This window comes from Apodemus sylvaticus, chromosome 15 (assembly GCF_947179515.1).
Source record: "Apodemus sylvaticus chromosome 15, mApoSyl1.1, whole genome shotgun sequence".
In the NCBI taxonomy this organism is placed as follows: domain Eukaryota; kingdom Metazoa; phylum Chordata; class Mammalia; order Rodentia; family Muridae; genus Apodemus; species Apodemus sylvaticus.
In genome coordinates this window covers 22738346-22882524 of record NC_067486.1, presented here as the reverse complement: position 1 = coordinate 22882524, position 144179 = coordinate 22738346, and the positions used below count along the sequence as shown (strand labels likewise).

Here is a 144179-nt window from a genome sequence, read left to right as displayed (position 1 = left end):
AATGGTAATAGCTTAACCAAATAATTATGGTTAAAATTAATTATGACATAATGACATTTGGTTACAATATCTTAACATAGTTTTATGAGTTTGTGTTTATAGTAATACTACTGTAAATAATCACACTAAATAGTCATATAAAATATATCATATAGACAACCTAATTATTGTTAATTATCATAAATAGCTAGCATGTCTTATGTGTTTACAATATGACATTTTTTCCTTGTTTTATAATGTGTAGAGTTGTCCGTAGAATGCACACATTATCTTCAAAGGTTTCATGTATACTGTGTCATGAATCAAGAGGACATGTAATGTGACTGGCCCATTTCATCTAGGTTCTTACAATTGTACTCTATGTTAGTTGTACTGTTTAGTCCTAAGAAAGGCTCTTACATTACCCAGTTATTCAGAGAAACTGCACCTACAGTTATTCCTCCCATATTTAGGAAACAGGCCATTCACATGCATCTATCTCTTACTGTATATAAGCACAATTTTAATCTCTGTACGTGTATTGCTATGTGTATGTATGATATACATGATCATTAGTGTAAATATACATGTACATATCTCTTTTACGTGTGTGTGTGTGTGTGTGTGTGTAGCTCAGAATGAGATGCTGGGTGTCTTTTTCTCTTTCCTTGGTTGTTCCCCATCTTCAGTTTTTGAGGTCGGGTTTCTAGCTGAACTGCAAGCTCACTGATTTAGGTAAGCTGAATGAGTAATGAGCATGGAGGTCTTGCGTGTCTCCCTCTATCTAACCTTGTAAGTTATAAGCACTACGACAATGCATGAATTTTTAAGTGTGCTTTAGGAATTTGAAAGTGGACTCTTATGCTCATGAAAGCAGGTACTTTACTATTTGAATCATTTTTTTTAAATAAACCAGTAGCAAACATTCATAGTAAGTTACCCTTTTAGTGACCTTAGGAACATTTTCAATTTAGGCTTATACCAGAGCCAAGAGGAGAAAACCAAGACTCTGGACTCTAGACTCTGTTTTCCATTGTCTCCAGTAAAGCTGAAAAGTCCCTTCACCATATAAGAAATTTCCAAATACATATGGAATATTGGTTCTACCCCTCAAAAATTTTACCTCAGTGATATGATTTATATTCTGACATCGTCTTATTAATGATATAAACTATTGAAGACTGACATTTTAAAATAAGTGGTAACATTTTAGTGTTTTCACCACCCCTGACTTAAAGAGCCTAGCACAGGACACACCATTATTTAATCTGGGAAGCATACGAAGTGGCAAGATGTGAGGTAGACTCTAGAGCAGTGTTTCTCAATGCTATGGCCTTTAATTAGTTTTGTTGCCACTTCATAAATGTAATTTTGCCACTGTTATACACTCTTGTGTAAGTAGCTGATGTGTGACCCCTGTAAACATGTCAATAGACTCCCAACAGGGTTGCTAAGCACAGTTGAGAAACAGTGACTTGTACCTACCCATAGTAACCCTCCAGCCTAATTTTGTTAATTCTAACAGCCATTTGGTGCTTACTGAGTTGAATTTCTCCTAAACTCTTAATCTCAGCAGCATGATTGATTGAAATAAGTCCTGATAATTCTGTTGCTCTTCACTCAAGACTAGTAATATAACTCAATTATGGATAATTATACTTGCATGAAGATATTCTGGTTAGGAATTCTGAATTGTAAAGGAAGTATAAAACTTATAGGGGGAAACTTGTCTTTCCACAAGTATTTAAGTCAGTTAAATGGAGCCTTCCCAAAGTAGGTCATATTTTCTAGGAATCATGAACTTACTAGTACTTATATTTTTTAAAGTTGTTTTGCTTCCCTTATACTATTTTTGATATTTAAAATGTTTATAGTTTTTCAAGTTGTTAGATTTTGTGAAATATTTAATTATTAAATTCAGGAGCATATAATCAGTCATGATTTATTTAAACTGATATATCTAGAAATTCATTAATCCACCGTTCATTGAGCACCTACTGTATGTGAAACATCTTTACACACTGGGGCAGAGGATATTCCAAAGCCTCTGCTTTGACACACATAAAGTAGAATTACCTGACAAATATAAATAAACAAGGGCATCAATATTCAGGCACAAACAGAACTATAGTGAAAAGAAAAAAGGTAAGGACTGAAACTTGCTGTTCTGGATAAGCTAAGTACAGAGAGCATTGCTGCTAAGAGGACATTTAAACTTTCTCTAATTCCTGGGAGTGGGAAAAGAAAAAGCCGTGAGACAAGAGTGGACTCGGTATCTCTGAGGGCCGTGAAGGGGACAGGTGAGATTTAAGCAGAGAAGTTGAGAGGGTAGACAGAGCTCAGAAAGGATAAAGAAAGAAAGCTGTCTTGAGGAGCTTTATTAAATATGATGGGATTGTGATGGCCATACAAAGGGAAAACAGGTGAAAGATTTTGAAGGAAAAAAAAATGACATAATTACTCTTAAATTTTAGAGGGTCATCCTGGCTGAGTTTGGAAAGAAAAATGAATCAAGATTATAAGAAACATCACTCCTGAGACCTCTATTAAAATAATCAGACAACATGCATTATTTGCTTCAACTGGGTGGTAGTGGTGATAGTGATAAAAAGAAGAGTGAACAGATTCTGGCTCTGGTTTAAAGGTGGAGGGAGCAGCATTGAGTGAGAAGTGAATGTTGGTAGAGAATATACAATAGGAATCAGGAAAGCTTTCAGGAGTATTTGTTTAAGTCAAAGTAACATAATTACTATAAAGAGTAATTTAAAATTTGAGTGACTAGTGGACTATAAAATGAAACTTGAATTTTCACTTTATAAATTCAAAATATCTATTATCTATTGTGCATAAAAGAACTTGGGTAGCTGGCCTGATCTTGCCATTTAGAAGACCATCCCATAGGAGTAGAATTAGTTTGAGATATAAACTTGTATTTCAAGAGAAGACTCATTCCTGTCTGATAGGAAAGGATTCATATACCCAAAGTAGTAACATAATCAGTATGTTCTAAAAAGAGGGCTTAAGTGAAGTGACCAACTACCATTCAAAAAACTGGAAACAGACCTTCAAATAAGGTTGATTGGTAGATAACCATCAATGACTTACCCCAACTATTTGTTGGTGCAAAGTTAGTTCTTTGTACTCTACAAGGAGAGGAGGAGGGATCTGGGATCTGGGACCTAGGTTCTATTTTCCCTAGGACTTGCCACCCACTGTGCACATTTTCACTTTGCTGATTTTACTTTGTGTCTTTGTACTATAATGAATCATAGCATAGGTAGGAATATGTGCCAAGTCCTGAAAGTCCTCTTGATGAATCATTGAGTGGTCTTGAGGATTCCTGACACAGCAATTTAGACTAAGGGTTGAGTAAGCAATTGTCTATGACAGTCTGGAGTTAGGAAAGACATAGGCAGGGGTGATAAATTGGAATTGTTCTGAATTGGATTGAGTATGTCCAACTGTAATCTTGGATGAGACAGCTTTAGCACAAGTGATAAGAAGTAAAGACATCTACAGCTGTGGATGAGTTTTCCAACCTGAACCATTAGCCTATGTGGGGATTCTGCAAAGATTGGTGGTGGCTAGCGCAGGAGACAGAGAACCAAGAAACAGTGGTGTCAGGAAATCCAAAGGAAGAGGGTGCTTGCTGCTTTCAGAAATTGCTATCACCATTTTACCTCAAATGAACTTTAGCTCCATTGTCGATAGAGTCTTAAATCATAAGGTAAATAGTTCTCTTTGTTTTAACATCACATAGAAGATCTCTGTCTCTCACCACTGACCAACATCTCTCTGTTGCTATTCTGCTCTAGTTATCCAATACTACAAAATTAGAAATCTCAAAACTCATATGGTAATGCTGGATACAGCTCAGATACTGGCTGCAGTGACTACAATTACACCTTTATACTTTTTGGTGTAGTGTTTTTAGAACCTTTGATCCTTCAGCAACATCAATGCTCACGTCTGGAAAAATGAAAACAACTGTAATTAGACTTATCTACAAAAGTATAAAAAGTCATTTCCAGAGACTTCTCTCTTCCATGCCTTCCATAAGGAGTTTATAAAAATAGTGTAGCATATTCAAAAACTCTTCAGGTGTACTTTGTATATACTTTTGATTAACTGTTGACATAAACGTTGGCGGCACCCCATTCCCCCTTGACTGTAGTCCTTACAGGTTCTAATAAACCACAAAACAGGAAATTAAGTGTTGACATTTGTCCACTCTTACATCACTTAACTCCCAAAAGCTGAATGTTTTCATATTATACACACCTGTGAATCAGTAAAACGCTCTCCACGCTCCCCCTTCTCCATCCTCTTTGTCTTGCTCCCCTGGTCACCATTTTTTTCACACAGCAACTTTCTTCTCTCTACAGTATCATGGTCTACATCTTCCACACTAAACTTGGGTAGTTCTCATTCCTGTCACAAACCTGAAGGTTCCATCTGCTTGATTTTGAAAATTAAAATGAGTGCCACCTCTTTACCCTATGGAGCCTTTATTCCCATCATATTTCTAAGCAATGGGTTTCCTTTCAGTGGCCTTTTATTCACTGGTTACTAAGTAACGAGTGTTCTTTGCTCTTACTCTGTGCCCCTGTTAGACTAGGAACTATTCGAGAACTGAAGAACGATGTTTGTCTTTTCTATCATTATCATCCATGGCATTGGTCTTTGTTATTTGTAGATGATGTGTGACTCAGGAAGTAAATGAATGAATGATACACCACCTTCAATAAACTGGAGAGGTGTGTTAGACATATAATGAATGTGTAAAACTATATGAAAATTGTATTGGACAGCACAGCTCGTTCCTGTGGCATAGAGCTTAGGCTTCAGTCCTGAGGCCTCTGGCTGGGCGGCAACACCACATCTCCGGGTCCTGAAAGAGGTAAGAGGGGCTTCCAGGCGGCCAGCGGGAAGAAGTCGGTGTGCTCCGGTCAATCCAGCAGGCCCCAGCAGGAGCCTTCAGGTGCCTGCTTTGGGATCTGAACAGCCTGGCACACAGCACTCGGTCTCCAGGAAGTGCAGGAGACCTGGTGTGCACCCAGAGGCAGTCTGGGAGCTCACAGCACAGCTCATTCCTGTGGCACAGAGTTTAGGCTTCAGTCCTGAGGCCTCTGGCAATAGCCATCAGACCTCTCTGATTCCGGATCCAGATCAGCCTGGGCGACAACACCACATCTTCAGGTCCTGAAAGAGGCAAGAGGGGCTTCCGGGTGGCCAGCAGGTAGAAGTCGGTGTGCTCCAGTGAATTCAGCGGGCCCCGGCAGGAGCCTTCGGGTGTCTGCTTCGGGGTCTGAACAGCCTGGGAAACAGCACCCTGTCTCCAGGCAGTGCAGGAGGTAAGCTGTGCACCAGAGGCCACCTGGGAAGGGGCAGCTTGCACTGGTGAGTCCAGCACTGACAAGACAAACTAACACCAGGGAGAACTAGATGGCAAAAGGCAAATGCAGGAACGTCACTAACAGAAATCAAGGCAATGTGGCAACATCTGAACACAATTCTCCTCTACTAACATGTCCTAGATACCCCATCACACCAGTAAAACAAGATTTGGATCTAAAATCACTGGTCATGATGCTGGTACAGGAACAAATGAAGGATATACTTAAAGAAATTCAGGAGAAAATGGATCAAAAGTTAGAAGCCCTTGCAAGGGAAACACAAAAATCATTGAAAGAAATCCAGGAGAATACAAAAGCCAACAATGAGGAAATGCAAAAAACACTTAAAGAAATACAGGAGAACTTTGGTCAACAGGCTGAGGTCATGAAAGATGAAACACAAAAATCTCTTAAAGAATTACAGGAAAGCACAAACAAGCAAGTGAAGGAGCTAAGCAAAACCATCCAGGATCTAAAATCAGAAGTAGAAACAACTAAGAAAACTCAAAGGGAGACAACTTTGGAGATAAAAAGCCTTGGGAAGAAATCAGGGGACAGAGATGCAAATATCAACAACAGAATACAAGAGATGGAAGAAAGAATCTCAGATGCTGAAGATTCCATAGAAACCATGGACTCAACAGTTAAAGAAAATGCAAAAGGCAAAAAGCTTGTAACCCAAAATATCCAGGAAATCCAGGACACAATGAGAAGACCAAACCTAAGGATTATAGGCATAGATGAGAGTGAAGATTTACAACTTAAAGGGCCAGCAAATATCTTCAATAAAATTATGGAAGAAAACTTCCCTAACCTAAAGAGAGAGATGCCCATGAATATACAAGAAGCCTACAGAACTCCAAACAGACTGGACCAGAACAGAAATACTTCCCATCACATAATAATCAAAACACCAAATGTTCTAAACAAAGAAAGAATATTAAAGGCAGTAAGAGAAAAAGGCCAAGTAACGTATAAAGGAAGACCAATCAGAATCACAGCAGACTTTTCACCTGAGACTTTGAAGGCTAGAAGATCCTGGGCAGATCTCATGCAGACTCTAAGAGAACACAAATGCCAACCAAAACTACTATATCCAGCAAAACTCTCAATCACCGTAGATGGAGAAATTAAGATATTTCATGACAAAACCAAGTTTACCCAATATCTATCCACAAACCCATCCCTACAAAGGATAATAGGAGGAAAACACCAATACAAAGAGGGAAACTTCACGCTGGAAAAAGCAAGATAGTAACCTTTCATCAAACCCAAAAGAAGTTAAGCAATCAAATTTAAAAAATAACGTCAAAAATGATAGGAAGTAACAATCACTATTCCTTAATATCTCTTAACATCAATGGACTTAATGCCCCAATAAAAAGACAAAGACTAACTGACTGGATACGTAAACAGGACCCTACATTTTGCTGCTTACAGGAAACACGCCTTAGGGTCAAAGACAAACACTACCTTAGAGTAAAAGGCTGGAAGACAATTTTACAAGCAAATGGTCTCAGGAAACAAGCTGGAGTAGCCATTTTAATATCAGATAAAATTGACTTTCAGCCCAAAGTCATCAAAAGAGACTCTGAGGGACACTTCTTGCTGGTCAAAGGAAAAATACAATAAGAAGAACTGTCAATCCTGAACATCTATGCCCCAAATGCAAGGGCACCCTCTTTCGTAAAAGAAACTTTATTAAAACTCAAAGCACACATTGCACCTAACACAATAATTGTGGGTGACTTCAACACTGCACTTTCCTCAATGGACCGATCAGGAAAACAGAAACTAAACAGGGACACAATGAAACTAATTGAAGCTTTGGACCAATTAGATTTAACAGATATATATAGAACATTCTATCCTAAAACAAAAGAATATACCTTTTTCTCAGCACCTCATGGCACCTTCTCCAAAATCGACCATATAATTGGTCACAAGACAGACCTCAACAAATATAAGAAGATCGAACTAATCCCATGCCTCCTATCAGATCACTATGGAGTAAAAGTGGTCTTCAATAGCAACAAAAACAATAGAAAACCCACATACACGTGGAAACTGAACAATATTCTACTCAATGATACCTTGGTCAAGGAAGAAATAAAGAAAGAAATTAAAGACTTTTTAGAACACAATGAAAATGAAAACACAACATACCCAAATCTATGGGACACAATGAAAGCAGTGCTAAGAGGAAAACTCATAGCCCTGAGTGCCTCCAAAAAGAAAATGGAGAGAGCATAGATTACCAGCTTAATGACACACCTGAAAGCCCTAGAACAAAAAGAAGCTATTTCACCCAGGAGGAGTAGAAGGCAGGAAATCATCAAACTCAGGGCCGAAATCAATCAAGTAGAAACAAAGAGAACCATACAAAAAATCAACAAAACCAGGAGCTGGTTCTTTGAGAAAATCAAAAAGATAGATAAACCTTTAGCCAGACTGACCAAAGGGCACAGAGAAAGTATCCAAATTAACAAACTTAGAAATGAAAAGGGAACTATAACAACGGAAACTGAGGAAATCCAAAAAATCATCAGATCCTACTACAAGAGCCTGTACTCAACACAACTGGAGAATCTGGAGGAAATGGACAATTTCCTTGACAGATACCAAATACCAAAATTAAATCAGGACCAACTAGACCATCTAAACAGTCCCATAATGCCTAAAGAAATAGAAGGAGTCATAGAAAGTCTTCCAACCAAAAAAAGCACAGGACCAGATGGTTTCAGTGCAGAATTCTACCAGACCTTCAAAGAAGAGTTAACACCAATACTCTTCAAACTATTCCACAAAATAGAAATAGAAGGAACACTACCCAATTCCTTCTACGAAGCCACAATTACGCTGATACCAAAGCCACACAAAGATCCAACAAAGAAAGAGAACTTCAGACCAATTTCCCTTATGAACATCGATGCAAAAATACTCAATAAAATTCTTGCCAACCGAATCCAAGAACACATCAAAACGATCATCCACCATGATCAAGTAGGCTTTATCCCGGGAATGCAGGGTTGGTTTAATATACAGAAATCCATCAATACAATCCACTACATAAACAAACTCAAAGAACAAAACCACATGGTCATTTCATTGGATGCTGAAAAAGCATTTGACAAAATTCAGCATCCTTTCATGCTTAAAGTCTTGGAGAGAACAGGAATTCAAGGCCCATACCTAAACATAGTAAAAGCAATATACAGCAAACCGGTAGCCAGCATCAAACTAAATGGAGAGAAACTTGAAGCAATCCCACTGAAATCGGGGACCAGACAAGGCTGCCCCATTTCTCCTTATCTTTTCAATATTGTACTTGAGGTACTAGCTCAGGCAATTCGACAACATAAGGAGGTCAAAGGGATACAAATTGGAAAGGAAGAAGTCAAACTATCATTATTTGCAGATGACATGATAGTCTACCTAAGTGACCCAAAAAACTCCACTAGAGAACTCCTACAGCTGATAAACAACTTCAGCAAAGTGGCAGGTTATAAAATCAACTCAAGCAAATCAGTGGCCTTCCTATTCTCACAGGATAAGCAGGCTGAGAAAGAAATTAGAGAAATGACCCCCTTCACAATAGCCACAAACAGTATAAAGTATCTTGGGGTGACTCTTACCAAACATGTGAAAGATCTGTATGACAAGAACTTCAAGACTCTGAAGAAGGAAATGGAAGAAATCCTCAAAAAATGGGAAAACCTCCCATGCTCATGGATCGGTAGAATCAATATAGTTAAAATGGCCATTTTGCCAAAAGCAGTATACAAATCAATGCAATACCCATCAAAATCCCAACTCAATTCTTCACAGAGTTAGAAAGAGCAATTATCAAATTCATCTGGAATAACAAAAAACCCAAGATAGCTAAAACTATTCTCAGCACCAAAAGAAAGTCTGGGGGAATCAGTATCACTGACCTCAAGCAATACTATAGAGCAATAGTGTTAAAAACTGCATGGTATTGGTACAGTGACAGGCAGGAGGAACAATGGAACAGGATTGAAGGTCCAGAAATGAACCCACACACCTATGGCCACTTGATCCTCGACAAAGAGGCTGAAAACATCCAATGGAAAAAAGATAGCCTTTTCAACAAATGGTGCTGGTTCAACTGGAGGTCAGCATGCAGAAGAATGTGAATTGATCCATCCTTGTCTCCTTGTACTAAGCTCAAATCCAAATGGATCAAGGACCTCCACATAAAGCCAGACACTCTGAAGCTAATAGAAAAGAAACTGGGGAAGACCCTTGAGGACATCGGTACAGGGAGAAAGTTTCTGAACAGAACACCAATAGCGTATGCTCTAAGATCAAGAATTGACAAATGGGACCTCATAAAATTACAAAGTTTCTGTAAGGCAAAGGACACCATCAAGTGGACAAATCGGCAACCAACAAATTGGGAAAAGATCTTCACCAATCCTACATCAGATAGAGGGCTAATATCCAATATATATAAAGAACTCAAGAAGTTAGACTCCAGAAAACCAAACAACCCTATTAAAAATGGGGTACAGAGTTAAACAAAGAATTCTCACCTGAAGAACTTCAGATGGCGGAGAAGCATCTTAAAAAATGTTCAACTTCATTAGTCATTAGGGAAATGCAAATCAAAACAACCCTGAGATTTCACCTTACACCAGTCAGAATGTCTAAGATTAAAAATTCAGGAGACAGCAGGTGTTGGAGAGGGTGTGAAGAAAGAGGAACACTCCTCCACTGCTAGTGGGGTTGCAAATTGGTACAACCACTCTGGAAATCAGTCTGGCAGTTCCTCCGAAAACTGGGCACCTCACTTCCAGAAGATCCTGCTATACCACTCCTGGGCATATACCCAGAGGATTCCCCACCATGTAATAAGGATACATGCTCTACTATGTTCATAGCAGCCCTATTTATAATTGCCAGATGCTGGAAAGATCCCAGGTATCCCTCAACAGAAGAGTGGATGCAAAAAATGTGGTATATCTACACAATGGAGTACTATTCAGCCATTAGAAACAATGAATTCATGAAATTCTTAGGCAAATGGATGGAGCTAGAGAACATCATACTAAGTGAGATAACCCAGACTCAAAAGGTGAATCATGGTTTGCACTCACTAATAAGTGGATATTAACCTAGAAAACTGGAATACCCAAAACATAATCTACATATCAAATGAGGTACAAGAAGAAAGGAAGAGTGGCCCCTTGTTCTGGAAAGACTCAGTGAAGCAGTATTCAGCAAAACCAGAACGGGGAAGTGGGAAGGGGTGGGTGGGAGGACAGGGGAAGAGAAGGGGGCTTAAGGGACTTTCAGGGAGTTGGGGGGCTAGAAAAGGGGAAATCATTTGAAATGTAAATAAAAAATATATCGAATAAAAAAAATTTTTAAACAAAACAAAAACAAACAAACAAAAAAAAACAAAAAAACTTGTATTGGCCTGATGAACAGAAAATACACAGGTGGCACAGTTAGTTAGAGGGGTTTTCACATAAGTGCTTAAAAGGACCTTTGAGAAATCTCCTCAAATTATCTAGATACAAAGAAGTAATATAATTCTTCTGGGACAATGGAGAGGCAGCTGTGTACAGTTTCTGTTCGGCCCCAGGAGTTTCTCTTAGAAGCTTCTGCTCACATGAGCTTGGGATCTGTACCTTTGCCCCAGAAAAGAATTTTGAGATCAAGCAAAATTGGGCTTTATTAAACACTGGAACATAACCCAAGTGGTTGGGTATGAGCATCTCCAAAGAGAGTGAAACTTCACTGTCTTAACATTTAGCATGCAGATATGTATATGTGTATGTGTGTGTGTGAGTCTGCATGTCTATGTATCTGTGTCTGCGTGTGTAATGTAATGCATGCATATAGATGCTTTCAAAGTTATATTCTTCAAAGAACACAATCACAATTATAAGAGTATGCAAACTTAGAATTTAGGTCAAAAAATGAGTTCATTCTCTATAATAAAACATTGCTTTTGTGAGTGAGTGGTAGGGTGTTTTATCTTGTGTGGTTTTTGTATTTACAGATGAGAGAAGATTCCTAACCAAGTTAAAAAGTGAGTTGCATTTTTATCTTGACAATTAATGTAGAAGAACCCACTCCTTACTGGGCAAATGCCATTCCTAGAAAGATAGGCTATTCTAAGAAATGAATCTGATCAAGTCATAGGAAGCAAGACAGAAAGCAGCATTCCTCCATAATGTCTGTTTTAGGTCCTGCATTCAGATTCCTTGCATGAATCCCTGCTTTGACCAGGTATGTATGGGGATAATATATATACATATTTATATATTATATATGTGTATGTATAATATGTGCAACTGTTTTCCTTTCAGTTTTTCTGAGAACTTAATTCTGGTGAAAATTAATTTTCTAATTTAAAAATGGATTGCAATAAAAATTAATTTAAGTGAACTAATGTTTTAAATCACAAGGCAGGGGATTAAGAGGCCACTGTCAGGACAAATGCTCCTTAGTGATAGAAGCTATAGAAATGAAGTTTTAAGACTCCATGGAGGTTAAGAAGAAAGGGCATCAAGGGCATCAAATGGTGTGTGTGTGTGTGTGTGTGTGTGTGTGTGTGTGAGTTGATGACTTAGGATTCTGATTTGTGTCATGCATACACATGTTCAGGATGCTATGTGCCCCTCATAGCATGCATCAAGTGCCACACAGACATCTAAATTCCCCTGCCTTTTGAGGACTCATCGCTAATGCTGGCCTCAAGTCTGCTCTTAGTAATGCATGGGGGTCCAAGGACTTGCTTCTTCTACATGATGCTCATGATCTCTATTGGTTTGGTAGAAAGTTCTAAAATCATCTCTTTTAGATTTTCAAAACTCTATGGTCTCCTTTGACGTTGTTGCTATGAGTCTCAAAGTCATCCTTTGCTATACTTTGGTTCAAAGATACAGAGAGCATTAAAATTACTAAAATCTTTGAAAAGGACACAACTTAAATATTGAATCAGATAATCTTAGGTCTAATATGAGTAGTCTGAGAGAATTCCTTTATCCAATGACACTGAAGTTTTTTGTTATTCAATATTACTCATATTATTTCCTATTAAACATGTGTAGTATAGACACTAATCACATATGAATCATACATTGAGCCATTGAAGTGTGAGTAGGAGAACTATTGAAATTATTTTTAATTTAAATTTAGTATCCATCCCTGCCTGTGGCTACCATTTTGGATGAGACAGAGACCTGGGATAAAAGAGTTGCCCAAGAATCAATGTGGGTGGCCTTAGCTGTGGCTCACAACATTGAAGATATAGAACCTAAAGAGGGCACCTCCTGTAACCAGGCAGGAACCCCAGTAGAGTGATAGAGACACTAACCCACTCACAAGTTTTCAGCCCAAAATTTATCCTATCTACAAAAAAAAAATGCAGGCACCAAGAATAGAGCAGAGACTGAGGCTACCAATAAACAGCCCAACTTGCGAATCGTTCTATGCACAAGCACCATCTCTGACACTGTTCATGATATTCTGTTATGCATGCAAAAGATTCTGAAAGGTTCTGCCTACCAGCTGAGCCAGACAAATACAGACACCCAGAACCACACAGTAGGTAGAGCTTGGAGAAACTTATGACAGAACAGAAGGAAGGATTCTGGGCCCCAAAGGGAACTCCACAGGAAAAGAGTCAGCATTTGTATATACATACAACACACAAATGCACAGACATAGCACATGCACACACGCACATGCACAAACACGAGTGTGCACAGACACACCCTGCAAGGTGAATGCTAAGTAGTTCTATTTGGTTTAGGAACTCCATGAATCAGCGTTTGTGTTACTATGATACAATACGTAACGCAAACAATGTAAGAGAAGGAAAAGTTGACTTCAGATCATCCTTTCAGAAGCTTCAGCTCTAGACTTTGGCCCAGAACCAACAGAACTGAGGTAGAGCACCGTGGTAATTTGGATGTGTAGCTGCATCATGACAATGTGAACATGTAGCAGAGGCTTATTTTTCTATTTTCTTGGATATTTTTATTTACATTTCAAATGTTATCCCCTTTCCTGATTCCTCCTCTGGAAACCCCGCATCCCATCTCCCCTCCTCCTGCTTCTATGAAGGTGTTACCCACCCACCCACCCACTACCACCCCTCTGCCTTGGCATTCTTCTATACTAGGGCATCGAGCTTCATAAGACCAAGGGCCTCTTCTCCCACTGATGTCAGACAAGGCTATCCTCTGATATAAATGCAGCTGAAACCATGAGTTCCTCCGTGTGTATACTTTGGTTCTTGGTTTAGTCCCTGGGAGCTCTAAGGGTCTGGTTGGTTGATGTTGATGTTCTTCCTATAGGGTTGCAAACCCCTTCAGCTGTTTCAGTCCTTTCTCCAACCCTCCATTGGGGTGGTGGTGATCCGTCCAATAGTTGGCAGCGAGCATCCACTTCTGTATTTGTCAGGCTCTGGCAGGGCCTCTCAGGGAGACAGCTATATCAGTCTCCTGTCATCAAGCACTTCTTGGCATTCACCATAGTGTCTGGGTTTGGTGCCTGTACATGTGATGAATCCCCAAGTGGGGCAATCTCTGGATGCCCTTTCCTTCAGTCTCTGCTCCACACTTTGTCTCCGTATTTCCTCCTATGAATACTTTGTTCCCCCTTCTAAGAAGGACTGCAGCATCCACACTTTAGTCTTCCTTGTTCTTGAGCTTCATGTGATCTGTGACTTGTATCTTGAGTATTCCAAGCTTTTGGGCAAATATCTATTTATCAGTGAGTACATACCATGTGTGTTATTTTGTGATTGGGTTACCTCACTCAAGATGATAGAGGGCTAATACCCAATATCTACAAAGAAATCAAGAAGTTAGACTCCAGAAAACCAAATAACCCTACTAAAAATGGGGTAGAGAGCTAAACAAAGAATTCTCAACTGAGGAATAGCGAATGGCTGAGACGCAACTAAAGAAATGTTCAATATCCTTAGTAATCAGGGAAATGCAAATCAAAACAACCCTGAGATTCCACCTCACACCAGTCAGAATCCTAATATAAAAAAACTCAAGTGACAGCAGATGCTGGTGAGGATGTGGAGAAAGAGGAGCACTCCTCTATTGTTGGTGGGACTACAAGCTGGTACAACCACTCTGGAAATCAATCTGGCAGCTCCTCAGAAAATTGGACATAGTACTGCCTGAGGAATCAGTTATACCACTCTTGGGCATATACCCAAAAGGTGCTCCAACATGTAATAAGGGCACATGCTCCAATATGTTCATAGCAGCCTTATTTATAATAGTCAGAAGTTGGAAAGAACCCCGTTCCTTCAACAGAGGAACGGATACAGAAAATGTGATACATTTATACAATGAAATTCTACTCAGCTATTAAAAACAATGACTTCATGAAATTCTTAGGCAAATGGATGGCAGAAGCTTCTTACATTGTAGTGGAAAAGGTTAAGAGAGGGGATAAGACCAGAGAAAGGTACATCCCTACTCGCCCCTCTCAAGTTATGTCCCACCTCCTAGAGTTTCCACCATTTCCCAAAATAGCATCACTAGGATGCAAACTGTGAACCTGCTGGTAAGTCTGAAACTCAAACAACAGCAAATTCCATTCCATGCTCTCATAACAGGTGTACATACATTCCTAACAGTGAGCATGGCATTATTTCCCCTTATTCTGAAGCCTGCTATTAGGGGTAGAGTTTAACAAGAGTTTTCTCCTACTCCATAGTAAAGTCTCTAAACTTTGTTTTCATTGTTTCAGAGTTGTTTGGTGGTCTAAAGTAAAGCTACCTGTCGATTTTTGCTTTGTGCTTCCCATTCCTGAGAACTTGACCCTTTGTACGCAGCATATATCCATTACATGGTGGATACACTGATTAATCAGAGAGTGGTCTGTTATATTATGGTGTGGAGATTTTTTTTACTAGATGAAAAATTATGTAAATGAAAAAAGGATTTAGATTATAGATGTCTTGAAAAGGAACTAATAGCAGTTTACTAAGATCTTCACCAATCCTACATCAGATAGAGGGCTAATATCCAATATATATAAAGAACTCAAGAAGTTAGACTCCAGAAAACCGAACAACCCTATTTAAAAATGGGGTACAGAGTTAAACAAAGAATTCTCACCTGAAGAACTTTGGATGGCGGAGAAGCATCTTAAAAAATGCTCAACTTCATTAGTCATTAGGGAAATGCAAATCAAAACAACCCTAAGATTTCATCTTACACCAGTCAGAATGGCTAAGATTAAAACTTCAGGAGACAGCAGGTGTTGGAGAGGGTGTGGAGAAAGAGGAACACTCCTCCACTGCTGGTGGGGTTGCAAATTTGTACAACCACTCTGGAAATCAGTCTGGCGGTTCCTCTGAAAACTGGGCACCTCACTTCCAGAAGATCCTGCTATACCACTCCTGGGCATATACCCAGAGGATTCCCCACCATGTAATAAGGATACATGCTCTACTATGTTCATAGCAGCCCTATTTATAATTGCCAGATGCTGGAAAGAACCCAGGTATCCCTCAACAGAAGAGTGGATGCAAAAAATGTGGTATATCTACACAATGGAATACTATTCAGCCATTAGAAACAATGAATTCATGAAATTCTTAGACAAATGGATGGAGCTAGAGAACATCATACTAAGTGAGGTAACCCAGACTCAAAAGGTGAATCATGGTATGCACTCACTAATAAGTGGTTATTAACCTAGAAAACTGGAATACCCAAAACATAATCCACACATCAAATGAGATACAAGAAGAAAGGAGGAGTGGCCCCTGGTTCTGGAAAGACTCAGTGAAACAGTATTCGGCAAAACCAGAACGGGGAAGTGGGAAGGGGTGGGTGGGAGGGCAGGGGGAGAGAAGGGGGCTTACGGGACTTTCGGGGAGTGGGGGGGGCTAGAAAAGGGGAAATCATTTGAAATGTAAATAAATTATATCGAATAAAAAAAAAGTGGCCTCAGGGGACTCTGAAATGTATTTCTAATGACTTGACGATGTCACCCACTCTATTGGCATCCAAATGTAGTTCTCAGACTCTTTTTTTGATGCCACCTACATCAGCAGATAAGTTTGGGTATATCTTTATACATTTTTAAGTATTGATAGTCACAAAAGGAAATGTGAAGTCTCCATGGGGCTATTACACTCTAGGTAACACAGAACACTATTCCCTCAGGACCTGAGTTAAGTAAAAGGCTTAAAATAGCATTCACAGCAGGGAACAGGCTCCAATCTGGTAGGCATCCAAATGACAGTCAGCAAGTATGGTTTCAAAGTGTGAGTCGTCAGCAGGCTTTGGGACTGGTGGCAGGTGCCAGGGAGCCCCTTCCTGTAGTACTAATAATAACTAAGAAGAGCTACAATTTATTGGATATTTTCTGGCCTTGAGTGATGTCCTTACTAGTTTATGTCTGTTTCTTGATGTAATTCTAATTTTTAAGACAAGAAAAAAAATCTCATAATATTACAAATTAGATAAGAAAGACTGTAGACATCTTTTCTATAAAACACAGAAGTTGGGGCTGGACAAGCTTTTATATACATGGAACTATTACCCACTTGTAGTTTCTTATTTTAAACAAATGAAATAAAAATGAAAGGAGTAGTTTGTTAAAAAAAAAGTCCAACAATAATTGCTTACTTATTTCTCAGTTCGTTGTTTATTCTGTTATTGTATTTTTTTAGATAGAGCTGCTCTGTATAACCCTAGCTGTTCTAGAACTCTGTAGACAATGCTATCCTCAGAACTCAGAGGTCCACCTGTTTCTGCCCTGAAACATCTGGCGTTAGAGGTGTGAGCCACCACTTCTGAGTTCAATCATCCTTTCTTTAGTGAGGAGTATATAAATGGGCGTGCATACATTTTCACATATAAACAAACTTTTAGGCATTCCTAAGATAGACTAGTGTGCTGGTTAGATTTTGCCAACCTGACATAACCTGTGTTTCCTGAGAAAGAGTTCAATTTCAGGAACTATCTCCTGGTCTGTGGGCATTGAAGGAAGTCTACCCAACCTGAGCCTGGCAAACATGGCTGTGCCAGGCCTTGCTTTTCTCACTGATACCTTCTGCCTTGCTGAAACCCATTAGATTACATTTCTAAAGCTAGCCACAAGAATCTATTTTCTTATTTGGCCAATTCCTCCTCCTAAGGTTGACTACCATAGTCCAAGTGCCAAAGTACTGAAGTCCAGCAATCTAAAACCTCCTTTGGCTCACGTAATAACATGCCCAATTATACCCAGAGGATTCCCCCCTATGTTCATAGCAAACCTATTTATAATATCCAGAAGCTGGAAAGAACCCAGGTATCCCTCAACGGAGGAATGGATACAAAAATATGTGGTATATATACACAATGGAGTACTATTCAGCCATTAGAAACAATGAATTCATGAAATTCTTAGACAAATGGATGGAGCTGGAGAACATCATACTAAGTGAGGTAACCCAGTCTCAAAAGATCAATCATGGTATGCACTCACTAATAAGTGGATATTAGCCTAGAAACTTGGAATACCCAAGACATAATCCACATATCAAATGATGAACAAGAAGAACAGAGGAGTGGCCCCTGGTTCTGGAAAGAGTGTCTGTCTTCTCTCTAGCCAGGGATAGTCTTTTGTCCCATGTCTCCTGTCCCCCTCTCCCTTGCCCCTTTTCTCCCTTTTCCTTTGTTCCTTCACCTTCTCCCTCTTCACCTATCTCCTGTCTTTTGTCCTTTATCTCTGCCCTCTGTTCCTCTCTGGCAGCTAAATCTCCTCTGTGCTGAGTACTTGGTCTTGTGGTGTCTTGAGCAGACTTGAAGGTCATGTATGCGGGGTGTTTTCATGAATAATAATTGATGTGGGAACATCCAGCCATTGTGTGCACTTCCACTTCTGTTGGCCTTGGGTTTCATAAGAAGGATGACTGAACATGGAATGAAAAGAAAACCAGTTACCAGCATGAGGCTCTGTTTCACTTCTAGTCCCTAGATTCCCATCATGAACTTGTTCCCTGCTTTCTCTTCCCTGCATCTTTATAATGATGGATTATAAACTGTCTGCTGATAGCTATTTGCTGGCCAAGGTGTTTATCACATCAAAAAGAAAGCAACTATAAGGAACAAATACAAACCTTACTATCTAGGATATAGTCACATGATCTTCAGGCACTTTTAACATGAAGGAAAGCAAAACCATGTGTCAGAATGTATATACACAGGTCCAGAAAGAAAGCCTATTTAAACTACATTTTATTTATTTATTTTTAAATATTTTTGTTTTTATATTTATATTTAAGTTTCTGCATGTATGTACATATACCACAAGCATATCTCATGTCTGCAGAGGCCAGATGACAGTGTCAGATCCCCTAAAAATAATGCTACAAGCAGTGGTGGGTCAAGCAGTGGTGGGTGTGCTAAGAAATGAAGTTGGATTCTCTACAGGAGCAGCCAGGGCTCATAATTGCTGGTATAGAGGAATTTTAATCTAATAACATAGTTGCTCTGGCAAGGGATCACATCCAAAGACCCTCCAGATTTGTGTGATGTTTGAAAGTGACATTTAACTGGCTGGGGGCAGACAAAGTGAAAGATCAGAGAAAGATTTAACAGAATGAGTCAGAAATAAAATGCATCCAGTTCTTATAAGAACAGAAAGGAAAAAGATGTTCTTGGGAGCAGGAGAGAGTGATTCGGGAGTAGAAGGCAGTTCAGTGATTGCAATTCAGTTGAGTTCAGTCAATGCAGTGGAATTCAGCTGAGCCCAGTTCTGTGTAGATCTATGCACTTCCGTTGAATGAAGTTGAGTTGGGCTGAGTTCGTGCAGCTCCATTCAAGTCTTCCATGCAGTTTTTCCAAGTAGAGCAATTCAGTGAGAAACAGAGAGAAGTCAGTCTGAATCAGCCAGCTTGGAAGATTAGATTCTACAGAGGCTAGAAACTTCCAGGCCTATGCATAGGGGTAGTTAGTACTCTGTAAACTTTGGGGTACTCTAATCTCATCTCTTCTTCTCAGGAAATGAAACCATCATTTATATGCTGGGCCATCCCTCTAACCCTAACTTCTGTGTTTTAAAGAAAAGAGGAACTAGTACATGTTCTAAACATGAATTATAGCCCTAGGGAAATCTTTGCTTGCCTTGAAAAGTCTAACTTCATGGTTTTAAGGATGTGGTTGTCTATGATGCTTGGGTGCAGAATGTAGACCTTATTTTCCTTTCATCAGCAGCAGTGCAGAACTTCAGTAAAGAAAAAGTACTAACATTTCCCCCTAATATTTAAGTTTGAAACTTGTTGTGGTAAGCAATGGATATATTTTGAAAGGATATATTTTTATTTAGGGGTGTCTATAGCAACCTCCAGGGTCTATTTTCTACTGGATGAAGGAGACAAGTCAACAAGCCATCCATGTGTTCTCCTCTATGTCTTTATTCGATATATTTGGAAGTCCTCTAATTTTTACCAGCCAGGATCTCAGTGGTGTCGGTAGTATTCCAGGTATGTCCAGAGTACGCTTAAACTAGGGATCGTTTCTCTTCTGAAATCTATGCATTGGCAATATTGATTTATCTTTTTCTTTTTTGTATTTCAGCTCTTTTGCCTGTGAGGTTAACACTGGCATTCTAAAGTAGTTTCCTTGGGTGAATGAGCAGTTTAGGATATTATAGATTTGAAGGGATCACCTATCTCTTACTTCCATTTGGTCTCATTAAAGGAGAGAATTATTTCAATATAACACATTTTTAATTGTTAAATTCTGGGGTTTTTTTTGTTTTTTTGTTTTTTTGTTTTTTTTTTTTTTTTTTTTTTTTTTTTGGCTTTCTGAAGCCTCGAGTTGGCTATTGCACTCTCTCCCAAGTCTCTCTTTCCATTATCAACTGAAAATAGATAATTTGAGGCTGTGTGAGAGACTGGACTACAATGTCTCCTGGGTGTCAGCTGCATTCTTCCAGCACTGAGTGCATGAGTAGGAACAGGGACACTATGTGGAGATTGCCTGCAAGCAAAACACCTGCAAGATTCCTGATCTTCCTGATTTTAATTGTAATTTCTAATCCCCACAAAGTACTTAGAAACTATACCAAGTAAATGGATTTAGAAATCATAGTGATCTCTGGCCAATGCCTTCCTTATTCACCCTGAAACATCATTACTCAGTTAAATTTGGGAATGTTGTTTAGGCTTCCAAGAGCATTCTCCATTGAAGCCTTTCCCTCAAATTTAGTTAGGTGTTAGCAAATGGAATCTTTGCTCACTGGATTCAGACTTTTCTTGTAACAATGCTGTCTTCATTTTATTTCATGATTTTTTTTTTTTTTGACTAAAGTAAAACATAACTAAAACATTTGGTGAATTCCTGTCACGTTCATAGTCATTGACTAAACAGCCACCAGCAGAGGGCAGGAAAGGACTGTCAGCGTGATGCTTCTACAGTTGGTTTTCACAGGCCACCACTCATGTAAAGGTCACATCTTAGATTCACATTTTTTGTTTTGCTTTTTAAAGCAGAATTTAGCTAAAGGATGGATATCTCATAGCGTTTTCCAACACTTTGTGATTTACTGTGGATCTCAGTAAATAAACAATTATGTGCTTTCGTGCAATCAGTGATAGTCCTAGCCTAGCATAAAAAGGGTGATAAGAACAAGGTAGGAGGAAGATATAGATATAGGATATAAATATAAATATATGTAGGTAGATATAGGTAGAGATCTGGATGCTATATGTATAGATAATGCATTTCCAAGTCTATGTTTTTAAAAAATAAGCAAAAGCATCTATGTGCACTGATATGATGTATTTGATGAAGAAATGCAGAGCCTATTACATCTTGTCTACTAACAGTAGCATGAAATAAAAATGAACTAGAGATTGCACGCATATTTTCGTGAAGAAAAATGTTTTGATTCATTTTATGTCTTATTGTAGATAAACATTTCATACATACATTAGAATAATTTCAGGTCATTATAGTCCAAACTAATGTTCTGGTTTTCATTAGGAGCAGGATTCAGCCATAAATCTTAAGGTTCCTTTTAAATCTTAAACTTTCTAGATCATAATACTGCCTCACATCAGAAGGATGGCTATTTTCCAAAGGTCAGTGCACAAGAATGGTCATGGAAACTGTGGAGAAAGGGACCCTTTGTACCCTTATAAGAGAAATGAAATTAATATGGACATTATCTAAAACTATGTGCATCTTCCCAATGATTCTATGACAGACATGATAGAATTATCTCATTAAAGCACTGTTCACAGTAGCTAGGATAAACTCACCTAACTGTCTGACAATTGGGGAATAAGTAATAAAGTTTGTAACACACACATACTCAATGAATGCTTACTGAAATTAAGGATGCATAATAGGGCATGATATTACTCTGAAAGCTAAAGCACAGAAAGACAAACACTTCATAATCTACCTGCTTTGTGCACTGCAAAATAATTGTAAAGTGAGAACATAGAAGGTGGTTAAAGGGTCAGGGGATGGGAAAGAGGGAATGGAGAAAATCATCATTAAATAATGTGTCAATGTACCACAAGGGACTGTGGCCATGGCAATAGACTGTGCATACAAAATTTGCCTAGAAAGCAGACAGTAAATATTCAGACTACACAGGAAAGTAACTGTATAAAGTAATGGTTATGGTAATTAGCTTAATTATAATGATTGCTTAAAATGTATACATGTATTAGAGCATCACATTGTATGCCTTAAATATTGGTAACTTTCTCAGCTACACATCAACAAAGCTGGAATGTCCCTGTATTCCTACAATTGCCGATTAACCAGTTACCTTTTTTCAATAATAGTATTTTCTGCTTCTTCTCATGTCTTTCTGCATGAATGTATCCTTTGATCCTTGGTCCTTGAAATTACATTTTTCTCATACATCTAATTAATGAACCTGTTTGTAAATTTTAAACAACTCAAATTATACTGGATATAATTTTAAAAATATTTTATAGTTACCTAATAGTATTTACTTATATTATAAATCACAATATATACCTTACACTATACATTTTAAATTAACCCTAAATAGATTCCCCCTGTTTATTTTGATAGATGAGATTATCTATTGGTCATTTGGAAGACGTTCAGAACTCTGAGGAGCTTTTTGCTCAAAATATTGAAACAAACTCACAGGAGGTCAGCACTTACTCATTGCATTCAATATTTATTGGACCTCTGGGTGTAAAGTAATTGGTTCTACTGTAAAAATGCATCAGTGAAATAGTCTTTCTTTCTAGATCAGGCTTTTGGGTCTACTAATGCTTTTTCTCATGGGATAAAATAGGGTTTCCTTTACTAAAAAGAGTAAGTTTTCGTCTGAGGAGACTTTAGAATTTTAGTGCAGAATTGTCTTGCAGTGTTTAGAGAGCAATAAAATGAATATACTGAATCTAATAAGACTTCTTACACTGTCCTTACACTTTATATCTTTTTATATTTTGGTATTTTTGTTATGTGTTTCTCATGCTTGAAGCACTTTTATTTATTTATTCATATATTACAACGCCTACCTGTGTATGGAAAGCGTGAAATATATTTTCTGTGCTCTCTTCAATGACTTTACCTTGGACAAACCATTAAATGTAATTATAGCTAAAACAAGAAGTCCCTTGTAATTTTTCTCTTCTTTTAATGCAGTCTGAATGCAGAGAATCCAGAGGGACCTTTGGTGTCTGTCATTGGGCTGGTTGGGTCTGGAAAATCATTTGTGCTGCCTGCCTTTCTCAGAGAATAGAAAAAATGGAGCTGTCCAAAGAAAGTTAGCACTACATACCCAATTTTTACCATTTCCTTGTTTGAAATGACAATGGGAAATTTGTCACCAGTGTCAAAAGTTGATTAAATTTCACAGGACTCAATAGGCATCCCTAGTTTATAATAAACATTTGATATCCATAAAATTGATTATCTATGGGTGAATTCATAGAATATTGTCCTCCAGATTACTCAACCAATCATTTATGAATGCTCATATTAATCATTTGATGATTTTTAAATGAATTTCAACCAATTGTAAACAAGTGAGTCTGAATTTATAAATTGATTAGCCTTTTAATTTTCATTCATTACAAGGTCCCTACGTACGACCAAGACTTTTCTAAGAGTCTAAACAAAATATATCAGAAAAATACCATTAACACCTTACTTTAAGACAGATACTATGAATCATGAGGTTATCTTGTTTTGGCCATATGAACAATTTGGGGGGGGTGTTGTTTTGTTTTGTTTTGTTTTGTTTTGTTTTGTTTTGTTTTGTTTTGTTTTGAGACAGGGTTTCTCTGTAGCCCTAGCTGTCCTGGAGCTCACTCTGTATACCAGGCTGGCCTCGAACTCAGAAATCTGCCTGCCTCTGCCTCCCAAGTGCTTGGATTAAAGGTGTGTGCCACCACCACCCAGCCCATATGTCCAATTTTTAAACACTATGAAGATGCTGTAAGAATTAAGCATGTTCTTAATTGGACATTTTGTTTTGTTTTGAAGCCTGATACTTTCCAGGGAGTTTTTCTTTAGCTATAATTAACAATTAGGTTAAACACTATCCTCATAGATCTTCATGTGTCTGAAACCAGTTTCTCTGCACCCTGACTTTATTCTCCTCCCTGAGAAAAATAACTCCTTTTTTTTTCTATATAATGAATCTTTCCTCTTAATACCTTAATACCTTAATACCTTAATACCTTACATACTTCTTGGCTCTTTTCCTTTAGAGCAACAATATTCAACCTGAGTGTTGCAGCCCCTTTAGGGGCTGAACAATCCCTTTCACAGGGATCAGACACCTTGCCTACAAGATATTTACATTATGATTCGTACTGGTAGCAAAACTGCAGTTATGAAGTGGCAACCAAAGTATTTTATGGTTGAGGGGTCACCATAAAATGAGGAACTATATCAAAGGGTAGCAGCATTTGAGTGGTTGAGGACCACTGCTTCAGAGTCAAAGATTTTAGTATTTATTTTTCCTCTCATCATTTCTGATACTTCCTCTAGAATAAAATGTGTGATTTCTGTGTGTGTTTCCCCCCAAGGAACTGTTTATTAAAAGCTTTGTAATCTAATCTAATGCACATACACATTTCACTCTGATATGTACTTTCTTATTAACATTGTGTTCTTCATGATTGAAATTACTCTTATTTATATTTTAAGATGATTGTGATTTTTTCCCTAGAAACACAGAAGACACATATATTCATTTTGTTTCATCTAGTGCTTTCACCTATTTTTACTCAAAAATTCTTGAGCAAGCAGTGTGTACTACAATACTATGGGAACAAGCATGAACAAGATATTTCAGCTTTCACTGGTCAGTTCAGTGTGTCTAAAAATCAAAACCAATTTTGACCAATAAGCTATTTTAACCAATAAGCTATCAGAAATTAATAAAAGCAAAAAAACCAACAAAATCTGGTTCATGTGGAAATAAAATAATCTGGAATGGGATATCCTTTTATTTGGTCTTGAAAATTCACTAGAAATTGATAGATATGAAGATGATTTCTGGTGCAGGTTCTACTTGGTGCATTCACTATAAACTCTGGTGTAGGGATTAAAGTGAAACATAAAGACCTTGCAGAGACAGCCAGTTCCCCAGAAACCACACCCACCAGTGCTTTCCTTTTGACTCTTGCATCTCATACTATAACATTTGGAGATCATATCTTATACTACGACACTTAGAAATTGTCTCTAATATGTTTGGATCTTGTAATCAAAGCGATCGTGGTAATAAAAGAAACCTTAAGAGTGTTGCTGCCTCTGATCAGTCAGTAGAGATACCTTATTGATGTTAACTTATAGATGCCCGAGTTAAAGGAGTCTATGTGGGTTTATGGTTATGTTGGCCTTTGGAAAGCATTTGATATTAATCAATGGCAAAATTTGGAGGATACCCTTTTATGATATTTCTCTCAATTTTAAAATGCTGACTTTATTAGGTTTTATTTTTATAATATCTAGTTCAATAAATGACCATTATTATGAGATGAGCAATATATCATCAATAATTTTTTGCTTACAACTTTTTCTATCCAAATGTTCACATGCTGTTGAGTTGTATTTTATGTCACAGTGTCCAGTGATGCCACTAATTCTCTCTAGGACAGTTGATTCCTTTCCTTTCTGCAAACTCATATCAGGCAATGGTCGTACAGCTTAATCATTCAGGACTCAGTGTATCCTGATGATACAGACATTTAGGGGTCATTATTGAAATGCAAGAATTCCATTTTAATATATTTCATTATGAATAAGAACAAAAAGAAATTTTCCTTTACATCTGAAAAGAAAAATAAGTAAATAATAAACAACCAATAGGAAAATGTGCCAAATCTCTGATGGTTCATCAGGTGTTTCGCTACTCCTGTAGTTTCAATAAAAGATCATGATCCTTAATGTAATATTTACTGTATTTTAAAAACTGCTCCACTGCTGTAAATCTTTCCATCTGTGTTCTTTACCTTGCTTTATTTTCTGCTTATATTACTTGATATATATGTCACAACTATCCAAAATGTATTTCATCTGCAGAGGGGGTTAAGATTCAATCCTAATCACAGGTTAGAATATTCACCTTTCAAACTCATTCAGAAGTAGTTTTGGTTAAAATCAGGTCATATCTGGTTTTGATTTATTAGTGTTTTTATCAAAAACCATTTGGTCTTTTGTTTGTTCAACAAAGAAGAATTCAGTGTCAATCTTTACTATTAAAAGTATTTTCTACAAATCACATGGCTAATGGTTGCATATAAACCTGCCTCAGAAAGCGCTTTAGGCATCTGCTATTGCAGAGTGTACAGTCCCCGAAATAGTCGAACAACCTTATTTAAATAGAATGCACAATGCAAGCTATATAGGTAAGTCTCAATTCAAGTATCCTAGCTTCATTTTGAGAAGAAGCAATAGTCATGATGATATTTTATACAGAACATTGTCATATATTAATCCAAAATATAATTGATTTCATAAAAGTCACACAGGAACACTGATGGATATACACAATATAGACTTATACTACACAGTTTCCCTCTAGAAAGAGTTTCCTGGAAATACCATCATCATGAAGTAAATTCCATCTCTGGCTTTTAGAGAGCTCCCTTACCTGTGGCCTCACCCATGTTCAGCCTATTGATAAGAAAACTGGGCTGGGTGGTGGTGGCGCATGCCTGTAATTCCAGCACTCTGGGATGCAGAGTCAGGTAGATTTCTGAGTTTGAGGCCAGCCTGGTCTCGAGTGAGACTGGAACCGAGTGAGTTCCAGGACCACCAGGGGTATACAGAGAAACCCTGTCTCGAAAAAAACCAAATCCAAAAAAAAAAAAAAACAAAAAACAAAAAACAAAAAACAAAAAACAAAAAAAAAAAAAAAAAAAAAAAACCTAATGGACAACTTGTTTTGGGCCAGGAGTTGTCAGGCATGATACACAATACAACTGTCCCAATGCTTACTCTTAATGCTTTTACTTCTATTCCCATAGATTCCCCAACAAGAAATATGCAAATTTAATATATCTCAATATAATATGATTTTTTGTTCCCCTAATATTCATATACTGACATTTTAACCTCCAATAGCTCAGAATGTGACTGTGTGTAGACACAGCTTTAAGTTAAAGCAATCTCATTAGGGTAGACCAGAACTCCATTTCACTGGGATCTTATCAAGAGGAGCTGGGCTGCAGCAGAGACCCATGCACAAAAGGAACACCATGGAAAACAAAAAAGAGAGCATCTACCCACAAACCAAGGAGAGAGGCTGTAGAAGGAAGAATGCCTCAGAGACAGGAAACCTTGTCTCCAGAGTTGTGGGGACACAAATTTCTCTTGCTTAAACCACTCCAACTGTAAGAAATAGATTCAGCATTTGCTTCCAAAGATTTATGCTAGAGACAAACACCAGATTGAAACTCCAACATAAATAGGAAGCACAAAGTAACTCATTTGAAGGAAATTTTACTAAGTATATATATATATATATGATCCATGATCATTCTACAATTGTACGTAGAAAATAAACTTGGTAATTTTGCTGAATTATATGTAATGGAATATTCAGTGTGTGTGTTTGTGTGTGTGTGTGTATGTATGTGTGTTCTAATACATGACCAAGTCAACTGATTAGGTAAAAAAGCATTTAATTAGGGCTTGCTTACAGATTCTCTGTATCAAGACTCTTACAGATTCTCTGTATGTCCTTGGCTGTTGGGAAACCCTATTATTAAGATCACAGTCTACCATGGCCTGACAATTCTCTAGGCTCAACCCAAAATGGAGAACTCCCTTTTCCAGCAGGGCCTCCTCTTTTTCACCTTACCTTATCTGAGAGATCCTACCCCTACCTCCTCTACCTGAGAAATGTCATGTCATTCTTTGTAAAATTACTTTCTCCTCATAAGAACATGTACAACTGGTGGGTTCATATTGTTGTTCCTCCTATGGGGCTGCAAGCTCCTTCAGCTCCTTCAGTCCTTTCCCTAGCTCCTCCACTGGGGACCCTATACTCAGTCCAATGGTTGACTGAGAGCATCTAGCTCTGTATTTGAGCCAACCAGTACCCCCCCCAAAAGCTCCCAGGGACTGAATCACCAACCAAAGAGTACACATGGAGGGACCCATGGATCCATGTGCATCAAAGGATGGCCTTGTTGGACATCAGAGGGAGGAGAGGACCATGGTCCTGAGAAGGCTCAATAGGGGAATGCCAGAACAGGGAAGAGGGAGTGGGTGGGTTGGTGAGCAGGGGGAGGAGGATTGAGATAGGGTGTTTTCAGAGGGAAAACCAGGAAAGGGAATAACATTTGAAATGTGAATAAATAAAATATTAAATAAATAAATAAATAAAAATAAATAAATAAATAGAACCTGCACTACAAGCCTCTGGAAGCCTTTCTGTGTAAATGAGACATTCCCAGCTCCTTAGGCCCAGCCAATATCCATTCACTGTAAGAAAACTCCTTCCTGCTCTCCAAGGTTCATATAGCCCTTATTTACCCCCCAAATAAAGTAAACAAGCTGTTCTACTAAATACTGTCTAAGAGAGCTGTAACACAGAAAGCCTCAGAGAACCCTGCTCCCCTCATCCCCAGCATGTACACCCAGAAGATGAGGACTTACATATGATACACAGGCATAAGGCAGAGATAGGTCTGGCATGTCCCCTAGGACAGACAAATCTCTTCTGTGATGTCAGACATCCCTATACTTCCCAAAATGTTCTACCAACTAAAGACCACTAACGTAAATGATAGCTCATGCTGGCAAGGATGTGGAGCAAAAGAGACACTCCACTTGTAACCAGGTAAGGCTTCCAGTGGAGATATTGGGTTGCATTCAATTGAGTCATTGGTCAAGGGGATCCCCAAAGAATCCATGATGGTAAGACAGAGTTTCTCTCTGCAAACTGAACACCTACATCCCCAAGTACCACATCCACACAACTCACTGAACATCGAGAAGAAGAGCTGCTGCCTACATGGGGATTCACACGTACATAACAGTCGCTTTGGTGCTAGAAGATATTCTGTAGACTACCAAAAAGGAAACATAGACGCCAACCCAGTCACAGTACCTTTGACCTACAATCCGTATTGCCTGCAAAATGTGATAAAGCAATGGTGACACAGAACTTATGGGAGTAGCCAACCTATGGGTGGTTCGACTATGCCATGAAAAAAAAACCAAACATGACACTGCCTGGGTAACCTAGAACCAGAGATGAGATAGCCCAGACACCTAAGTGAAAGTCAAACACTATTGCTCTACAAAATATTAATAAAATGATCCCTAATGGTGTTGTTATAGTCATGAGATGATGCCTTTTGTGGTCATCATCAGAGAGGCTTCCTCCTGCAGCAGAGGAAACAGATGCAGGGACCCAGAGGCAGACATTATGTGGGGAGAGTCTAACTTGGAAAGTCCCCATCAAATCCCTTTCCTCAGAGCTCTGGGAATCCTCTGGAAGAGAAAGTGGAAAGATTCTAAAAGTCAGAAGGGATGGAGGACACCAGGAGAACACAGCCTTCTGAATCCAATAACCAAGGTGAATATGAGATCACAGAGACTAAGGCAGCAACGACAGGGCCTGCATGGGTCCACCCGAGGTCCTCTGTGTACATATTACAGATATTAGCTTAGGGTTTTTATTAGTTCTCCTGACTATGAGAACAAGTGAGTCTCTGACTTTTTTGCTTGTCCTTGGGACTCTTTTCCTCCTGTTAGGTGTCTGTGAAGTGGGCTTATGGGACTTTCGGGGAGTGGGGACCCAGAAAAGGGGAAATCATTTGATATGTAAATAAAGAATACATCGAATAAAAAAAAAAGAAAATTTCCACACTTATGGTAAAGTATACTCAACACAATTATATGAATTTTGGATGATTATATTAATATGTGTATATCATAAAATAATTTATTCAAGACAGTCATTATATCCAAAAATAAATCCTTTGCTTCATCATAAAAACAATAAAAATATAAAATAAAAATAACCTTATTTTAGAAGACCTGTGAAAGATAAGACAATATTAAAGAAAAATATTTATAATTAGCTTACTAGAAAACATTAAAAAACAATTCTGTCTTTAATATCCAGTGGAGGAATAACACCCAACCAAATAAAATGTCAACATTTTAGTTTTAATTGATGAGCTACAACTCAGTTCCATTTCCAATAAAGGTTTTTCCATGTCACGCAGAGTCCAGGCTGGGACAGCTATTGCAGAGCACCAAGTTCAGTTTCTACAGACTCTGGACTGCTGTCCTTGCTTATCCATCTCCACACTAGCTCATTCATGCTTAAGTGAAACTATTTTTCCTATCATTTTACTTAATTTTTATTTCTTTTTATGTATATATACATCTATATATACATATGCACATATACATGTACATATACATCATATACATATGCATATGCACATGCACATACACATATATATCATATACATATACACATACACATATATATACATATACAACATATACATATGCACATACACATACACATACATCATATACATAACATCATATATATATATACACACATACAAATATACATATGTATATGAGATATTTCCAAGTGTTGCTTCTGTGTACACATATGTGTTCTTTGAGGCAGAGTCTCTCAGTCAAGCTGAGACTCATCAATACATCTGATAATCTCATCAGCCAATGTGGCCCAGGAATAATAACATGCCTCTACTTTTAAGCCTATAGTCAATCACAGACTGGTGGCCATATCCACCCAGCATTTTCACAGGTTTGGGGTATCTGAACTCTGTTCCTTGTATTTGTATGGCAAGAGCTTTTAACCATCTCCATAACTGTAATTGAATTCTTCTATTTTGGTTTTGTTGTGTTGGTAAATATCCATTACTCTGCTCAGTGTTTTAAAGTTAAATAGAAGAGAAATATTATAAGATAAATAAAACCCCATATGGATTATCAACTCCTGACTGAAATCTCCATTAAGCATGAATGCATATGAAAGCATCCTTTGCCTGCAATTCCCATTGCTGTTAAGATAAACAATCCTTAGTGAGTACTTTCCATTCTTTGGAAGTTCTCTGGACATGGTATAGTTTCTAAATTCATAAGTAAAATTTGTAATACAGCAAAATCAGATGAAGCAGAAACATTTGGAATCCACAATAACCAAAATGTACCTGTGAATATGCTGATACATCCATAGTCAATAACTTGGGCAGGAACAATGTTTTTAATAATATTAAATGCATTTATTATTTTCCAACCCCTGGATTTTTTTTCTTGCATCTTCACTGTTTTCATGAGGTAACATAGCTAATACCATAAAGGAATTTGAATTCAAATTTGTTAGTGTAAAGTGAACATTACTTTGACAAACCTCAGTCTTTAAGAATATGAAAGATGAACAGTATGGAATTATAAAGTATTTTTAATCCAAAACTGGGCTATCAACTTAATATCTAAATGTTAATCATAATTTTTGAATTTTACAATTACATTCTGTGACGGTTATTTTTTGTTGTCAACTCACTAAATCTGGAATGAATTACACCCAGAGGTGTAATGTTAGGAAGTGTGCACTTATAGTGGGTGTGGCCTCACGGGAGAAAGTGACTCACTGTGGGCATGGGCTTTAAGACCCTCCTCCCAGCTATCAGAAAGCTAGTCTTCAGTTGACCCAGCACCATTTGTTGAAAAGGCTATCTTTTTTCCACTGGATGTTTTCCGCTCCTTTGTCGAAGATCAAGTAACCATAGGTGTGTGAGTTCATTTCTGGGTCTTCAATCCTATTCCATTGGTCCAGTTGTCTGTCCCTGTGCCATTACCATGCAGTTTTTAACACTATTGCTCTGTAGTATTGCTTGAGGTCTGGATGCTAATTCCCCCAGAAGTTCTCTTACTGTTGAGAATAGTTTTAGCTATCCTGGGTTTTTTGTTATTACAGATGAATTTGAGAATTGCTTTTTCTAACTCTGTGAAGAACTGAGTTGGGATTTTGATGGGGATTGCATTGAATCTGTAGATTGCTTTTGGCAAGATGACCATTTTAACTGTATTAATCCTGCCAATCCACGAACATGGCAGATATTTTCCATTTTCTGAGACCTTCTTTGATTTCCTTCTTCAGAGACCTGAAGTTCTTGTCATATAGATCTTTCACTTGTTTGGTTAGAGTCACACCAAGATACTTTGTATTGTTTGTGGCTATTGTGAAGGGTGCCATTTCCCTAACTTCTTTCTCAGCCTGCGTATCCTTTGAGTATAGAAAGGCAACTTATTTGCTTGAGTTGATTTTATAACCTGCCACTTTGCTGAAGTTGTTTATCAGCTGTAGGAGTTCTTTTTGGTCACATAAGTATACTATCATGTCATCTGCAAATAGTGATAATTTTACTTCTTCCTTTCCAATTTGTATCCCTTTGACCTCCTTATGTTGTCTAATTGCTCTAGCATGCAGGAGAATGCGAATTGATACATAATATCGCCTTGTACTAAGCTCAACTCTAGGTGGACCAATGTACTGGCTGGTTTTGAGTGTCAACTTAACACAGGCTGGAGTTATCACAAAGAAAGGAGTTTCAGTGGGGAAGTGCTTCCATGAGCTCCAACTGTGAGGCATTTTCTCAATTAGTGATGGGGGGGGAGAGCCCCTTGTGAGTGGTATCATCTCTGGGCTGTATTCTTGGGTTCTTTAAGAGAGCAGGCTGAGCAAGCCAGGGGAAGCAAGCCAGTAAGAAACATTCCTCCATGGCCTCTGCATCAGCTCCTGCTTCCTGACCTGCTTGAGTTCCAGTCCTGACTTCCTTTAGTGATGAACTGAAACATGGAAGTGTAAGCTCAATAAACCCTTTCCTCCCCAACTTGCCTCTTGGTCATGATGTTTGTGCAGGAATAGAAACCCTGACTAACACAATCAAGGACCTCCACATAAAACCAGACACACTGAAACTAATAGAAAAGAAACTTGGGGAAACCCTTGAGGACATAGGCACAGAGGAAAAGGTCCTGAATAGAACACCAATAGCTTATGCTCTAAGATCAAGAATTGACAAATGGAACCTCATAAAATTACAAAGTTTCTGTAAGGCAAAGGACACCGTCAAAAGGACAAAATGGCAACCAACAAATTGGGAAAAGATCTTCTCCAATCCTACATCCAATAGAGGGCTAATATCCAATATATACAAAGAACTCAAGAAGTTAGACCCCAGGGAACCAAATAATCCTATTAAAAATGGGGTACAGATCTAAACAAAGAATTTTCATCTGAAGAAATTCGGATGGCCTAGAAGCACCTTAAGAAATGCTCAACATCATTAGTCATTAGGGAAATGCAAATCAAAACAAACCTGAAATTTCATCTCATACCAGTCAGAATGGCTAAGGTTAAAAACTCAAGAGACAGCAGCTGTTGGCAAAGAAGTGGAGAAAGAGGAACATTCCTTCACTGCTGGTAGGATTGTAAGATGGCACAACCACTCTGGAAATCAGTCTGACAGTTCCTAAGAAAACTGGACATGACATGACCCTGCTATACCTCTCCTGGGCATATACCCAGAGGATTCCCCAGCATGCAATAAGGACACATGCTCCACTATGTTCATAACAGCCTTATTTATAATAGCCAGAAGCTGGAAAGAACCCAGATATCCCTCAATGGAGGAATGGATACAGAAAATGTGGTGTATATACGCAATGGAGTACTATTCAGCAATTAAAAACAATGAATTCATGATTTTTTTAGGCAAATGAATGGAACTGGAAAATATCATCCTAAGAGAGGTAATGCGATCACAAAAGAATACACATGGAATGCAATCATTGATAAGTGGATATTAATTAGCCCTGAAGCTCTGAATTCTGAAGATACAGTTAGCATATCAAATGATTCCCATGAAGAAGGAAGAAGAGGGCCCTAATCTTGGAAAGGCTTGATCCAGCATTGTAGGGGAGTACCAGGACAGAGAAAAGGGAGGGGGAAAGTTAGGAGAATGGATGGAGAGATGAGGACTTATGGGACATATGGGGAGGGGGGAACTGGGAAAGGGGAAAGCTTTTAGAATGTAAACAAAGAATATAGAAAATAAATAAAAACACAAAACAAACAAACAAAAAAGAAAGAAAGCTAGTCTTCTCCTAGCAGCCTTCAGATGAAGATATAGAACTCTCAGCTCCTCCTGTACTATGCCTGTTTGAATGCTGCCATGCTCCTGCCTTGATGACAATTGATTGAACCTCTGAACCTGTAAGTCAGCCCCAATTAAATGTTGTCCTTATAAGAGTTGCCTTCTTCATGATCTGTTCACAGCAGTGAAACTCTAAGACACATTGCTTCTGAAGTACTTAGACACTTTAAAGCAAGCAGTGAATTGCTCATTTTAAAACAAATCTCTTAATACATCTGATGAGCATAACTGACCAATCGAATAGACTTACGTACTTGTATTTTAAAAGAGATGTATTCAGTTGGTTTATACTGTATTAGCCGGGAAGGGGCAGTCTGTACCCTGGAGAGGTGAGCATCCAATGGTAGCTCAGTCCACCAGACTGAATGCCTCAACAGTCTCTATTTGGCACTGGAGACCTGGAGATACCTGGAAATAGCTATAGGTCTACAGTCCATGATGAAAAGCTGAAAATCCTAGATTCTGACATCAGAAGAAGACAGTAGTGTGTGTGTATATATATATAATATGAGATATGCAATATGTGATATATGATATATGATATGATATGTGATGTGTGACATGTGACATGTGATGTGATATGTGATATGATATATGATTGATATATGATATATGATATATGATATGATATATGATGTGATATATGATATATGATATACATGATACAGGATACGTGATATGTGATATGTGATAATGTAGTATGTAATAAGCAATATGCAATATATAATGTGTAGTATGTAATGTGTAATATGTAATATGATATGTAATATATGATATATAATATGTAATATGTAATATGTAATATAGTTTTACATACTAATCAGCAGGCAGGCAGGCAAACAGGCAGGAGTGTGGTGGAGGGCTGGGAGTGGTAAGCAGCAACAATGTCTCCTTCCGTCACTTTGTACCTGAGCCAGAACAGAAAGTTACTGCCCTTTTATGGAAGGGTCATCCAACCCTCTGTTGGTCCTAATAGCCCACTCAGAGGCTTGTTACTTAGCCGAATCAGATACAATCAAATTGACCACCAAGACTACCCAGCACAAGGGCATAACCAGACATTGAAAGCAGAATTCTCCGCTGCTTTTATTGATCTTTTCCTTTGATAGTCTTTAATTAACTGAAAGTATGTATTAATTAATATTATATGTCCTCGTTCTGCTCTGGGGGGTACATAATGATAAGAGAACTGTCACCCTCCATTCACAGAGTTTTCCATTTACGGGATTTTTGCCAATGAATTTAATCAATTATCTGTCCTAATCATTTAATATTACACACTGGATGTAGGGAAGAATGGATCAATACGATGGAAGCACATAGACTAATGAGAGAGAATGATGTCCCTTTCATAGACTTTTATTTTAACAATGGGATAGATAAATAAAACATAGCAAGGCAGGAGGAAGAGAGTGCATCACTCCTGAAATGGTGGGAGAGAAAGAACCTTTTAAAGTGTACTTTTTAGATGACCATCTCTGGGACGATCCAGGCTTCCAGGCAGAAAAACAGTCTCGTTCAGAGTATAAAAGAGCAGATCAATATAGTTGGCAAATCACAGTCACTAGAGGGCAGCATTGAGAGAGCTGTTCTGGGACAAATGCATGCAGGAATATAGGTGTTCTAGGTTTATGCTTACAAGTATCAAGGATGAGAATGGAGACATGGGTATCCAAGGTTTGCAGGCAAGAGAACAATTGAGGATACTGCAGATGCTGAACTTGATAGAAGATGAATTCATTGGTGACAAGGCTGACCTTTTCCAGTGTTAAATTTATACCAAATACTTTTTATTTAATATTTATCTTTTTTATTTGATATATTCTTTATTTACATTTCAAATGATTTCCCCTTTCCTTGATTCCCCCCTCCCCAAAAGTCCCATAAGCCCTCTTCCCTCACCCTGTTCCCCCATCCACCCCTTCCCACTTCCCTGTTCTGGTATTCCCCTACACTGCTGCACTGAGCCTTTCCAGAACCAGGAGCCACTCCTTCCTTCTTCTTGGGCATCATTTGATATGTGGATTATGTCTTGGGTATTCCAAGCTTCTAAGCTAATATCTGCTTATCAGTGTGTGAATACCATGAGTGTTCTTTTGAAACTGGGTTACCTCACTTAGTATGATGTTCTCCAGTTCCATCCATTTGTCTAAGAATTTCATGAATTCATTGTTTCTAATGGCTGAATAGTACTCCATTGCATATATATATACCACATTTTTTTTATCCATTCCTCCGTTGGGGGATACCTGGGTTCTTGCCCGCTTCTGGCTATTATAAATAGGGCTGCTATGAACATAGTAGAGCATGCATCCTTATTGCACGCTGGGAATCCTCTGTCCCATTTATGAGTTGGAACTATTAAAAAACAAGGTAGAAATGTAGTATGAACAATTTATGTCTATCCCCAGCTAGCTTAAAAATAAATGAGACTCAAACTATGGTTATTTTATTTGGCTTTGGTAATTGCTGGAGGCCACCCTTTATCTGTTCTTCTATCTGCAGGCCTGGCTACTTTCAAAGGGGTGAAACCCAGACTCTTGCTGTTTCTCCTGGCCATGTGCTAATGATGCATTGCCTCTCCTGGCAGCTTCCTCCTCCTCTTCCTTCTCCTCCTCTTCCTCCTCCTCCTCCTCCTCCTCCTCCTCCTCCTCCTCCTCCTTCTCCTCCTCCTTCTCCTCCTCCTCTTCCTTCTCCTCTTCCTTCTCCTCTTCCTCCTCCTTCTTTTCCTCCTCCACCTTCTTCTTTTCTTCTTTCTCTTTCTCCTCCCTCTTTTTCTCCCTTTCTCTCCTCCAACCAGGTCACTCCCAATCAGTCTGCCTCCAATCCCTCCAGCAATTGGCTGTAGCTAATTTTATTTGACCAATAGGTTTAAATCAAGGCAAGGTTTGTACAATGAAAGCTTCTAAATGTGAGAGGTCACTCATAGGCCTAGACCTTCTTGAGTATAGAATTTAGCAATACATTTCAATGCATAGCAATAGACCAGACATCAACATAGAAAGGAGGGCAAACCACATGCATATGGAACATTGATTTTTACGTGTTTTTAATATATTTTTCCAATGCTAAATCTTGACCTCTCTTTTATTTATATGGGACTCTCAAAGGTTAGCATGATGTCATCTTGAGATACTTGTTGATATGCAAAATACAGCTAGGCAGGGTCATTTTACGTTTATGGGTGAGTGACTGCACTGATGGCTTCAAAACAAGATCTGTAAACACTGAACACAAAATGAATCAGCTGAATAATTCCCCATACACAGCTATACATGTCAACTTTAATTCTCACACAATGATATATATATTCATTAATTTAGCCTCTTAGAGTTGCACTTTTGCCAACAAGACTTGTCCCAATCTTTCTACATGAGAAAATAGGACATGTTGATTACTGCCTTGGTAATTTAGCTATTATTCTCAATTTCTTATGTGTCAATTTAAAAGTGATCACTGGCATCTGCACACATAAAGTTGGCAGCTAAGGCTCTTGTTTGGTATTCGTCAGGCATAAATGTCAAAGACAGACTTTTGGAAATCCTTTTCTCACTTGTTAGCAAATTCTTTTAAAAAGTAAGGAAAGTAAAGGAAGCATCTCGTTAGCTTGAACAACTTACTAGAACTGAAAACTCAGATGCGATTAGGCATGGGAATCTCAAGAACGTGTTGAGTATCCTTCTTAGGTTGACATCTGGGCCTGCGGTGCTTTCATATAAACACTTTCCCTCTAGGTTTCCCAGGTTCCTTTTCCACAGTGTGAATGTGAGGCCAGGGAAAAGTATGAAAAAGTGATTGAGTCCTCGGGCCTTTGGAAAAACAAGTGCTTTCTAGAAGGACAATGGAAGGCTGTTCCACTTAGCAAGGACCTAAAACTTCTAGTTGTCTTAATTCTTTGTTTAATCAAATTAAACAAATTTCACCTGGGAAAAGTGAGCACTTGCCTCTCTCGTTTAGAAGAAACTTTAGCAAATATTTATACACAAGCATTTTCCTTTAGGCTCATGCTAGTGTCAACCATATGTGATTGTTATTTCACTGAACATTCCAAGTTGAATCTAGGTACCATCGTATATTCTTTATAACTGGTTTTAGTTATGTTTTGAAAAGTGGTATCTTAGTAGGTTTTACCTGCTAAAAACAAAAATCTAAAAATTAAAGGAAAAAGAAAACATACAAAAAACCCCAAAAAACAAAAAAACCTGCCTTATTTTTTATTTTCATCTTAAAATTCAATATTATTAATATTGAAATAATGATGAATCAGTTGTTTTGTAAAGGGAACAGACATGGGGATTCATTTGCTATGCTTGCTTGCTGAGTTATTTCCCTTACGTCTTTAGTTTCTACAGCATACTTTTAAGACTAGCAACATACTTGTCTCTCATGCAAAGTAATCTTGAATTCATAATGTGTGAAGTGAGCTTAAGTCTTATCGAACAACAAAACCATATGGTTTCCTTTATGGTTCTGTTTACAGATTTGTTAAGCTGTAACAGAGAGTCAGTCAATTCTGTTCAGTTGAGTAGAGTTCAGTCAGTAGTGGGTGCCGTGGAGTGGAGTTCAGTTTCTTCATGAGTTCATGGAGGTCTGCGCAGGTCAGCAGAGGGTGTTGAAGCCAGAGAAGAAGAAAGAGCTAGAAGATTAGGACAAATTGCCAGGGTTAGTTTGAGGCCAATCAGAAACCGAGAGAAGCCAAATTGACCAGTCAGCTAGAAGAGAAGTTTGGGTCAGAGCAGCTGAATTAAATCAGCCAGCCAGAGTTCAGAAAGAACATAGAACCAGATTTTTTAGCAGTAAACCTACAAGACAAAAATTTACATCAAATTGTTACAAATAATAATTGAAGATCTAAAAAGACGAGTTATGAGTTGGCTCAAGTATTTCATTTATAATGATAGCAGGCACCTCAGAAGCAAGTCAGAATGTAGATGTAAAAATGCTTTGATTTTTTTTAATTTTGATTGATTTTTGAATGAGTAAACAGCACCTAAGCTGAAGTATTTGCAATTTATTTTCTGGTCTTGAATTAGGTCATCTTTCATTGAGAAATAGATGCTGAGTTAAACTATCCAGTTTCTGTAACCTATGGAATGGATCACCTGGTTTGCATACTCAGTTGAGTATGCACTTTGGCCACTGATTGGTCTCACCATTGTCAAGTAAATTGGGAACATGGTACAAATGGGAACATCGCATGAATTTATGTCCAAAACAAAAGTCCTCATTCATTTGCTTCAGGTCTTCAGTGGACAGGAAAAAGGCAAGGAAAAAATAGAAAATAAAGCTAATATATAATCTGCCTGCCTATCTCCAAGGACTGCAAATAATCATATTTCTTACTGTGCAGTTTTTTCTTCATTCCTACCTTCATTTATTTTAAATGCTACGTCAATCATAGATTGTATAGCATTGTAAAGGCAGATCTAAAGGCATAAAGAATGTAAATTTTGTGTTTTATATTTAATGTACAGGGAAATGTGGACCAAATATTGTGTTGATATAGTTACGTTTGCTACTGTTTGGTTTCACCTTTCAAAACAAGTACCATGCTGTTCTTGCATTTGGAGAACTTTGCTATCCAGAAGTCCTCTACCGTAATAGACCTAAAGGAAGGCATTATTCTTGAAGCTAGGGTGATAGATCTGTATCATCACATAAAATGAAATACAGTAAATTTGTAAGAATTTTACATAACTTTTTGTCAAATTACCAATCTGGAAGGTAAAAAGGGGAGATAATCTTTGTTCTAGAAATAGAATACATTTCTCAAGGCAAATATTTCTGAGATTTTGAGTTTGGGGCTCTTAGAAATTAAAGGGTTATAAAAATGAGTCATAAAATATTTTGTCACAGGATGAGGTAGCAGATAGATGGGTAAAGAGATAGATACTTACAAAAGGATGTAAGATTTCTTTAGCTACCTTAGAATAGAAGGCAAACATAAATTTCATTGATCTAAAGTACACCATTGAATTGAACCTAAAATCCCACTTACATTCAGTGTGATATCCCTGCAGCAATGATCTGGAGCCTGAGCTTACCTAGTCATGTGTCATATTTCATGCCTTAGAAAAACACCCACTCTGTCTCTCACTAGCCATTTCTCCAGCCATGTGATGAAGGGACTGTGCCAACAATACTGTCCTTCCCATCTTGCATTTTGTGATCAAACATGGAGGTCCAGGAATTCTTTCCCAAATGATTTAAGAATCCTTTCCCCTATCCACACTCCATGTCTCTCCATGATGACTCTGGATTTCAGGCAAGTAAGTCACTTATCTTCTTTGGGTGGTAATTTCCCTTCTGCAAACTGTGAATGTGTTTGTCTATTCTCTTTGCCTTTTGAGCTCATTTTGCTCTACTGTTTGTACAATGCATGTGAAAGTACACCATACATCACAAATATTTAAATTTAAATATTATTAGAGCCTTGGGAAGAAAGCCTGAAACATCTCCAAAGTGAAATGTCATTTTCTAAGCAGTGCCTCCGCCACCAATATTTTACTAAATTAATGGAGTTAAATTGGATTCTTTCCTATAGAGGGTGGGTTGTATGATTGTTCCTAGAAATAAAAACAGCCATGCCTAAAATTCATATGCAAGTCATCAAAAATCTCTAAATACAAATCCTTTTCAATAAAATGTCTGAAATCTGAATGTTTAGGAATTTGTGCATTGTAATTTAGGGATGAAGAATATACCTAGCTTTGAAGCATTTGTCTTATAAACCAATTTACTAACAAATATTTGAATGTATAGCCTAGCTGGTTGTTGGGGGTGGACCCTTGATTTGTGTGACACTAACCATTCAGTGTCTCCATTTTTTAGCAGTAGAGTAATGAAAACTAGTAAGTTTCTAATAAATAGGGTAGGCTTGTAAATTAGGAGTTAATAGGAATATAAATAACTATATGATGCTAGACGGGTTCAGAGGACATCCCATTCTTGTGTGTGTGCTTGTGTGTGTGTGTGTGTGTGTGTGTGTGTGTGTGTGTGATTTTCATAATAGTAACTTCACATACATATGAAACTTGGCAAGATTACCTTTGTTTTATGTATGTAGGAAAGAATACATGTTCCATACGTATGATAGTAACATAGCATACGTATGATAGTGAGAAAACAACTATTGGGAATTGTTTTTTTCTTTCCATGATAATTTCACGGAATCAGATTCAGGACATCAGGCATTCACAAAAGTATGTCTCAGCACTGAGTCATTTGGGTGACTTTATATTGTTGTTTTTAAGGCTACAGTCCTGTTTTTATTGACCTGTATGCAGTTTTTCTAAGAAAGAATATCACTCTAATATCCTAATAAGAATTTATTCTCTATGGAGTTTTTCATTATTAGATTTTAGTTGTATTAGTATATTACATTTTGGTGAAATGGAAATAGGGAAAACAAATGGACTCCCAGGATGCTCTGGGATGCAGCTCATATACTCACTCTCCTATCAGACTTACAGTTTGTGAAATACTTGCTCATACAGACAAGCTTATCTACCATCTTCCTCGCTAGCTTATGTATTAAAATAAGTCAGTTTAGTCATCTCTAGAACTGAACAGAAAGAACAAATCTTGGAATAAAATGGTAGGTGGGTATTAAAATACCACCAGGCCAATAGGAATCATGTACTATTAAATTTACTTTGTTTTAGCTTTTAAAATCCATCTTATAAAAAGGATACAGATATTAAAATGGACATAAAAATGTACTTACTGGTTTTCAATTCTAAAGTGTAAGTTAAATGAAGACATTTAATTTTTTAAGTAAGATGGATATGACTTAGTTTGGAAAACATATCTTCATTAGATTGTCAGCTCCCTTCAACCAGTTCCAATAGCACAAAGCTAATATAATTAGATTTATGCAAAACAGTCCCTATTTCCTAGAATCTATTTGCCATATGAGTTTAAAAAGAGCTTGGAAGCTCAGAATTCCTCAATGCTTTAAAATAATTACTGTGTCAGCATAAGTTATATAGAAGTATAAATATGGTGTTTCATCTTTGTCCTAAACTTCTCGCCTTAGGAAGAAAGGGGGAGGGAGGTTAAGAAAACAAAAACTATAGGGTATGTAGGTAGAGGAAATAATACAACATTTTTCATTGTCCCTGATAAGATTTTATATATATAAATAAAAGTTCTATATTATATATAATATAAATTATATTATATAAAATAAATGCATATATTGCATATCAAATGAATTATAATGTGAATTATAATTATGTATTATATAAACAAAATTTATATAAAATATAGATATCTATCTTATATAGTATAACTGTATATTATATAAATAATATTATAATATATTATATTATTTATATATTATATATCATATATTGTATGTCATATATCATATATTATATATTATGTTGTGATTTTTATTTTATATCCTTAATAGGCAAATAAAATGAAACACTGAACAAATCATGCTAATAACTTATTTTTCTTAATTTACCCCTATAGTTGCCCCAACAGAAATTTGAATGACAAAAGGAAATTCTAGCAATAAGGGGACCCAAAAATAAAAGGTTATAAGTCCACAGTACATTCATTAGTATTAACTGATGAGATGAAAAGTTGGTAAGGTTACAGGAAAACAAGAACGTCAATACCCAGTAGCACAGGGAGGTAGAAGATTAAGCTTACATGTAGCAATGGCCAGTCATCATATTACTATTTGAAGAGGTCAGTATTGCCAAAAGTATATGGAGATTATAAATATGTCAGGGTGGAATGCTATGTATATATCCGATATCTCTGACTCAAGAGGCTACTGAGTCATCTCTTGTTGGTCGTGGGGACCTTGGGCTGCTCTTTGTTAGGGGCTACCACACCTGTCATGATATCTAAGTCTCTTCATCCTATCCTGTGGTTTAAATATATCCTCTACATGGAATTCTTCCACATGTATGCTCCTAGTTTTGATCTCCCCTCTGATCTCTGGCGTTAGGTGACATTGACATTATCAGTCCCTTCTTTGCAAAGTCTACAGCATACCGACAACTTATATGCCCCAAACAGAACTGTCATCCCACCGCATGATTCTGGGCTTGTTTTCTAAAAAACGTTAAGATGTGTTAACTCTTTTTGGCATGTACAAGGTGTGCATTGATTTCCTTCAATTCATTGTAAAGTTTTTGACTAAAGAAAAAAATAGAATGTCATCAAAGCCTCTAAACTATCTCTTCTTGCTTTCCTCCAGACTTCCCGAATCACCAACCTTCATCATCTATACTTGATTATTTCCAATACCGCTTAACCACAGGGAGAGTGGTTTTAGATGCTCACCTCATACAAAAATACATAAATGGAAGCTATGCAAGGTTTCTTGAGGTTTGGAATAGATAGAAGGTGATTCATTTTTAAAATGTCTTACCAGCATAAAATAGCCTTTTTTAAGAGACTCAAAAAATAAGCCTCCTATTTACAGCAAAGTTTTAGAGTCCAGCAAAATAGTTTTATGGAAACAAACAAAAAAAAACAGGATTTAATTTGGAAGAGCAATACTGTCTATAAGAGTGTCCAATAAAATATTGGGTTTTGTTAGTTAAATCTAATTAGGAAGACTTAATTCCCTTTTAACAGTTGGGTTCCATTGCATTTTATGTCCAGATACATTAAGAATTAATTTTTTGGCTTCACACCAATGCAAAATTTGCTTATCCAAACAGAAGCCATGCCAAGGTTTTGAAGGATGATGACAGTAATTAACCCAAATCATACATAAGGAGCTATTCCAGAAAAGAAAAGTGCCTATAAAACAGTGTCTCTTTCTCCAGTGTTGGAGCTGACCTACACACAGTGTGTACCACAGCCTTCCACACATGGATCTTGCTGTTGATGCCAGAAGAGAGAGAGGAAACAAATGATGTTCTATTACAGTAAATAAAATAAGAAAGTAACGAGAACATTTTTGTGATTTGCTGAGCAAATTGGTTTTCTAAAGAATAGCTTGATTGTATGTTTATTAAGTGACTTAGACATAGAATGTGTCCCACTCATGCTGCTATATAGAGATATTTACCAAAGGGACAAAGCTCCTTCCATCAAAACTTAAAGATTAAATTAGCCTAATGATTTAAGTTCAGAGATGAAGGTAATTTTTCAAACTGAGACCAAAAAGTAGTCTTATCTATATAAAAAGCAACTATAACTGATACAAAAACTTTGTTAAACATGTTATGGTAAAATAATAAATATTTCTATATTATAAAATAAAAGGTTATATTCTAAAATCTATCTTTATTTAGGAAAAATATGACTGCTCATTACACATGAAATTGAAAATATTAGGTTAAAATCTCAAAAAATATATTAAATACAAGTTGTAGAAAAATATTTGTATTTACTTAAAGAAGACAATATACACAGATGCATTATAACATATGGTTCCTGAAATGTAGATTGTCAATCTGTGTTCTCTTTCTTTACATGAAATCCCTTTGTCTTCTCCCTCACCCCTTCTGCCTTTCTCTGACTTACTCTCTTTTCTCCATTTCTTCTTTATGTCCTGTGCTCCTTCCAAACTTATCGGCAGTGGTGTAATTCTGAATGATTACATGATGCTACTGACAAGGTCTTGTGGATTGTTTAGAAATATGCTATGATTGAATCAGAGGAAATAGTGGAACTCTTCATAAAAGCTGAGAAAATTTTGGACAAAGTGGGAGAACTGAGTGAGTGAGTTACGGAATCTTACCACTCAATTTAGGAAGGCAAATATGGTCAGATACAGGGGACTAAGGTTGAAATCACTACAAGAATGCCACGAGAAGCCATTGTGTGAAGCTCTGGAGGCAAAGCCTGGGCTACACTATGCCTGGGATACCTATGTCAAGGAGATCAGTATGCAGGGAGTAGAGGCAGCCTGAGAGATAGGGGTGGGGAGGGGGAGAGAGAAAGAGAAAGGCTATAGGCAGGAAGGGGCAGAGTTACATAATTCTTTTAACATAAACCACATGTTTGATGTTTGATGACCCTTCCAGGGTCTTCTTTTTTTCTTCAATCTCCTGTTTTCTCACCATACCCCCATTCCCTCCATTTGGAATGGAAATGTATAGTCTGTACCAATGTGTGCTGAAAGTATATAATTCTTAAAATCAAACAGAGGGATCATAGTTAAAAGATGCCTTGAGTCTCAGAAGAGACTTTGTAGAGTTTTGGACACAGTTGAGATTGTCAAAGACCATGTAGAGACTTTTGAAGTTGGACTAAATGTATTTTAAATTATTAAATTTTAATACGGCCATTAGTAGTCTGTCAAGGGTGTATTTCTGTGGTTTAAATGAGTAATGTCCTCCATACTATCTTGTATTTGAGCACATGTGTACAGAAACACATGGATCAAGGGGGCATGAATGAAGGTATTCATGGAAAGGAATGGGTAGAACAGAGATGGCAAAAGCAGAGTGGCATTCTGGACTGGTGGCAAAGACATAGTACACTCTCTTTTGAGAACACTTATAGACTGTTTACATATTTTTTCCTTTATTTTTTTCTATAACAGGCAATGTTTTGAAACTCATGTTCAAACATTTTAAAAGTAGTTTACAATGTCTGTAAGATAAATTAATTTATACTAGATAATTTTTATATTCCCTCCCAAGTCTTGTTGATTTGAGGTTCACTTAGATGTAGAATATTCTAAAGAGATCAGAGACTATTAAAGATCATGAGAGTGAATGAAGAGTTTTCCTAAATTCATTTGTAGAAGCAGCGTGGATTGACTTTACAAAAGCTAGACAGAGAACCTTCCTGGTCAAGGCAATAGACACCTATTAAGCAATCACAGCACGTTGAATACTTGCTCTGTTCTAAAAAACCAAAAGGTTTCAACTAAAGACAATGAACCCAGTTAAATTTCCAAGTAAATGACCTTCTCCAGGTCCCCAAACTGAGAGTTTGGGGACTGAGGGAATGGATCATTTTGAAAGGCCTTTGCTGGGCAAGCATAGAGATCTGAGTTTGGATTGCTACCATCCATGTGAAAAGCTCAATGTAGTCAGATACAGTTCTGGGGATGGTGGCAGTAACAGGGTGACTATTCCGGCTTGCTGGCCAGTCAGCGTACCTGAAAAACAGAGAGATTCAGGATAAATGAGAGATCATATCAGGAAGGAATGTGCTAGAAAATGATTGAGGAGACCACCTGACATCTACCTCTAGCCTCTATTCATGATTAAAGGTACATATCCTCACACACATGTATACAGACATACACACACCTGAATTAAGAAAATGTGGCCATGTCATGTGCCTCAAACTAAAAAGCTAATTCACTAAACCCTAGTGAGAAGCTCTTGAAGTTTTGGCATAATATTTAATCCTTTGGTGTTGTTCTTTATAAAATGTAGGTACTGCCCACAATAATATTGTGCACTTGTTTGAAATAGATTTTGTACACATGGTATATAGAAAAGTACTGAGTACTCAATAGGAGTGTAATGAATGTGGTTGTCATTTATCAGCAGTGATAAAGCAAAGAAAACGATCAAAGAAAGTTGGGAGTTAGGATTTGACCTCCTGTCTGCTTGCCTGCAAAGTCATGTCCTTAAGTAGGTAAAATGCACAAAAGACTTTTAGAGAAAATATTGTGTATTTCCCCAAAACACAGGGCTCTGTGATTTAACCGGTTTGAGAGTCATTAATGTGTTTTTCTAAGTCTAAAATCTTTGTTTTCTTAGTTAAAGGCTTTAGGTATTTTCCAATAAACAAACCTGTTCACAAAATGCTTTCCAAATCCATCTGTTCATGGAGTTACAGGTACATATGTATGTGAGTCTCCCATTAAAATGTCAGCACTTGGATACCACAAAATATGCTTTGGGAAGCTCAGAACTGTGGTACGCTGTCATCAAAATAAGGCTTAAAATTAAGATTTAGCCAAAAACACATAGGAAAATTAAACATGAAAATTTAAGGTTTAAAAAGAATGTTGGTGATGTTTAGTAACATTCTGAAATGATGGTAATTTGTGATGGAGAAAGAAAATTGAACAGTGATCCATAACTATAGGCAAAGAAATATAATCAGGAGACAGATGGGCACAGAAAACAAATTTCAGGCAATCATCCAGATGTTTGAGAATTAATGATTAAGTACATAGGATGTGCTTGTGTTGATGTGTAAACTGTTTCAAAAAGGACCCTCAAAAGCATACTACTATTGAAGGAAAAAAGCAGATCCCATTCATTACATTGTTGTGAGAACATGAATTAAGAAGGTAGGAAAACAGAAAATCAAAAAAATTATAGAGTAGTCTATAGATGTTGTAATATCTGACTGTGTAAATGTAGTAACAAAAACTAGATCTATATGCAGCAGATTTTTCTTTACTATTAGAATTTCTCTTCTTTTAGTAATTTGTCTGTTTTTATTTTATGTGAATCAGAGTTTTGCCTGATTGTATGTCTGTGTTCTGCATGAGACCCTGGGTTCACAGTGGAGGCCGGAAGAGAGTATTGGTGGCCCCAGAACTGGAGTTGCAGGTGGTTGTGAGTTGCCACGTGTGCTCTGGGAACCAAACTCTGTATAAGATCCCTTACCTGAGAGATGGCTCTTCAGAACTCCCACTAGGTTTCTTTTCAGGCAGTCCTGAGTATTAAGGTGCAATGAGACAGATGAACATGCACATGTGTGCAACCGTGCATTTCTACATGCATGTGTACATGCATGCACGCACAAGTACGCCCATTTATTTAATAGAAGTTATAGTGGGACAGTAGGGTGCATACAGTCATGAAAATCTCCAAATACAGTCTAGGTGAGTTGTTTATATACTAATTGGAGAAATGATAATGGGGAAAGTTATGAAGAGGCAAGTAAATCGTGAAGGTTGCCTATAAGATCAGAGTTGTGAGAGGTCTGCATCAAATTTTCTTGGACTGCCTGACCTTGGGCATGAGAATAAAACTGTTCTTCCAGCAGGGGGAGAGCATTCATCATTTGGGAGTTCATCTACTGCTGTGAAGAGACAGGGACAGGGGGACTGTCCTTCATGTACCTTTTATTTTCAAGTACCTTTAGCTTAAAATATTTAGTATAGCAGAGTGGTATACTTTAAACCTCTTCATCCACATTTGGTGCCTGAAAAATAAAATCAAAGACTATGAAACTCATTAGAAGTCTTGCTTCTCTCTGCTCCTCTCCCATTCTGTTCCTAAAGTGTAACTGTGGAACCACTGATAAGTGATTTAACATGAAGATAAAAAAAAAAAAATACACTGTGGGACAAGTATATCATTCTGTTGTCATTCGGTGCTGGTGATGAACATGTGACATGAGAATTATCTGTAACGAGAAAGATGGACTACAGAACATGTTCGATTTTACATCAGTGAGCCAAACTTACTGGCTTCAAGGACATCAGCCCATGTGGAATAAACAGACAAAGGTCTACATTTTTTTCTCATCAGGGGAATCTGGTCTATATACTCGAATCTGTGTCTGTCTCCTACATCTGCATGGATCCAGTAAATCATTTTAGAACATCAGGGCTCATTCACTATCCTTTGAAGACTATTATGTGTCTCTATATATTACTTTTATGACAGGAGACATGGAAGTTCATTGCTCGAAATGTTATTGTCAAATATAAACTGGTATTTTCAATGAAGCAATAGTTAGCATAAGAAGCATTTGCAATAAAGGCAAATCTTTACCCAATGGAATATAAGGATTTCATCTTGATTGGCTGGCTCGCTGTTTAGCATTGTTCATAGGTTGACATAAACCCTTTTTCTATTTTGTCATGTTAAGCTTTTACATTTCAAATCTCTTAGATGTGCTAAGTAAGGATTGTTTTATAAACGCCAATTGAAAATTACATTTTTATAAAAGGAAAGTGTTCATTAAATGAAAACATTGACTTTCTTATTTTATTCAAGAATGCCTAACATAGCTACATTTTATGAAACTTGATCCAATGAGAGGCTCATTAGTGTCATCTTAGCTCAATTTATTTAAAAAATAAAAAGAACTTAAACAGAAAAATGGGGGCAGGGAAGGGGGTTCAGCAGTAAAGAAAACTTATTCTTCTTGCAAAGGACCCAGTGCAATTCCCAGGACTCATATCAAGAGGCTCACCAGCTGCTTATAATACCAGTTCCAGGGACTTATTTCTTCTACTGGTCTCTTTGAACTAATGCATGCATCCTCTGCCCATAAACTCAGAAAGGCATGTGTGTGTGTGCACATGCATACACACACACACACACACACACACACACACACACACACACACACAAATCCTTAAAGCCCAAGTGCAACTTTGATATATTAATAGAAGAGGTGTACTATGAATATTGTAGAAGCCTAACATTCAACAAAATTGAACTACTGAAGCAGAAAACTTTACATTTATATTTTATAACAACAATAAAGATCTCAGCTCATTTTTGCAGAAAGAAATAGCCCTGAACATTTTTCTCCACTAGGTCTCAGCTATTTGCTTTTGATTCTCAGGGACAGCCTGCACATCCTCATCTGTTGAGTTTTATATCTTACCTTTAGGAGCTTCCCTTTTCTCAGACATGTAAAATATGGATACCGCATTTTCCAAGCTCAATGTTTAAGAAGTGTGCTTTGCCTCCAGTTTAAAATGACTGAGTGGATCATTTACTTTACTTACCACACAAAAGTCTACTGAGATGACAGTGAATAAATATAAAAGGCAATGCTTCAGGGGATTTCGGGGTGATAAATGTCTATGTAAACGGTTATGTGGTTAGAGAATCAAGGTTAGGAGGATCCGTCGCCAGTAATAAATCCTGGAGAAGCTGTCGAAGAAAAAGGAGATGCTTAGTCAAGCAAGGGAAAAGTGGAACACTCATGGTCAGAGAGCAGAAAGGAAGCACGTGGAAGTTATCAAAGGAATTCGCTAGAGCGTTGTATTGTTCTGTGTGATTTTTATCCTTTAGACAGTTCCTACCATCACCTCCATGGCCATAGTAGGTGCCCAATGAAAACTAGAAATGAAGATGTTTAAAGAATGTGCCTGGATTTATAAAATGTGTGACAAATGCAGACGACCTTCTGAAAAGTGACGTTCTACATGTATGATTTAAGGAAGACTTCCAGTGTTCAATCTTCTAAGTTAAGTGATACTTGGTACAAGATCTTCTATACATGTATGATTTAAGCAAGACTTCCAGTGTCCTATTTTCTAAGTTAAGTGGGACTTGGTACAAATCTTCCATTAAAGAAAGAGAAATGTTAAGAGAAATTAATGTGTGCAGTTGAAGTGGAGGTTTCTGGATATGTTGGGTGATTCAGACTCACATGATGCAGAATCATGTGGTGTTTTGCTGAGGCTAGATCCATGAGAGGAAAAGTAATATTTAGAGACAATATAAATTGACTCAATGGACACTGGTGGTGCACTAGCATAGCTAGCTCTGCAATGTTTTGGTGTTCTCATGATCTTTGTTTCATTGAGAGAGACAGAGAACTTCTCCTGGCATCCACTGCTGGTCCTAGTAATTGGGATCAGGTCACTGGGAGGGATCAGGGCCACCGGAAGTCTGTCAGTTTCTTCTAGATCATGCTACCACTGCTGATTCATGTTTCATATCCTGACGTTACTGAACTGAACTGCTGGTATACTAACAGAGATTAGAATTGCCTCAAAGAACTACTTCTAAACAGGTCTAAATCTTCTGGTCCTGTTTGTCATCATATCCCACCTACTTTTGGATGGTGGGCTAGAAGGGAGGGGCTTCAAGCATTTGTGAACCCTTATTAAAAGGAGGTTTTTAAAAACCTAAACCTACAGCAATAGCATAAAAAAGTCACATGAAACACCCATACAAATCAACTTGGTTTCTCTGATGTGTTTAAGCTAGCAATAGCAAGTGGTCATGTATTTTAATCAAATGAATCCAAAATAAAAGTTAATAAGGAAGTATCTGAGCCTAGAAGTAAAACTTTCTAGTAAACATTAATACTTCTAGTAAACATTGTTACTTCTAATGTAACAATTAGAAGAGAAGTTTAAAAATTTTAATTATTTTCTTTATAGATTTAGAATATTGTGTTCAGAAAACAAGTGAATAGTGTGGGGAAATAAATTCAACTAAGAAAGTTATCTCCTTTATTATTCTTGAGAACATATTCGTTTCTCATACAACATATCCTCATTGCAGTTTCTTTTTCCAGTTCTTCCCTACCTCCCTATTCCTCCCAATTTACTCCCTTTCTTTCTCTTACAGAAAAGACCAGGCTTCTAAGAGATGACAATCAAACATGACAAAATAAAAGATGAAGCACAAACTTTAATATCAAAATCGAATGCAGCAACCCAATGGGGGAAAAGAGTCCCAAGATCAGGCAGAAGAGTCAGAGTCCACTTGTTCTCATAGCCAGGAGTCCAATTAAAACATACTAAGCTAATGACTACAATATTCACAGAGGGCCTGGTGAAGATTCATGTAGGCCCTACAGTTACTGCCTCAGTCTGTGAGTTCATATGTACCTTGCTTAGTTGATTCTTAGTTGTATTCTCCTGGTATCCCCATATCCTCTGACTCCTACACGCTTTCCACCTCCTCTTCCTCACAATTCCCTGAGCTCTGAAGTAAGGAATTTGGTGGACTCTCTTTGCATAGTAGTCTGGCTGTGGGTCTCTGTATTTGTTCCCATCTGAGGAAACCTCTCTGATGATGGCTGGATAAGGTACTCCTTTATGTGTAGCTCTTGAGTGAATTTAAAAATTTAAAAAAGATTTACAAGTATAAAAAGATATAGTCTAAGAAATCAAACCAGAGGCACAGTAGCAAAAGTAGAAAGCAAAGATGACAGGTAAGACAAAATTAAAGAAATGTCTAAGGAAATACAACCATCATACAAAATATATTTCAGTAAATGGAAGAGGAAATTATTAAGTGCATAATATGCTAAAACATTTCCTGTAACTGAAGAATGTCTGTTCCAGTAATAATTCTAGTTTACAATAGAAAGAATGAGGGTTCCAAGAGTGCATTTCATGTTTCAGATGGGAAGAAATAAGAAGAGGGGGAAAACAATATCTGATGGTTTAGAACATTCAGGAGAGATGTTCTGGCCATTGAAGTGACTCGGAATAAATTATGAATTATTGCATAGACAGCTAAGGACATTGGAAAAATAGTGGATAAGTTTTATAAATATCATCAACTCTATTTATAGTGATAATGAGAACAGTCAGTATTTACTTAAGAAGAAAGTTAACAGTCTGGTTTGTGTAGGTACAAGAGGAGGTATGTTTGAGGGTCAGAGGAAAATTGAGAAAAAATTTAAGTCCAGTATTAGATATTAGATGGATGAGTATGATGTTTCAAATATAAAGAAAGAGACTAAAAGCTTTTAAAATAGTGAGGATCAACTGTTTTTATTCTTTATGTCAAATATGATACATAGAAAGAAAATCGGATCACATTGACAGCAGATTTTATGAGGAATGTTTTATATTATAATACAATAGAGCACTTGAGGGTTCATGCAGTAGCTATCACGGTAGACCTGGCTGCCTGTACAAACCCAGTCTGAGGCCAAGTCAGTCAAAGCCCTAGCATGGATTAAAGAAGGTTGATGTCTATTAAAAGACACTTCCACTGGTAGGTTGACCATGTCCCAGATAATGGTCAAATAGAAATTTCAAAGAATCAATTATATAATTTTTAAAGATTTAAGAGCCAACTGCCTGTATGTATTGGCACTCAATATTGAAAATCATAGCTCTTTAAACACATTTATTCAAAAAGTCCAAAGTATTGTAACCTTCTTCATTTATCTACCCTGCTTGTTTTCCTCATTAATCTCCTTCACAGAGTTTTACATGATGATAAAACTGTGTCTTTCAATAAAACTCCCTTCCAGCGGCATCTCTCATTTGAACAATTTCATCATATATCCATGAAACAACCATGGTAACATCTCCTGATCTAGACCTTTGAGTTTCTCAATTTGGAGAATTTTTTCTTTTATTCTTCCTACTTATTGAAAGCTCTTTACAGAGTTTTCCATGAATCACAATTTTTGTTTTGATTCAACTAGCTCCTTTCTTGCCTCTTTTAATAAAGCTGAATCTCTTCTTAGTTATTTGCATGAAAAAACTCCCTGCCCAACAAATGTACTAATTCTTTATTCAAACCATGTGCCCTCTTGGTAGTTTAGGAAATTTTCTTATGCTAGGAACCAATGTTGAAGAAATAATTCATCCATCATTTAAATATTGACTGGAATTGTGCAAAGAAAATAATTTTGCAGCCCTAACACCAACACTTAAATTCTTTAACTTTGAGGTGTCCCTGTCATTTATTTCTTAAAACAGTTTCACTCACCAACCACAATGTGGGACAGTGAAGACTGCAAACACTTCAACTGTTTAAAATCCAGAGAGCTTGGAACTATTGAGCTAACAACACTAATAATCACTGCATTGCTCTGTGGGACATCCTGTCATTAATATAATGCAGACAGTCTCTCACATTCTGTAAATTCTTGTGATCATGACTTGAGCAAGCTCTGCTCTAATGCCATAGAAATGTCTACACCAAGGGCATCACAGGCATGATTTTGGTTCATAATTGCACATTTCAAAGTCTGATATTTGGGTTTTCAGTTTTTCTTTTATTTAGCATAATATATTCATTGATTAATTTGGGGATTTCATATCATATCCCCCTATCAGTTCTCTTCCCAATCCTTTCCTGTCCATCTTGCTCCTTGTGACCTTCCTGTCCCCAGCAAAAATTAGTAAAAAAAAAGTTCAATTTGTGTTATGGATCTACTCCATAACACAAAGAGTGGGCAAGCACCCCATGGCCTGTCCCTTAAATAGAGCTGAGTCCTTTACCTCTCTCACCCCTTCTGGGAGCCATATATTGTGGAAAGTGATATGTCAGTGTCCTATCACAGTTTTTTAGAGTTCTCTTCGATGGCTTCCTGTTTAGGCTGTTAGTCTTTGGCAGCTGGGAGTAGGGTGGAGGTAGGGCTTGTCACAGAAGTCTTCCTTGTCTGTCTTTCTTGGCTGTGGCTCTGCAATCATTGATATCAGTGGCAAATAACTTGTTTTCTCTTTATGGTGAGCAGGAGCATGGGCCATGGGTTTCCACATAGTCTCTGGCATCAGCAGTGACCACCATGCCCAGAACTGTGGGTTGCAATAGGGTTGCATGCCCAGAGGCTCTCCAATGCTACTTGGATCATGGAGATCAACATAGACTGAGGTCTCAGTACAGAGCTCGGACAGCCCCGTAGCCTTTGGTAGTACCAGAGGTCACAGAGATCAACACAGACTGAGACACAGAAAGACCAGGAACTCACACATGGCCCTCTGTGGCAGCAAGGCCAGATATCACGTGAACTTAGGTGACAGCACAGTACACTCAGAACAGAATGGACCCCTGTAGCAGCATGGCCCATTGACATCAACATGGTTCTAGGCTTCAATGTAGACCACAGATGTCCATATGGCCTTCAGTAGTAGCACCAGTCACAGATATTAGCATGGATTCCAGCCATGGCATGCGCCAAGAACACTGGGTGACAACATGGTCCTCAGATATCAACCAGATCCAGGCCACATCAGTGATGCTCAGAGCCCTCAGAGGCATCATGGGACACTGGGGTTCTTCAAGGAAATCCAGTCTAGGAAGTAGACCATTATTCTCCATCTTGGGCCTCTGTCTTTGCCCAGACCTACAATGATTCTATAGCAAGCGGCCTTTTTTAGGGGAGTGGTACTGGGGTGGTGGCTGTTGAGTCTGCATTTGTTTAAACTCCTTGTCTGCTGCACAGCATCTGGTTGATCCCGCTGGCAACATGATCCACTGTCCACCTCAGCCTTCTCTCATGCCTGTGACTGTCACTTCAACAGTTGTGCGTCTCTCTAGCGCACACTCACTGTTCTGCTTCTCCATCATTCCTATCTCTCTGTCACCTCCCCTTGTTGTCACTGGCAAGGGCTTATCACACAGTTTGAGTTGTCAGTTTTCAAATGTGCTATTAGAAGCAAAAGTTTTTTGAGAACTAAAGGATGAAATTTCTTTAAATTGTGAATCTGATCTGTGTTTAGGTCTCTGTCTGCCCAAGAGCCTATGTATTTAGCCATGGACTCCTGACTGCACTGGAGCCTTGAACTCTTAGGTAGGACTAGAATAGGAGGTTTATTCAGTGAAAGAGTGAGTAGATACAGAGGCTGCCTCTGGGTAAAGGAAAGAAAAAAGGGGGAGGGGATGAGGAATGGTACATTTTATCAAGATGTGGCATATGTGCAGGAGGAGGAAGTCATGCTACACAAAAGGTGAAAGTGGGAATGTGTCACCTCGTGGCAGCTAGTGATGAATGTCCTGCTGTGGCTGGGCTCCTCGAGCTGGCCATGAAGATACCTGATTGTTAACCATAGCCAATATCAATTTTTCAGGATACTCTTATAAATGATCCATATTTCCATTGCTCTCTGAGGACTTGGTAGACTTGTACATTGTGTGTGCTCATTGGAGAGTCTTTCCACTCCTCATTATGAATGTTCATCACTTATTTTATTTCTTCATCATGTAGGTAAATAATTGGGACTTGGATTCTTTTTTTTTTATATTGTTTTTTAAAAAATGTTTTTTTATTTTTTTATTCGATATAATTTATTTACATTTCAAATGATTTCCCCTTTTCTAATCCCCCACTCCCCGAAAGTCCCATAAGCCCCCTTCTCTCCCCCTGTCCTCCCACCCACCCCTTCCCACTTCCCTGTTCTGGATTTGCCCTATACTGCTTCACTAAGTCTTTCCAGAACAAGGGGCCACTCATCCTTTCTTCTTGTACCTCAGTTGATGTATGAATTATGTTTGGGGTATTCCCGTTTTCTAGGTTAATATCCACTTATTAGTGAGTGCATACCATGAGTCACCTTTTGAGTCTGGGTTACCTCACTTAGTATGATGTTTTCTAGCTCCATCAATTTGCCTAAGAATTTCATGAATTCATTGTTTCTAATGGCTGAATAGTACTCCATTGTGTAGATATACCACATTTTTTGCATCCACTCTTCTGTTGAGGGATACCTGGGTTCTTTCCAGCATCTGGCAATTATAAATAGGGCTGCTATGAACATAATAGAGCATGTATCCTTATTATATGGTGGGGAATCCTCTGGGTATATGCCCAGGAGTGGTATAGCAGGATCTTCTGGAAGTGAGGTGCCCAGTTTTCGGAGGAACCGCCAGACTGATTTCCAGAGTGGTTGTACCAATTTGCAACCCCACCAGCAGTGGAGGAGTGTTCCTTTTTCTCCACACCCTCTCCAATACCTGCTGTCTCCTGAATTTTTAATCTTAGCCATTCTGACTGGTGTAAGATGAAATTTCAGGGTTGTTTTGATTTGCATTTCCCTAATAACTAATGAAGTTGAACATTTTTTAAGATGCTTCTCCGCCATCCGAAGTTCTTCAGGTGAGAATTATTTGTTTAACTCTGTACCCCATTTTTAATAGGGTTGTTTGGTTTTCTGGAGTCTAACTTCTTGAGTTCTTTATATATATTGGATATTAGCCCTCTATCTGATGTAGGATTGGTGAAGATCTTTTCCCAATTTGTTCGTGGCCGATTTGTCCTTTTGATGGTGTCCTTTGCCGTACAGAAACTTTGTAATTTTATGAGGTCCCATTTGTCAATTCTTGATCTTAGAGCATACGCTATTGGTGTTCTGTTCAGAAATTTTCTCCCTGTACCGATGTCCTCAAGGATCTTCTCCAGTTTCTTTTCTATTAGCTTCAGAGTGTCTGGCTTTATGTGGAGGTCCTTGATCCATTTGGATTTGAGCTTAGTACAAGGAGACAAGGATGGATCAATTCGCATTCTTCTGCATGCTGACCTCCAGTTGAACCAGCACCATTTGTTGAAGAGGCTATCTTTTTTCCATTGGATGTTTTCAGCCCCTTTGTCGAGGATCAAGTGGCCATAGGTGTGTGGGTTCATTTCTGGATCTTCAAACCTGTTCCATTGATCCGCCTGCCTGTCACTGTACCAATACCATGCAGTTTTTAACACTATTGCCCTGTAGTATTGCTTGAGGTCAGGGATAACGATTCGCCCAGAATTTCTTTTGTTGCTGAGAATAGTTTTAGCTAACCTGGGTTTTTTGTTATTCCAGATGAATTTTTAATTGCTCTTTCCAACTCTGTGAAGAATTGAGTTGGGATTTTGATCGGTATTGCATTGAATCTGTATATTGCTTTTGGCAAAATGGCCATTTTAACTATATTGATTCTGCCGATCCATGAGCATGGGAGGTTTTCCCATTTTTTGAGGTCTTCTTCCATTTCCTTCTTCAGAGTCTTGAAGTTCTTGTCATAAAGATCTTTCACATGTTTGGTAAGAGTCACCCCAAATTACTTCATACAGTTTGTGGCTATTGTGAAGGGGGTCATTTCCCTTATTTCTTTCTCAGCCTGCTTATCCTTTGAGTATAGGAAGGCCACTGATTTGCTTGTGTTGATTTTATAACCTGCCACTTTGCTGAAGTTGTTTATCAGCTGTAGGAGTTCTCTAGTGGAGTTTTTTGGGTCACTTAGGTAGACTATCATGTCATCTGCAAATAATGATAGTTTGACTTATTCCTTTCCAATTTGTATCCCTTTGACCTCCTTATGTTGTTGAATTGCCCGAGCTAGTACCTCAAGTACAATATTAAAAGATAAGGAGAGAGGGGGCAGCCCTGTCTAGTCCCTGATTTTAGTGGGATTGCTTAAAGTTTCTCTCCATTTAGTTTGATTCTGGCTACCGGTTTCCTGTATATTGCTTTTACTATGTTTAGGTATGGGCCTTGAATTCCTCGTCTTTCCAAGACTTTAAGCATGAAAGGATGCTGAATTTTGTCAAATGCTTTTTCGGCATCCAATGAAATGACCATGTGGTTTTTTTCTTTGAGTTTGTTTATGTAGTGGATTGCATTGATGGATTTCCGTATATTAAACCAACCCTGCATTCCCGGGATAAAGCCTACTTGATCATGGTGGATGATCGTTTTGATGTGTTCTTGGATTCAGTTGGCAAGAATTTTATTGAGTATTTTTGCATCGATGTTCATAAGGGAAATTGGTCTGAAGTTCTCTTTCTTTGTTGGATCTTTGTGTGGTTTTGGTATCAGCGTAATTGTGGCTTCGTAGAAGAAATTGGGTAGTGTTCCTTCTGTTTCTATTTTGTGGAATAGTTTGAAGAGTATTGGTGTTAAGTCTTCTTTGAAGGTCTGATAGAATTCTGCACTGAAACCATCTGGTCCTGTGCTTTTTTGGGTTGGAAGACTTTTTATGACTCCTTCTATTTCTTTAGGCATTATGGAACTGTTTAGATGATCTATTTGGTCCTGATTTAATTTTGGTATTTGGTATCTGTCAAGGAAATTGTCCATTTCCTCCAGATTCTCCAGTTGTGTTGAGTACAGTCTCTTGTAGTAGGATCTGATGATTTTTTGGATTTCCTCAGTTTCCGATGTTATATCTCCCTTTTCATTTCTAAGTTTGTTAATTTGGATACTTTCTCTGTGCCCTTTGGTCAGTCTGGCTAAGGGTTTATCTATCTTGTTGATTTTCTCAAAGAACCAGCTCCTGGATTCGTTAATTCTTTGTACGGTTCGCTTTGTTTCCAATTGATTGATTTCAGCCCTGAGTTTGATGATTTCCTGTCTTCTACTCCTCCTGGGTGAATTGGTTTCTTTTTGTTCCAGGACTTTCAGGTGTGTCGTTAAGCTGATAATGTATGCTCTCTCCATTTTCTTTTTGGAGGCACTCAGGGCTATGAGTTTACCTCTTAGCACTTCTTTCATTGTGTCCCAAAGATTTGGGTAAGTTGTGCCTTGGTTTTCATTAAATTCTAAAACGTCTCTGATTTCTTTCTTTATTTCTTCTTTGGTCAAGGTGTCATTGAGTAGAGTATTATTCAGCCTCCATGTGTATGTGGGCTTTCTGTTGTTTTTGTTGCTATTGAAAATCACTCTTACACCATAGTGATCTGATAGGAGCCATGGGATTAGTTCGATCATCTTATATTTGTTGAGGTCTGCCTTGTGTCCAATTATATGGTTGATTTTGGAGAAGGTACCATGAGGTGCTGAGAAAAAGGTATATTCTTTTGCTTTAGGGTGAAATGTTCTATAAATATCAGTCAAATCCAATTGGTCCAAAGCTTCAATTAGTTTTACTGTGTCCCTGTTTAGTTTCTGTTTTCCCGATCGGTCCATTGAGGAAAGTGGAGTGTTAAAGTCCCCCACAATTATTGTGTTAGGTGCAATGTGTGCTTTGAGCTTTAGTAAAGTTTCTTTTACGAATGAGGGTTCCCTTGCATTTGGCGCATAGATGTTCAGAATTGAAAGTTCTTCTTGGCGGATTTTTCCTTTGACCAGCAAGAAATGTCCTTCTGTGTCTCTTTTGATGACTTTAGGTTGAAAGTCAATTTTATCTGATATTAGAATGGCTACTCCTGCTCGTTTCCTGTGACCATTGGCTTGTAAAATTGTCTTCCAGCCTTTTACTCTAAGGTAGTTTATATCTTTGACACTGAGGTGTGTCTCCTCTATACAGCAAATTGTAGGGTCCTGTTTCCTTATCCAGTCTGTTAGTCTATGTCTTTTTATTGGGGAATTGAGACCATTGATGTTAAGAGATATTAGGGAATAGTGATTATTACTTCCTGTCATTTTTGATGTTCTTTTTATATTTGAGTGGTTATCTTCTTTTGGGTTTGATGAAGGAAGGTAACTATCTTGCTTTTTCCAGGGTGTAGTTTCCCTCCTTTTATTGGAGTTTTCCTCCTATTATTCTTTGCAGAGCTGGGTTTGTGGAAAGATATTGTGTAAATTTGGTTTTGTCATGGAATATCTTGGTTTCTCCATCTATGGTGAATGAGAGTTTTGCTGGGTATAGTAGTCTTGGCTGACATTTGTGTTCTCTTAGAGTCTGCATGAGATCTGCCCAGGATCTTCTAGCTTTCATGGTCTCTGGTGAGAAGTCTGGTGTGATTCTGATAGTCTTCCTTTATATGTTACTTGGCCTTTCTCTCTTACTGCCTTTAGTATTTTCTTTGTTTAGTGCATTTGGGGTTTTGATTATTATGTGACGGGAGGTATTTCTGCTCAGGTCCAGTCTGTTTGGAGTTCTGTAGGCTTCTTGTATATTCATAGGCATCTCTCTCTTTAAGTTAGGAAAGTTTTCTTCCATAATTTTGTTGAAGATATTTGCTGGCCATTTCTGTTGTAAATCTTCACTCTCATCTATACCTATAATCCTTAGGTTTGGTCTTCTCATTGTATCCTGGATTTCCTGGATGTTCTGGGATACAAACTTTTTGCCTTTTGCATTTTCTTTGACAGTTGAGTCAATGGTTTCTATGGTATCTTCGGCATCTGAGATTCTTTCTTCCATCTCTTGTATTCTGTTGTTTATATTTGCATCTATGGCCCCTGATTTCTTCTCAAGGTTTTCTATCTCCAAAGTTGTCTCCCTTTGTGATTTCTTAGTTGTTTCTACTTCTGTTTTTAGGTCCAGGATGGTTTTGCTCAGTTCCATCATTTGTTTGTCTGTGTTTTCCTGTAATTCTTTAAGAGATTTTTATGTTTCCTCTTTCATGACTTCTGCCTGTTGACTCAAGTTCTCCTGCATTTCTTTAAGTTTTTTTTGCCTTTCTTCTTTATTGGCTTCTATCTCTTGGGCCTTATTCTCCTGCATTTCTTTAAGTGTTTTTTGTGTTTCCATTATACAGGTTTCTAGCTTATTCATGTTCCCCTGTATTTCTTTAAGAGATTCATTCATGTCCTTTTTGTGTTCTTCTAGCAGCATCATGAACAGTGATTTTAAATCCAAATCTTGTTTCTCTGGTGTGTTGGCATAACCAGGACTTGCTGATGTTGGAGAGTTTGGTTCAGATGCTGCCATATTGCCTAGATTTCTGTTAGTAGCGTTCCTGCATTTGCCCTTTGCCATCTTGTTCTCTGGAGCTAATTGGTCTTGTCTCCGGCTGGTGTTTCAGCCTCCTGAGAGGCTCTAGGGCTATTTCTGCAACACTGGAGGGCAGGGTTTCCCCTGTTGCAGATTGCTGATGTGCTTTGTCCTCTTGGGTGCCCTTGCAGCCCTAGTGTTCTTTGCCCCAGATTGTGTCTGTGAGCCAGAAGGTGCCCATTTGCTCCTTCAGGGAGTGCTGAGGCTGTATGCTGCAGGGACCCTTTCTGTGTGCTGATCTCTCTGCTGGACAGCAGAACTCCCAACCAGGTTGGTGCACACAAGGCTAGCCTAGCTGCTTAGGCCCTGAGTCTAGGCAAAAGCCTGGCAGGCCAATATTGGAGCAAAGTTCCCCTCAGCTGTGAGTGTTAATTGGATCTGTCAGGTGGCTAGGATGGTGGCGTGCGTGCGCTCCCTGAGAGTGCTGGGAGAGTCTGCTGGGCTAACAACCTCCTGGCCAGGTCAGCACAGAGATGGCCCACCGAGCAGCCCAGGGCCTGGGGGCAGTCCAGGGCCTGACCGTCTGAGACCCCTGCTATGTCCGCCTCGGGCTATGCCTGTTAGCTGGTTTGGTTTTACCTGCTAGGTCTCTCTGGCTTCCTGTAGGCAAAATGGCGGTGGTGCGCAAACCGGCCCGGATAAACAACCTCCTGGCCGGGTTGGCACACAGGTGGCCCACCGAGTAGCCCAGGGCCTGGGGGCAGTCCAGGGCCTGACTGTCTTGCTATGTCTGCCTCGGGCTATGCCTGTTAGCTGGTTTGGTTTTGCCTGCTAGGTCTCTCTGGCTTCCCTTAGGCAAAATGGCGGTGGAAAAAAACCTCCTGGCCGGGTTTGCACCCCGGTGGCCCCCGGATCAGCCCAGGGCCTGGGTGCAGGCCAACGCCCGTCAGGCTTAGATCCCCGCGATGTTGGTCTTGGGTTATATTTGCGTACCTCAGTCTGATTTCTCTGGCGACCGAGAACCAATATAGAGGCCTCGTAGCTGACTGGCGGGAGGCAGAGTTCTGATGTGGCTTCTGTGTGGTGAAAGGCACCGTAAATCCTCCGCTGCTTGCAGCCTGGCTGGCCAGCGATGGCCAGTGGTGGTGGGCGCAGGGTCTGCCTGGACCCTGTCCGCTTGGTTCTACTGCTGATGGCCCTTCCTCTGGACTAGCTGCTGCTGCTGCTGCTGCTGCTGCAGCTGCTGCCACCTGTCTCCGGGACTTGGATTCTTAAGTACACTAATCTTTTAAGCCTACAGAGTTTAAGTCTGATTTTAAGCCTCTTAGTCTGTGTTCTGCACAAGGCAGAACCCAAGAAATTATTACATCGGATACTAACTGGGCAAAGTACATGGAACGATAATGAGTATTAGTCAACATTTTGTTGCTGTGTCAGAACAACTAAAATAGAGGACTTAATGGAAGAAATAATTGTTTTGGCTTGTATTTTCAAGTATTTACATCAGTGGTGGACTGTTCCATTGCTGTGTACTGATGTGAGGCAAATTCATGATAGAGGAATGTATAGGAAGTAATAAAGAGATAATGTTCATCCCATTGCATTGAGGAAGCAAAGACAGCAAGAAGACATAAAAAAAGATGTCTCCAAGTAACTGATTGTAACCGCAGTATTACCCCACCAAATGTTCCTATCATCTCCAATGTTGAATCTAGTCATGAATTCATCTATGAAATAATTCATTAATTAAATTGGAATCTCCAGGACCCCATTTCTTCTCAATAGAGATCTCACCAGCTCAGGATGAGCTCACTAATACAAACTGTTGGGGGATAAAGTTCATTTATATCTAAACCCTGGTTACAGAGGAAACAGAAGAACGGGCTGCCAGAGTTTCACACCATGGCACAAGTCTGGTACCTGTGAGTGAAAAGTCAAAAGAGCTTGTTATTTTGATAGGAAAGGTTCAGAAATGCAGAAATGTCCATAACTGTATGGTCTCCTTTTCCCCCAGAGATGGTCTGCTTTATCCCTACCTCAGTTTACTTATTATCTTAAAAACAAACACAGAAAAAGATGGTCTTCATGTTCTTTGTCAGTAGTTCCAGAGGGTTGTTCCCTGGTACTGTGGATCCACATATGTTTTCTGCATCACAAACCTGTGTGCTGTGTGTCTGTCTGTAGAAACTTTATTTGCTTTCTTATCTAACACAAAAACAAATGGAATATTTATGTTGTGTTACAGGTATTGGTATAGATTTATTGGAAGTACAAAGAATGTCTGTCATAATGCTTAATGCTCTAGTTTTCTATTCAAATGTCACTAGTCATTTCGACCTCACAAATTATGTCATGGTGAAAGCTACTGTAGAAAACAAGATTTCTCAATGTGAATTTTAAATTAAATATACAAGTATTCTCAGGCTCTCTTCTCACAAGGTTGAAGGTTTTAGAAATGAATGATTTCCAAAAACTTTAGTCTTTAAATTTACATTGCAATTTAGTCTTCTCAAGACAAAATGGTAATAATCTCATATCTGTGACAACGCTATTCTCATTCCTCCTACATGACCTGTTTTCTCTCTAAATCTTATTTAACTCCTCACATGCTAGGCTATATTCCATTTTTGTGTGATTTATTCTTTATTAAAACAGTGCAATAAGATCTAACTCCTTACATGATCTATTATGAGCATATGCATTGCTAGTAGACAGAATTTTAGAAGGCACACACGATCTTTTGTAAATCTGTGTATTTCTTGTGATAGAGACCATGTCTTATACTCTTAAACTATACTTAAATGTGAAAGAATGATATTAAGGATTAATGTCTTATGCTCTATAATATGTTGCAAGTAATTTTTACTCCTGTACTGTACTGTCTGATTTTGGGTGTCAACTTGACACAAGCTGGAGTTATCACAGAGAAAGGAGCCTCCCTTGATGCCTCTCTGAGGATACAGCTGTAAGGCATTTTCTCAATTAGTGATCAAAGGTTGGGGAAGGGCCCAACCCATTGTGGTAGTAGTCCTGGGTTCTATAAGAAAGCAAGCTTAGCAATCTAGGGGAAATAATCCATTAAGCAGCACCCCTCCATGGCCTCTGCATCATGCCCTGCCTCCAAGTTCCTGCCCTGTATGAGTTTCAGTCCTGACTTCCTTTGGTGATGAACAGCAATTTGGGATTCTAAAGTGAATAAACCCTTTCCTTTCCAACTTGCTCCTTGCAACTTGGAGAAGAAAAGCAAACCCTAAGACAAATTGGTACCAGGATAATGGTATTTTCCTGTGACAGCCTGACCATGTTTTGGGGAGGACTGTGGATGGACTTTGGAACTTTGACCTAGAAAAGTCATTGGGTGTTAAGGTCTCTGTTGGATGTTCTGTAGGAGCTTGGAAGATGATGTTGAGAGCAGTGCAAATGATGGAGGCCTGGCTTATGAAATTTCAGAGGGAAGACTAAAGACTCTTATCAGGGACATTGCTGTTTTGATTGTGAAGATTCTGTATTTTTTTGGTTAGATAGGGCTGAAGAATCAACTGTGATTAACAAGATACCAGAACTACTAAAGGGAAACCTCTGCATTACTGGGACAATTGATGCTGATTAGTTGGAGCTAAGAAATTAGCATGATTAAAAAGAGACCACCATCACTAAGGCGAAATCTTCTGGGAAGTGTTTCCTGAGAACACAGAGAAGCTGTGTTCCAGAGGCAGCCACAATTGTACCTCCTGTTGGCAGGGCCTGACTTGGTAATGTATAAGAGTTACTAGGGTGATACTTGTTTTGAAACATGAAGGGGTAACAGCTGATACTTGGCACTGTAGAAGGCCTGGAAAGGCCATTGGTGAAGTTACAGCCTCAGTGGCAGCTGAAGGCTCAGGACTAAAGGAGTCATGCAGAGAAATTGAGGCTTAGCACTATGAAAGGAGCCTATGCAAGGCTAGTTGTGAAAGTGCAGTCCAGTTGCAGCAGAAGTCAGCAGTGTTTTGGAGATGCCAATACCATGAGATGACCACCAAGTACAGCAGCAGCAGTGGAGTACAGGCAGCTGGAGCTTAGAAGTCAAGATGTGTGCTACAAAGGGTGGAGCTAGAGAAGTGACCCAAGCCCTTAGATTGCAGAGATTGGACAGTTAAAGTTTGATTTTGTTTTTGATTGTGATTGTGCCCTCATATTTTGCCCTGTTGAAGTAAGAAAATATTTTAGTGGAGCCCATAGTTAAGAGAATTTACATTGTAAAAAGACTTTTAATTTCAAATGAGATTAAGTATTTTAAAGGGATTGAAATGTTAACATGTAAGAATTTGTAAGGACCGTGGGACTTTTAAATTTATTTAGATATCGGGAATGAATAAGAAAATAAGGGTGAATGTGTTTGTGTTGTGATGTGTTAAGTGTCAAGTTGACAAGGGACAAAGGGTCAGTTGTACTATCTGGTTTTGTGTGTCAACTTGACACAAGCTGGAGTTATCAAAGAGAAAGCCTTCTTTGAGGAAATGCCTCTATGAGATGCAGCTATAAGGCATTTTCTCAATTAGCCATCAAGGGTGGGGGGAGGGCGCAGCCCACTGTGGGTGATGCCATCTCTGGGCTGGTAGTCCTGAGTTCTACAAGAAAGCAAACTGAGCAAGCCAGGGGAAACAGTAAGCACTACATCTCCATGGCCTCTGCATTAGATCCTGCCTCCAATTTCTTGCCCTGTGTTTCTGCCCTGACTTCCTTTGGTGATGAACAGCAATGTGGAAGTGTAAAATGAATAAACCCTTTCCTCCCTAACTTGCTTCTTGGCCACAATGTTTTGTGCAGGAATGCAAACCTTGTCTAAGACAGTGACCATGAGTATACAGCACTAAACATTGGAAAATGTTTAAAGATCAAAATCTGTTGGTAGCAATGAGCCCAATGAGTCCTGAATGTCTGTTCAGGAGCCCTGAGTTTAGTCATATTCTTCATCACTGAATTAGTGATTCACATTCCTTTCTGGGCTTCATTTATTTCCTCAGTTAAACAAAAGGCTTGGTTTAGGCATGTGATATTCAGTGTGCTTTCAGCCATATCTCCTGGTCTGCAGAATCAACCTATCAGTGTGAGAACCAAGAGTTTGCATTTTAACAGTTTTCATTTTAACAAACCTTCCATGTCATTCATCTGAAAGTAGGAGAAACGTTGATCCATACCAAAGGCTCTTGAAGTAGATGCCTTTGGATATTTGTGGAAATACCGCATGACTTTCACAGTTCATTTAAATTCTGTGAAATATCTACACATGTACACTATTCATCTTTGGAAAACTGTCTTCCCTTGATTTAGTTACTCTAGAGATATGTATCCCCCAAGACAACATATCTTAATTACACAACCTATTAAGTTCTCTTGAAGTCCTTCTATTTCGAAAGTCCTCTATATTCTCCAGGGCACTCCCCATAAAGTAGAATTTGTAAACTACTAACAGTCTGTATAGCTTGTTTAGATTATTCAGTATGCTTATCTTACCAAAGATAGTTTTGAATTTTACATGAAAGTCAAGTTCTGGAGATTTTTCTTAAAAATGTGCAAAATCTGATAACCCCTGCATTTCAATTCTACTCAGTCACTCTACTCTGGAATTGATGAATACTGGTACCATTAACTAAAGGCACTTCCTTAGAGTTAAGGCACAGCCCTAACTAGTTTCAATTGTCTTTATCTTGAGAAAAATGGAGAGTAGAGAGTAGGCTAATTGTAATCATAGCTAGACAAATGTGTCATGGTGAGGGAAAATTATTTCTACCATTGTATATAAGTAAAAATATTGTATGCGCTCACTGTAGCATCCCCTCATTTGATGGGTACAGTTTTTAGTTACATTTTCAACATGTGCCACAGAATCACTTCCAGAGGAGGTACTCAGTAATTTCATCACAGAGAACTACCAAAAGCAAAAATTGACCTAATTATGTTCTAACCATTCTGCCCAAAGTTTGAACTTCTAATTGGTATAATGGAGTATTTGTTTACCAAGTATCTTATGACAAAACACCACAGAAATGATACTCTCACAACTCTGAAGAACAGAAGTCCAAAATCAAAATGTAAATAGATTCTGGAGGCACTAAGGGAATGTCTGCTGTGTGCATCTTTCCACTTTTTGTTCAGTGTTGTCAACCTCTGGCATCTGCCTGACATGGAGACACAGTTCTCATATGGTGTTCACATGGCCTTCTCCGTAAGTATTGGGCTTTGTTTAGTTGTTGGTTGGCTATTAGATACTCACCATTAAAGCTCATCCTAAAGCTCTGAGCGAATATATCTATAATAAACTCATCCTGGGAACTTTCTTCATGCCTGCAAATAATGCCATTTTATCATATAAAGTGTTAGAACATGCTAAAATGTTTAAAAGTCTCACTCTTTATCTCACTAGAAAGGGGTGATTTTTACCCCCACCAGCAAAACAATTTCTGGCTTATCTTTCCAATTGTGCCATCCTGTCTTCTGCCTAGAGAGTCTGTGGTGTGGCAAGTTCTCCACAGGTCCTGCTACTGTGGGGAGCATTCCTTTGTCTTATCATTTCTCACTTTACTGAGAACTTATTGGAAATGTCCATTATTATCATAATGGATATATTATCATAATGGGTCATGATATCAAGTTTAATCGGTCAAATCAAAGAGGTAATGAATGGGAATGTGGTCTTTAATTTTGTACAGATAAATCACACCAATATATAAACTCAAGATGAGTCTCTTATTTATATTCAATACTTTTTTTAGTCAAAAAGAGTCTGGAGCCGGGCAGTGGTGGCTCATGCCTTTAATCCCAGCACTTTGGAGGCAGAGGAAGGCAGATTTCTGAGTTCAAGGCCAGCCTGGTCTACAGAGTTCCAGGACAGCCAGGACTCTACAGAGAAACCCTTTCTCAAAAAACCAAAAATAGTCTGGAGTGGTCATCAACTTAAAACTATACATTTGAGTCCTAACTATTTTAGTATTTACATAGAAATGAAATTGTATTGACTTACGTTCATATGAAAGTGCACACTACTTTGTATGAAAATAAATTTGAAAGTATAGGCTATTGATGGGATTAAGAGTGGCATGGCTCTTATTTTAAATTTTGTATTAGCTAGATACATTTGTTTCTATACACTATAACACTTTAAAATTATAATATCATGTAAAAAGAATTATAGTAGCTGGGTACATTTTATTGTACAGAGAATAATTTTATCATGAATATGTAATGCATCTAATTTTACAGTAAGTATAATTGGAACAGTAATTGATTTTTCCAGTCTTTTTTTCAGTGCCATCTATCATTTTAGCAAGTGTTCTTTTCTTTCATTTTTTTTAATTTCTGATTGCCTTTTAAAGCCAAACTCTGCAAAGTAAAGTGCATTTTTATGCAGAAAAATCCGTTAAGCTGTCATCATTGTGACAATGCGATATTTGATTGAGTTCTAAATAACTGCAGAGGTAGCAGAAAGCAGTTCCCAGTATTTATGCTTCAGTCTCTCAGAGAAGAAGTTGGACAAAGTGCACCCCAAGTTATGTGTCTCTGCAACTCTGGAAGTCATTCCACTTGGTACAGGTGGCTGCCTTTTGGGCTCAAATTTGTCTCCAACTTAATGCTCTTCTTTGCCGCACTGCTGACTATGCCGGCATGCAATTCCATAGATTCAGTGATAGTTGCTTTGTCTATGTCCTATGCCCTAAATGTAAGTAATAATGATTTTGTGGTACATAGTATGTGTATAATCCAATTAATTAGACACTCTTCTCCATTGCTTGTCTGAAATATAGATTGCATTAACTAAATAATGAGAGACAAAGCTATATTACCCTGGAGGCTCATTTCTTTTTCTCCCTTGGTACTAACAGGAAGCTGGCTCAGCAGTTTAAAGTTAGCTCACAGGAAGAGTAGGCTAATGCCCATGACCAGCCTTAAAGGTCCAGAAACCTCCTGTTGTTAGCGTTATCCACAAATCCCCTGGTCCCTTGGCCACATAGATTTGTGTTACAGGATAGGGGCCTTTCTCCATGAAGGCTGGCCCCACCTAAAGAGATACCTTAAATTCTAGGGACGGTATCAGCTCTGTGTTTTGGCATGAAAAGGTTTTCCTACTAAGTCCTATCCTACATAACACAGAAAAGCACCAGTGATATGAACGTCTCTATCAGCCATTCATCTCAACCTTTAACCTAGTTATGTATTAGAATTGAGAATTTGGGCTTCTAAGATACAAGTATGGTACATATGCACAACGGCCTGGGGCAGACATCTGTAACCAAACCCTGACATTTCTATGTTTCTAGTAAAGCGTATTTCTAGTAAAATATGTCTTAAGTGGGTTAAATAAAGCCTTTATAGAACCTCAAATCCGTATCTGTTCAAGTTAAAAAGGACCATCAAATAGAGTAGTTTCAAATTCAAGCAAATAAAGATTAAAGCTCGGTGGTAGAGGGCTTCCTTAGAACAAGGGCTTCAGTTTGGTCCTCACCAGTCTGAAGAAGGAGAGGGATGATGCAGGGAGGGAGGGAATGGAGGAGGATATAAAATTTGTCCCCTGCTGATTCAAGGTAGAACATACTATTTACAATAATAAATTTATTAGGGTGACACATTGAGAAACTTGTCTTAATTTAGACATAATTATTGAACCCATATGACTTTTAAGTTAATTATAATGTGTTACTTACACCTTCTGTTTCATGGGTACACCATTGTCTTGGAATGGGAAGGGCACATGGAATAAATCAACCTATTTTGTTTATCTTAATGACCTATGAATTAGAAGAGACAAGAATTAGAATGCTGCAAAGTATAATACTTAAATTTTCTGTATAGCTTGCTTCTATATATTAATTCATTAACAAACCTGAAATATGTAAGGAAAGACAGAAAGGCATATGTGAATTTTTAGTAAGGAAAGTACATTAGAATGCAAATTTTACATTTGAAGAATATGTGAATTTGAAAATACCGGTGAAGACATAAGCATTTCTGGACTTTGTTTCATTTTTTGAAAATTTAGTGTTCTTATACAGTTCATATTGGCCTGAAACTCACAGATCCTCCTTCCTCTGTGACTAGCTATGGGATTACAAGTGTAAATGTGATCTATCACATCTAGGATTTCCTACATAATCACTAAATGACAATAGAGTTAAGTATCACATCTCTTGAATTTTCATGTTGAAAGTAAATTTTATGTTATTTTTTAACAAAATAAAATCTCACAGCATATATTGTCACATGATGATAATGTCCCAAAATGGATGGATAAACTCCAAGCAGAAGACAACTTTAAAAACAGCAAACTGCTTTCTCATCTTCTCCCATGCTGGAGCATTTCTAGTTGGAAACACTTTGAAGCAGAGTGATATCTCCTTTAGGCATGATCTGACCCTGTTGTTTTCTTGACTTTGTTTTAGAGTGAATCTCTTCTGGATCATCTAATATGAGGCAGGTGTACTCATCAAAGCTAATAACACAATCCTCTATCCATATGTTCACTCGTTCATATGGCCACACCTGAGTTCACGACCTATTTTGCAAGTATCTGAAGGTGAGATTAATAGGATGTCCCATCATGTTCTGCATGTTCTGGCCCTGGCCTCAATACTTCATGGTGGAAGTCACTGAAAGTAAAAAATATTAAATTTTACTTATTAATCATTTGATTTGTTTACATTTAAAATGTTATCCACCTTCCCCGTCTCTCCTTCACAAACCTTCCACCCAATGACCCTCTCCTTTGCCTCTAACAGGATGATCCCCACCCCGACCAACCCACTCCTGCCTCACCCCTCTAGTATCCTCTTCCTCTGGACCATCAAGCCTCCACATGACCAAGGGCCTCCTGTCCCACTGATGCCATATAAGTCATGTCTCTGCTACATATGTAGTGTGAACCATGAACCAACCCATGTATTCTCTTTGCTTGGTGGTTTAGTCCCTGGGAGGTCTGAGGGGTCTGGTTAATTGATACTGTTGTTCTCCCTAGGGGTTTCAATCCCCTTCCACTTCTTAAATGAAACATACATTTCTAATATAGTGTTGGTCATTTCCATGTCAGGAAAAATCAAAATAATTATAAAAATAAACATATCATTGAAAAATTAGTAAACTAAGACACACAATAAATTATATTTCAATGAGTTATGACTTGACCTGCTCTGATGTAGTATTAAATACACCATTATAATTATAACTTTGTACAGATGTTACATTGAGAAAATTAATGTAGTCATCTCATAATTACTGAGAATCAGTACAATTTTAATTACATTTATTGCTTATACAGTATTCTTCGTGTGTACATTATTAACATCTTTCTAAACTGGGAGCAGAACACTAAATGATCATATTTTGATGGTTTTAATTAACTGCAAATAGGGAAGACAAAAGACTATTGACAGAACAAAATATTTAATGTACCTGTATCTTTTGCATGTAGCTTAATTACGTCTCCAAGTTCCAATAACTATAGGGCAGATACGAGCAAGAGAGTTAGAATTTTCATCCTCTATAAGCCACTTAGGGAGGGTTTTTTTTTTTTTTGTTTTTTTGTTCATTTGTTTGTTTTGTTTATTTTCTCTTTTGCACAAAAGTCCAAGGAAGAGATAGCTCCTTCTGAGAAAACAATCTAATACTTCTATAAGGGGATTGTTACTGCCTTGTGAGCCAGATTTTCATGTGATCCTTCTTAAAGTAAAACATAAAATTCAATACCCAAGGACAAAAATAGTAAAGATAGAGAAAAAGTGGACACAGGTGTTTATTATAACAGAAAGCAAATAGCAGAATGTACCCTGTCAGGAAGTGTGGGGTATCCAGAGCCCAGGGATCACCATGAAGTCTCTGGGCTGGTCTTTTTATAAGGTCCTAGACTCTCTTTCCTTTTGATCTTTCCCACACTCCATTTCCTCCGTCTGGACTGAAAATACTTCAAACAGATGGCATTGTTCACCCAAAATAGGAAACCACAAGTTATTGTCCAAAGAAGGGCCTTGGGTTTGATAGATGGTCCTGGTTGATGAATGACCTTGTTTTCCAAGCCTATTCCATATGTTGTGTGGGAAAGTTATCTTCTTCTCAGGTGAGAATGTTATTCTATTTCCTGTCAGAATGTTAGCTTTTGCCTCTGACTCTCTCCTTCCTGCCTAGTCCCTTAACACCTCGTTTTCCCAGCTGTAGTTTTTGATAATAGCTCTCTATGTCTTTTCTCAGATGTTATTTTGTTAACTGTTTCCTTTCCTACATTTAAGAATCCCTTCCCTTTGCTCTTCTCAGCCTGCTAAGATGTTAAGACAACCTCTATGTATTCTTTCATTCATTGAATTGTAAATATCCCTGCAGATTCTTTCTGGTCTTATTTGGACAAATTTCATGACCAATCAGATCATCTTTGTATTCTCTAGTATCTAATATTCAGCTATGCCTTAATTAGGGTTTCAATGCTGTGCGGAGTTACCATGACCAAGCCAACTTTTATAGAGGAAACTTATAATTGGGACTTGGTTACAGTTTCAGAGGTTTAGTAGGTTTTCATCATGGTGGGGGAGCATGGTAGCATCCAGGAATACATGGTGTTGGAGAAGGAGCTCAGAGTTCTACAGTTGATTCTGAGGCAGCAGAAGGGTACTGTGTCACACTGTGTACCTTGAGTATATAAGATCAAAGACCTCTGCCTCTACAGTAATGCACTTTCTCTAACAAGAGCACACTTCCTCTAATAAGGGCACATCTCTTATGTCCACTCCCTATGGCCAAGCATTCAAACACATGAATCTATGGGGCCATACGTAATCAAACTTCCACAAGCTAGCTCAGTCTATTGGCTTTATCACTTTTGCCAGTAGTATTTGTCAAGATTCAAATCAGAATACATACAGAGAGGTGTTTTTTGTTTTGACTGTTTTTATTGGTGAAGGAACATATATTATGCCAAAAAATTGGTGTAGAAGAGGAATATTTATTCAGACAACTTCTGTTCACTTGTAGAAAATTATTACTAGTACTTGCTTTTCCTAGCTCCTTTCCTTTGGTTATTTTTGGACTGTCTTCTGACTTTTGATATTATTACTCTATAGGTCCTACTGTATCTGGTTAACAAATGGTCCACACTCAGCCTTCACCTTACAAGACATGTCCTTTGACAGTCTCTCTTCCACAAATTGCTTTACCACATTGCCCAGATACCACACACTCTTGCATATTCTTCTACTTCCTAATACTCTTCTGGCTAATATGCCAGAAGGCTCTTTTCTTGAGTCTTTGGCACAAGTAGTTGTTTCCTTTTCACAGAGGGGAAGCCTACTTACTAATATTCACAAAGTAAATACCCTTACCATGTTAACTGATTTCTAACAAACCTACTGAAAAGGAAACCCTTTCAGTAACTGTTCCTGTTTCTTGTCTTTAAAATTGTAACCATTATTGAACACTACATTTAGTTATATGACTGATGGCTCAACCTATCTCTTCCCATTTGCATACGTACCGTATAAGGAGAAATTCTTTTCAGTCTTTCTCAGTGATGACCTCTAGCACTTAAAACAACTACTACCATTATAAACATATAGTGGGGTAGTTTGAATAAGAATGGCCTCCATAGGCTCATATAATTGAATGTTTGTTTCCAAGGGGTTGGAACTGTTTAGGAAGGGTTAGAAGGCTCTTAATTTGGTCAATAAAGAAGGCAAGAGCCAATTGCTGGGCAAAGGACAAAGGTGAGAGTTCTGGGTCCCAGGAGGAAGAGAGGAGATGAAGGAAAAGAGGTAGTCTTTTAGGGCAGGCTTTAGAACAAGAGGCACAAACAACCGTGTAAGATCATGGGATAGCTAAAATCAGCAGCCAGCTGATATAGACCAACTAATGTAGGTTAGCTGATAAGATGAGAGCAGGAGATTCAGTGCCACTTCATTGTGCCATTTGACAAATTCTAAAATAATGAAGTGGTCTAGTGATTTCATTCTGTGGAGCTAAGGGAGGAACATAGAGAAAGAGAGAAGCTGAGAGGGGTGGATTGAGTGCAGACAGCAGTCCCTGGCTTTCCTGGGGTCCTAGCTGGCAGAGTTAAGCCCAGAGAAACAGGCAAATCAGGAGTAAGGCCTGTGGCAGCTGGTCTCAAAGCTAAGCTGGGAAATGGGGCTACAGACCTGGGCAAAGGAACCAGCATGGTTTTTAGAAGTACACAGCATAGCAGAGTTGGTGGCCTCAAGAGCACAGGCCAGGCCCAGTTTCATGTTCTCTCTGCCTACATCTTGTGATTCAGATGTAATCTCCCAGTACCATGCCTGCCTACTGATGTTCTCCCCACCAAGATGATCACAGACCAATTCTCTGAAACTGTAAGCAAGCCCCAATTAAATGCTATTCTTGTTTTCATATGGTGACTTGGTCATTATGTCTCTTCACAGAAATAAAACATTAAGAAACACAGAAATTGGTACCAGAGGATGGCATATTACTTTGATAGTACTTGACCATACTGCTTGTTAGCAGAATATGGACTTTGTGGATTTACATTAGGAAAGGTGTTGAGTGACATAAGTGGGGCTTGATGGGCCATATTATTATCAACTTGGAAAACAGCATGGAAATGTGACCTATGGGTGACAAGCTCAAGAGGTGTCAGAGAGGAGTAATAGTAAAGACCAGTATCGTTGGATTTTGGCAAAGAATGTGGTTGCTTTCTGCCCTTGTCTGAAAAAAAATGCTGCAGGCTATAATGAAAAGCTCTAAATTGAAACCATTGGCAGAGGAGATTTCAAGACACCCTAGTACTGACTGCGTGTCTTGGTTATTAATGATCATTTTTATGTGGATCTACAATGAAGAAGAAGAAGCTGGACAAAGAGAAATACAATATATTCAGTTTGAGGAGAAAAGTAGCATCAGAAATGTAGTTTTGGAGTCAAGCACTGTGTTCCAGGAGATGAGAAGTTATAGGAAAGGCCTGATGCTAAATGAAATAAGGTGAGAGGGATCCTCCTTCTCTATCCCACTGAGCTAAGCTTCCAACTTGTGAAAAGCAAAGTTTGCTCAACAAAGAAAAATATCTTAAAGTCAAAGCTTTCATAAATATAAGTCATGGAAAGAGGCAGATTGTAGCCCATCAATTAGTAGAACTTACAATTTTTATGTTTTTCTTTTTGTTTCCTTTTATTTCACGTACATGGAGTATTTTGTTTGTCTGCATGTATGTCTGTGGCACCAGATGTATATAAGAGTTTTGGGAAATTATTAGATCCCTTGGGACTAGAGCTACCAGATGGTTGTGAGATACTGTGTGAGTACTCAGATTTGAACCTAGGTTATCTGCAAGCTGAGTCAGTGAGTCACTGAGTCAGAATCTTAACTGCTCAGTCATTTCTCCATCATGATTTTGTGTCTCTATTATTTACTACTCTAATCCCATAACCTGGGCAATATCTGATGCACAGACATGGCATAATGTACTCTTTTGAAGAGGATAAAAGAATAAAGGTACAGCATTAGAATATAGAGGTACCACATTATAATAAATAACAGCATCTGAGAATTAGAACTAGAAGTTGTTATTTATCCACATCCTCGCCAACACCTGCTGTCTCCTGAATTTTTAATCTTAGCCATTCTGACTGGTGTAAGGTGAAATCTCAGGGTTGTTTTGATTTGCATTTCCCTAATGACTAATGAAGTTGAGCATTTTTTAAGATGTTTCTCCGCCATCCGAAATTCTTCAGGTGAGAATTCTTTGTTTAACTCTGTACCCCATTTTTTAATAGGGTTCTTTGGTTTTCTGGAGTTTAACTTCTTGAGTTCTTTATATATTGGATATTAGCCCCCTATCTGATGTAGGATTGGTGAAGATCTTTTCCCAATTTGTTGGTTGCCGATCTGTCCTTTTGATGGTGGGGTTGCAAATTGGTACAACCACTCTGGAAATCAGTCTGGCGGTTCCTCTGAAAACTGGGCACCTCACTTCCAGAAGATCCTGCTATACCACTCCTGGGCATATACCCAAAAGATTCCCCAGCATGTAATAAGGATACATGTTCTACTATGTTCATAGCAGCCCTATTTATAATTGCCAGAAGTTGGAAAGAACCCAGGTATCCCTCAACAGAAGAGTGGATGCAAAAAATGTGGTATATACACAATGGAGTACTATTCAGCCATTAGAAACAATGAATTCATGAAATTCTTAGGCAAATGGATGGAGCTGGAGAACATCATACTAAGTGAGGTAACCCAGACTCAAAAGATGAATCATGGTATGCACTCACTAATAAGTGGATATTAACCTAGAAAACTGGAATACCCAAAACATAATCCACACATCAAATGAGGTACAAGAACGGAGGAGTGGCCCCTTGTTCTGGAAAGACTCAGTGAAGCAGTATAGAACAAAATCAGAACAGGGAAGTGGGAAGGGTTGGGTGGGAAAACAGGGGGAGGGAAGGGGACTGATGGAACTTTCAGGGAGTGGGGGGTCCAGAAAAGGGGAAATCATTTGAAATGTAAATAAATATATCAATAAATTTAAAAAAAGATGCAAAGCTTAAAAAAAGAAGTTGTTATTTAAAAAATATACAGTAGAATTATTTTACTGTTTCTTTGATCAGAGTTGGACAATGGTAACTGGTCTGTCTTGCTTGTGCTTTGCTTCATAAAATCAAAATTCTCATTTTAGATGAGTCAACAACCTCTATTGATTTTAAGACTGATAATTTGGTGCTGAACATAATTACGAAGGATTTTTCTCATTGTAACATCTTGACAATTGCTCACAGATTATATTGTTTCACTGATTCATTTTCTTTCTTGGTAAAACAAAACAAGTTCTTGAATGTTGATATTAGAGATATGGAATACATTAAATACTTACCACTGGGCAAGGATTTAACCTATATACAAAGTTAGATGTTCTCCCCAAAGATATAGAAAACACTTGGTAAAATAATTAGAGGAATATTTTAATGGTAAAGAAATGCTAGAAAATTTTATTTTCTACATTAAGTAGTTTTTATATCTTGAACTGGAATAATTCATATAGTAGTTTAAATCTTCTCTTTGTTAAGAGTTAAATGGAAAATAAATTATGTTTTTTTTCAACACAATGTTCTTCACATTCCAGGATGCTTGTTCTAGATTCTAGAAGAATTATGGAATTCAAAGTGCCACAGAATTTGGTTAGTCTTTTAAATTGCTACAGGAACAAGAATAACCTTACTCAGGGACAAAGAAATGAGTATTTTGAAGAGACCGGCGGCGGCAGCAGCAGCAGCAGCAGCAGCAGCGGCTGGTCCAGAGGAAGGGCCATCAGCAGTAGAACCAAGCGGACAGGGTCCAGGCAGACCCGGCGCCCACGACCACTGGCCATCGCTGGCCAGCCAGGCTGCAAGCAGCGGCGGATTTACGGTGCCTTTCACCAACACAGAAGCCACATCAGAACTCTGCCTCCCGCCAGTCAGTTACCAGGGCTCCATATTGGTTCTCGGTCGCCAGAGAAATCAGACTGAGGTACGCAAATATAACCCGAGACCAACATCGTGGGGGTCTAAGCCCGACGGGCGTTGGCCTGCACCCAGGCCCTGGGCTGATCGGAGGTCCACCGGGGTGCAAACCCGGCCAGGAGGTTTTTTTCCTCCCGGGCCGGCGCGCGCACCACCACCATTTTGCCTAAGGGAAGCCAGGGAGACCTAGCAGGCAAAACCAAACCGGCTAACAGGCATAGCTCGAGGCAGACATAGCAGGGGTCTCAGACGGTCAGGCCCCGGACTGCCCCCAGGTCCTGGGTTGCTCGGCGGGCCATCTGTGTGCCAACCCAGCCAGGAGCTTGTTTGCCTGGGCCGGCGCGCACCGCCGCCATTTTGCCTACAGGAAGCCAGAGAGACCTAGCAGGCAAAACCAAACCAGCTAACAGGCATAGCCCAAGGCGGACATAGCAGGGGTCTCAGACGGTCAGGCCCTGGACTGCCCCCAGGCCCAGGGCTGCTCGGTGGGCCATCTGTGTGCCAACCCGGCCAGGAGGTTGTTTATCCCGGCCAGTTTGCGCACCACCGCCATTTTGACTACGGGAAGCCAGAGAGACCTAGCAGGCAAAACCAAACCAGCTAACAGGCATAGCCCAAGGAGGACATAGCAGGGGTCTCAGACGGTCAGGCCCTGGACTGCCCCCAGGCCCTGGGCTGCTCGTTGGGCCATCTGTGTGCTGACCCAGCCAGGAGGTTGTTAGCCCAGCAGACTCTCCCAGCACTCTCAGGGAACTCGCGCATGCCACCATCCTAGCCACCTGACACACCCAATTAACACCCACAGCTGAGGGGAGCTTTGAACCAACATTGGCCTGCCAGGCTTTTGCCTAGACTCAGGGCCTGAGCAGCTAGGCTAGCCTTGTGTGCACCAACCCGGTTGGGAGTTCTGCTGCCCAGATCAGCCTGGGCGGCAGCAACACATATCCAAGTCCTGCAAGTGGCTAGCTGGGTTTCCGGGCGGCCAGCTGGGAGAAGTCAGTGTGCTCCAGTGAATCCAGCGGGCCCCAGCGGGAGCCTTCGGGTGCCTGCTTTGGGATCTGAACAGCCTGGGCAGCAGCACCCTGTCTACAAGCAGTGCAGGAGGTAAGCTGTGCACCAGAGGCCAACTGGGAAGGGGCAGCTTGCACTGGTGAGTCCAGCACTGACAAGAAAAACTAACACCAGTGAGAACTAGATGGCAAAAGGCAAACGCAGGAACGTCACTAACAGAAATCAAGGCAATATGGCAACATCTGAACCCAATTCTCCTCTACCAACATGTCCTGGATACCCCATCACACCAGTAAAACAAGATTTGGATTTAAAATCACTGGTCATGATGCTGGTACAGGAACACATGAAGGACACACTTAAAGAAATTCAGGAGAAAATGGATCAAAAGTTAGAAGCCCTTGCAAGGGAAACACAAACATCATTGAAAGAAATCCAGGAGAATACAAAAGCCAACAAGGAGGAAATGCAAAAAACACTTAAAGAAATACAGGAGAACTTTGATCAACAGGCTGAGGTCATGAAAGACGAAACACAAAAATCTCTTAAAGAAATACAGGAGAACTTTGGTCAACAGGCTGAGCTCATGAAAGAGGACACACAAAAATCTCTTAAAGAATTACAGGAAAACACAAACATGCAAGTGAAGGAGCTAAGCAAAACCATCCAGGATCTAAAATCAGAAGTAGAAACAACTAAGAAAACTCAAAGGGAGACAACTTTGGAGATAGAAAGCCTTGGGAAGAAATCAGGGGACAGAGATACAAGTATCAACAACAGAATACAAGAGATAGAAGAAAGAATCTCAGATGCTGAAGATTCCATAGAAACCATGGACTCAACAGTTAAAGAAAATGCAAAATGCAAAAAGCTTGTAACCCAAAATATCCAGGAAATCCAGGACACAATGAGAAGACCAAACCTAAGGATTATAGGCATAGATGAGAGTGAAGATTTACAACTTAAAGGGCCAGCAAATATCTTCAATAAAATTATGGAAGAAAACTTCCCTAACCTAAAGAGAGAGATGCCCATGAATATACAAGAAGCCTACAGAACTCCAAACAGACTGGACCAGAACAGAAATACTTCCCGTCACATAATAATCAAAACACCAAATGTTCTAAACAAAGAAAGAATACTAAAGGCAGTAAGAGAAAAAGGCCAAGTAACATATAAAGGAAGACCTATCAGAATCACAGCAGACTTTTCACCTGAGACTATGAAGGCTAGAAGGTCCTGGGCAGATCTCATGCAGACTCTAAGAGAACACAAATGCCAACCAAAACTACTATATCCAGCAAAACTCTCAATCACCATAGATGGAGAAACTAAGATATTTCATGACAAAACCAAGTTTACCCAATATCTATCCACAAACCCGGCCCTAAAAAGGATAATAGGAGGACAACACCAATACAAGGAGGGAAACTTCACCCTGGAAAAAGCAAGATAGTAACCTTTCATCAAACCCAAAAGAAGTTAAGCATTAAAATTTAAAAAATAACGTCAAAAATGATAGGAAGTAACAATCACTATTCCTTAATATCTCTTAACATCAATGGACTTAATGCCCCAATAAAAAGACACAGACTAACTGAATGGATACGTAAACAGGACCCTACATTTTGCTGCTTACAGGAAACACACCTCAGGGTCAAAAACAAACACTACCTTAGAGTAAAAGGCTGGAAGACAATTTTACAAGCAAATGGTCTCAGGAAACAAGCTGGAGTAGCCATTTTAATATCAGATAAAATTGACTTTCAACCCAAAGTTGTCCTGAGGGACACTTCTTGCTGGTCAAAGGAAAAATACAAAAAGAAGAACTGTCAATCCTGAACATCTATGCCCCAAATGCAAGGGCACCCTCTTTCGTAAAAGAAACTTTATTAAAACTAAAAGCACACATTGCACCTAACACAATAATTGTGGGTGACTTCAACACTGCACTTTCCTCAATGGACCGATCAGGAAAACAGAAACTAAACAGGGACACAATGAAACTAATTGAAGCTTTGGACCAATTAGATTTAACAGATATATATAGAACATTCTATCCTAAAACAAAAGAATATACCTTTTTCTCAGCACCTCATGGTACCTTCTCCAAAATCGACCATATAATTGGTCACAAGACAGACCTCAACAAATATAAGAAGATAGAACTAATCCCATGCCTCCTATCTGATCACTATGGAGTAAAAGTGGTCTTCAATAGCAACAGAAACAACAGAAAACCCACATACACGTGGAAACTTAACAATACTCTACTCAATGATACCTTGGTCAAGGAAGAAATAAAGAAAGAAATTAAAGACTTTTTAGAACACAATGAAAATGAAAACACAACATACCCAAATCTATGGAACACAATGAAAGCAGTGCTAAGAGGAAAACTCATAGCCCTGAGTGCCTCCAAAAAGAAAATGGAGAGAGCATACATTACCAGCTTAATGACACACCTGAAAGCCCTAGAACAAAAAGAAGCTACTTCGCCCAGGAGGAGTAGAAGGCAGGAAATCATCAAACTCAGGGCCGAAATCAATCAAGTAGAAACAAAGAGAACCATACAAAAAATCAACAAAACCAGGAGCTGGTTCTTTGAGAAAATCAACAAGATAGATAAACCCTTAGCCAGACTGACCAAAGGGCACAGAGAAAGTATCCAAATTAACAAACTTAGAAATGAAAAGGGAGATATAACAACGGAAACTGAGGAAATCCAAAAAATCATCAGATCCTACTACAAGAGCCTGTACTCAACACAACTGGAGAATCTGGAGGAAATGGACAATTTCCTTGACAGATACCAGATACCAAAATTAAATCAGGACCAACTAGACCATCTAAACAGTCCCATAATGCCTAAAGAAATAGAAGGAGTCATAGAAAGTCTTCCAACCAAAAAAAGCACAGGACCAGATGGCTTCAGTGCAGAATTCTACCAGACCTTCAAAGAAGAGTTAACACCAATACTCTTCAAACTATTCCACAAAATAGAAACAGAAGGAACACTACCCAATTCCTTCTACGAAGCCACAATTACGCTGATACCAAAGCCACAAAAAGATCCAACAAAGAAAGAGAACTTCAGACCAATTTCCCTTATGAACATCGATGCAAAAATACTCAATAAAATTCTTGCCAACCGAATCCAAGAACACATCAAAACGATCATCCACCATGATCAAGTAGGCTTTATCCCGGGAATGCAGGGTTGGTTCAATATACGGAAATCCATCAATACAATCCACTACATAAACAAACTCAAAGAAAAAAACCACATGGTCATTTCATTGGATGCTGAAAAAGCATTTGACAAAATTCAGCATCCCTTCATGCTTAAAGTCTTGGAGAGAACAGGAATTCAAGGCCCATACCTAAACATAGTAAAAGCAATATACAGCAAACCGGTAGCCAGCATCAAACTAAATGGAGAGAAACTTGAAGCAATCCCACTGAAATCAGGGACCAGACAAGGCTGCCCCCTTTCTCCTTATCTTTTCAATATTGTATTTGAGGTACTAGCTCGGGCAATTCGACAACATAAGGAGGTCAAAGGGATACAAATTGGAAAGGAAGAAATCAAACTATCATTATTTGCAGACGACATGATCGTCTACCTAAGTGACCCAAAGAACTCCACTAGAGAGCTCCTACAGCTGATAAACAACTTCAGCAAAGTGGCAGGTTATAAAATCAACTCAAGCAAATCAGTGGCCTTCCTATACTCAAAGGATAAGCAGGCTGAGAAAGAAATTAGGGAAATGACCCCCTTCACAATAGCCTCAAACAGTATAAAGTATCTTGGGGTGACTCTTACCAAACATGTGAAAGATCTGTATGACAAGAACTTCAAGACTCTGAAGAAGGAAATGGAAGAAGACCTCAAAAAATGGGAAAACCTCCCATGCTCATGGATCGGTAGAATCAATATAGTTAAAATGGCCATTTTGCCTAAAGCACTATACAGATTCAATGCAATACCCATCAAAATCCCAACTCAATTCTTCACAGAGTTAGAAAGAGCAATTATCAAATTCATCTGGAACAACAAAAAACCCAGGATAGCTAAATCTATTCTCAGCAACAAAAGAAAATCTGGGGGAATCAGTATCCCTGACCTCAAGCAATACTACAGAGCAATAGTGTTAAAAACTGCATGGTATTGGTACAGTGACAGACAGGAGGATCAATGGAACAGGATTGAAGGTCCAGAAATGAACCCACACACCTATGGCCACTTGATCCTCGACAAAGAGGCTGAAAACATCCAATGGAAAAAAGATAGCCTTTTCAACAAATGGTGCTGGTTCAACTGGAGGTCAGCATGCAGAAGAATGCGAATTGATCCATCCTTGTCTCCTTGTACTAAGCTCAACTCCAAATGGATCAAGGACCTCCACATAAAGCCAGACACTCTGAAGCTAATAGAAAAGAAACTGGGGAAGACCCTTGAGGACATCGGTACAGGGATGTTTCTGAACAGAACACCAATAGCGTATGCTCTAAGAGCAAGAATTGACAAATGGGACCTCATAAGGTTACAGAGTTTCTGTAAGGCAAAGGACACCATCAAGAGGACAGATCAGCAACCAACAAATTGGGAAAAGATCTTCACCAATCCTACATCAGATAGAGGGCTAATATCCAATATATATAAAGAACTCAAGAAGTTAGACTCCAGAAAACCAAACAACCCTATTAAAAAATGGGGTACAGAGTTAAACAAAGAATTCTCACCTGAAGAACTTCGGATGGTGGAGAAGCATCTTAAAAAATGCTCAACTTCATTAGTCATTAGGGAAATGCAAATCAAAACAACACTAAGATTTCATCTTACACCAGTCAGAATGGCTAAGATTAAAAATTCAGGAGACAGCAGGTGTTGGAGAGGGTGTGGAGAAAGAGGAACACTCCTCCACTGCTGGTGGGGTTGCAAATTGGTACAACCACTCTGGAAATCAGTCTGGCAGTTCCTCCGAAAACTGGGCACCTCACTTCCAGAAGATCCTGCTATACCACTCCTGGGCATATACCCAGAAGACTCCCCACCATGTAATAAGGATACATGTTCTACTATGTTCATAGCAGCCCTATTTATAATTGCCAGATGTTGGAAAGAACCCAGGCATCCCTCAACAGAAGAGTGGATGCAAAAAATGTGGTATATCTACACAATGGAGTACTATTCAGCCATTAGAAACAACGAATTCATGAAATTCTTAGGCAAATGGATGGAGCTAGAGAATATCATACTCAGTGAGGTAACCCAGACTCAAAAGGTGAATCATGGTATGCACTCACTAATAAGTGGATATTAACCTAGAAAACTGGAATACCCAAAACATAATCCACACATCAAATGAGGTACAAGAAGAAAGGAGGAGTGGCCCCTGGTTCTGGAAAGACTCAGTGAAACAGTATTCAGCAAAACCAGAACGGGGAAGTGGGAAGGGGTGTGTGGGAGGACAGGAGAAGAGAAGGGGGCTTACGGGACTTTCGGGGAGTGGGGGGGCTAGAAAAGGGGAAATCATTTGAAATGTAAATAAATTATATCGAATAAAAAAATTTAAAAAAAAAAGAACGAAATGAGTATTTTTAGTTGATGTTGCCTTTCCTGAATGAAATTGATGTAGTGCAGTAATATTTTAAAATAATGGCATTGAGAGATGTTCAGAAGTAAGTCTCTGGCTATGAGTTGTTGTATGTACCAGTGTTAAAAGTTTACAGCCATTCTAGTTGTTGAGGTTTGGTCTATTGCTATGTATTGTGGCAAGTTATAATTGACAGTGAAGTAGACAAACTACCTTAAGGGGTTGATACCTGCCCAGCTCTAGTGCTCTTAAAACTTATTATAAATATAAAGGTATTGTGCCTTTTATCTGGGAAGTGAATGATCAAAGGTAAGGTAGATTTTTTTTTTTAACCACACTAGTCTCTGTTCAGTCTTAGTTCTGTTCAAACCATCTCTCTTTACATTACTCAAGGAATGTAAACCTTCAGTAAAACAAATCGCTCCACCTAGCTGCCTGTGTGATATAAATGTACCCTTCCGGTGTTCTCATTCATTCCATGCATATTCTTTCATCCTGTTTAGACCATACTCTTAATTCCTCAAGTCTGTGTCACTTGGTAGAAACGATCTACTAAAAGGCAAGTGCCTGGTTCTAGTTACGTGTGCATGTTACTAGCAGTCTTTGTATCTATCACATAACCATACATTTTAGATTCACATGTTGTAAATACCTATGTATGCAAGAGATGAACAACTGTCCAATGTATGAGACCAAGAGGACTCATAAAGGTAGATTAGCAGATCAGGATTACGGTTAAAATAATGTTTTATATTGATTAATTCCCTTTAAGTAAAATAATACTCCATAAAGCTTAGGGCTGGATTAGTTTAAGTGAGATAGTGTCAGTATACATTCAAAAGAATATTGTTGACTTGTAACTCTTTCTTGTCTTAGATATATTTTAATAAGCCATTTTTATTTCTGTGGTAGAAGCAATATTGTATGTCCAAATTGCTCTTAAAATATGAAGTGTCTGAACCCCAATGGTATTTTTTATTACGGGAATTTATTAATGAATTATTTTAAAATAATGAACTACTTTTTTTTCATTTCCCCTTTCTCCTTCCTAAGCAATCTTCTATATTGTACTTAGAAGTCAGAAGCAGGTGTCCAATGCCCTGGAATAGAGTTACTGATAGAACTAGAGCTGCAGATGGCTGTGAGACCCGGGAATTGAAACAGGCTCTTCTGAAAGAGCAAGTACTCTAAAACACAGCTATTCATTCAGGACCCGGGGGCTTATTTTTAAGACATAATAAAATGAATTTCTTAAGACAGAAAACAATTTTTTTGCATATCTTTAACATTTATTTTTTATTTTTATTTTATTTTATTTACATTGCAAATGATTTCCCCTTTTCTGGGTCCCCACTCCCCGCAAGTGCCATAAGCCCTCTTCCATCCCCCTATTCTTCCATCCACCCCTTCCAACTTCCCTGTTCTGGAATTCCCCTATACTCTTGCACTGAGTCTTTCCAGAACCAGGGGCCACTCCTCCATTCTTTTTGGACATCATTTAATTTGTGTTCAAAGTTTCTAGGCTAATATCCACTTATCAGTGAGTGCATACCATGATTGATCTTTTGAGACTGGGTTACCTCACTTAGTATGATGTTCTCCAGCTCCATCTATTTGTCTAAGAATTTCATGAATTCATACCACTACTGGGCATATATCCAAAGGATTCTTCAGCATGCAATAAGGACACATGCTCCACTATGTTCATAGCAGCCCTATTTGTAGTAGCCGGAAGCTGGAAAGAACCTAGATGTCCTTCAACAGAGGAATGGATACAAAAAAATGTGGTATATTTACAGAAAACAATTTTTGTCCAAAAGAATAACACATAGTTTATTAGAAAATTATGAAGTATTAACTGTCAATTGAAAGATTACAATTGGAGGGTACACAGACTCATTGGACCATTAACTCCACTGGTTACAAGCCATAGCTTCTTAATCAGAGTTCTCAAGAAACTGTTCACATAAGAACTGGCTCCTCTAAATTAGAACTATGCAGAAAACATAGCAAAAATGCCAGGAGACATAATCTGTAAGCAACATATTGGCTCTCTCTCTCTCTCTTTTTGTATTTATATACATCAAAAATATACTCCAAGCTAGTCATGGGTGGAAAATAAAGTATACAATTTAAAAGCAAAACTGCAAACTGTATGCATTTACAACAAAATGTGAATTACCTGTACATACATATTTAAGAGGCACAATCTGTTCTATACAGTCACTGTCATATTGAATTCATATTATACACAGTGGTATTTGATAAGTGGTTTGAGTGAAAACAGTACCGAAACACTGATATAAAATAAATTATATATTACTATTTTTAAAGTTACATACTAAAAAAACTTTAGTCAAATGTACAACTAAAAAGCAAATTTTATGAAAAATAATCTCAGATTTTAACAAGTGGCCTTTTCAGGATTCATTTGTACTTTTTAAATAAATTACACTGGTGTCAGGATTAGGTACACATGGCTCTAACATATGATAGAAAAAAATTTACTTCTCATGCTTTTAATAATGCAACTACTATAGAAGAGGATGCTAACTACTTAGCCCCACCTCCAACACTACCATACTGTTTTTCATAAAAAAATATTTATCTTCCCATTTTAGAATTATTTTTCTGCCCCATTCTGCAAATTGGTTTTGTTCATATCTTGAGTTCTGTCATAAATCTGAGAAATTCAAGTTTACTGTTTATAATCCTAAATGGCTTACGTGAGAATTCAAATCACATGTGGAGACTGTAGCACATTTGAGACTCGAATACTAGAGTCTCAAACATGTTCACATGTTCAAAGACGTTTTTCAATCTAAAATCAAAGATTCCGTTTTGAATATTTTCAGAATGCTGTGAAGGGCTCATCTTTGGCATTTCTCCAGTAGTTCTAAAATAAAGCACTGCATTTCATGTTTTTCAATCTACCTAATGCACGTGCTTTTGTACATGAAAATGACTGTTACTTAACTACAACCTCACTACTGACTGAGCAAAAAAAAAAAAATTATAAAGCTGCAAAACAAAAACAAAACAAAAAACAAAACCAATAAAACAACCCAAACTACCACCTTTCCTCTGGGAAGCTCAAGTGTTTGATCTTAACGTTTTAGTTCTCTTCTTTAGTTATTACAACACTGATAAAACAGGATATACTTTATATCAAAATGATAGCCGGGATATAATTCTTGTATGTGAATACTTTCATTAAAGCAAAAAAAAAAAAATGGCATACATCTTCCACTAATGGCATCACAGCCAACATCCAGCATTTTCTTCGCTGGCCCTTGTGGCCGTCTGGCTCGCTTTCTTCTTCTCCCCTCCCCTCCCTATATCCCTCTCTCTTGTTTTTTTGAGACACGGACAGGATCTCAATAAGCTGCCTAAATTGGCTTATAACTTCCTAGGTAGCTCAGACAGGCTTGAACTTGTTGTGAGCCCCTTGCCTCAATTTCTAGAATAGTTGGATTATAGTCTTGCACTTGTAGGCTTGGCCCTGGGGAAAGAGGAAACAACATAACCAAAACCAAACAGCTGCTACAAATATTTGATCTATGCAATGATCTTGGATAGCAAAAAGAAATGGAGGGAGTAATACAGTCTTATTGAGACATCAACGCTTTGAAAAGGCGACCAGAAACTCTCTACTGTCTTTCTTTTTATTCTTACAGAGCAGACATGTGAAAATACAAGCAGAAAATGATGCCCTGCAGATAAACAGACTGCAGTATAAACAGGGCATGTCTACTATCTGGCAGAAAGAAATCCGAATAAATCTTCAGCTGTTTTGGGAAGAAAAACTGGTCTTTCAAATATATTAAAATCTGTAGATTAGGAGACTATAATATGTAAAAAGATAGTAGATTTCTGAAAGTACAAATCTCATGGCAGTTGATGGATACTATCTATGCAGTTTAATAATACTGCTATCTCCAGGCCATGGAAATACCCGACATAACAGTCCTTCAATTCCTTAAGAGTTATATGTGAAAACCAAATAAAGAAATTATCAGCCCCTACTAATAAAATTCAGTAAGAACTTGGGCCTCGTAGTTGGCACTATTTAAAGTTTCCAGACTAGTAAGTGCGAAGGCTACCTACTTCCAGAATCCAGGAGAGCTTTACTCAACCCTGTTACTTTAGAAATACTGAGCTTTTTTTTTTTTTGTTTTTTTGTTTTTTTTTTAAACAAACCCGAACAAGACTCATCTGGTCATATTCAATTCTAAAACGAAAGAAAAAGTTTTATGTAAAGTTGTCCTGTATAAATGTCCTCTTGGGAACCTGTTAGTGACTTCAGGAACTTCTTTTCTGGAGGAGGCTTCACATGGAAATCATTAACATCACTAGACAAGATCAGTTACCAGTACTCCCTTAGAGTTCAGTTGAAGTTGGTTTTCTGTAAATGCTTATTAGGAATTTCTAAAGCACTCACTTGGAGAGGCCAGGAACCTCCATCAATCCCAGCTTGGATGGCCACTCCTGTCACCACTGCCAGGTCAGGGTCTACAGACGTGTTGGGGTCCTTTCCAAAGAACTCCTGAATAACCTGGCGGATCCGAGGAATCCGAGTGGAGCCCCCAACCAGAACCACCTCGTCAATTTCAGTCTTGTCCAAGTGGCCTTCTTTTAATACTTGCTGAATGGGCACGAGTATTTTCTGAAAGAGATCTTCATTGAGGGTATCAAAGAGCTTGCGGGATATTTCTGTCTCAAATAAAACCTGACTTCCACTCTTGCTTTCATCAAGGCCGGGTCTAAAGGCTCTGTTCACATGGTGCCCATCCCCTGGGGTAAGCTGGTCTTTTGGCAGCTCAGAGTCACCATTCTGAGATTTCTCGCTGTCCTTTCCTTCTACAGTGAGTAAAACTGATACCTGGGCAGACTGATGAACCGTCAAGTTTAGCTTGACCATTTCCACTGCCTGCCTTAATCTGTGGATTTCTTCTTTCCTGGAAGGAAGAAAGCCGTATGTTTGATAGATCTCTTTATATAAATACTGAAGCAGCCTCTGATTGAAGTCTTGTCCTCCAAGTTTGTTGTTTCCTAAAAACAGAATTAAAAATTTTAGGTCATTGTCACACATGTGCGTGCACACACCACACACACACACACATTACTTGATGTCATTGAGATGCTCAATGACATCAAGTAATTTTGGACAACCACAGAAGAATGAAGTCAGCATCTACTTGAAATTGAAACACTGTCTCATTTTGTAACTTTTACGACTAACAGGTATCAATAAATATACATATTATCTCACTGTTAATAATTAAAAGCTTAATAGAAATAGTTCTATAAGAAAAAAATAATGGAATATAAATTCAAGGTATATATTTTGGCTCTAAGGAATTCGGTTAAAAGAGTGAGAAATATATATATTAGAACACTTACGTAGGTTAATAAGCACCCTTATATTTTTAACCTAAAAAGCACAAAGCAAAAATCTTAAAAAGAGATTTAAAGTAAACATTCTTATTTCTTCAGTGATAGTCAAGTTGCTTTTCTTAGGACATCCTTGTCCTAAAGCATAAACAGATGAAATAACTGAATGTCTTCATTTTGACATTCCCCCCTTATCTTCCCTTTAACCATCATCAAGAAAGCTGTAAAAGAACTTACTTATCTGACTTACAGGAAGTCCAGCCAATTTATTTTGATAGTTAACTTTGATCCGTACATAGATATAAGCAGCAATATATAGAAAAATCACAAAATATTCTGAAAACAAAACCAACATCCTTCATGCAAGGCAGAGTGAGGGAAGCACGCCTGAGCCTCTTTAATTGTGCATGTTTCTTACCAGACATTGCTCGTGTTAGAAACATCCCTCCTTGTTTATTCAGTAATGACACATCGAGGGTTCCTCCACCCAAGTCTATGACCAACACGTAGAAGACGTCAACCCTGTGGAGGCCATAGGCCATAGCTGCTGCTGTCGGCTCGTTTATCACCCTCAAGATCTTCAGTCCTGAAAGACCACACGAAGAAACAGTGTCTACTCAACTTGTAATACAAATATGCCTGTTTCTTCTTTAATAGGATCTTCACACAGCAATGACAAAAGCAGCAGGAAAAATAAAATAGTATGAAAAATGCAAGTTCTTTTTACAGATATAATTAAAATTATTCTTAAAGAATACACCATAAAAAAGAAAAGCCTAAGTTTAGTATCTTGACATTTTATTAACAATTGAAAAACCTCTTCCAGTCTTTTCTAATATTGATAATCTACTTAGAAATATATAGTTGTGGAAATGTGGTAAGCTGATCTTGGGTAAAAGACTACATTACCTTGAGTGAGATTCCTGCTTTGAACTAATTTCCCCACTTAAAGTGGTATACAAGATGTGAGGTTATACCTCGGAGCCACGCCAGCATTTCAAACTCTGAAGATTCTCCCACGGATTGTATTGCCCTTCCTTTGGTTATCAACCTTCTTGCTATGTTCTGGTCATGTGCAGGGTCCTATAGTCAGAGACTTAGGAGTCACTGTTTCAGGGAGACATGCCTGATCATTCTATAAGCCACCCCTATCTCTGGGTCCCCATTCTTCCACTTTGCTACTTTCTGGAAGTGCTGTGTAGCAGAGGATAGCCTTGTACGGCACCAATGGAAGGAGAGACCCTTAGCCCTGTGAAGGCTCAGGGCCCCAGTGTAGGGGAATTCGAGGGCAGGGAGGCAGGAGTAGGTGGGGGAGCACCCACATAGAAGCAGGGGGGGTGGGATGAGATAGGAGGTTTGGGGGGGTGGACCAAGAAAGGGTATTTGAAATGTAAATAAAGAAAATATCCAATTAAAAAAACAAAACAAAACAAAAGACTGTAGCTCTGAATAAGAGGTGACGGAGCCTCCCAAGGCAATGGTAATAAGGACACTGCTGGTTGCTATCCATTAGGAGGGGCATACAACTACTATTGCTGAAGAGGAGGGCATGCACAGGAAGTTCCCACAGTAAAATGTTACATGTTATGCACACATTATGCTTACTCTACGCCTCTATCTATCTGGATACAGCACCACAAAAGCAGGATTTATAGAACAGGTTACATCGTTTTCACCTTAGACAATCTGGAAACACTTCACCTGAACAACAAAGAGATCCTATCTTTGATCAGAAGTACAGAAGTACTTATGCTCTCTCCCACTCTTTATCATATGCCTAATTAGCTTAACTTTTTCTTTTTTCTTCTTCTTATAAACATATTTTGAGGATGGCTGTATCCTGCAGGACTGAACCTAGCCTGGGTCTGACCTTCTCTAGAGAAGTAATCTACCAGAAAGTTACAGCCCCAGCCTTATACTGCGTTATCTCCCCAATATAAACATTAAATGTTGTAGCAGAGTTCGTAATTATCATCACAAACCTATATAAAACAGACAACTAATTCATCTGCCATACAGTTTACATGCCTACAGTTGATTTACAGAAGATGCCTGTCCTAACACAATTTGAGAAAATGCACGTCAGTCAAGGGTGCTATTACCAGCAAGGTTGGCAGCCTGGATTGTTGAATTTCTCTGTTGTAGGTCAAATTCTGCTGGCACAGAAATGACAGCATTGGCAACCGGCATGCCGAGGTATTCCTCTGCCATTTCCTTTAGCTTTAGCAACAATCGAGAGCCGACATACTCCGGAGAAACGATGATAGTTTCGTTACTTGTCACGGAAAACTCAGCCATTCCATTCTTGTGTAAAACCTGTGAATAAGATTTGAAAAGCAAGAATATAAAGATATGTATGTATACACATAAGTCCAATTACTTTGACACGAACATATTGGATTGACTCAACGAAAACCTTTAAAACTAAAAAAAAAAAAAACAAAAAAAAAAACAAAAAACAAAACTCATTATAATATATCCAGTACCCTTTCCCAGATTAGAGTTCACTGAATGTGATATTTAAAAATTTATTAAATCTGTGTTACAGCTTTCAGTAATAGCCAAACAAAAGTCAGGAATTCAACAGAAGCCTAGAATATCCATTCTCACTGGAAGAATGAGTCACAACACCCAGAAGACTCCTGTTATTGGGAGCTGTATGTCTGAAGACCCTCAGTGGACACCTTTTCACTAGATGAAACACTTTAAAACTTCTTGTCAACATACACAAATAGCCATTACCACTAATACAGCCTTTCGGGGCCATTACTTAGTAAAATAGTCTTAATGACAGCACTGCAGTGCCTGTAACACCTGATACCCAGGACGCCTGCTGTGAGTAAAGCCGAGAGAGAACAATGATCAACAGGATGGCCAACCTCTGGTTTAGAAGGGAAAGCGCATGGCTTCATCTTGCCCTCCTAAACAATTTACATATTGGCTATTTATGGGAGTTTGCATTTCATATTCATGGTCACTGAGAACTGGTAATTAAAACCACAGGAAAGAAAACTACAGAAACGCAAGTCACAAAGGAGGCAACATTTTATTCCATAAGTCATGATGATACAACTACCTAGTGAGTCTAATACCCGTACACTCATTAGACCACTTCATAACTGAAAGGAAACGTTGCACATGGGATAAACAAAAACAAAAATTAAATGTTAAAAAGAAACACTAAAAATATATATAAAAGCATTAAGATGGAAAACCAAAAACGGAAAAAAAAATCAAACCAGTGCAAAGGGTCAAAGTTCATACTAATTACCATAGCAATCAAAACTCTTCTATAATTAAGATTTCATGAATGCCTACTATTTTGAAAGGAACAACTTATACTTCATAGAGATGATAAGGTGTTTTATTGTCATTAAAGAAAAGAGAAAGATGTCAAACCAGGACAAAGAAGAAGAAATGCAGAGGCAATCAGGTCTTTGTGAGTTCTAAGTCAGACAAGTCTACAAATTTAGTTTCTGAATTAATCAAGCAAACAATCAATCAACCAATAGAATTTTTAAAAGAAAGAAAAAATACTACTAAATATAACTCCTGTAAAGCAAAGGAAAGGCAGTTAATACAAAATTCCATTTTTCACTTGTGGATAGTTGAACACAAAATAAACTGGACCCAGTAGCACAGGCTGACCCACTCAAGAGGCTGAGGCTTCACAGTTCAGTGACTACTATGGAGCAAGACCTACCTCAGTAAGGAAAGAAAATCATACTACCTGCTAAAGATACAGATACTACAAAAACCAAATGTTAAGAGCATGCAGCCTTTCTGATCTATTATCTGGGAATGTAAATAAAATTCCTTAAAAATGCAAATCAAAATGTTGATATACCATCTTACACCAATCAGAATGGCTAAGATCAAAAACTCTAGTGACAGCAGATGCTGGTGAGGATGTGGAGAAAGAGGAACACTGCTCCACTACTGGTGGGATTGCAAACTATTATAACCACTCTGGAAATCAACCTTGCAGTTCCTCAGAAAACAGGAAATAGTTCTACCCGAAAACCCAGCTCTACCTGGAAATACACTCCAAAGATGCTCACCATACCACAAGGACACATGTTCCTCTATGTTCATTAACAGCTTTCTTTATAATAGCCTGAAGCTGGAAACAAACCAGATGTCCCTCAACAAAATAATGGATACAGAAAAATGTCCATAGTATTTCCTGTCCACAATGAAATACTATTTAGCTATTAAAAATCAGGACTTCAAGAATTTTGCAGGCAAATAGATGGAACTAGAAAATATCATCCTGAGTGAAGTAAGCCAGACCCAATAGGACATGCATGTTATGTCCTCACTGATAAGCAGATATTAGCCAAAAAGTACAGAACACCTAGGAGACAACCCACAGACCATAAGACGTTTAACAAGCAGGAAGGCCCAAGTGAGGATGCTTCAATCCCACTTAGAAGGGGGACAAAATAGTCATGAGAGGCAGAGAGGAGGGACCTGGGTGGGAGAGGGAAGAGGACAGGAAAGGGAGAACAGGATCTGGAATGGGGCAGGGGGCAAGAGGAGACAGAAGAAGCCCTTAGGGCCAGGACAATGAATGGAAATATGCAGCCTCTGGGGTGGATGGTGGGGGGAGGACCCTCTAGAAAGTTCCAGAGACCTGGGAGGTGAGAGACTCTCAGGACTCAATGGAGGTGACCTTATCCAAAATGCTAAACAGTGGGGAGAGGGAACTGGAAGAGTCCACCTCCAGAAGAAAGACAGGGCCTCAAGTGGAGGGATGGGCTTACAAAACCACAGTCTAAATTTCTCACCCAGAATTGTTTCCATCTAAAAGAACTACAGGGACAAAATTGGAGATGAGAGTGAAGCAAAGGCTATCCAGTGACAGGCCCAACTTGAGATCTGTCTCATGGAGAGCACCAAGGCCTGACACTATTACTGATGCTATGATGTACTTGCAGATGGGAGCCTGGCATGGCTGTCCTCTGAGAGGCCCAACCAGCAGTTGACTGAGACAGAAGCAGATACTTACACTTAACCATTGGACTTAAGTTAGGGAACCCTTATGGAAGAATTTGAGGAAGGACTTAAGAAACTGAAGAGGAAAAAGACCCCATAGGAAGACCAGCAGTCTCAACTAACCCAGAGCTCCGGGAGCTCCCACAGACTGAGCCACCAACCAGCATACACTAGCAACAAGGCCCTGGGCACATATACAGCACCAGTTTGGACTCAATGGGAGAAGATGCGCCTAATTCTCAAGAGACTTGAGGCCCCAGGGAAGGAGGATGCCTGGTGTGTGTGTGTGTGTGTGTGGGGGGGGGGTGATGATGAAGATCACCCTCTCAGAGGTAAGGGGGAAGGAGTTGAAGAACTGTGGTAGTGGGGACCAGAAATTCGGGGGGGAGGGGGCAACAGCTGGAATGCAAATCTATAATTAAAAAAATACATATATATATACAACTTGAAATTCTATAAGGCATGCATTCATTTTCTGACAAACACACACACACACACACACACACACACATATATATATATATATATATATATATATATACTGAATTTCAAAAACTAGTGTGATACTAGCAAAGTACTATAAGAGAAAGATGAGATAGATCAGTTCTTTAATAAAATAGTACTTCCACAGCCATTAAAGCTATGGGTGTGCACGCATTAAATGTGAGTGACATACTGATACACTTCAAATAAACCAGAAAACATGAAAGCAGGTGATAAATGTTGTATGCATACGAACGTACACACACACACACACAGAATCTCTACTCACAGTCCATGGGGCTGCAGCACCCTTTCTAAGACATCTGAAAGAACTGATGGGAACTGTGATGATCGTAGAACACATGCACAGCCAGCGAGGCCCCTTTTTCTGACCAGGTCACACCAGGAAGTCACTGAAGACTCAGCCTGAAGTCGCTGAGGACTTTCTTACTGAGGGAATACAACTCCCTGACATAGAAAGCCAGCGGGGATGAAATGACGTGCACTGTGAGGCCAAAGCATGGATTCAAATAATAGTACAGTTAAATCAAATAAATGCACACAGAGTTTAGATGAGCTTCGTACCTTAAATGGGTATCTGCCAATTTCGGCCTCCAACTCCTCGGGGGTGAAGATCTTCCCTATGAACCTTTTCGCATCATATATTGTGTTCTGAGGGTTTGAGTCCGCCAGCTCCAGGCTTTCGTAGCCCACATGCACAAGGCCATTGGTGAAGGACACCATGCTTGGGATGCTGACATGCCCGTTTTCATCCGGAATCACCTTTACTTTCCCTGTCCCAGGGAAAAACACACCAACCGAGCAGTAGGTGGTACCCAGGTCGATGCCAATCACTTTTGGCGTAGGCAATGGTAAATACTGTTGTGCCAAGTAGCCAGCCAACAGGAGCGTCAAAACAGCTGAACCTGAAAAAGGTAGAAAGATAGGGTTTTTTTTTTGTGTGTGTGAAGCTACTACCATACACTGTACCTATAGCAACATCTCTTTAATAACACTTTTGAAACAAAAGCATAAAATAGTTTACTTTGTAGGATTAATAACTACTTTGTTTGGACATCAAGTTTTTAGCATGCCATTTGGCTACAAATACATTTTAAAAATAAAAGAGAGAAAAAAAAAACCCAAAGCCACTGTATAATCTATCACACAAGAATAAAGGAATAAAATGTAAAAATATTTAAGTAATAATTATGCTGTTCAAAGAAAACATCACAAATGTGAAGCAAACACTGGATATAAACCCAGATTTCTTCTCTCATTGCTATTTATATGTTTATATTGCTGTTTATGATAGCTTCATAAACAGTTTTACCCGTCACTACTAAAATGAAATGTCATTATGAAATTCTCACGACAAAAGCTTTTTCTTACAGCGAACGCTTTGGTATGTAAGACTCACCTGGCTGATTATCATCTTTACCCAATCAAAAAGCATAAGTTGGATGTAAGTAAGCAGCTGATCTCAAAACTGCTTGGGTATTACTGTTACCTCATAAGAGTCCCAGAAGAGCTTCTGCCTACTTAAGCATGATTAAGAATATACTTCTCAAAGAGGCAGTAGTTAGGGAAGAAGTATATCCTGGTACCCAGATAGGGAAGAAGTGCTAACCCTGATACCAACAATATGTAAGCTTCCCGAAGGCAAGTTCTATTCACCATTGTATGGCCCATCAAGAGCACAGGCTGAGCAAATATCATAGGGAAAAGATCATATATAAACACCATGCATAGTGTACACAGATGTGAATAAGGACATCACTTTAAGTTTAGAATTAACTTGAGTTAATTCTTTAAGTTAGAATTATCTTACTTGGTTTCACTAGTCTGCCTTATACACCTGTTTCTACTCAGACATACTACAAACCCAGCATATCAGTCTGTAGTGCTGTTGGTAATTGCTAGCTCCTTCAAATCAATGCCTGGCGCATCATAGCATACCAAGAACCTATTCACTTGTCTCTTCCAACCTACAGACACATCTCAAAAACCAACTCATCTTTCGACAAGGGAATGTGATTCCCAAACGCTATGTTCGAAAGAGAATCTAGCTACAAACGAACAGGGACCAGAATCCCTCCCAATTCGGCATCCCGAATGAAGCCAAGAGTCTTCATCTCGAGATGCCCTTCTTATTCACAGTGGGTTCTTGCATAGAGAACCGATTTCTGCTACCAATTCAAGACCGAGGCCTTTAGCATTTCTGTGCCCTCGTCCCTCAGACCTGTGGCTAGTGGCAGGACCCCAAGAGGCGTCCAGCAGCTGGACCCCGGCTCCCGGCGCCCCGCCCCCACCAGCTCCAAACAGCCCTAGCCCCCTTTTCAGGCTCCCTTCGGCTGCGTGACCTGTGATTCAGGGAGTGAGACAGCCAACCCCTGCCCACCAAGACCTCTTCTAACTGTCTCGTCGACTGCCATAGCTGCAGGGACCCCTGAGATACTGACCTAAGATCGTCATCTCCCCGGCCATCAGTCCCGCCGAACAGGCAGAAGGATGACTGTACCGACGGGAGGCACCGCCCCCCTAGACGCCGGCTGTCCCGCAGCCTCCTGGGAAATGTAGTCCGTCGGCTCCGAGGTAGATAGAGGAACTACGACTACCACCACAGGAAGGACTCCATCTACCATGAGGCCGCGGGGTGGATTTCACTCAGGCCAGTGAGGAAAGACTCGGCCTCCCCACGCACGAAGGCCCAACAAACACGGCTTTGTAGTGGGAGTAGCCTCTAGGAAAGGCCAGAGTTGGTCATTCATCAAACGCCGCGAGCCTCTTGCAGTAAAAACAGTTCCCGTAGCCCCGCCTCACCGCGTTGTATTGTGGGAGCTGCAGTTCTGGACAGTCAGAGCTTGGAAGGCATAAGGAGTATAAATCCAATTAAGAATCTGAGGTGGGTTGCGTTGCCAGGCTGGCGGGGAATTCAAACTTCCATTTTTGTTTTGTTTTGTTTTGTTTTGTTTTCTTTCGTTGTTCAGCCTCTTTTTTTAAAAGGCGTTTTAAAATCAAGATTCTAGATAGACTTCTCCTAAACCCTCCAAAGTCTGCTTTGCGTTCGGCAGTGGTGCAGTCCTATAGGAGATCTGTCTGGTGTGTCTGCTCTTTGCATTGTAAACATCCCTGCGATCCTTAAAAGCATCGCCACCCCGGTGCTGTTAAAATTGTTTCAAGGGGTCTTCAGGAATGAGGTTTATCCAAGAAGGCACGGTTTATCCAAGATATTTTTAAATCTAATACTAACATTCAAACATGCTGTTACAAACAAATATGGAACGATACACTCTACTTTTCGTGTTAAGTATGTCATAAGTGCCCAGAATTGTCTTCCTGGACAGGTCCTTTCACGTGTTGACTATCCGATTACTTTTCTCCTTGCTGCTATAAAATAGGTTAGCAAAGCAATTTGAAGAAGACAAGATTTATTTAGGCTCAAAGTTCAATGATACAGTTCGTCATAGCAAGGAAGTCGTGGAGGCAAGACCTTTAGCCAGCTGTTCCCATTGCATCCAGTCAGGAAGTAGAGAGAGGAAATGAAGGCATATCGCTTTTTTTCAGCCTTGAACCTGCTGACTGTCGAAATAGTAGTGCCCATAGTTAGGTGAAGTCTTGTCATCTCAATCAGATTTGAAATTCCCTCATATTCATACCCGGAAGTTTACATCCATGATGATTCTGAATTCCACCAGGACAGAAAAGATTAACCACAATTATTGAGGATACTTGTGCTTTTAAGCATATCAAACCTGATTTTTTTCCCCTCACTGTTTAATATTTGATATGACTTAAGGACGCTTTCTGCACATGGCTTTACTATTACTTTTGGGAAAGTTCATAAACACATAAAAACCTAGAAACTTAAATCTGCTTCTCTGTCTTAGCAGATCAAGTAAGTGTTGGGACACAGATCAAGTAGTACCAATTGACAACAGGTCTGCTAGTTGTGGGGATAAACCTCTACTGGCTTTCTATTTGTGTAAAAGCTTGTATCTCTTATGTTTCTACTTATCTACATACTTTATCTATGATATGTTAGTCTATATCTATCGTCTATCTACCGACCTATCTACAGATAGATATTATCACACATACATATATAATGATTTTAAAACTGAATTATGGCTGACAGAGACCCATTATAATACACTTTTGTGTTTTTAAATACATTGTTATGTGAAATATGAAAACTGTGTGAATATATGACTATTATTCACCAAAGTTCTTAGGAAGAATGAAGAAAGCATAATTCAAAAATCCAATTGATGATTTTTATGGGTAATTTAATTTTCATAAATATTATAGAACAGTCACTGTGTGCTTAGCACAGTGGGAGCCATTGCTATCAAAAAAGGACAGAGAGAAGGCAAATTCAGACATTTAATTCAATATGCTCTGTGCCATAAGAATTGTATGATCACTGGGGAGGAACAAGATTGGAGCAGGCCTATATAGTTTTACCTTGAAGAGAAACACCAGTATTTGAGAGATTTTTTTTAATGTGAGAGTCAAAGTGTAAATTGATAAATTGATGGGAAGATACAAAGTAGCCAGGGGTAAGTAGTCCAGATAAAAATAGCCCAACTACCAACAGTATAGAAACAGACAGTCATTAGATTTACCAGCCATGGGACCAATATCACCAGGATCAGTGATACAAGCACTGCTGATTGTAATTCCTTCTGCCCACCATGGTGTTGTCCTTTAAAAGAGAAATGTTTCCTACTAAATTATGTAGATAGACACTTGGTACCTAGTTGTTGCTACTGTTGGGGAAGTAAGCAGAAGTTTTAGAATGTGGAGACTCTTTGGAGGAAATCCCTCACTGGGAAGCAGGCTTTCAGAGTTTGTTACTTGACTACACTTGGTATGGTCTTTTAGCTTCCTGCACTGGTGGCCTGTTGCCATGTCTCTCCAGCCAAAACAGATATCTAGTCTTCTGGAACCAAAAGCCAATGTACACATTTTCTTGAGTTGCTATGGTGGTTTGAGGCTAAAGATGTGAGCCTTCAGTTATCCTGGCACTTCCTGTGGACTGTCTTAGATTCCAAGCCCCTGAAACAGTAAGAGAAGGTAATCACTTTCTTTTATAAGTTGCCTTAGTTATCGTGTTTTATCACAGCAATAGAAAAGTAAGTAAGGTACCCCATTCCAGTCGACCATTTTAATCACAGCAATAAAAAGGTAGCTACTACATACCCTTTTCATTTAATATGCAGTTTCCATTTAATATGCAACCATAAACAGAGTAGAAAGCCATTACCCTCAGAGCGTAATAGAGCATGCGGGCTATTCTCATTGTTTGCTACTGTATTCACAAAATGTCTGAAAACTGATAGAGGCCTATTATACAAACCTGTCGGTCAGAAATTTGGAAGATGTTTTCCTGGATCATAGTTCTGCAATGATGTTACTCTTATTTTAAATCATAGAGTTGTAGGTACTTTTGTTATATGTCAGGCTATTTTTCCTCCTGGCCTCAAGCTCCTGGAATAATGACTCAGACTCAAAATATATTTACAGCTACAACCACCTGGCCCTACTACATTTTTTTAAGAAAATGTTTTATTCTTTTTGAGTTATTTTTTAGTATAACAGAAAAGAGCAATGTAATTGTTAGTGGGATGATTTTAATGAAAGTAGTCTACAGTAATAGCGCACTCACACACACACACACACTATATATATATATATATATATATATATATATATATATATACACAGAGAGAGAGAGATAATAAAATTAGCTGTCCTTTTCCTAAAACTTACCTTCAGTGACATTCCAGACAGTATAAGCTTATTTCAGTGCTGTCTACATGAAGGATTTCAAGAATTAGCAATGCGTTGGTTTATTCATGAAAATGATGAGCTCAGAGTCCTAATGAAGTAGACTGATGTCCTAGGTTTATTCTTTTATTGATGTGGATTTTTTCTTTTAAATTTTAGGATATCTGAAAGCATTTTCTTTATATAGCTTATTGTAGAAAGTTTCGATATCACATATCACAATAAAAGAAACTGAAACGAACCAGTTTCCCCTTCTCTTGTAGTCTCTTGATTTTTCTCTAGTGCAGATAGATGGACCGTACCTATATATTATCAGCAGAAATGTGCTTAGAGCATATATATATATATATATATATATATATATATATATATATATAAAATGCATATTTTCCTGTAGTTTATAGCAGTGTTTACATGTTTGTAATTTTTTATGTTCAAATTACAGATTCAATAGAATATTATATTGCAAGACTAATTTTTAGCTTTCTTCAATATTTAATTCATTAGTATTTATTGCTTAATCTCCCTTTCTTATTAGTTTAATAGCTTATTTTGGCTTTGATTCTTGTAATACTTTTTGGTTGTTTTCTTTTTGCTTTTTGTTTGTTTGTTTGTTTGTTCTTTTGTGTTATCTATTTTTTGTCTTGTCTTTAAAACAGTGTTACTTCCCTAGTCAGTCCTTTGATCCTCCTAGCAGAGCAACTATTACAGGTGTGAACATCCACAACCTAACTCTCACTGCTTGATTTTTAATTATCTTTTGAGATTATAATATAATTACATCATTTCCCCTTTCCCCTGCTTTCTTCCAAACTGCCCCACAAACCCCTCCTTATTGTCTTTCAAATTCATGGATGTTTTTCAGTAATTGTTACATACATATCTGTGTGTGTGTGTGTGTGTGTGTGTGTGTGTGTGTGTGTGTCTGTATGTTCCTAAATATATAAATGCAATATGTCCAGCTGTATAATGTTACTTGTATGTATATATATTAATGCTGTATATGCCCTATATATAGTCCATTCCTCACCGCCAGTGCTGATGGTACAGGCCTGGATATTTCAAAGGAATAAGATTAGGAATTTGAGACCAAGTTGGCTACACAGAGTGAGTCCAAAGTCATCCTACACAACTTAGCAGGATTCTGTCACAAAATAACAATGAAAGAGGAATAACACTATGGTAAGATGCCCCCCTCACTTGCAGGATCCTCTAGGTTCAGTTCTTAATATAGAAAGGAACCTAACAGATAAAACCACACACTTAGGCATAGAGATTTTTTCCTGATACTTGTTTCATTTTATTATTGTGGGTCAGTAACATACTGCTTTATCCTTGAGACTTTATCATAGACACATATCTGCATGGACAAAATTACTTAGTTTTTCCTTTACTATTTTTCAGTTTTCATCAATTTTTTGCACAACTTACAAATCAACTTAGTTCCTTTCCTTCTAAAATTATTACAATTCCTTTAAAATTTAGGCTAAAACCTTTATGTGTATGTCTTGATAAGAGGGAATGCACAGTATGACAGTAGTGGCATGTCCATCTAGGAAAACAATATGTCTCAGTTTTAATGAGTTCTAAGTAGTTTTCTTCAATAGATGTTACACAATTTGTTACAGTCATTAAGGTTCTCTAACAGGTTGGGTACTGTGATACAGTCTTTGGGCGGGTGTGCATCGAACCTTATTGATGGTATTCAAGAGAGTATGGAGGGGTCCCTAGGCCCTTCTATTATTGTGGGGGTCTGGGATGGAAATTGTGAGGGAGATGCTCAGTGTTGAGGGCTGAGTTGCGACAGGGACTCCTCAGCAACCAAAGGCCTCTCTCTTGCTCTCTTGCTTGGGTGGACAGTCTAGGACTTCCTACTCCTTGGAGGCCATGTAGGCCATGAGGTCCACCACTCTGTTGCTGTAGTGGTATCCATTGTCATACCAGGAAATGAGCTTCACAAAATTGTCATTGAAAGCAATGCCAGCCCCAGCATCAAAGGTGGAGGAGTGGGAGATACTGTCAAAGTCACAGGAGACAACTTGGTCCTCAGTGTAGCCCAGGATGCCCTTTAGTGGGCCCTTGGATGCTTGCTTCACCATTTTCTTGATGTCATCATACTTGGTAGTTTTCTCCAGTCAGCATGTCAGATCCACAACAAATACATTGAGAGACAAAGAAGTCCATACCTGTCAGCTTCCTGTTTAGCTCTGGGATGACCTTGCCCACAGCCTTGGCAGCACCAGTGGGATGATGTTCTGGGCAGCCCCATGGCCATCATGCCACAGATATCTAGAGGGGCCATCCACAGTCTTCTGAGTGGCAGTTATGTCATGGACCATGGTCATGACCCCTTCCACATTACCAAAGTTTCATAGATGACCTTGGCAAGGGGCGGGTGGTGATGGTGGTGGTAAGCAGTTGGTGGTTCAGGAGGCATTGTTGACAAACTATGAGTAGTCATAGTAAGCACAATGGTTTTCAGGCCAGCTTGGAATATGGAGTCAAGACACTGTCTCTACAACAGCAATAACAGCAACAATATCAACCAAAAAATACCGAATGAAATAAACAAAATGAATGTAAGCACTGAGCAAAGGGAAAACAAAACGGAGTTTCTCGGGGGGAAAATCAGTAATTCAGCAAGAAATCAGTGGGCAGAGCAGAAGGCATTCCCGCTTTCTGAAATATCTTTGAAAGAAAATTATCCTCTGAAAACTGCAAAGGGCAGAAGCATGAGCAGACACAGAAGGAAGCCACACTGTGATCAGCATAATTTAGGAGCGGAATGTGCCCTTATACTCTTGAGTTTACAACAGAACAGCTTGTCTGTCATATGTGCGAAAGCGACAACTGAGGAAGACTCTGTTTTTGACAACAATTGAGTCTCTCAGCCAGCAATGGAATAGTGCCCCTCCTCACTCTGTGCCATCATAGTACACAGCAAGAAAACAAAGAATGTGTGTGAGAGCTTTCACAGTTGCTTTTCTGTCATTATTTTCTCATAGGAGAGCAGAACTTCATTCTTAGAATTTGGTTAGAGATGACAGTTATTTTGATCAATTAATCAGACTACATATAAATTATACATATACATGCATATACACATACATTGACATAGACCTAGACATTGACTATATTGAGTGCCTGGTTACCAGGGCTACCTTCTGTTCTGCACTTGGAAAGTGGAGATTGTTGTTATCAACGACTCCTTCATTGACCTCAACTACATGGTCTACATGTTCTAGTATGACTCCACCCATGGCAAATTCAGGGACACAGTCAAGGCTGAGAATGGGAAGCTTGTCATCAACAGGAAGCCCATCACCATCTTCCAGGATCAAGATCCTGCTAACATATAAATGGGGCGATGCTGGTGCTGAGTATGTAGTGGAGTCTACTGGCATCTTCACCACCATAGAGAAGGCCAGGGCACACTTGAAGGGTGGGGCCAAAAGAGTCATCATCTCTGCCCTTCTTCCAATGCCCCCATGTTTGTGATGGGTGTGAACCATGAGAAATATGAAAACTCACTGTGAACTCCTGGTTCCATGTCCCAGGCTGGGATTATAGGTGTAAGGTAGTTGCTCCCACTACCATTTTGTTTTATATTAAGCTTACATAAGACTTTATACATATAGGATTTTGTATATATGCTCTGTTCATATGTGAGGGAGCCAACAGGAAGCCTTCCTGCATGGTTCCTGCTTCTAAATTCTTGCCCAAGTTCCTGCCCTGACGTTCCTCAGTAATGGACTATGACCTGGAGTACAAGTCAGGCACTCTATGTCTTCCCTATGCTGCTTTTACTGTGATAAAACACCAAGTCAAAGGCAGCTTATAGAGGAAGAGTTGCTTTGAGCCTAATGCTGCTGCAGACCTCCAATGGTGCAGAGGCACAGCAACAAGCCACAGGCAAACTTTCAAAGCAGGAAGCAGAGGCAGCACATCTTCAGAGTAAAGAAGTAGACACTGGAAACTGAAAGTAGGGCAAGATAAGGATATCTCAAAGTCTGCCCTGTTAATGTACTTCCACCACCCATGCTACACTTCCTTGTGGCCTCCAAGCAGTGCCTTCAACCAGGGATAAAGCTTTGAAATTCATGAACTCTGTGTGTGTCTGGGCAGGGTGTGCATGTGTGTCATTTTTCCTTCAAGCTACCACAGTCCTTTTGAAGTCTTTTATTGGAAGAATGTGAAGGGTTTTGGAACTTTGGGATGGAAAAGCTATTAGACATTCTGTAGGAGCTTGGAGGATTTAAGAATGCCAAGAGAAATGGGGCCAACTGAAGCTTGGCTGGTAAGGTTTCAGAAGCAAGGAAAGTTTTTATCAGGACTGGTACAGGGGTCATTTTGTGGCATTTCAACTAAGAATCTGAGTGTGTTGATCAGCTGCAACTAAGCAATAAGCCTCAGTTACTAAGGTATTAACATCACTGAAGTAAAACTTATTGTACATCACTGGCAAAGTAATATATTCTGATGGGTGTTTTGTTTGTTTTGTTTTGTTGATTTGTTATGTTTGGGGGAAGTTGCTAGGTTGCATTTCAGACTCACAACAAAACTTGGTAAAGACTATGTGATGTCACACAGATGATGCTGGTTTTGAAAGCATGACATGATCATAGAGAATAGTTGAGGCCTGGCACCATATGGCAGAGTCATAATCCCTGTGGAGAGGCCAATAGTAAAGATGCCACCCGACTGCTGTGGAGACTGCAGGATATTGGAGATGCCAGGTATGTGGGACATTTGTTGGTGTAGAGTGCAATGAGCCTAGATCCACAAGACAAGTAGTGTGTGAGGTGGGTGGCCAGAAGACTGCCAGGGAATGAAGACCACATGTTGAAGATTGGGCTTATGAGACAGGGGTTCACACTGCTAGCTTTTGGGTTTGCTTTAAACTACCTTTTTTCTATGCCTTGGCTCTTCTTTTATAGAATAGGAAGTATTTAACTTGTTTTTTATTTTTATAGGAACCCAAGGTTAAGAGATTTTGGACCCTTAAAAAGACATTCAACTTTTTAATCACTGGAACTTTTGAAAGACTGTGGCACTTTTGAAGTTCTTTATTTCATACTGTTATATTAACATGAGACTTGACGAGGAACGTAAGTGTATGGTTTAAAGTGATATGTCCTTGTGTCAAGTTGACATCGGCAGCTTTAACTGTCAACTTGACACAGCCTAGAGTCATCTGAGAGAGGTCTCAACATCATCATATTCACCAGTATATTTTTTTTTTTGGTCTGATGAAAGCAGAATGGTGTGTTTCTGTGATATGTACTTTAGTTTTAATGATTGTTAGGGAAATTCAGTATTTTTATCTTTATTTTCTTTGTCTGTTCAAATTGTGGTGTTTTTTTTATTTTTAACCTACTAGTATTTAGCATACCATATGAGTTATAAATACCTCAAATAGTTTCATGTCTTTTAAGACTATCTGAATTTTTAATTATGTACTGTAGTTTTATAGTTTTTATCTTTTGCTTACCACTAACCACTAACTTCCAGGAAATTCACTAGGATATTATACCATGTTATCCTTTTTCAACTTTCATATTGGGTCTCTAATCATCCTTGGACTGATAGTGTGTTAGGATGCTAATCCTTTTTTTTCTGTATAGATATCAGCCTATGACTATTTTCTAAACATAAATCCTATAGTGTTAAATGTCCTTCTTTATTATTTACAGGGTTGCATAGCGCATAGTTCTGTTTCTCTATTCTGTTTCACTGAACAAGTGATCTGATATTCTTATTACATCTTACTACTAAATTATGCTGTTTCTCTGGACAAATTCTTCCTCAGAAATTTGCTTCTGATTTTATTGCTTTTTTATTACAAAATAATGTGTGAGATAATCCAAATTGATTAAGACAATAAACTTGGGGCCACATAGTTCTTTCCAAAGTCTCCACCTAGTCTGTGAGTGTCTCCACCATGAGATTGCTCCTGATCTGGGAACTGATGTGTTGAGGTTGACCCTGGCCTTGGGACATCTCCGCTTTTGTGAATTCCTTTTGGTATCCTTCTTTGTGTTTTGGAAAATTTACATTTTAGTTCCGTGGACAGTTTCTTCAGTCTCCCAAGAGCTTAGTATATAATGTAGCTAGACTTTATGAGTGTTACTATTTTCTCAATAAGAGTCTTTATTCTATCTGAGAGTATTTTTTTTTTACAAGTTTAAGTTACAGATGTCTTATGGCACAACCTTAAAACTCAGTCAGATGTACAGTAATGAAACTAACTGATGGTCTGTGAAATGCCAATTCTTATTTATGGGTTAGGGTCTGTAGGTAGGGAGGAGGCTTTATGTTCTGCCATTATAATCAACCAAGTTCTCTTCTTTGTATTGCTTATCATTGTAGAAATCATAGAGGACTGCACTGAGGGATAGCTAGAAGCCCTGGCTTTACTCTGAGTTATTTAGAAACTATACATCAGCGGTTACTTGATATCCAAATTGGAATATTCTCATCAATAATGGTGAAAATCATGCAAAATGGAAGTCAGCCTTAAAAAAATGATGTCAATGGTTTAGATGACGAACTATAAAATTAAGCCTGAATGTAGAGTTGTGAGAGTGATACCTTTAAAGTGAAGTAAATGAAACAAACCTAAAAGTGTATCAGATGATTTCGATGTTTTTATCTAGTATTCATTGCCAGGCCCCACTGTGTCTCTAGAATGCATAGAATGAATTTTGTAATTGAGAATTGGAACTGTGCCATTTGATTCCTTAGCCAGACTTGGCTATCAGTACGCATGCTTTCCATGATCAGTACTGGAGACGTTCTCCCACAGTTTGGCATGCAATGAATATTGATGCAGCTGAGTGTAACATTTTGAGTTTGACATGTGGCTTTATGAGAATGAAGGGGGGACAAGAATCTTTGAGGAAGGTCATGCAGGAGACTACCAGCTTCTTTACCAGAAAGACCTGGCTTCACTTCCCAATATAAATATAAGGGACCTTTCACGATTTGTGAGGTTCAGACTCTTGAGCCACAGAACTAGAGGTCAGACTGACTCTCTGTAAGGTGTATTATCAGAATGACGTGAAGGGTACATGTTTAATGCTTGAAAAATAGAATAGTAACACACACACACACACACACACACATAGTTCATAACAACATCCCAACTTTTCATAAATGCAATAGATGAGTAAAGGCAGAATGGTTGTTATCCTTGTGTTTTGTTTTATCATAAGGTAGGAAAATCAGGCCAGAAGAGCTTAGGTTTGGGATTTAAAAAAAAAAAAAAAAACTCTGGTTAAACTTATTGCTGTCTTCCTCATGTGTTATTAGTGTAGACACCAAATAAATAATTTAACCGTCCTGTAAAATATATAAAGATATATGAAATGCTTTCTTTGTAGATGAATTTTGAGTCCAAATATTGTTAGCAAAGTAACTCGAGTGGAACCAATCCATATTAGACCACTTATGGTGAATGTGGCTGCCAAACTAATCTCTCTTAAAGACTGAATTTATTAAGTCACTCTCTTTGAATTTATCAAAACTCATTTTATACTTTCATGCATCAAATCTAAATTTTATTGCCAGGCTTTCAAAACTTCTTTCAGTTGGCCTACTCTTTTCCAGTCAAACATTTCTTGCTAGACCCTCAATCCACCCTCTGCTTAAAGACTATGAACCCCTTGCCTGCATTTTTTTGTTCAACAACAGTCTTTTTTTTCCTGTAACTTCTCTTAGTTACACAGTGCAGTTGAGGTTGCGGGAATCACATGAAATACAGTTCTCTAGATGTTCTCCTACACAAATCTAGTGTGCTGTCCCCAGCCCTGGGCGCTCGTCCCCTTTGGGACCGCTGCCCTGAGTAACACAGCTCTCATGTCTGAACTTCTTCGTGGCTTTGGTTAATCATCACTTAATTTAGCTGATAATTAAATTCTGACTTTTATTGCACATTATTATTTATGTGAAATAAGTGACATATCCAATTAAAATCTGGACCCCTTGAAAAGAGATGTTCTTACGGTTCTGTGTCTGAATGCTGCTAAGTGCAGTATTGAACACAGTGTGAATAACTTTTAATTGATAAGTTGGTTGATTAAAATAAGCAACTTCACATGCCCACATAATGAATCTAGTATGTATATTAACTAACTTACTACTGCTATGTGTTGTCTTAGATTGTAATTATAATTCTTGGCTTCTAAAGTATAATACAAATCTTGTGTTACAAAATAGGAAATATCAGAGTTCTAAAATGTAAAGAATATTTCATTATACAAAACTATGCCATTTAAGCATGGTATTTCTTTCAATTTGTATTATTTAAGGAACAGGGATGCATTATTAATGAGTTAACATCCTGCTAGCGGAGGAGACCCTGTTTAACCTCATAACATCTGACCAGTCCTCATGTCTGACACCTTGCAAGAATTGATTTAGTTTCTATGGACACATCGCATCAGTCTTCTATTATTGTGAGAAAAGCAAGTCAGTTTGTTTAATCCCCTTAAAAGAGTATAAGATTAACTTCCAGTGCCTTTATATAACCACAGTTTACATTACTTTTCAAATATCACAATCCTAAACCAATGACATAGAAATGTGTGCTGTGCCAGGTTTTGTTACTTGTTGACCATAGTGTTACTGTGCACCTTCACAAACGGAAACACCTGCTTCTTCTGAAGAATCAGAGTGTGCTGCGCTCATGTTTCTCTCGTGTGTCTTCAACAATCGTGGCATACAAAACAGGTCCAGGAACATGGGATAGGCATAAGTTGATTAGCTGGTAGGGTTCACTTCCTCTTCAAGATTTAATATGAATAAACATACATGAAATTAATGTAATTATTATCTGTCTTATGGACCTTGTCCGTCATATTTATGTTTGAGTTTCCAGGAGATTAAAGACTTTGTGTGGGAGTGTTTCTTAAATGTATTTGAGGTTTTGCGCCATGAAATATTTAGTGACCAGCAGGTGTCTCTGTTACACAGCAAAGAAGGCTTTTGAACTTGACCCTATTTCACACCTAAGATCCCTTTTCAATTTCCAGTTATTTGTTCTACTTTTTATAAAGAATCCTTGTTTCCCCTTAAGTCCTTTAAATCAAAGCTCTGTTTCTTTTAAGTGCGGCATCTAAAATTACTTCTTAATACTGAATGTTTGCCCTGCATCTTTATCGTGTGTCAACTTTTAGAATGGAAGGTAGATTAAGATCTTTAGAAACCTTAAAGAGTTAGATGTCTGCAAGGCCATGCAATTAAATAAAATAAAATGTGTACACTAAATAAAAACAGCAGTGCATTGTAATGGAACAGTATGGAAGCTTGGCGCTTGTTTCTCTCCTTTAAAAAGCAAAGGAATTAAAAGCTTTAAACAAGAGCTAAGCAACTACAGCCCCTCTCTGTCCCTCCCCTTCACTTTCTTTCCTTGTGTTGACAGTATCTCAGCCTTTAGCCCAGGCTGACCTCCAACCCAGCATCTTATACTTCAGTTTCCCAAGTTCTAATAGTACAAACTTGTGCTACCATGCTTGCCAAAGATGCTTTTGTAAACATGCATATCTATATGATTTTTTTAATTTTTAAAATATTTTAATTATATATATATATATATATATATAATTTAGGAAAAAAGTCTAGTAATACTATATTCACCTCCTTTGAAATTTAGTCTGCTCTTCTGCAGACTGTGAAGGAGAGGCCCACACTCTAGTTCTCAGTGGTATCAAATACTTGCCTGCAGTTGTCCCGGAGTTGTTCCATTTTAATGTTTCTCTCCTTTTTTGCTGTTATTGTTCAAGGTTTCCCAAGAGAATCACTTGTGTTTATTCTTTGGAGGAGAGCAGAGTGATTAGTGTGTACGTATCTTTGCTAGAGAGTTTGTATAATTCTGTTTTCTTAATTTTGTCATATCCTTTGTTTATGTATGTGCTTGTTTGTGTGAGCAGATATCCAGGCTGCCTTAAGGTATGTGAATTATGCTTTGAAAATTATTAGATAAGAATCATCTCCATCAGGATAAACGTTGCTAGAAATGTTGGATGGTTCAAGTCTCTGCTTACCTCATGAATTTATACTTTCTCTATGTGGGAGGAATAATCCCATTGCTTATTGGATTTCCAAGAACATATGAAAATATAAGAATGTAAGTAGAGTGTGTTGCATTTTGCAACTTCCGGTACTAGTGTTTGATAGTAATGATGAACTTCCATAAGTTAAATTGCTAATGTTCCTGCATTTAACTTATACTCAACATTTTGTAAATATTACCTGACTGTTGAAACACATCATGAAAGGACTTTTATGAGATTAAACATGGGGGTCCTGATAAGCAGTTCACATTAACCAGGGCAATACCTTGGAATCTGGAGGTGAGTGACTGTGCTGATATACGACCTGCAGTTGTCCAGCTGTCTTATTAATTCACACAGCTATTCCTGGAGAATAAGCATAGTTTTGAGTCTTCTTCCACTTGCTGGCATGCTAAGAATGATCAAATGTATACAAAATTTCTTAGTCCACCAGAATGTCTACAAGAAGTCACAGCTGAACATACTTTGAGGTTGAATGCAGTGTTAATGAGGTCAGGGAGATAGGTCTTATAGAACGGTTAGCTTTGTTCTGTTTCTCTCTCCAGGCATACTCCGTACAATTAACTCCATATAATCATTTGTCAGACAGATACTGGAGGACAACTTGGTTGACGTTTGTGTATAGATCAATGAAACCTACCAGCTAGACAAGTACATATTTATATCATTTCATATGACAACAAGAGAGTTCTATATACAATGTATGATTCAGGAATTTTTAAATAAATACACTCCTTTTCTGATAAAATACAGAATGGGCTAAGACAATGTAAACAATCTAGGCAGTGAGAGTGGCACTTGAAACCACTTAAACCTAGGAGTCACTGCCGAGTCACAGCCCTTTAAAATATTTAAGAATCAATTTAGGAGGAACTCTTAAATTTCTTTGTCTTAAGACCACATAAAAAGTGACTATTCCACAAAAATTATTTCTCCTTCGTATGAATTTTGAGTTTATACCTTCCTGATCATATTGAATAAAACCACGTGAATAGTTTGAAATATTTTAGTTAATATTTAAAGTAGCTAAAAAGAAACAAGTTTGATTTCCCTGTTCTTGCCTGTCAAATTGCTTACCATTGGTTAATTTTTTTTAAGAAAAAAGTGGGTTAAAGAAATGTTTAAAGGGTAATGAAGCTGTGTGTGTGTGTGTGTGTGTGTGTGTGTGTTGGGGATTAGGTAACAAACTGTTTTATATATTTTATAAGCTTTCTTTTATTACGTCAGCCCACTGTAGGGGATACTTCTCCCATAGAAGCCTTAAACTAGCAACCAAAATGCCCTGTACTAGGTGACTGTACCTGCCTTCAAATAGTTGTGAAGGAAGTTCAAGATGACCCCCTACTAAACAATGCAGGTGATCGCCCTAGCTCTCAGCTGCCTTCAGTACATGAAGGCAAGACCTTATTGCTAAAGACAATACATGCTTCAGTCACAGACTTAAAAAAAAAAATCAAGCTGGAACTTAACCTGGAATCTACCTCCATGATGTCTGCCACCATGTCAGAAGATGCTATGCAAGATGATGAAGAAAATTTATCAATAGTCCTGCTCAGCAGTACATCCTGCAGACTGCATTAATGACCAGCCTGGAGAGGTATACCCAATGGTAAGATGGCCAAGGTAATGTTTTAGGGCTTATTCCCCAAGTATTATTTGGCCTCTCGAATTGATGCCTGTGCTGTAGCTCTAGCCAAGAACTTGTGGCTGGACAGGTCATGGACCTTAGAGCACTGACTAGTGTTGTTCTGGTACATTGATTGGTATAGTGTCCAAGTGCAGTGCAAATAGTTAACCTTGTACCCTTAGGTAAGTGCAGCTCCTGTTCATCATCAAAAGAGCTTCTTTTTCAGACAAATGGAGGCTATTATAGAAAAGTGGCCAACAATGGAGTGCCCATGGCTAAAGGGCACTCAATAGAATCTCCCGAGGATCTGGGAAACTCACACAAGAGAACACAGAAACTGGGAGAGCCAGAGAACTAGGAGGAGGACTGCAAAATAGTGTCTTCTAGACAAGACAGGGATGTTTGCTGTGCTATACATGTGGGGCAGTATGACTGCAGAAAACCACCCCAGTCGACATCTACCATGGACAAGGAAGGAAAGGTTCCCAAGGCCCCATCCCCAGTTGAAGATCCTTAGGCCATCAGTAGCTTCTGGGAGAGGGAGGAATTCTCAGAAGTGAGACTTCCTACAAGTTGATCATACCAAAGTAGTCAGCCCTCCTGTATTACATGTTGGTAACATTACCTGGGTTCAGTAGGAGATCTCTCTCTCTCTCTCTCTCCCTCTCTCTCCCTCACTCAATCTCTGTCTCTACCTCTCTGTCTCTCTCTTCCTTTCCTTCCTCCCTACAAGCGTGTGCACCTGTGCATGTGTGTGCGCACGCGTGTGTGTGTGTGTGTGTGTGTGTGTGTGTGTATAAAATGAAAATAATCATAAAAATATATGAATTAGGGAGAGTGAAAGAAAAGATTCATGAGGATTTGGAATGAAAAGCATGGATATAATGTTGATAACAAAAACATTTAAAATATTTTTAAAGTACTTGAAACCAATTAAATAGAAAATCTGACATTGAAATATTAATACATAACTATGTTTTTGTCTCACACAATAAATTAATATAGATTAAATGAATAAAAATAATATAATATAGTTTTCCACCATTCTAATTGGAAGAGTAATATTGTAAGAAAACATTTCAAATATTTTCAATTTTATATAATTTGAAAGTATTTACTACAGAATTTCTTCAAGTTGTTGGGTTTTTGTTCTCACATGGAATTTTTCTGAATTGTTATAGTGCATTCCAGTGTGGTAAGCCAGTTATACCTCAGTTAAGTCAAATAAGATGATTCCATAAGAATACAGAAAGAAGAAAAACTAGCACATGTGGTTATTTTCCTGCTGAAAACAAACATATAATAGTTTGAAATGCCTGCAAGTTCCTAAAATGAAGAGATGTTCCATAGCAACAGAAAAGAAAGAGGCAACCAATCCCAGGAGCATAAAGTACATCGATTTAGCATGCAGTTTTCCGGAGTCTCCCTTCTATAATTAAGTTTGTACTTAAGACTCATTCAGGACGGGATATGGTAGGCCGCGGAGTGATGTTAACACACACACTGAAACCCTTCAAGTTCTAGGACTCAGAGAATTAAGTATGGGGGGGGGGGTGAGCTTATTTCTCAGGATCCAGGAGGAATGGAATTTCTTCTACCTGGAAGCCCAGTGAAAAATGAAAAACAGACAATTATAATTGTCTCTAGTAAATTAACACCCCCATCTCTGCACTGAGCAAGTAGCAGCCGTAGGCACACTTCATTTTTAATTCTGAAGACAGTCAAACTACAAACATTAGTCATGGGGTGGGAATACCTATTATTGTACAGCAGAATTCTTGGCAAAGACACTAAATTAGAATACCCACAATCCAGGTTCCATGGAAAGCTGTCCCTGCATCTTCCTAAATGTGGGAGGAAATAAAGAACCTTCAGAAAATTTACCAGATTAAAAGAGCTGTAGAGTAAGTTCTCTTCTGTAACACAGAAGAAAGGAGTGAAGCCACAGAATACTGTTTATAAAAGCAACCAAATGGAACTTACAGGAAAAGGAATGTTTCATTTGTTCCTACGAATGACAAAGTAACAGATGCTCACCAAAGAGATACATCCGGATGCCACCAGAATTTTGTTTTTCTCATCTGCATCATTCCTGTCTCCTTTTTCATATGTCTAATAATTTTTTATGTATAGATCCATGTCCTATTTTCTCCTTTAGATATCTCAAATGAGAGAAAGTGTGGTATTTGTCTCTGTGGAAACACAGTGACCAAATGCAGGTTGGGGAGGAAAGGGTTTATTTTTGACTTAAGCTTCCACATTGTAAAAATTGATTGAAGGAAGTCAGGACAGGAGCACAAGCAGGGCAGGACGGGGAGGCGGTAGCTTACGGAGGGAGAGGCCTTGGAGGAGTGCTGCTTATTGGCTTGTCCCTTGTGGTTTGCTCAGCTGACTTCTTTATAGTCCCGCCCCCTGCCCCCTAACCTGCATCCCACTTTCTCCTCCCTCTTCAAATATCGAGCAATTTCACTTTTACTTTCATGTCTTTTTTCTCCAAAAGATTTTTTTTTTAGCAGGTTAATCTCTAGTCCTATTCATTTCCCTGGAAATGACAAAACGTTATTCTTTGTGGCTGAGTAAAACTCAGGAAAGAAGAACAATAACCGGCAATGTGGCTATGCAATGAACACGTTCTTCGTGAAGCAATCCTGTGGTGTCTTCAGCAATTGCTCTTAATATCGGGTTCTGGATGTAGCCAAGAATAGTGGTATAAATGTTAGGAAAGTAACCACAACTAATTCTAATTGGATCTAAGGCTCTCTCCATGAGATAGAATTCATACTCTAACACTGTTAAAATGGCCAAAATCCTTTGGGTAGATAGGTTTTTGACCCTAAGGGCAGCCACAGTACTGTTATTATTTAATTGGATATAGTATGAAGGTGACTCCTGATGATTTACTGATGATCTATACCCGTAGATCAGAGTATCTCAACCCTCATCATTGAAGATTCTCCTTGCTATTGGTGGCAATTAACACAAAGATCCTTAACTGGTCACTGTGCAGAGAATAAGAGACAGGTTCTTTAAAACTTAAAAAAATGAACTACTACATGTCTTTTATATATCCATACCTAAATTTATTATGACAATATTTACTATTAGCTAAACATTAACAAGTGAATAGATAAATGTATATTCATTTCTGCTTCAGATATCCTAAGGAACACCCCCTACACACACACACACACACACACACACACACACACACACATCTGTTTATGTCTTGCTGTAGTTTACCCCACCATCTTAGGGAAGTGCTCTAACGTTTCAACACTTACGTCACACCTCATTTTTATAATTAGGAATTTAAATGCCTTCAGTTAATAATAGATTAAACAAAGTATTAGCTATAGAAGATTAGAACAGTACACTCACTTCTCTTAACTCAATGGACTGTAGTAGAATCTTTACCTAATATTCAGTATGGCTCAGTGGATAAAGTACTTGTTATGTAAGTTTAAAGCCAGATTTTAAATCCGCATAACCGTATAAAGCTGAGCACAGTAGCACATGTCTGTGATCTCATATCCACTTTGAGAGGTAGAGACAGTAGAATATGGGGGGAAAAAACCCTCATTGCATGCTTAGCTGGATGTATGCTGTATTGAAGGGGATGGGGGAGACAGACGGAGACAGAGACAGAGACCAACCCTGCGGGGTCTACACAGCGATGGACCATCAGTACCCAGTCGTGCATGGAGGATTGCTGGTGTCTTCACCCCTCTCTGATAAACTACATGCTACTGAGAGGATCAGGGAAAGGAAAGCTTGTCGACCTTAGCTGTGTTTCCCTGGTGACTGTACTAGGCGCAGATGCATGGTCTCTGCCTAGTGACACACTGAGTCACAGATAAAGCCAAAGCACAAAAATTTGGGAACGTGGCAGACGAGGAGGTGGGAAGATTAACAAGGATGGCCAAAAGATACAAGGAGGTAATGGGAGGGAAATGGCCAGAATCCATCCTGTTTATGTATGAAAGTGTCAAAGAATTAATTAAAATGAAATTCTGTTTTACTTGTAAAAATAATATAAGAATAAGAAAATAACAGAAACATAGAAATATGAATAAAAAGACTGATGTAATAACGTTCAGAAAATTCATGAAATGAAGCCGCATATATGTGTGTGTTATATATACGAATATATGCATATATTCAAAAACAAGCACAGTAACTTCTCAGGCTTGTTTGGCTTTTCCCTGATGAAATGTTTTTTACATTTTTAATTTTGAGGAATTGGTAGTAAAATCTTCTATCATTAAAACAGTATATTCTTGCATCAGTGCAATGATAGTTGACTATTATTCAATGAGTGGCATTAGAAATTTAAAAGTATCTATGGAAATATGTATATCTACATAGATACTTACATCTCATTGTATAAAAATATTTTTACATAGTCAAAAAACACTAAATGTGAAAAATAAAATAGACATTGTAGAAAATATGCTCTGATTAGTGTTATCGGATACAACTTTATAATCTAATTGCACACAGAAATTTCAAGAGTCAGAAGTAAACATCTGTAAATGTTCTCAGTATAATTAAGGGGTTATAGATGCTACAAAGTACAACAAGACACCCATATTTTTCTAACACTGAATAAAATTTAAAGCACCTGTCAAATTGGGATTGCAGCATTACCTCTGTACTGATGAGATTGTAAATTGTGAAACATTTTACAAATTTACAAATTAGAATAGATACAAATTGGAAGTATCTATTCTAAATGAATACCTATGATATAGCCAAGAAGATCTGCACATTCAATATTTTCATACCAATGAATATATTAAATCATGATGCTTCCATCATTTTAAACCAAGTCTGCCAGGTATGGTGGCTTATGCCTACAATCCTAGCATTCTGTTAAAGGCTAGCAATGCAGGATCATACATTTGAGGTCGGCTTGGGCTACCTAGTAAGACCATATCTCAAAAAATAAAAAATAAAACCACTCTGAAAAATGATTGTGAAAATGAAAGTAAATTAGCTGTAAAAAGAATGAACACTTGTATTAACTAAATGAATGTTTCTTACAGTATGGAACAAAAGAAATCAGATGCACAGATGTACAACTGGTTGCTGTGTAGATGGCATTTCTTACTGGGCTCATGTACTATGAATGGATTACCAACAAAACTACTCTTAATATCTGTTAGTACAGACGGTTTGAGTTCTCCACTCAGAAGACATGAGCAAATTAAAAATACTCTACTGTATGCAGCCTACACGTTAATTTAAAGATACGTAGCTTGAAAGTGAGTAGTATAAAAATGATATTTAATGCAAATAATAACCAACTGAAAAGAGAGGGTAACCAGAAAAAATATATTTAAAATAAAATTCTAATGAGGCACAAGTTACTGCTGATTATTTAGCAAAAAAAAAAAAACAGTATTATAATTTAAATGATATATGTCCTAACATGCCTTTTAAATATACAAAGCAAATATAAGGAAAAATCTGTATTGTGGACTTTAACACTCTGACAGTGGATAGCTCATTCAGACAGAAAATCAATAAGGAAATGTTGGGTTTTACCAATAGTTTAGAACAATTCAGACATAGCATCCAGGCACTGACTATTCCAGCCAGCTTCAGCAGAATGCACATGCGTCTCCAACACACACCAACACTCTCTGAGAGAAATGATAAGTTAGGTCATAAAACAGCTCAATACACTTAGGAAGATAAAATTGTACTAAGTATATTCTCCAACCACAATGATATGACATTAGAAATGTAATATAGAAGGAAACTTGGAAAATTCATTAATTTGTAAAGATTAGTCAATAATGTGTTCTTGAAGAGAAATGATTCATAGAATAAATTCAAGGAGAATATTTAAAACTCTGAGGCATAAGTAGCTTGGTGCAACAAAAGAACTGTTTTAAGAGGAATATTTAATGATAAATACCTATGTTTTAAAAAGGCTGAGAAACAACCTTACACCTGACAGAATAGAAAGAAAAAGAAGGAAGGAAAGAAAGAGAGAGAGAAAAAAGGAGGGATGGGGAGGGAGAGAGGGAGAGAGAAGAAAGGAAAGAGAGAGAGAGAGAGAGAGAGAGAGAGAGAGAGAGAGAGAGAGAGAGAGAGAGAGAGAGAGAGAGAGAGAAAACAAGAGGGGGAAAACATACCATTTTTTTAATTACCCTTTCTGCAGATACCTCCATGGATGTGACCAGAGCTGTGTCTCTTCATTGATTCTAAATCCAATCAAACTGACAATGGAGGTTAGCCCTTGACCTCTCTTCAGTGAACTACACACCATGTCACTTTAATCCAGTACATTCTACCACGAGCACCTCAAAAGGCTCATTTGCATCACATGATGCAAATTGCTTTTAGGTCATCTCTAAAAGTCCTATAAGTCTTAACAGACTGAGCATTGCTCAGAAGCTAGAAATGCAGGCTCTTTAAGGCTCAAAGCTACTGTTAAGTGTGATCCCATATAAAACAAAGCCACAAGTGACATAGCTGCAGTATCCAACAGCAGAATAAACATTCCCTTTCCAGAGTGAGGAAGGAATGTATAGAAAGAGAGGCCAGAGGAAAGCATTACAGGTTCCAGCCCCACGCCCAGCTTCTGGGCAATTCGTGATATAACCTAGTCTCCAAAGTCGTTAGTAGCCCGTTCTCTCCAGCTCTGCTGCTGGCATCACATGTGGTCCCTTTCTTGGGCTCCATTGACTCCATGTCTGCAACTTTCCTTGGTGAATAGCTGTGTTTCTTTTATTTCCAACATTCTGGAATCTCCATGACTACTTAACTTACATCTTCAAAAATTAATGGAAGGCTTCCATAGAAAGAATATCGTCCTAATTGCATAGCCTTACTGACGCTCTGAATACCAGCAAACCCAGCACCCTCTGGATGATCCTCAGACATTATTTTGCTAGCTCAAGATGTAGTTGGTCTCCCTGCTAAGGCATCTGAATTGAATGGAGATACTTGTCCTGTCTCACCAGCTGTTATCCCCACTGCTGACCCTGAGAGTGCACTCCCCTAGATTTATCATGGGAGCTCTGCAGTAGCACGCTTAATCCATTCTCTCTCCATTCAAATGAGTTTGCATGTGTACAAGCTGGGGCCTTCAACAGGTGGAATTTCACTCTCATAGAATCTACCCTATTTTCCCAGTACAATGATGAGGCTTCATTTTAATTGTGCTATTTCTTTTTTTTTATAGTCTTATTTATTTATTTTATGTATATGAGTGCACTGTAGCTGCACAGATGGTTGTGAGCCTTCATGTGGCTGCTGGGAATTGAACTCAGGACCTCTGCTTGCTGCGGTCGGCCCTGCTCACTCCAGTTAACCTTGCTCACTCAGTCCTGCTCCCTCTGGTCCAAATATTAATTTATTATATGTAATACACTGTAGCTGTCTGTTGACAGACCAGAAGAAGTTGTCGGACCTTGTTACTGATGGTTGTGAGCCACCACGTGGTTGTTGGGATTTGAACTCAGGACCTTCAGGAGAGCAGTCAGTGCTCTTACCCACTGAGCCATCTCTCCAGCTGTTGTCTCTGGTACCCATCTTGTTTACAGCTTTAACAGTTTAAACTCATTCATGCTCCTATCCTCATCAAATTGTATTTCTTTCTTACCAGTTTTTACCATTGCGCCATCTTCATTATAACCCAGATACTAGCAGTGAACAGTAACCAGGACATAACCTGAATACCATGCAGTCTTGACATTTCCTCTGCCTAAGAAATCAGTTCATTAATTGTAAAATTCAGTTTCACAATTATTTCAGGACGAATGACTCCAGAGGAAGATTTCATAATGGTGGTGGAGACATGACAGCAGATGGTTAGGGTAGAGGTTGAAAGGTCACGTCTACATCCATGTTCAGGAAGAGAGAGAATGAGGTGGACGATGAGTGGGAGTATAAACTTTCCAATCCTTTCCAGGTGATGAATTATCTTCAGCAAGGCTGTACTTGCTAAAAGTTTCATATTTTACATGATTTTTAATAAAAATAAAGATAACTGTGAGACAAGGGGTATGTTAATTTGCTTGATTCCAGTAGCTGTTTTACCACGTGTATGTAAATAAAGAAGTCATGTGGCATACTTTAAATAAATACAATAAGCATTTGAAAATATAATCCTTGTAATCAACAGATTGTAGTCTATGAAGAATAAACTATTAATACAAGGAAAAGGACTCACTAACTAAAAGAAAAGCATAGACAAAGGACACCACTGAGAACTTATAAGAAGAGCTTAATGCCCAGTAGACTGAAAATTAGCTATTCAAGCTAACTACTAATTATGGAAGTGCAAATTAAACCAAATTGAAATATCATTTCACATACATCAGCTGGACAAAAATAGTCAGGTACAAGCCTTGGCAAGATATAATTTTCTAGAAACTTTGAAATATTGCTGGTGGGCTGATATACTGATATGCTTGAGATGATAATTTGGCAATCTAGGAAAAAGAAGAAACACATAGCTTCAAAGGATAATTTTATTTCCATGCTATAACAGAATTATTTTAAAAAATATTACCAAGAAAATATGTTCATTATAAACCATAATTAAAAAAGGAAAAAATTGATACCCATGAAAACAAACTTTTTAATCTTTATAGAATAGAATACAATCATCCAATTAAAATAAATACAAGTCAATATCTGTTCCATATTGGTAAAATGATACATAAACTTAAACATAAATAGTAAGGTACATCTGCATATTCTTACATACTAAAATGTAAGAATAATATACATACATTCATGACAGCAAGTCTTAAGTAGAAGGTATTGGAATTTGTATAGTTTTTAAATATAAAAGTAATATGAATTATATTTAGAGCTATTATATACATGACAGTTTTATGTTATCTTCTGAATATTTATATATTAGGGTTATTTCATAAATTTTAAAAAGCTCATGGTTTATTTCTTAACCTATATATGTGTATGTGTACTGTGTGCATGCAGAGGTCAGAATTATATATTGGATCTCTGGAACTAGAAGTACACATAGTTATAACTTGACATATTGTTCCTTGAAGCTTCTGTTCTGCAAGAACAGTAAATGTATTTAACTACAGAATCCTCTATACTGGTTAGCTTCCTTACTGCTGTGGTTGTTGTTTTATCAACTTGGTACGGCTAATCTGAGAACACAATTTGAGAAGATGAATCCTCAATTGAGAAGATGCCTTTGTCATATTTGCCAATAGACAAATCTATGGGACATTTTTTTGAATGATTGATGTGGGAAGGCCCAAAGCACTCTGGGTAGTACCACCCCTGGGCAGGTGGTCGTCTCTTGACTAAGAGAGCAGATTAAGCAAGTCATGAGGATCAAGTCCATGACCAGTATTCATCTACAGTTCTGCAGCAGTTCTTGCCTCAATTCTTGCCTTGGCTTCCCTCAGTGATAAATGGTTATTGGAAACTGTAAGTCAAATAATCCCTTTCTTCCCCAAACTGCTTTAGGTCATGGTGTTTAATCACAAAAATATGAAGCATACCAAGATTCCATTTCTATAGTCCTGTAACAAAATTTTATTACAAAAAGATGTAAATGCTTGAATTTTGTGTAAACTAAATTTTGTTGGATCTGACCACTGATTTAGCACTTTTTTTTTTTACAAAAGGTGACAGAATATACTTACTACTATAAAGAAATTGTCTTGTCCTGAGCTATAGCACCTTTATATATTTTAATATTACAATGTCTTCTTCTTCTTCTCGAACCTGTATGATGATGGAAGAACCTTAGCCTTGGTAAAGAAGTTGGCTTCTTCTAATCTCAAGTTTTTATAATCCTTGATGAATACATTTACATCCCCAAGGTTCTGGATTTTCCCTTTTGTAAGATCATCATTTTGGAATGCACAATAGACTGAACGATGTTGGTTTCAAATTAAAACATCAAAGCTATAGTTCTCTTCTGTAATCTTTCAAATTATTCATCAGATTGTGTCTGTATTAGGGGAAAACCCCTTTGAAGAATAAACAAACTAACAATGAGGCTGATGGGTGACCACTAAGCCCTGCCATCCAATCTGATTGCCTTCTACATTATAAGAGGAAAGTGGAACCAACCAGCTACATGTAGAGGGGAGACCATGCAGACAGAATGAGAATGGCTACCTTAAACCAAAGAGGAAGCCTCAGAAGCTGTCAAAACTCTGCTAGCATCTTGATCTTGGACTTCTAGCCTGTGGGGAGAAAAACACATATTGCTTATACTATTCAATCTATGGTGTTATTACAACAACCTTCCAGGACTGATGCACATCAGGTTACCTCTAGAACCTTTATTCTGTTGTTTGAAAACATACAGGTTCCTTATTTCTTTGTGGCCCAAACAGATGATTCGTTTTTTTTGTTGTTGTTGTTTATTCTCTCTTTCTGTCTCTGTCTCTCTGTCTCTTTCTGTCTCTGTCTCTCTCTGTCTCTCTGTGTATGTGTGTATGCACACATTTGCACAAAGGTGTGTGTGTGTGTGTGTGTGTGTGTGTGTTTGTGTGTGTTAATATGTATTTAAGGGACATTTGTTCCCTTTGTCTTCCTTTTTCTTCACATTTTTCAAATTCCAAAAGTCTGCAGTATAGCAGAGTAGAGTTATATATTCCAGAATGTTCTTCTCTCAGGAAGTAAAGCAATTTTTTGTTAGTACTAACTTTGCTTCTGCAACACAAAGCCATTGCTTAAGGGTTAAAGTTGGGTTCTTTTTGTCTATTACCTCTGCTCTAGTGATTACTGGTTTATTAGTTACTTTTGTGTTATTATGACTATAATACTCCACACGAAGAATTCCAGGAAGTCATGACTCATTTTGGCTCATAGTTATGGAGGGTTTCAATTTGATATGGTAGAGTGAGTGCCTCGATTTATAGCAGGGGAAGTGTATGGTGCAGGTCATTCACTTGATGACTGGCAATGAAGGGCTAGGGTTAGCCTCCTTTCTTTCTTTCTTTTTTTCCTTCTTCCTCTTTATCTTTTTTCTTTCTTTCTCTCTCTTTTCTCTTCATTTCCCTTCTTTCTGTCTGTTTTTTTTTTTTACATTTTATTAGCAACATTTTATTTAATATTTTGGGATTTTGAAGGTTGTTTGTAGTCAAAGGCTCACTCTGGTGACCTGTTAGCACCAGCTAAGGCAATATTCCCTTTTTTTTGTCACCTATGTCATAAAGTTGCTGGCAGATGCAAGTTATAGAAAGAAAATTTCACTTGGCTCTGGTTTCAAGCTTTTACGTGAGAAACAGCTGGCAGTGGAGTTATAAGACAGTTTCTTATCATCTTAGCAGATTGAGAAGCAGGTGCCCAGGCCAAGAATGTTCAGGCCTTTTAGGCCTACACTTTGGTCCAATTTCTACCAGCATGGCTAGCTATAATGGCTAGTTTTATGTCAACTTGACACAAGCTGAAGTTATCTGAAAGGAGAGAACCTCAATTGAAAAACCACCTCCCTAAGATCTGGCTGAAAGGCATTTTCTTAATTGGTGATTGACAGGGGAGACACCAGCCCACGTGGATGATGCTCTCCCTAGGTTGGTGGACCTGGGTTTTGAAAAAGGAAGGGCGAGGAAGCCATGAAGTGCAAGCCAGGAAGGAGCACCCTTCCACGGCCTCTGTGGCAGCTCCTGCCTTCAGACTTCCACCCTGTTTGAGTTCCTGATGTCAGGATGAACATTGATGGGAACTTGTAAGCCAAATCAAGCCTTTCCTCTACAAGCTACTGGCCAAATATCAGAAAGGTGCTTCCCCCTTCTAAGCAGCATCAGCAGGTGGTGAACAAATATTTAAGTAACCAAGCCCGTGCTGAAATATTTCATATTCAATCCAAAACAGAACTCCACAGAAGCTCCCATAGCTCTCAACATATGCCAGTTTCTGGTAATAAGAATCAAAACAAGACTTCAGGGCATGTGTCAGATCCAAACTGGAATTTCTGTCATGGAGCCTTAATGCTGATGGCTGTCTTATAAAGCAAAATGCATGTTGTTCAACTTTAAGAATCCCCAAAACCTTAACTTTCCCATCACAGTTCAGAATCCCAGCATTCAGGTTTTTCTTTTCCTTTCTTTCTTTTCTTTTTTTTCTGAGACACAAGACAAATTCTTAACCTGTAAGCCCTTATAAACTCAAAATTAAAATAACATACTTCTTGAATAATACAGCACAAGATAAAGATTCCTATTATCATTTGGGAAGAACTGAAGGGCAGCAATGAAAGATTTGGATCAAACAATATTCAAACCCAGCAGCGAAAACACTAAATGTTATATCTCCACAGTCAGTCAGTATCCACGGCATTTGGTACCCTGTAGGATGAGGATGCACCGCTCTTCCACTATTGACCACTGTAGCTTCTGTAACTACTCTCCCCTGATAGTGGCATTTAGAACCTGCAGCTTGCTTTTTCTACATGTCCATGTTCCTGGTGTCAAAAAAAAAATCTTGAGGTCCACAATTACCTTAATCTGTACTCACAAAGCTTTATGATTCTCCCTGTCAGGGACTTCTCACAGGGAATCCATTTCCATCACAGACTGCTTGACTTTCCTAAGAAATGAAAATCACAGAAGCCCTCATCAGTCTATGATTCTGCATACCTGTAAGATCAGTAGTGTGCATGGCCAACAAAGAAATGTCAAGTGGGCGGGTTTCCTGCTGCAACAGTTTTGACCCATTTCATTACTAGACTTATCTGTATTCCTCCTGGAAACCAGTCTGACAAGCCCAAGAACCAAATGGTCAAGTTATCTACAATCACAATCCAACTCTTCACATTCAGTGTCAGTTTGCAGATCTCTGAGTCAGACACATGATAGAGACAAACCAATGGAGGAAAGATTGATTTTTCTCTCATAACTTCAGATGGTTTAAATCCATCATAGCTTGGAAGGTATGGCAGACTGGTTCATGTCATGATGGTGGGTGTGGCCAAACTGTTCATATCATAGCAGCCTAGGAAGCAAACAGAGGATCAAGGATTGTACCAGAATATGGGGCATACCTAGCAAAGGCCTGCCCAAAGACATCTACTTCAAGCAGGTAGTTCTCAACTCCTCAAGGATCTATAGTCTCCCAGAAGAGAGAGCCCGGTGATGGATTCAACCTTTCTGAGCCTGTTGGGGACACATATTAATCTGTAATGAGTGGTATCAATGAAGCCCTTGTAATAAACTCTTTACATATCATTTAGCTTCTTAGATGTGAACTGATTCAGTGTTCCAGGATCCATTTTACTGGATCCTTATCAGGGTTCCTTTGTTGTTGTTGTTGTTGTTGTTGTTGTTGTTGTTGTTGGTTTGGTTTTTTTGAGACAGGGTTTCTCTGTATAGGCCTGGCTGTCCTGGAACTCACTCTGTAGACCAGGCTGGCCTTGAACTCAGAAATCTGCCTGCCTCTGACTCCCAAGTACTGGGATTAAAGGCGTGCGCCACCACCGCCCCTCATCAGTGTTCCTTAAGCAAAAAATTGTAAGAAATTTCAAAATGTTTGTTTTATTCTGTGCTCAATTGTGCAGCCAGGATGCTTAAATGTATTACATGTTTTCGTGAAAACACAACTTCAATATAATTAGTACTCCTTAGTGAAATGATTAATTCTAAAATTTGGCAGGAAATATACAAAATCAGCCTCAAGAACACTACAGTGCCAGAGAGTAGGTAAAATCAATATTGATGTCTATGGCTGAAACCATACTAAAGCAACTGGAATAGCTGGATTCATCAGAGAAATAATATAAGGCAATATTAGCTAGCACTGATATCAAAGCATTGACATGATAAATAAGTCAATCAGTTGTTTAATTACAAGGGGTATGTTTTTCATATAGAGTTTTGAAAAGTTTATATAGAATATGAGATAATTTCTCAAAGGAACAAAAGCATAAATTCCCACTAAAGCGTCACCTGCACTTCTTTCCAAAAGCATGATGATAACTTCTTTCTAAAACATACAGTACAAGAAAGGAAAAGCATGCTTTACACAGAGCATGCTTTGTCACAGCTAGCCTAGTCCAGTTATCAAAATCACATCAGCAATCATAGATCATACCGTTAGTGTGCACCTTGACATACTCTGATAAGCATGGCACGTCTGTGATATCTCCACTCCCCAAACCCAGCAAGTCCAGTACAATCCTCAAGAAAACACACCATGGATTTCATTACAAGAACAGCTTATAAAACACCTGGCCAGCTCTTTGCAAAGCTGTCTATGTCCTCAAGTAAAAACAAGGTCTAAGAACCTGTCACAAGAAACATGTATGAAAGGTGACAGATGCAACATCTAAAAGAAACATGACATCTTGGAAATCACCTAGATTGAAATAAAAAAAAAACCCACACATTTTAGGAAAAAATTAGGAAACGAAAGAAAATTCAGGACTTAAGTCATTAACAGTGTGTCTGTTGGTATACTGACTGTAACGTGTGAGTTTTAAAACTGGGTTACTGGGCATGAGACACATCAGAACTCTTGCACTGTCATATCTTCTCTGAATCTAAACTTGTTCTTAAGAACAAAGTCTATTTTTAAGAAACTGAAAGTATAAACCAAAGATATGACACTTGGAACATACTCCTGAAGTTCATATGAGAGGAAGATTAAAATATTTCTAAAATGTTGTGACATGATATGGGCACATACTAATGAATTTTAATTATCCTTATAAAATTAACCTAAATTTTTGCTTAAATTTGTATGTCTAGGAAGAAGCTTACTTTGACTTTCTGTACATTATGCTAACTTTCCTCCAACACGCTAAGTTTATGGGTAGAGTCCTGAGGCCTCTGGCGGGAGCCTTCAGATCTCCGCTTCGGGATCCAGAACAGCCTGGGCTGCAACACCACAACTCCAGGTCCTGCAAGAGGCAAGAGGGGCATCCGGGAGGCCGGCTGGGAGGAATCAGTGTGCTCTGGTGAGTCCAGCAGGCCCCTGCAGGAGCCTTCGGGTGTCTGCTTCGGGATCTGAACAGCCTGGGCCACAGCACTCGGTCTCCAGGAAGTGCAAGAGACCTGGTGTGCAACCGGAAGCAGACTGGGAGCACACAGCTTGCTCCGGAGGCATGGAGCTTAGGTTCCAGTCCTGAGACCTCTGGCTGGAGCCCTCAGATCTCCGCTTCTAGATCCAGAACAGCCTGGGCTACAACGCTACATCTCCAGGTCCTGCAAGAGGCAAGAGGGGCATCCCAGAGGTCAGCTGGGAGGAGTCAGTGTGCTCTGGTTAGTCCAGCAGGCCACTGTGGGAGCCTTCAGGTGTCTGCTTCGGGATCTGAACAGCCTGGGCCAAAGCACCCTGTCTCGAGGCAGTGCAAGAGGTCATCTGTGCACCAGAGGCCACCTGGGAAGAGGCAGCTTGCACTGGTGAGTGCAGCATTGACAAGAACAATTAACACCAGTGAGAACTAGATGGCAAAAGGCCAACGCAGGAACGTCATTAACAGAAATCAAGGCAATATGGCAGCATCTGAACCCAATTCTCCTTTAACAGCATGTCCTGGACACCCCATCACACCAGTAAAACAAGATTTGGATTTAAAATCACTGGTCATGATGCTGGTACAGGAACACATGAAGGACATACTTAAAGAAATTCAGGAGAAAATGGATCAAAAGTTAGAAGCCCTTACAAGGGAAACACAAACATCATTGAAAGAAATTCAGGACAATACAAAAGCCAATAAGGAGGAAACACAAAAATCACTTAAAGAAATACAGGAGAACTTTGGTCAACAGGCTGAGGTCATGAAAGAGGAAACACAAAAATCTCTTAAAGAATTACAGGAAAGCACAAACAAGCAAGTGAAGGAGCTAAGCAAAACCATTCAGGATCTAAAATCAGAAGTAGAAACAACTAAGAAAACTCAAAGGCAGACAACTTTGGAGATAGAAAACCTTGGGAAGAAATCAGGGGACATAGATGCAAATATCAACAACAGAATACAAGAGATAGAAGAAAGAATCTCAGATTCTGAAGATACCATAGAAACCATGGACTCAACAGTTAAAGAAAATGCAAAGTGCAAAAAGCTTGTAACCCAAAATATCCAGGAAATCCAGGACACAATGACAAGACCAAACCTAAGGATTATAGGCATAGATGAGAGTGAAGATTTACAACTTAAAGGGCCAGCAAATATCTTCAATAAAATTATGGAAGAAAACTTCCCTAACCTAAAGAGAGAGATGCCCATGAATATACAAGAAGCCTACAGAACTCCAAACAGACTGGACCAGAACAGAAATACCTCCCGTCACATAATAATCAACACCCCAAATGCACTAAACAAAGAAAGAATATTAAAGGCAGTAAGAGAAAAAGGCCAAGTAACATATAAAGGAAGACCTATCAGAATCACAGCAGACTTTTCACCTGAGGCTATGAAAGCTAGAAGATCCTGGGCAGATCTCATGCAGACTCTAAGGGAACACAAATGCCAGCCAAAACTACTATACCCAGCAAAACTCTCAATCACCATAGATGGAGAAACTAAGATATTCCATGACAAAACCAAGTTACCCAATATTTATCCACAAACCCAGCCCTATAAAGGATAATAGGAGGAAAACACCAATACAAGGAGGGAAACTTCACCCTGGAAAAAGCAAGATAGTAACCTTCTTTCATCAAACCCAAAAGAAGTTAACCAATCAGATTTTAAAAATGACATCAAAAACGACAGGAAGTAACAATCACTATTCCTTAATATCTCTTAACATCAATGGACTCAATGCCCCAATGAAAAGACATAGACTAACCGACTGGATACGTAAACAGGACCCTACATTTTGCTGCATACAGGAAACACACCTCAGGGTCAAAGACAAACACTACCTTAGAGTAAAAAGCTGGAAGACAATTTTACAATCAAATGGTCTCAGGAAACAAGCTGGAGTAGCCATTCTACTATCAGATAAAATTGACTTTCAACCCAAAGTCATCAAAAGAGACTCTGAGGGACACTTGTTGCTGGTCAAAGGAAAAATACAACAAGAAGAACTCTCAATCCTGAACATCTATGCTCCAAATGCAAGGGCACCCTCATCCATAAAAGGAGCTTTATTAAAGATCAAAGCACACATTGCACCTAACACAATAATTGTGGGTGACTTCAACACTGCACTTTCCTCAATGGACCAATCAGAAAAACAGAAACTGAAAAAGGACACAATGAAATTAATTGAAGCTTTGGACCAATTAGATTTAACATATATATAGAGAGAACATTCTATCCTAAAGCAAAAAAATATACCTTTTTCTCAGCACCCCATGGTACCTTCTCCAAAACCGACCATATAATTGGTCACAAGACAGACCTCAACAAATATAAGAAGATCAAACTAATCCCATGCCTCCTATCATATCACTAGGGAGTAAAAGTGGTCTTCAATAGCAACAAAAACAACAGAAAACCCACATACACGTGGAAACTGAACAATATTCTACTCAACAATACCTTGTCTAAGGAAGAAATAAAGAAAGAAATTAAAGACATTTTAGAACACAATGAAAATGAAGACACAACATACCCAAATCTATGGGACACAATGAAAGCAGTGCTAAGAGGAAAACTCATAGCCCTGAGTGCCTTCAAAAAGAAAATGGAGAGAGCATACATTACCAGCTTAATGACACACCTGAAAGGCCTGGAACAAAAAGAAGGTATTTCACCCCGGAGGAGTAGAAGGCAGGAAATCATCAAACTCAGGGCTGAAATCAATCAAGTAGAAACAAAGAGAACCATACAAAGAATCAACAAAACCAGTAGCTGGTTCTTTGAGAAAAATCAGCAAGATAGATAAACCCTTAGCCAGACTAACCAAAGGGCACAGAGACAGTATCCAGATTAACAAACTTAGAAATGAAAAGGGAGATATAACAACAGAAACTGTGGAAATTCAAAAAAATCATTAGATCCTACTACAAAAGCCTATACTCAACACAACTGGAGAATCTGGAGGAAATGGACCCTTTCCTAGACAGATATCCGAAACCAAAACTAAATCAGGATCAAATAGATCAACTAAACAGTCCCATAACACCTGAAGAAATAAAAAGGGTCATAGAAAGTCTCCCAACCAAAAAAAGCACGGGACCAGATGGCTTTAGTGCAGAATTCTATCAGACCTTCATAGAAGACCTAACACCAATACTCTTCAAACTATTCCACAAAATAGAAACAGAAAGAACTCTACCCAACTCGTTCTATGAAGCCCCAATAACACTGATACCACAACCACACAAAGATCCAACAAAGAAAGAGAACGTCAGGCCAATTTCTCTTATGAATATTGATGCAAAAATACTTAATAAAATTCTTGCCAACCAAATCCAAGAACACATCAAAACGATCATCCACCATGATCAAGTAGGCTTCATCCCAGGGATGAAGGGATGGTTCAATATAAGGAACTCCATCAATGCTATCCACTACATAAACAAAATCAAAGAAAAAACCATATGATCATCTCATTTGATGCAGAAAAAGCATTTAACAAAATTCAGCATCCTTTCATGTTAAAAGTCTTGGAAAGAGCAGGAATTCAAGGCCCATACCTAAACATCGTTAAAGCAATATACAGCAAACCGGTAGCCAACATCAAACTAAATGGAGAGAAACTTGAAGCAATCCCACTAAAATCAGGGACTAGACAAGGCTGTCCTCTCTCAATATCTTTTCTTTTCTTTTCTTTTTTTTTAGTTTAATTTTTTTAATTGATATTTTTTTATTTACATTTCAAATGATTTCCCCTTTTCTGGGTCCCCACTACCCACAAGTCCCATAATCCCTCTTCCGTCCCCCTGTTCTTCCATCCACCTCTTCCCATTTCCCTGTTCTGGAATTCCCCTATACTCTTGCATTGAATCTTTCCAGAACCAGGGGCCACTCCTCCATTCTTTTTGGACATCATTTAATTTGTGGATTATGTCCTGGGTATTCAAAGTTTCTAGGCTAATATCCACTTATCAGTGAGTGCATACCGTGATTGATCTTTTGAGACTGGGTTGCCTCACTTAGTATGATGTTCTCCAGCTCCATCCATTCATTTGTCTAAGAATTTCATGAATTCATTGTTTCTAATGGCTGAATAGTACTCCATTGTGTAAATATACCACATTTTTTGTAACCATTCCTCCGTTGAAGGACACCTAGGTTCTTTTCTGCTTCTGGCTACTACAAATAGGGCTGCTATGAACATAGTGGAGCATGTGTCCTTATTGCATGCTGAAAAATCCTCTGGATATATGCCCAGTAGTGGTATAAAAGGGTCTTACTGGTGTAAGGTGAAATCTCAGGGTTGTTTTGATTTGCATTTCCCTAGAGCAATTAGACAACATAAGGAGGTCAAGGGGGTATAAATTGGAAAGGAAGAAGTCAAATTATCACTATTTGCAGATGACATGATAGTCTACCTAAGTGACCCGAAAACCTCCACCAGAGAACTCCTACAGCTGATAAACTTCAGCAAAGTGGCTGGTTAGAAAATCAACTCAAGCAAATCAGTTGCCTTCCTATACTCAAAGGATCAGCAGGCTGAGAAAGAAGTTAGGGAAATGACACCCTTCACAATAGCCACAAACAATATAAAGTATCTTGATGTGACTCTAACCAAACAAGTGAAAGATCTGTATGACAAGAACTTCAGGTCTCTGAAGAAGGAAATCGAAGAAGACCTCAGAAAATGGAAATATCTGCCATGCTCCTGGATCGGTATGATTAATATAGTTAAAATGGCCATCTTGCCAAAAGAAATCTACAAATTCAATGCAATCTCCATCAAAATCCCAACTCAGTTCTTCACAGATTTAGAAAAAGCAATTCTCAAATTCATCTGGAATAACAAAAAACCCAGGATAGCTAAAACTATTCTCAACAACAAAAGAAATTCTGGGGGAATCAGCATCCCTGACTTCAAGCAATACTACAGATCAATAGTATTAAAAACTGCGTGGTATTGGCACAGTGACAGACAAGTGGACCAATGGAATAGAATTGAAGATCCAGAAATGAACCCACACATCTATGATCAGCTGAACTTCGACAGAGGAGCCAAAAACATCCAGTGGAAAAAAGATAGCCTTTTCAACAAATGGTGCTGGATCAATTGGAGGTCAGCATGCAGAAGAATGCAAAGTGATCCATTCTTATCTCCACGTACTAAACTTCACTCCAAGTCTATCAAGGACCTCCACGTAAAACCAGACACACTGAAACTAATAGAAAAGAAACTGGGGAAGACCCTAGAGGACATGGGCACGGGGGAAAAGTTCCTGAGCAGATCACCAATAGCTTATGCTCTAAGATCAAGAATTGACAAATGGGACCTCATAAAATTACAAAGTTTCTGTAAGGCAAAGGACACTGTTAAAAGGACAAAAAGGCAACCATCAAATTGGGAAAGGATATTCACCAACCCTACATCTGATAGAGGGCTAATATCCAATATATATAAAAAGAACTCAAGAAGTTAGACCCCAGGGAACCAAATAACCCTATTAAAAAATGGGGTACAGATCTAAACAAAGAATTTTCACCTGAAGAAATTCGGATGGCCGAGAGGCACCTTAAGAAGTGCTCAACATCATTAGTCTTTAGGGAAATGCAAATCAAAACAACCCTGAGATTTCACCTTACACCAGTCAGAATGGCTAAGGTCAAAAACTCAGGAGACAGCAGGCGTTGGTGAGGATGTAGAGAAAGAGGAACACTCCTCCACTGCTGGTGGGGCTGTAAGATGGTATAACCTCTTTGGAAATCAGTCTGGCGGTTCCTCAGAAAACTGGACATGACACTTCCGGAGGACCCTGCTCTACTCTCCTGGGCATATACCCTAAGGATTCTCCGGCATGCAGTAAAAGCATATGCTCCATTATGTTCATAGCATCCTTATTTATAATAGCCAGAAGCTGGAAAGAACCCAGATGCCCCTCAAAGGAGGAATGGATACAGAAAATGTGGTATATTTACACAATGGAATACTACTCAGCAATTAGAAACAATGACTTCAAAAAATTTTTAGGCAAATTGTTTGATCTGGAAAATATCATCCTAAGTGAGGTAACCCAATCACAAAAGAATACACATGGAATGCAATCTCTGATAAGTGGATATTAATTAGCCCAGAAGCCCTGAATACCCAGGGCACAAATCGCATAACAAATGACTCCCATGAAGAAGTATGGAGAAGGTCCTTATCCTGGAAAGGATTGATCTAGCAGTGGAGGGGAATATAAGTACAGAGAAAAAAAGGAGGGAGGTGATTGGAGAATGGATGGAGAGAAGAAGGTTTATGGGACATATGTGGACGGGGGGATCCGGAAAAGGGGTAATCATTTGGAATGTAAACAAAGAATATAGAAAATAAAAATACTAAAAGAAAAGAAAAAAAGGTTTTTCGGTAATGTTGTTTCATAAGGAATTTCATTTTTCTATTACTTTTGTTCTTTGAAATATGCCATTATGGAGGTGATTTGGTTACTGTTGTCACATTGTATTTATTGAATATGGTAGAAGTAGCAGAGTCCAGGGTTGTGTTCAGTGTCATAAAGTTAATGGTGGAAAACCAGACCTAAGCCCAATCCAAAGGCATCTAGACTGAGGTTCTTTCTTCCCGCCAGACTTCTCCAAACATTGTATTGTATGTAAGTATCAGGAAAATATTCTAAGAAGCACTTTACTATAAGTTTGTACATTTATTGATTGCTGACATTTATTTCTGAATTAATTTTGGGTATATTATAATCTGATAAATATTAAGATAATAACAAGTACAATGAATTTCTACTGATGGTTTTGTATACCAGGCGATTATTTGTGTTGCTTTATTTATAAATTACTTCTTAGTCATTAGGGAAATGCAAATCAAAACAACCCTAAGATTTCATCTTACACCAGTCAGAATGGCTAAGATTAAAAATTCAGGAGACAGCAGGTGTTGGAGAGGGTGTGGAGAAAGAGGAACACTCCTCCACTGCTGGTGGGGTTGCAAATTGGTACAACCACTCTGGAAAGCAGTCTGGCGGTTCCTCCGAAAACTGGGCACCTCACTTCCAGAAGATCCTGCTATACCACTCCTGGGCATATACCCAGAAGACTCCCCACCATGTAATAAGGATACATGCTCTACTATGTTCATAGGAGCCCTATTTATAATTGCCAGATGCTGGAAAGAACCCAGGTATCCCTCAACAGAAGAGTGGATGCAAAAAATGTGGTATATCTACACAATGGAGTACTATTCAGCCATTAGAAACAATGAATTCATGAAATTCTTAGGCAAATGGATGGAGCTAGAGAATATCATACTAAGTGAGGTAACCCAGACTCAAAAGGTGAATCATGGTATGCACTCACTAATAAGTGGATATTAACCTAGAAAACTGGAACACCCAAAACATAATCCACACATCAAATGAGGTACAAGAAGAAAGGAGGAGTGGCCCCTGGTTCTGGAAAGACTCAGTGAAACAGTATTTGGCAAAACCAGAACGGGGAAGTGGGAAGGGGTGGGTGGGAGGACAGGGGAAGAGAAGGGGGCTTACGGGACTTTCGGGGAGTGGGGGGGCTAAAAAAGGGAAATCATTTGAAATGTAAATAAATTATATCGAATAAAAAAAAAATTACTTCTGAGTCCCAGTTGTGATTATTAACCCCACATGGCCAACCTGAGGGTCAAACTTAGGTTTGGTAACAAGTACTCATAACTGATGAGCCATTTCTCTGATCCCAACAGGATAGGATTTAGAATCTCCTGGAAGACAAACATATGAACATGACTACAAGGTTAGTTTAGCATGTTTTAGTTGAAATTAAAAATTTAACCCTGGATGTGGTGGCTGAGGTTCAGGCCTGACAAAAAGTGACTTCAGTATGCATTATTCTGTTTCCTGAGTGTTTGCAAAGTCTCAAACCAATTGGCTTCCTTAAGTGCATGCTGCCACAGTTGGTGCCCTTGCCACCATGGGTTTTCCCAACAGTGGATCACACCCTCAAACTGAGGACCAACGTGGACTCCTTCTTTAAGTTGCTATCGTCAGGTATTTTGTAGTAGGAATAAGGAATGTAACTAATATCCCAGTATTCTGATTATCTATTGATATATAGCCATCTATATCTAAACACATATTTTGTTACCACCCCTCATGGCTCTGTCAATGTATTGAGCTAGAGCCTCATAAGTCTGTGGTGACACAGTGGCTTCACCTTGAGTCACTTGATTTCCTGCTCATTGATGTCAGCTCTCCATTGCTCCTCATCTGTGAAGAATAAAGAGCAAAGAACTCAATGGCCTAAGGATCTTTGACGCTCTTACACGATAGCTCAGAGTTTCAAGCTACATGTCCCCCAACATAAGCTGGCCATGTTTCGTTTGTTGTTGCTGTTGCTGCTCCTGTTTTTGTTTTTGTTTCTGTTTCTGTTTTGTTTTGTTTTCTTATATCTGGACTAGACTAAATCCATGCAGCAACAAAGTTGGTTTTGTTCATTGAAAGAATTACTGTGTTCTCAAGGTGAAGGAATTTGTCCTTCTACTTCATAATGGAATAAATATCAAAGAACTTGCAGATACATTTTTAAGTTATCAAAGTGAGTATCTGAACTTACAATTTTATTTTGTGGAATAAAGTCCTTACCTAACAGTCAATTAGTTCAGGGAAATAATCCAAATAGCACCCAGTGTTTCTCATTCTACCACTTGGTGTAGCCATATCTGTTGACCCTCTGCTATATTTATTGAAGAGGGAAATAACTGTGTCCTCATCTAACCTTTGGATTGCATTCCAGGGCTCTTTCTCTTCCAGCCCTAAGCTGCCTTTACTCTGGACTGGGAATGAGGCAAGGAAGGCTGCAGACACTCTCTCCTAAACCAGGAAACACCTCAACAGTAGACACTTTGGACAGACATGCCAGGCTCAGGTCTAGTTGTAATTCTACCACACATTTGCTCCAGGGTGTTCTGGTGTACATTACACCTTCCCTGAGTGTGCTTCTAGACACTGTATGTACTCCTCCACAGAGGTTCTATTTGTTTTCTCTTTTCTTGTTTTCAATATTGTACTTCTCTTATAGCCTTAATATTCTTGCTTATTGTGACAAATTTCTGCTCACATTCAAATAAAATAAACTGTCTCAATTTAATAACTGATTTAATCTACTTCATTCATATGAAGACTTCATATATATCAAATATCATCTTGTTCACTATGGCTTTAGTCTAGAAGCTACATAGAAGGTACAAAGTATATGTCATTTTTTTTTTTCATTCCATGTTTGGGAAATTTAAAATACTTATCATTTAGGTCACCAAAATATAATTTACTTACTATTTCCTTTAAACGATTCCTCATTTTACACATTGGAAACTTACTTTGTAATTATGAACTCCTGAACATTTTCAGAGGCATTTTAATTCTTTGTACCTGTGTCGCCTTAGAACACTCGTACAAGGATCCCAACCTTTGGACAAGTTTTCTCTCTCTGCTTCTTTTTACTTCTTTAATCAAGGTATTTGTGGTATATTCTGGGGAAATTTTTCTATGACTTCTTTCAATGTGTTTAGTTTCGCTTTCACTTTGGTGTCATATGTTGTGGTGGTTTTGTTTTGTTTCAAATAATATTTGATGAATATTTTGTGAATTTTCTGCAATGAAGATATCCTTTAATTTTATTTCATTTTATATAATTGGCCATGCATTTTTCTGTAACCCGTCCATAGCTGATAAAATATCAACTTGAATCATCTTAAGTATAATCACATTTAATTTCAAATATATTTTCTTGTTGCTTAATAATTAATATCTTTTCTTGTTGCCTTTTATCCCCTTTGCTTCATTCTCTTCGGCCTGGTTTTCATTCATAACTTTTGTACAAATTAGGAAATTCCTGATAAACTGTGAGAAGTTGGCTTCTTTAGAAGTCCTTTGTTTTCATTTAGCAAAAGGAAGGATTTACTGGTTCCGTGTTGCTTCTAAAAGTAAAAATCTGTCCATCTTCCATTACCATCATCGTCTGAACCACACCCAGGCCACTTTGTCCTTGATGATGTTCATCTCTGGAGACAAACACTACTGTCAATTGCACATCACCAGCAGTTGGAGAGTGCCACTCCAGCAAGTCTTGTTGTTCTCCCTGTCGTATGAGCTAGTATTACCCCCAGAAGCAGCCTGCACAATATGGCAAGGCCTATCTTAGCCTTTTTGTTTTTTATTTTATTTTGTCTATATATGTGGATGTTTGTTTGTGTGTGCATCTGTCTGCTCTGTGCATGCCTGGTGCCCATAAAGACCAGAAGAGGGCTTCAGATCTGATGGGACTGAACTTCCAGACGTTTGTGAGTTGCCATGTGGGTTCTGGGAATTGAACCCTGGTCCTCTAGGAAAGCATCTAATGCTCTTAACTGATGAAGCACCTCTCTAGCTCTTGCATTTTGCTTTTAGCAATATATTGAGGACATATCTGGAGCTAATTTTCTGATTCTTTTAAATGGCTACATAGTGTTGCATTCTGTGTTTGTGTTTATAATTAAATTATTTCTGGCAGATTTTTGTTTCTAAGGTTATAATCTTAAATGATACTTCTACTAAATATTAATAAAATAGAATCTAAAAAATAAAAAGTACTGGATTATAGTGTGTGTGCATTTAATATTATTTTGTGCTTCCACCAGAAATATAGGAGAATATGAGGATTTTTTGGCAAGCCGATACTTAAGGAGTGCTTTGTGACTATTCTGACCTGTATTGCTTCAATTATAAATTTTCTCTCTTATCTATCTTTCTAGTATTTCTAAAATTTTATTGCATGGTGCCATTGAGTATGCTATAGATAGATAAAAAAATCCAGCTATTCTTTTCATATGATGACTAATTTTTAAATTCTATATATTGACTAAAATATGTATTTCCTACTGATCTGGAATGTCAGATTTATCATTTATAGGTTCTGATAAATACTTGTATTATTTCTGAACTTAATTGTGGTCCACTGACTTACTTGTCTCTTCTTGTGATTATTCTAGATGTTATTTCCCAACAAGGAAATCCATTTAAGTATCTGTCAGGCCACATAGCTTCTTGTCATTCTTTTTCAATATTTTCTTAGCTTTTGTGTCTCCATATCTATTTTCAAAAACAAAAAGGAAACCATGTCAAGCTTCTGTTTGGAGTAGCATCGCACTTATTTAAAGTTGGGGATTGACTTTATATGAATGGAGTTAAGTCTTCTTAGTTGGGAAAATAGTGAATCCATTTGCAATGCTTATTAAAGAGTTTTGATTGTTTTTTCTTGTTAATTCCATGCTATTATTTTTGTTCATGTAAACCGATTTTTTACAACACTTTTATAGTTTTTGATTAATGAAGAAGTACTGATTCCTTTCAAAGAGTTAATAAATAATCGATATACCCTGTGTATTTTCCTTATCAATTATATATTTTATCACAGCAATCTTGTTGTGGATAGGCCTGGTGCTGTTCTTGTGAACCAATCCCCTAATGAATAAAGGAGCCAGTCACTGAACAAGTAGGCAGGACTTCCTTCCGGGTTGGACAGAAGAAGAGAGGAAGCAGGAGAGAGGAACTTCCATTTGGAGCCAGGACAGCAGAGGGGTAAGAGGTAACTGGTATTGTTCCCTAGTATCATGGCAGATCAGCAAGGATCTGCCACCAGAGGCATCAGATTTTAATAAGGCTTACAAGATTAGGTTTTAGTTGTTGTGCCCAGAGATTGAGTTACCATTGTTTCTGAACTAAGATTGTGTTGCGTTTTCCTTCACACTAGGCTCATCTGGTTTCAAGAGAGAAAGGTATGACAACCAAGCATGAGTTTGCCTGAAGTGCTCCACAAAGGCTGTGGGGAATTTGAAGCACAGGGTTGGTGTGGTAGCAACCTGCCAGTGGGAACCTAGCGAGCTGGGTGGAGATGTTTTGGGAGCTCCAGGCCAGTGAATCTCCAAGAAATAAACTCCATGAGAGTGCTTGCCAGTACATGGCTGCCCACGTCTCAGGGGCAGAGAGAGAGGCACAAGTGCAGAACATTCCAGTTCAATTTTTTAATATTTCCTGCAACAAGATCCACTTTGTGTCACTTATTTATTGATTGAAAATTATTTTATTTGTCACAAATCCATAAAAGTTCCAAGATCTGAAAGTGATAGTACCTTATTTTCTTCTTTTCTGAAGTTTATAGTCACTTAGTGAAGTCTTTGCCATAAAGGTAACATATGCTAAATGTTAAAGACTCTTGGAGACATTCAGTCAATGCATGATTTCTTCTAGATTCTGTTAGTGACTCTCTTAGTACAAGACTGTTTAGTGTTTCCCTCTTCTGATCTACATACATGTCTGCATTAAATGCATTTAGACTCTAGTGTTACACGTGTTAAGTCTACATGTATTCCTGTGTTAAAATGATCTAGAAATATCTGCCTTATTTCTGAAAACTAGAACTAATCTTACATCTCCTGAGGAAAAAATGCTTAAATTAACATCTCTTGCTGTAAGACATGTAATCTATTTGTCCCAGCACAATGTCTACCACTCATTGTTATTTTGCTCTTCCTTTTTATTTTATGCTTACAGCTTTAACCAGAGTCCTCCAGTATACCAACACTTTCTTAAGTGACTTCCTTTTGAAGTCTTGATTTTCTTCAAAATCTCACCCAAAGCCTTCTGCGTCCATGTGATGCTGTGGCGCTCCTGTCGGGTTCCAATCTTCCATCTGGATCTGTGCTCTACCTGGCAACCCTTTTCTGTGGTAGCAGCGGCCTCCTCAGCTCCAGGGAGAGAAGGGGAACTTTACATACGCTTTGGCAGGAATAAATACTACCTGCATGGTGTCCAAAATGAAAATAAATTACCCACTGTGTAGAAACATGGAAGTCATGATATTCTTGATGAAATATCATTAAGCTGTCTCCTGGCAGTCATGCTTTTGGGTGTTACTGTTTATAATACCATCAGGCCTATTTTTTCTATGAGGTTTAGAAAAATTTAGCAATTAAATAAAACTTGTGTGTTCTGTGAAGTGTAACTTTCTCCTACACTGTTCATTGACACTTTAGCATTTTGTGAGTGCTGAAGGGTGTCATCCAGGGTATTTGTGTCTATTTCTGTCATTCATAACAGTGGTGGGGTATAGCGAATAGAGGCGACTTGGGCATGTGTATCAATCAAGATGGCATTGAAAATTGCCATAGATATGATTCTCAAATTAAATATTCAAGATGGGACTTTTCACACTCAAATAAAATTGGATAATTGACATGCCCCTGTGTATTTTCCTTTCCAGCAATAAATCCTGTCAGTAAGATCATTAATGCATGGTTCTTTGTCCTTTGCTTCAGGTATAAGATGATTCTAAATCTTCTCTCTTCCCTTGACCTTTTAGCATACTAGTTATTTTGTTTTCCTTGTAAGTAAAATTGCCCTATTCTCACAACCCTTTTTTATTTACTTAACTTTTTAATTTGGCTGTGATTCTCTTCCAGCTTCTTTGTGTACTTCAACAAAGAAACCCCAAAGAATGCTGAGTGCTTTTAAAATGCCAGGTAGGGCAGAAAAATTACCTCACTTGTTTTTACGTGTGATACTTATGAACAATCATCCAATTCAGTATTTGTTTTTCTGGCAGGAATATTCATTATTGACTCATCCTTCCTAGTCCCTTTCTTGTAACCTTGAAGGCAATGCATAATGAATATAAAACGAAATGTAAAGCATGGGGACGGGATTGGGGGTCACAGGAAGGTGGCATTATGGTTTCTCAAAATTAGCTTAGCATCTGTGATATTTGTTAGGCAAACAAACTGTAGGCATTAAATCAACAGTATATTGACAGTGGTTCAAAATTCAGATGCTACCCAGGCACTGTCTTACTTCAGCAGCAGTGCAAATAGGATCACATTAAACATTCTTATTGCTGATGTTATCATAATTTTGATTTCGTTCCTACAAACAATTTTATAGCTTTTATCTTTACACTTCAAACTAATCACCTCATGCTGTCATTTCAGTGCTTCTAGGTAAGTGTTACCCATTTGAGGACAGTATGAATTCAGTATTTTACGTCACTTTACAGTTTATAAGGCAGTTGCATATACACACAATGTCATTTGATTTCACAGCCTTACATAGTAGCCATAAAAAGAATTTTTAGATCCATTTTGCAATGAAGAATGGAGGGTCAAGTTTGGAAACAGTCTAGAGGGCTGACACATGTAGCCTAAGGTAATCATGTGGGCACCCAAGGCCTGGGATGGTACATAGTCCCTTTGGCTGCTAGTGCAGAAGTAACTTTCATTCTCCTGATGTAATTATCCTGCCTATATTACAGCCAGGGGAATAAAGGTGTGTGGATGTCTGCATTCTGGCCAGATCATACAGCCCTATGTTTGGAGCTGGAATCCCTTGCCAAAGCAGCCATTTTGCTTCATTGAAATTCCTCTCCATCTAGTCCATTTTTTCAAGTACAAGTTGGATCAAGAAGAGCTTCCTTATGACCCTATCAATTTGTTTCATTTTTTGTACTTTGATTCCAGCACAGATCAATGGCAGTGTTGAAGAACACATGGAATGATTGTGAGACACACAACTGACAAGGGAAGGATTACAGAGAGTGAAGGGTGGAAGTCGAATGAGTGGAATGCGATGAAATGGCTGTGGGCATCAGAGATGCTGTTGCCACTTGGTGCCAATGCAGTTTTAATAAGCACATTGATGGAGAACCTTGGTATAGGTCAAGTAAAAGATAGGGTGTATGTGGGTGCCTTTTGTTGATAAAGCTATTATTCACAATAAGTGTGTGTGTATGTATGTATGTATGGATGGATGGATGGATTGATATATGGATGTATGTATGCATGCATGATTTATGTTTGTAATAAGAATAATGATTGCTATAAGAAATCATCATCATTGGGCTTGAGAAATGGCAAAGGTTTAAGAGAAGTTACTGTTCTTGCAGAGGACCTGCCTGGGTTTGGTTTCCAACACCCACCATAGGCAGCCGATAACTACTCAACTTCCAGGGGTTGAGATGACCCCTGACCTCTGAGGACATCTGGTGCTCTGAAGCATACAAATTACATACACATCTTTATAGATACATAAAAATACTCAATAAATGTTTTTGCTTAAACCCTTCTTCATAGATGTCAAAAATCAGAGCTATAGAACGCTATTTGAAAGAGGCATGAGGACCTCACTCACTTTGATAGGACTGTAGGTACTGCAGCCTTGGGAATGGCATCGGCACTGGGCCTTGTATCTCTGCCTCTGCATGCTGGGTTACTTTATGCTGTTGAGTTTCCAGTTTCTTTTGTTAGTGTGAGTGTTACAGACTTTTGATTAAAAAGAAAGACAATTCACATCAAACATAATTCTTACTGAATTAAACCATAAAATGCAGGTATTTTCTGGAAGTTCAGTTAAACTTTTTGCAGAACTGTCTTATGTTTTAGCTTGTAATGATCCTCTAAGGATATTTTAGAATTGAAATGTAACTAAGCTATGACTTTAGTAGTAGCATCTACCTTTAAGTGAGTTATTTGTGTACTTTTCAAACATTAGTCTAATGCAGGGATTTCTCCTCCCTGTGATGCTCTGGCTTTTACTTCTGGCTTATTGCCACTGTCTCCCATGGCCAAGACCCAACACCTTGGGAAGGAGAGGGGAGCTGCTGTCAGTTCTCAACATGCCTACCTTTTGCACCTGAAAAATCATATGCATGTTAGCAGATGTTGTATCGAATTGATGAAAAGCAGAAGCCAAATGAGCAAAGCAATCCTTCTTTAAACGGATTGGGCTCAGTTAAGCACAGTCATATCTGCAAGGACTCTGGCGCGGCACAAAGCACAGAGAAACAAGTCATTGTTGGCTTCAGAAAAGGCACATGCATATAACACTGTGATTGAGGGGCATTTGGTATTACTTACAAATAAGTATTCTTCTGAGGAGGCCATTGCTCCAAAGAGAATATTGCCTCTGCATCTCCATTGAAATTTGTAGGTTTTTTTTTTTTAATCATTGTAGAAAGTGGCATGAGGGCTAAGGTGTTCTTGCACCTCCACCAGGAGTCTTGGCACTGCCCCCAGGTGCTGCGGATTTGCCTAATACTTGTATTCTTGGGAGAGCTGATAGCTAACAGTACTAGGTATCTTAGATCTTACCCTCTTCTGATGTGAGTGGGAAGTAGCTACTTTATTAGTCAGTGGGTAAAATCTACTAGCTCACAGATGTATATCATATATACCTACATACACGTATTCACAATTCAAACTCCATGAAAACTACGCAATTAAAAAGGAACTATAGAACTTAATGGAAAGTCCCACATGAAGAAACAAAATGATTAGTTAACACTTAAAGATGTGCTCAGTATCCATATATATCAAAGAAATGCAGAGAAAACTGCCAAAATCCATATCATCCCAGTCAGAATGACCATCATTAGGAACACAAATGACTTGGCTGGACTGGATTCAGGGGAGGTAAATCCTCATTTATTCTTGGTGGACGCATAAACTAGTGTAGCTGCTTTGGAAGACAAGGCATAGGGTTTAAAACACAAAAAGCAAATGTGAGAACCACATCTACATGTGGCAGGTACCACTTTGATGTCTTAATGCAGAGCTTCTTGCATAGCCTCATTTATTACTTTTGTCCTGTTCACAAAGATCTAGGACCTAGGTGTCCATTAACTGATGAATGGATAAGGTAGATGTGTCCCATATATACAAAGGAATATTACA

The 144179-nt window shown here is 38.5% G+C and overlaps 1 protein-coding gene, 1 long non-coding RNA gene and 1 pseudogene across 2 annotated transcripts; 1 reads left to right on the top strand and 2 right to left on the bottom strand.

Annotated features, from left to right (window-relative positions):
- Window positions 1–70313: 70313 nt before the first annotated feature.
- LOC127666249 (small nuclear ribonucleoprotein E-like) lies at window positions 70314–70589 on the bottom strand (annotated as a pseudogene).
- A 16486-nt stretch (window positions 70590–87075) lies between these two features.
- Window positions 87076–97510, bottom strand: Hspa13 (heat shock protein family A (Hsp70) member 13). The gene is made up of 5 exons (XM_052158730.1): window positions 97413–97510; window positions 95536–95876; window positions 91572–91785; window positions 89888–90055; window positions 87076–89127 (listed from the first exon to the last, which is right to left on the bottom strand). The coding sequence occupies exons 1-5, from the start codon at window positions 97435–97437 to the stop codon at window positions 88463–88465; spliced, it is 1413 nt and encodes a 470-aa protein (XP_052014690.1). The 5' UTR covers window positions 97438–97510; the 3' UTR covers window positions 87076–88462.
- Window positions 97511–97679: 169 nt separating this feature from the next.
- On the top strand, window positions 97680–106090 carry LOC127666077 (uncharacterized). The gene is made up of 3 exons (XR_007973537.1): window positions 97680–97855; window positions 105334–105479; window positions 105717–106090. It is a non-coding gene; the product is annotated as an uncharacterized LOC127666077 (long non-coding RNA).
- The last annotated feature ends 38089 nt before the right edge of the window (window positions 106091–144179 follow it).

Coding starts and splice junctions, on each gene's coding strand:
- Hspa13 (XM_052158730.1), bottom strand. CDS start 97,437: ATGGCCGGGGAGATGACGATCTTAG. Junction 90,056..91,571: donor CCAGGCTGCCAACCTTGCTG/GTAATAGCACCC, acceptor GTGGTCTTTCAG/GACTGAAGATCTTGAGGGTG. Junction 89,128..89,887: donor TCTAACACGAGCAATGTCTG/GTAAGAAACATG, acceptor TTCTGTTTTTAG/GAAACAACAAACTTGGAGGA.